The sequence below is a fragment of the Oncorhynchus gorbuscha genome, linkage group LG10 (assembly GCF_021184085.1).
Source record: "Oncorhynchus gorbuscha isolate QuinsamMale2020 ecotype Even-year linkage group LG10, OgorEven_v1.0, whole genome shotgun sequence".
Lineage (NCBI taxonomy): Eukaryota > Metazoa > Chordata > Actinopteri > Salmoniformes > Salmonidae > Oncorhynchus > Oncorhynchus gorbuscha.
Genome location: NC_060182.1, coordinates 25,708,809 through 25,825,867, shown reverse-complemented (window position 1 = coordinate 25,825,867; position 117,059 = coordinate 25,708,809). Strand labels below are relative to the sequence as shown.

Here is a 117,059-nt window from a genome sequence, read left to right as displayed (position 1 = left end):
CTCCTCCTGGAGAGCCACCCTCTTCCTGGAGAGCCACCCTCCTCCTGGAGAGCCACCCTCCTACTGGAGAGACCCCCTTCTCCTGGAGAGACCCCCTTCTCCTGGAGAGCCACCCTCCTACTGGAGAGACCCCCTTCTCCTGGAGAGACCCCCTTCTCCTGGAGAGCCACCCTCCTACCGGAGAGCCACCCTTCTCCAGGAGAGGCACCCTCCTCATGGAGAGCCACCCTCCTCATGGAGAGCCACCCTCCTCCTGGAGAGACACCCTTCTCCTAGAGAGCCACCCTCTTACAGGATTTTGTTCCAATCCTAATTTAACACACATGATCCTGCAATTAGTTGTGTTCATGTAAGTCTGGGAAAAAAGCCTGCACAAACAGTTGACAAGTTTCATCATCCTTCTATACAGATACTACAGTAATCAATGTCAGAAACATTATTAAGGGTGTGTATGGTTTGGTTGCATTCTTAAACACAAACTTAAACATCTGATTCAATAAGTAAGGAAAGGTTACATGGACCCAGGTAACCCCTGATAAGGCCTACCAAAATAATAAAATCATCCTGGAATGGCAGTTGGGTATGATGCCTCTCTCTCAGCGCTAGGTGTATCGAGACCACTGTCAGAATGGGCCCTGCTTTGCTCTGTCTCATAGTAGAGGATTTAAAAACAAACATGAAGAAGCACAGAAAACTGACAGGGGCTTGAAATGGAAGAAGGACTGCATCTCTCCCAGAAGGAGCTAGACTGGGCTGAAATGGGGGTAATTCTAGGCACTGGTGGTGTAATGCTGCTGAATTTACATTGCAGAGCTCAGCTCAGGATGCCTGCCTGACTGAGTGCCAGCCAAGGCTCGTTGTGATTGATGCAGGGGATCCGAGGAACAGTGAGGGAAGCAACAACGACGGCTCCTCAGGAAATTGGAACAAGTTCACTGGCTCAGGGCCTTTGGCTCTCCGGCCACTTATTTTGGTCTCAATCTCCGACTACATTCACAAAGCCTTCAGATCCCTGTCGGGGGATTGGGAGACAGACAGAGGGTTGACTGAGCTGAGAGAAGAGTTATTACAGATGATAGACATAATAGATAGATTAGATAGATAACATGCCATCATAACATAGAACAGAATATTGGGGGAGAATAAACAGACAGAGAGAAAATATTCAATGTGAAAGGGCCATACATTTGGTTTGACATCTGCATTGGTTTGACCCAAGTCTGATAGCTAGTAAAGGTAAATGCTGTAGCGTAGGTGTTTGCAGCTACAAAATCATTGTAAGTCAAGATCAGTCTTCAATAGCCTCCTAGCTACAGATTGTTACACCAGATAATGTGATTTATCAAAAATCTTTGGTAAATTACATTATCTGGTGTAATAATCTGTAGCTACTGGACCCCCACTGGTTGAATCAACGTTGATTTGACATAATTTCAAGTCAATTACATTGAACAAACATGAAATAGACGTTGAATTGACGTCTGTGTCCAGTGGGAGTAGTCTCCACGCCCCCATTAAACTTGCTCTGACTCCTATCATTCCAAACACTCCACACATTTTCAGTGTGCTGTTGTGGAAAAACAAGTTATTATTTCAAGTTTATAAGAGAAATGGACCAAAAGGATATGACTTTAGTTAATTAGCTAATGAATTATATTTTTTTACAGATCAATTCTGTTTGCTTGTTAGAGTGGAAGTGAACACTGCCAGTACATCGCTCTCCAACCAGGTAAATTATTTGAGGAGAAAACTGAAGTGAAAAGGGAATTCGGCAATGGAAGTTGATAAAAACTGGTCTTTATTGATATAACCTCAAGTTTGCAGGTGTGGTGACTCTGATAGCTTGACTTCACAAAGCAGGTTAGGATAGCTAACGTAGCAGGTTAGGATAATTAACGTAGCAGGTTAGGATAGCTAATGTAGCAGGTTAGGATAATTAACGTAGCAGGTTAGGATAGCTAACGTAGCAGGTTAGGATAATTAACGTAGCAGGTTAGGATAGCTAACGTAGCAGGTTAGGATAATTAACGTAGCAGGTTAGGATAGCTAACGTAGCAGGTTAGGATAATTAACGTAGCAGATTAGGATAATTAACGTAGCAGGTTAGGAAAAGGTTTAGGCTTAGCTAAAATGCTACAGTTGTCCCCAACGCAACATGAACATGCAACTTTTGGCCCGTAGCTGTACTCCATTTTGCCACAACAATAGAAGCCATCCGTTCCGAGAACAATGAGAGTCACCTGGAGGAGACTGGTGCGTGGAACCATAGGAGGAAGGGCTCATAGTAATGGCTGGAATGGAATTAATGGAACTGTATCAAACACATCCAACATAGAGAAAGACCTAGTTAAACTGCAACTTACACACATCACCAACACACACTTACCCCACCAGACATGCCACCAGGGGTCTTTTCACAGTCCCCAGGTCCAGAACAAATGCAAGGAAACATACAGTATTATACAGACCCATGATTGAATGGAACTCCCTTCCATCTTATATAGCGCAAGTGAACAGAAAACCTGGTTTCAAACAACAAAGAAAGCAACACCTCACGCCTCTCCCCCATGTGACCTACGTGTTGTGTGTATGTACTGACATGTATGTGGAACTAATAGTTGCACACACTACATGTTCATGTTTTTAAATGTATGTAAATTGTAAAGTATTTTGTCTGTAATGTCTTTTTCGTTATATGTCAGACACTAGTAAGACTAGCTGTCGCCATTGGTGTCGGCTAAGGGGGATCCTAATCAATTAAATCATATGGAAACCATGTTTGACTCTGTTCCATAATTCCATTCCAGCCTTTACAATGAGCCGTCCTCTTATAGCTTGTCCCACCAGCCTCCACTGGTGTCACCACACAGGCCCCGAGTCTTCATTGGGGTTTTTACCAAGAGGCCAGTGTTCCGGTCGAGAAGCATGGTTTAGACAGCTCCTACAGTCTTGCTTCGGTACTGCAGTTTAACTGACGCCCGGCCCAGAAAGATAGAGAAGTCAAGATTAGAAAATTCCTAATAAGACACTTTTGTCATGACCTTTGTGCACAAAACATTAATTTAATTATTCTAATAATTGTCACTGAGGCCATTTTTTTCTATCACTCACAGCCAAAGATATTAACATTTCATATTCATCCAACGTCTGCCATGTTATTGCATGATTTTGTTGCTGCTGATGCCGCGTTCAAAACAGGGAAATGTTTGACTTCCGAATTCAGTGCGTTCAAAACGACAGGGCACTCTAAAAAAACTAGGGCCAACTGGGAAAAATCGATTTGTATGGCCATCCAACTCGGAAATCCAACTTGGGAACTCGGGCCTCTTTCTAGAGCTCCGACTTTCCGACCTGAAGACCACTGGCTTCATGATTTGACCTCGTATTTTACTGAGATCCAAATTGTTTTAACGCTGTGGAGTTGGCCGTGTAAACCGGATGCAAAACTAATATAGATGGTCCAGGAATAGGTATATGCGAACATGAGTATATTATGTTGAAAACAATGGTCTGACTTCTTTCTACCTAAAATTGAAGGAGGGTTTTATAGATTTCTAAATGGCCTCCCATGGGTTCAAGGACCAATCACAATGGCAATACAAAACAAAACATATTGTAATTAGGAAATGAGTATAAAAAATCTGACCAATTGTATTTTAGACATAGACTAACCAATAGATTGTGGTTACATGTTATAGCCTAACGATAGTAGGCCTATTTATATTTTTTAAGATTAAGATAACTTTTTTGTTCAATTGCCCACAAGGTCCAACTGAAATATGCCTTCTAGTTTTAACCCAACCCCTCCGAAAGACACACGGGCCTACATATACTGTTTTTTTTGAGAGGTGTGGGGGGCTGCCACGGGGAGTTGTTGTGGGTGGGTTAAGTGCCTTGCTCAAGGGCACAACAACAGGCGATGGCATCTAGAATCTGACACCAGCAATCCTCCAGTTGCCAGCTCACTTCCCACCAGATTCTTCCCATCTAACATGGGATTCAATCTGGCAACCCTCCAGTTCCTGGCTCACCTCTCTAACCTCTAGGCTACCTGCCGAAAGATGAACATCTTAACTCTGAGTTTGTTTTTTCTCTAACGAATATGTTAATATGTATAATGTCACACGTGACATTGACAAAGAAGAAAAACCCTGCGACGAACCAGAAGTGCGTGAAAAGCGGGTTCATAACTAAATCAAGGCGCGTTTAACATAGTTAGGCAGTAGGGGGCACCGCGAGAATAAGAGAATTTAGAGGTGATGCAGACTGCTTTCTGAAGATAACCCAGTAGACTACTAGCCTACTACAGATGCTGCGTGAAATATATGACAAAATACTCTGTTAATTACCATTCCATCGATCAATTAACTCAGAAATCAATGTGTTAGGTTACTGTGTAAGAAGAGAGAAAATGTAGACTTGGAAAAGCTTCCATGTCATTAATTGAAAACCCATAGTAATTGGACAACAATCTAAAACGGGTTCATTTTATGGTTTTGAAATACAGGCTTCATTTAACATATTTATTTATTTTGGTGGTATAGCAATTGGATATTAATTGTCTGTCTAAATTGCAGTTGAGCTAAATGTGTAGCAAAAAAATATGAGAATCAACATAATAATTAGTTTGCGGCGTATTTAACTTTATGCATATTAATGTATTACGCAAACTGATAATGTGTCTCAATCAATTTGATCCCCATTTTCTTAAGATTTTGGCTGTGCGTTTCCGGAACTCTCGAATTGGATTTTGTATTCCTGGAGGGGACCGACAGCGTCGTTGCTCCTCAAGAAACCGATGAAAGAAATCCCAACCTGTATGTAACAGAAAATTTATTGACAATTGAATGCAAATTATTTTACCATTTAATGCAAATTATTCAAGAAATGTCACGTAGCGAATGCGAAAGGTAAGGGTACTTTTTCGTTTGCATGCCAAATGTAATTGTGGGAGATGTCATTGTTAAAACATTTGTCGTGTTTATTCTGCCCAGTGTGTCAACTGTGGACAATGGGAGCCTAGTGCACATCATCGGTGCTCAGACTGCATTGCCATTGCAGTGAGTGCATGTTATGAAACGTGTGCTTTTTCATAAGCCTTACAGCAAAGCAGTGGAAATTGAATATGTTTCATTGTTGTCATTCTATCTACAACAGTCAAATAATAATTCACTTCAGTGGCATTGCTTGCTGAAGTGTTGACTGAAATGTATACCTACGTCAACCTTCGCTGACTAAACTCAACTCCATGGTGAAGGACGTTTCTGATTAACTTCATCAACGGAGTTGACCAGGCTTTGTGGAATTCGGCTCCAGCTACATTTAGTCGCCCAAGGTCAATACTTCCAAAAATGTAAATTTGAGGAACGCTTGCCTTGTACATTTGCCCTCTCTAGTTGTCTGCCTTTATTTATTTGCTGAAATCCAAACTTTTTAATTAAATATTTAATCAAATACTACCAACTCTTTCCTTGTTGAGATTGAATTGGCACATAAGCATTCACGCTGAGTTGCGGTAACAATGAGGAAACAGTTGGTTGTATTTGATGTGTTATTAAAAATTATGGATTTCAGCAAACAAAGCTATGCAACTACAGATTACAACCATAAGTACATTAAAAAGTATTGACCTTTGGCAAATACAGTAGATGTAGTTGGAGCTGAATTCACCATAGTCAGCTAGTTCAATCTTTGGTTTTGGTTGTTTTTTGGTGTGACATAACTAAAATCATGCATGTTCTTATCTTCTGTAAATCTTTTTTTTAATATGTAGTCATATCTGCCTCTGCAAGATTTGTACCATTTATTTTTGGCGAATAAGAATTGTGACTTGCCACAGATTCCACTTTGTCATCTTTAAAAATAAAGGGATTTAAGGTACAGTATGTTGTGCTGAGGGATTAGGCTCTTTGCCCTGGTCACTTGGATTAACTGCTGGTTCTTTTGTTGAAGGGAATTCAAAGACATTTGCTTAATTTCCCCTTACATAATGTATCCAATGAACTCTACCCAGTCCCAAACCCAACATGAACTGTTCTGTGAGCACTTGGGGAAGATGAAACAGTCTTTTTAAGCTGTCACACCTTGTTCTTTTTAGATTGCTCTCGTAAAGTTTATTTTTGTTGGCCAATTTGTCTTCAATCTGCCATCGGTTCCATGCGAGTCCATTTGTCATGGTCAGCAGACATTTATTATTTCTACAGCAGTTAATTGGTTTACTTTTAATCAACCACTCCATTGACGTTGTGGTTAGTGTCTCTTCTTATCCCCTTGGCTCACACTGAAAAGTGTTAACCACACAACACAGTACACCTTTGCTCAGAGTGTCTATTCTCTCTGTCTTTTCTCTGGAGCCTGTCGCTGAGCCACCTCAGTGAGGTGTGTCTCAGAGCAGCACACAGATTCCAGGTTTGATCTATCGGGAACATTTTAAATGTCCTTCTCCTTTCAGAAGGTCCGGGGGTGGCTGCTACTGGCACTCCTTTGCTTGCTCACTCTGTTCCTGCGAATAGGCACAGAGGGAGACCTGCAGGCGAGGGAGGGTGTTGTGACACAGCCCAAATGTCTCCTACGCGCTCCCGGCCATCCCGAAATGAGGAGCCGCACTCTTCTTTCCTTCTCCTGCCTTGAACTCCCAAAACTTTGAAATCTGTCCGTCTCCTCATCTTCTCTTAATCATGAAGTTCATGCACTTTTCTTTCTCTCGCCCACCCAGCAGGCTATGTGTGTGTGTGTGTGTGTGTGTGTGTGTGTGTGTGTGTGTGTGTGTGTGTGTGTGTGTGTGTGGATGTGTGTGTGTGTGTGTGTGAGCCCTCACGCTCTGATCCAACAGGTCCCAGGCGTGCTCAATGGGATTGAGATCCGGGCTCTTCGCTGGCCATGGCAGAACACTGACATTCCTGTCTTGCAGGAAATCACGCACAAAACGAGCAGTATGGCTGGTGGAATTGTCATGCTGAAGGGTCATGTCAGAATGAGCCTGCAGGAATGGTTCCACATGAGGGAGGAGGATAACGCACAGTGTTGAGATTGCCTGCATTGACAACAATCCGATGATGCTGTGACACACTGCCCCAGACCATGACGGACCCTCCAAATTGATCCCGCTTCTGAGGACAGGCCTCGGTATAACGCTCATTCCTTCAACGATAAACGCAAATCTGACCATCACCCCTGGTGAGACAATACGCTCGACCTCATCTTTACTAGATGCTGTTCTTCCACTAACCTCACTGCAACTCCCCTCCAAGTCTCCGACCACTGCCTTGTATCCTTTTCCCTCTCGCTCTCATCCAACACCTCCCACACTGCCCCTACTCGGATGGTATCGCGCCGTCCCAACCTTCGCTCTCTCTCCCCCGCTACTCTCTCCTCTTCCATCCTATCATCTCTTCCCTCCGCTCAAACCTTCTCCCACCTATCTCCTGATTCTGCCTCCTCAACCCTCATCTCCTCCCTCTCTGCATCCCTTGACTCTCTATGTCCCCTATCCTCCAGGCCGGCTCGGTCCTCCCCTCCCGCTCCGTGGCTCGATGACTCATTGCGAGCTCACAGAACAGGGCTCCGGGCAGCCGAGCGGAAATGGAGGAAAACTCGCCTCCCTGCGGACCTGGCATCCTTTCACTCCCTCCTCTCTACATTTTCCTCCTCTGTCTCTGCTGCTAAAGCCACTTTCTACCACGCTAAATTCCAAGCATCTGCCTCTAACCCTAGGAAGCTCTTTGCCACCTTCTCCTCCCTCCTGAATCCTCCGCCCCCCCCCCCCCTCCTCCCTCTCTGCAGATGACTTCGTCAACCATTTTGAAAAGAAGGTCGACGACATCCGATCCTCGTTTGCTAAGTCAAACGACACCGCTGGTTCTGCTCACACTGCCCTACCCTGTGCTCTGACCTCTTTCTCCCCTCTCTCTCCAGATGAAATCTCGCGTCTTGTGACGGCCGGCCGCCCAACAACCTGCCCGCTTGACCCTATCCCCTCCTCTCTTCTCCAGACCATTTCCGGAGACCTTCTCCCTTACCTCACCTCGCTCATCAACTCATCCCTGACCGTTGGCTACGTCCCTTCCGTCTTCAAGAGAGCGAGAGTTGCACCCCTTCTGAAAAAACCTACACTCGATCCCTCCGATGTCAACAATTACAGACCAGTATCCCTTCTTTCTTTTCTCTCCAAAACTCTTGAACGTGCCGTCCTTGGCCAGCTCTCCCGCTATCTCTCTCTGAATGACCTTCTTGATCCAAATCAGTCAGGTTTCAAGACCAGTCATTCAACTGAGACTGCTCTCCTCTGTATCACGGAGGCGCTCCGCACTGCTAAAGCTAACTCTCTCTCCTCTGCTCTCATCCTTCTAGATCTATCGGCTGCCTTCGATACTGTGAACCATCAGATCCTCCTCTCCACCCTCTCCGAGTTGGGCATCTCCGGCGCGGCCCACGCTTGGATTGCGTCCTACCTGACAGGTCGCTCCTACCAGGTGGCGTGGCGAGAATCTGTCTCCTCACCACGCGCTCTCACCACTGGTGTCCCCAGGGCTCTGTTCTTGGCCCTCTCCTATTCTCGCTATACACCAAGTCACTTGGCTCTGTCATAACCTCACATGGTCTCTCTTATCATTGCTATGCAGACGACACACAATTAATCTTCTCCTTTCCCCCTTCTGATGACCAGGTGGCGAATCGCATCTCTGCATGTCTGGCAGACATATCAGTGTGGATGACGGATCACCACCTCAAGCTGAACCTCGGCAAGACGGAGCTGCTCTTCCTCCCGGGGAAGGACTGCCCGTTCCATGATCTCGCCATCACGGTCGACAACTCCATTGTGTCCTCCTCCCAGAGCGCCAAGAACCTTGGCGTGATCCTGGACAACACCCTGTCGTTCTCTACTAACATCAAGGCGGTGGCCCGTTCCTGTAGGTTCATGCTCTACAACATCCGCAGAGTACGACCCTGCCTCACACAGGAAGCGGCGCAGGTCCTAATCCAGGCACTTGTCATCTCCCGTCTGGATTACTGCAACTCGCTGTTGGCTGGGCTCCCTGCCTGTGCCATTAAACCCCTTCAACTCATCCAGAACGCCGCAGCCCGTCTGGTGTTCAACCTTCCCAAGTTCTCTCACGTCACCCCGCTCCTCCGTTCACTCCACTGGCTTCCAGTTGAAGCTCGCATCCGCTACAAGACCATGGTGCTTGCCTACGGAGCTGTGAGGGGAACGGCACCTCAGTACCTCCAGGCTCTGATCAGGCCCTACACCCAAACAAGGGTACTGCGTTCATCCACCTCTGGCCTGCTCGCCTCCCTACCACTGAGGAAGTACAGCTCCCGCTCAGCCCAGTCAAAACTGTTCGCTGCCCTGGCCCCCCAATGGTGGAACAAACTCCCTCACGACGCCAGGACAGCGGAGTCAATCACCACCTTCCGGAGACACCTGAAACCCCACCTCTTTAAGGAATACCTAGGATAGGTTAAGTAATCCCTCTCACCCCACCCCCCCTAAGTTTTAGATGCACTATTGTTAAGTGACTGTCCCACTGGATGTCATAAGGTGAATGCACCAATTTGTAAGTCGCTCTGGATAAGAGCGTCTGCTAAATGACTTAAATGTAAATGTAAATGAGACAAAACCGCAACTTGTCAGTGAAGAGTACTTTTTTGCCAGTCCTGTCTGGTCCAGTGACAGTGGGTTTGTGCCCATAGGTGACGTTGTTGCCGGTGATGTCTGGTGAGGACCTGCCTTAAAACAGACCTACAAGCCCTCAGTCCAGCCTCTCTCAGCCTATTGCGGTGAGTCTGAGCACTGATGGAGGGATTGTGCTTTCCTGGTGTAACTCAGGCAGTTGTTGTTGCCATCTTGTACCTGCCGCGCATGTGAGATGTTCGGATGTACCGATCCTGTGCAGGTGCTGTTACACGTGGTCTGCCCCTGTGAGGTCGATCAGCTGTCTCCCTGTAGCGCTGTCTTAGGCGTCTCACAGTACGGACATTGCAATTTATTGCCCTGGCCACATCTGCAGTCCTCATGCCTCCTTGCAGCATGCCTAAGGCACGTTCACGCAGATAAGCAGGGACACTGGGCATATTTCTTTTGGTGTTTTTCAGAGTCAATAGAAAGGCCTCTTTAGTGTCGTAAGTTTTCATAACTGTGACCTTAATTGCCTAACGTCTGTCAGCTGTTAGTGTCTTAACGACCGTTCTACAGGTGCATGATCATGAATTGTTTATGGTTCGTTGAACAAGCATGGGAAATGGTGTTTAAACCCTTTACAATGAATATCTGTGAAGTTATTTAGATTATCTTTGAAAGACAGTCCTGAAGAAGTGCGGTTTCTTTTTTTTTGCTGAGTTTATATATACACACAAATCAAGCCATGAGGTTGAATTAATTGTCCGTAGAGCTCTGAGACTGGATTTTGTCGAGGCACAGAGCTGCCTCTTCCCAAAAATTCCTGAAGCATTGAAGGTGCCCAAAAACACATTGGCCTCCGTCATTCTGGAATGGAAGTTTGGAACCACCAAGACTTCCTGGCCACCCTGCCGAACTGAGCAATAGAGGGAGAAGGGCCTTGGTCAGAGAGGTGACCAAGAGCCCAATGGCCACTCTGACAGAGCTCCAGAGTTCCTCTGCGGAGATGAGAGATAAATAAATCCCAACTAGTCAAGTGAGTTAAGAACAAATTCTTATTTACAATGACTGCCTACCCAGGCCAAACCCTCACCCAATCACAGCCGGATGTGATGCAACCTGGATTCGAACCAGGGACAGTAGTGATGCCTCATGCACTGAGATGCAGTGCCTTAGACCACTGCGCCACTCAGGAGCCCTGAAACGTTCCAGGACAAGCATCTCTGCAGCACTCCACCAATCAGGCCTTTATGGTAGAGTGGCCAGACAGAAGCCACTCTTCAGTAAAAGGCACATGACAGCCCGCTTGAAGTTTGCCAAAAGTCACCTAAAGGACTCTGACCATGAGAAACCAGATTCTCTGGTCTGATGAAACCAAGGTTGATCTCCTTGGCCTGAATACCAAGCGTCACTTCTGGAGGAAACCAGGCACCACTCTTCACCTGGCCAAAACCATTCCTATGGTGAAGCGTGGTGGCAGCATCATATCCACAGTATGTTTTTCAGCAGCAGTGACTGGGAGACTAGTCAGGATCAAGGGAAAGATGAACGGAGCAAAGTACAGAGAAATCCTTGATGAAAACCTGCTCCAGAGCTCTCAGGACCTCACACTGGGGTGACGGTTCACCTTCCAACAGGACAACAACCCTAAGCACACAGCCAAGACCACGCAGGAGTGGCTTCGGGACATGTCTCTGAATGTCCTTGAGTGGCCCAGCCAGAGGCCGGACTTGAACCCGATCAAACATCTCTGGAGAGACCTGAAAATAGCTGTGCAGTGATGTACTCCATCCAACCTGACAGAGCTTGAGAGGATCTGCAGAGAATGGGAGAAATTCCCCAAATACAGGTGTATTAAGCTTGTAGCGTCATACCAAAGAAGGCTGAAGGCTGTAATTGTTGCCAAAGGTGCTTCAACAAAGTACTGAGTGAAGGGTCTGAATACTTATGTAAATGCTATATACTGCTCGCTTAACCCGGAAGCCAGCCGCACCAATGTGTCGGAGGAAACACCGTACAACTGGCAACTGAAGTCGGAGTGCATGCACCTGGCCTGCCACAGTCGCTAGAGTGCGACGTGAGAAGGACATCCCGGCCAGCCAAACCCTCCCCTAACCCGGACCACGCTGGACCAATTGTGAGCTGCCTCATAGGTCTCCCCGTCGCAGCCAGCTGCGACACAGCCTGTCATCTTACCATTGGCTGTAGGGTTTCTTTTCTTTTTACTATTTTCTACATTGTAGAATAAGTGATGACAAACTATGAAATAACACACGGAATCATGTAGTAACCAAAAAAGTGTTAAACAAATCAGTGAGTCACGTGGCTTGCTATATAAAATGGGCATCTAGGCATTCAGTTACTGTTTGTTTGGAATGTTAGGTCACTCACTTTGCCCATTCTAAGTGACTTTGAGCATGGTATGATCATCGGGGCCGAGTACAACATTCGTTTGCAGAACGCCATCTTGGAATGCACAACTCACCGGTCCTTGTCACGGATGGGTTATTGCAGTAGACGACCACACCGGGTTCGACTCGAGTGTTTCCAGTGGGCATGCGATAACCAACACTGGACAATTGAGGAGTGGAAAAACATTGCCTGGTCCGACTAATCCTGGTTCCAGGTGGCTAGTCTCAACAATCCCACAGGTGAAGAAGCCGGATGTGGAGTTCCTTGGCTTGCATGATTACAGGTGGCCTGCGTTTGTGATGCCGGTTGGACGTACTGCCACATTCTCTTAACAATTTCTCTACCATAAGCCTCCAACGTTAACTTTCAATCATCTAGCAACAGCTCTGGTGGAAATTCCTGCAGTCATCATGCCAATTGCATGTTCCGTAAACTTGAGACATCTGTGGCATTGTGTGGGTGTGACAATAAAGCACCTTTTGGGTTTCGGGGCTGTTTAAATGAGAGCTCTGTTTTTGCTTGTTGGCTGCTTGTTTCTTGAAATAATTAGTTAGAAAAATGCTGAGGCTAAGATGATTGATAATAGCCTATCCCTATGACACTTATCAGGCTGCTGATTTCAATGTTTTAAGGGAGACTTTAAAAAAATCCTCCAACACCTCACCATTCAACTTAAAAACAATCTTTTCTTTCATTTACTCTGTGTGTGTGCAGTGCTCCCACATCTCAGTTTTGGTTTGTGTGGGTCACTGGATATGAAGCAGTGTCTGTCTGGTGAGGGAAGGTGGGGTGTCTGTCCTTATCTAGGCTACAGCACCACTGTTGTTGATGTTAGCAGGTGATTGTTGAGCAGAATCTCTGTCTGTGCACACTAACCCTCACGTAGATATGCGATCCCAGAACACTCCTTTTTAGATGTCTTTTCCTGTCCACACCTGTCTATTAGGGCCGGGATGATACCAGTATTGCAATATCTTTCCATTACAAAAAACGCGTAACAGATCAAACTCATTGGTCCTTTAACCTGCTGTATGTGAATGATTGTGTGCTATAGCTTGGGAAATAAATACATATGACTCTGGGTGAAAACATAAAGATGTTTGTCTCCAACATTAGGGCTGTTTTCCTAAAAAGTTAAATCTGCTATGTGTTTTGTTTACTTGCTATGATACTAACAAGTATTGCGATACTGGTATTGTCCCAGCCCTACTATCTATTGCCCTCAAACTCAATTCTGGACCTCGAAGCCAGTTCCACAGGTTCCACTCTAACCAGCATTCTCCGGACCTTTTATGTTAAAGTTCGCATGCTTCCCAGCTGAAATAGTTCAGAACAGTGTGCATATATTATGACAGCATTTAGTGACGTTTTTGTTAGTTTGGGACTTCGGCTAGGTTTTGGGGGGGGGGGCTGTTCGGCCACACTTTTGTATTTATTTTTTTCTCCGGCAAGCCGAAGTCATTAGCCAAGGTCTTACGCCTCTTGCCAGTGAGTTGGTCAGCAGTAGGGATTCAACGAGAGACGACTTGTCCTCAGGCACATTTTTTCACTTAAGAAATACTGCACCGAGCATTCTAGTCAGATGAAAAATTGCACAACGAAATGAATGACAGATTGCTTGAGTTATCTTAGATTAATTCAGACTATTTTGAGGAAGTGTATACTTCGGCATCTCAAAATGGACAAACAGAACTATTGAAGCTTTTTTCTTTCTAGTTTTTCAAGCGAACGTCTTTTTTTAAGGGAGTATGTGAGCACACTCATTCTGTTCACCTTGCCGAACTAAAGCCTGCTGACGCCTTAAGAGTTGAATATCTCTGGTCTATTGTGTGCCTTGACTCCAGTGACCTTTCGCTCGTTGGAAGTTTTTCAATAAATTGTTATATTTGTAGCTACGTTTTAAGTAAATATACATGCAGTTAACTTGTGATTCGTCAGGAGATAAAGCATATCCACTTCAATCAGTGTAGCTGAAGTTGGGTGAAAGGATTTTTAAGCCTTGAGACAGTTGAGACATGGATTGTGCATGTGTGCCATTCAAAGGGTGAATGTGCAAGACAAAAGATTGAAGTGCCTTTGAACAGGGCATGGTAGTAGGTGCCAGGCGCACTGGTCTGAATCAAGAACCGCAACGCTGCTGGGTTTTTCACACTCGATTAGTGTTTTCTACACTCTGCATACAATGCCTTCAGAAGGTATTCATACCCCTCGACTTATTCCACATTTTGTTGTTACTCGGGCTGTTGCGGTGACCGTATTACCGCCACACCAGCGGTCACGAGTCATAATGACAGTCAAATTCCACATGACTGCTTAGTCATGGTAATTAGGCTTCTCCAAGCTCTGCTGCTGCTGGTCATTAGTAGCCTAGCGAAGTTGCTAACTGCCTGGTACTCAGCACTCGATTGTCCCTCTAATCACTCTGACATCAATGCAAATGTCATCGAATATCTAATTAAACACTTAATGAGAGCCCATGAGCTCATGTTGCACAACATTTCTATAGGCTCTGCATATAGAGGAGGATCCCATCTTTCTATAGGCTAGGCCTACTATTTATTCTCAACTTTCCTAATATTAATCACTTTCCTTAAATTTACAACAGGAGTATAGCCTACCTGGCTGGCATGAAAATAAACCACCGGGAAATGCGTCCTCCATTCGCCATTTAAGTGAAAAGATGGCATGTTTTTGTTTTCTGCTGCCCTTGTTTGGAGACGGATGCATGTTAATGGTCCATTCTAAATCAAAACTAATTTCATGCATATATTATCTAGTATATGTAATGTAATGTATATGTAAAGTAGGCTTGTCCCCGACAAAATCGATGGCTCAACATGTTTAAACGTGTATTTTTCCATATATAGACACACCCTATGTGTTTTAATCAAATCAACTAGACGCATTGAGCTTGTCTGAGGCTTTAAGCTTACAGTTTGATGCCTCCAGGGTGCCAGAGATCTAGATAACCAGAAGGGGGGAGAACTTAACCTCACCCAACTCTCCTGAAGTTGAAAGGCAACACGAGGAGTCTGCAACATTTCTCATGTGGAATGCCAATTTATCTTACCATTTCTACCAATCTGCATGCCAGTTATGATTTTCAGATTCACATTTTCATGAATGTTTCATTTAATTTGTCTTCATAGCTCAATCATTGTAATGTGGTTCATCAAAATTCTATCTAAATGAAAGTTTTACAAACCTAAAAAGTAACTTCGGTTGCCAACTATGTAAAAATAGCCTACATAAAGCCAACAAATAAGATTGCAGCCTGCAGGTAGAAAATATCCTGATAATTAATATGCTATAAATCACATTTGCTACACATGGCCTGTTTGCAACGAACTTTAAACATTGTATCAACTAACTTGGGTGTGGCCAATGCTTGCACTAGCGAACTTGCAACATTTTATAAAATATTCTGGGAACAGCTGTAGGCTATTTGTGCAAGGTATAAGAAGCAATGCTTGACTTGTGCAGGAGCTCACCTCACCTCAAAATGTTCTACTGTTTGAGCTCCTGTTCCTCTTATAGAATATTAACTCAAAAGTATTGCGGCGCTCCTGCACCTAAATATAAACAGTACCAGCACCCAAAATGAGTACCTGAACCTATTTCAGTCCAACTCCAGCACTGATAAGAAGCCTATTTTATGAAATTTCCACTGAATCAGGGCATGACATTTTTCCCTTTCACTCTGAGTGGTTATCGAAAAGCGAGAGCTGGAAAGATTTTTCAAATATATTGAGGAAATATTCTCATTCTCAATGGATGTATAAACAGACTTTGTTTGCTTACTATTTGAGGTGAAGAAAAACATTACTTTGAGAAGCTCCACAGGTCATTAGTGGTGGTGTGTTAAGCCAATCAGAAATACTATCAGGTCTCCAAATGGACGCATTTCTATGACTACATTTGCATGCAGGCCAGGAAGCCTATTGGCCTACGTCTATGCGTGCACGTACTTACTCAACATTGACAGGAGCGCTCCAAACAAAAGACAATTACAAAACTGGTAAATGGAATTATATAAACCAAAACTAGTTTCTCAAACGTGTAGTATAGGTTGTGCATTCTGCAAACAACGTGTCCACTCCGACAATGAGAACGGTAAAATACTGGCATTATAATATATTGAATGTATTATCAGACATTACCTGAACAGAACAAATGGTAAATGTACTACTGGTGATATATGTAATGGGGAATTGATATGCCCTAACCATTGAACACGAATAATTCACACAATGAAGTTATGAAACCATGAATGTGCACATATTGGCGGGAGAGAGCGCATTCTGGAGAGAGACGTGCATTGTGCAGCCACACTCCCCTTCTTGGACTGTGCCATCCCCGTGGCTTCCACAATGGATTAGTTCACTGAGATGGGCAAGAATAAGACGGGTGTCTTGTGTGCAATTAATAATGTGCTACTGCTCAACTAAAACAATCGACCAGTCTAATAATTGGGGTCAGCCCTAGTCTGTAGGTCTGCTCCTGCAAGTAAACGGTGTGTTCTATATGTTAGCGTTGTGGTATAGTCTACTTCCAGATCTGCCTCTCTCCGTTCCCACTTATGTAAGCTGCATTGCATCACAAGGGGTGATTTTATAGTTTTTACCAATATGTAAGTCCCAAGTGCAAAACATTTTTTAGGCTCTTTACAAACCCAGTTACCAGAGACTTAATGTGTAGGGCTTTACAAGTAGGACATGTTTTATGTACACTGCTCAAAAAAATAAAGGGAACACTTAAACAACACAATGTAACTCCAAGTCAATCACACTTCTGTGAAATCAAACTGTCCACTTAGGAAGCAACACTGATTGACAATAAATTTCACATGCTGATGTTGTGCAAATGGAATAGACAACAGGTGGAAATTATAGGCAATTAGCAAGACACCCCCAATAAAGGAGTGGTTCTGTAGGTGGTGACCACAGACCACTTCTCAGTTCCTATGCTTCCTGGCTGATGTTTTGGTCACTTTTGAATGCTGGCGGTGCTTTCACTCTAGTGGTAGCATGAGACAGAGTCTACAACCCACACAAGTGGCACAGGTAGTGCAGCTCATCCAGGATGGGACATCAATGCGAGCTGTGGCAAGAAGGTTTGCTGTGTCTGTCAGTGTAGTGTCCAGAGCATGGAGGCGCTACCAGGAGACAGGCCAGTACATGAGGAGACGTGGAGGAGGCGGTAGTAGGGAAACAACCCAGCAGCAGGACCGCTACCTCCACATTTGTGCAAGGAGGAGCACTGCCAGAGCCCTGCAAAATGACCTCCAGCAGGCCACAAATGTGCATGTGTATGCTCAAATGGTCAGAAACAGACTCCATGAGAGTGGTATGAGGGCCCAGGTGGGGGTTGTGCTTACAGCCCAACACCGTGCAGGACGTTTGGCATTTGCCAGAGATCACCAAGACTGGCAAATTCGCCACTGGCACCCTGTGCTCTTCACAGATGAAAGCAGGTTCACACTGAGCACATGTGACAGTCTGGAGACACCGTAGAGAACGTTCTGCTGCCTGCAACATCCTCCAGCAGTCATGGTGTGGGGTGGCATTTCTTTGGGGGGCCGCACAGCCCTCCATGTGCTCGCCAGAGATCCACAAGGGGTCTGAGATCCTCAGACCCCTTGTGAGACCATATGCTGGTGCGGTTGGCCCTGGGTTCCTCCTAATGCAAGACAATGCTAGACCTCATGTGGCTGGAGTGTGTCAGCAGTTCCTGCAAGAGGAAGGCATTGATGCTATGGACTGGCCCGCCCGTTCCCCAGACCTGAATCCAATTGAGCACATCTGGAACATCATGTCTCGCTCCATCCACCAACGCCACGTTGCACCACAGACTGTCCAGGAGTTGGCGGATGCTTTAGTCCAGGTCTGGGAGGAGATCCCTCAGGAGACCATCCGCCACCTCATCAAGAGCATGCCCAGGTGTTGTAGGGAGTTCATACAGGCACGTGGAGGCAACACACACTACTGAGCCTCATTTTGACTTGATTTAAGGACATTACATCAAAGTTGGATCAGCCTGTAGTGTGGTTTTCCACTTTAATTTGGAGTGTGACTCCAAATCCAGACCTCCATGGGTTGATAAATTTGATTTCCATTGATCATTTTTGTGTGATTTTGTTGTCAGCACATTCAACTATGTAAAGAAAAAAGTATTTAATAATATTTCATTCATTCAGATCTAGGATGTGTTATTTTAGTGTTCCCTTTATTTTTTGGAGCAGTGTATATAAATATTTGACTGAACTGAAGTCACTCCTTTCTTGATGAACAAGAGGAATCATGACATTGACAAAATATACTGTGTATATATAAGTATGTGGATACCCCTTCAAATTAGTGTATTTGGCTATTTCAGCCACACCCGTTGCTGAAAGGTGAATAAAATAGAGCACACAACCATGCAATATCCATAGACAAACATCAGCAGTAGAATGACCTTACTTAAGAGATCAGTGACTTTGAACATGGCACTGTCATAGGATGCCACCTTTCCAACAAGTCAATTAGTCAGATTCCTGCCCTGCTAGAGCTGCCCTAGTCAACAACAGAATGAGACTGCCGAGTGCTGAATCGCGTAGCTCAAATAAATTGTCTGTCATTTGGGGAGTTTCTCCCATTCTTCTCTGCAGATCCACTCAAGCTCTGTCAGGTTGGATGGGGAGAGTTGCTGCACAGCTATTTTCAGGTCTCTCCAGAGATGTTTCTCATGGTCTGGGTGACTTTAGGTGACTTTTGGCAAACTTCAAGCGGGCTGTCATGTGTTTTTTTCTGTCTGGCCACTCTACCATAAATGCTTGATTGGTGGAGTGCTGCAGAGATGGTTGTCCTTCTGGAAGGTTCTACCATCTCCACAGAGGAACTCTGTCAGAGTGACCATTGGGTTCTTGGTTACCTCCCTGGCGAAGGCCCTTCTCCCCCTGATTGCTCAGTTTGGCCGGGCGGCCAGCTCGAGAAAGTCTTGGTGGTTCCAAACTTCTTCCATTTAAGAATGACTGAGGCCACTGTGTTCTTGGGGACCTTCAATGCTGCAGGATTCTTTTGCTACCATTCCTCGACACGTTCCTGTCTTGGAGCTCAGACAATTCCTTCAACCTCCTTGCTTGGTTTTTGCCTCTGACATGCACTTACAACTGTGGGACCTTATATAGACAGGTGTGCCTTTCCAAATCATTTCCAATCAATTGAATTTACCACAGGTTGACTCCAATGAGGTTGTGGGAAGGATGATTAATGGTAACCAAGATGCACCTGAGCTCAATTTCGAGTCTCATTGCAAAAAGTCTGAATGCTTATATCAATAAGGTATTTCTGTTTTTTAATTTTTATACATCGCTTTGGCATTATAGGGTAGAGGTCGACCGATTATGATTTTTCAACGCTGATACCGATTTTATTGGAGGAACAAAAAACCAGATTTTTTTTATTTTTAAATCGGCCAATTTAAAAAATAATTTAAACAGTTTTATTTGTAATAATGACAATTACAACAATACTAAATGAACACTTATTTTAACTTAATATAATAGATCAATAAAATCAATTTAGCCTCAAATAAATAATGAAACATGTTCAATTTGGTTTAAATAATGCAAAAGCAAAGTGTTGGAGAAAGCTTTCTGACATGGCAAATATTGCACTAATGTTTAAGTTCCTTGCTCAGAACATGAGAATGTATGAAAGCTGGTGGTTCCTTTTAACATGAGTCTTCAATATTCCCAGGTAAGAAGTTTTAGGTTGTAGTTATTATAGGATTATTTCCCTCTATACCATTTGTATTTCATTAACCTTTGACTATTGGAGGTTCTTATTGGCACTTTAGCATTGCCAAGATAACAGTATAGCCTCCGTCCCTCTCCTCGCTCCTCCCTGGGCTCGAACCAGGAACACAACGACAACAGCCACCCTTGAAGCAGCGTTACCCATGCAGAGCAAGGGAAATAACCACTCCAAGGCTCAGGGTGAGCGAGTGACGTTTGAAACGCTATTAGCGCACGCTAACTAGCCAGCCATATCACTTCGGTTACACCAACCTCCTCTCGGGAGTTGATATGCTTGAAGTCATAAACCGCGCAATACTTGCCGCACAACGAAGAGCTGCTGGCAAAACGCACGAAAGGGCTGTTTGAATTCATGTTTACGCGCTTGCTTCTGCCTACCACCGCTCAGTCAGACACTTAGATACTTGTATGCTCAGTCAGATTATACGCAACACAGGACACGCTAGATAATATCTAGTAATATCATCAACTATGTGTAGTTAACTAGTGATTATGATTGTTTTTTATAAGGTAAGTTTAATGCTAGCTAGCAACTTACCTTGGCTTACTGCATTCGTGTAACAGGCAGTCTCCTTGTGGAGTGCAACGAGAGAGAGGCAGGTCGTTATTGGACTAGTTAACTGTAAGATTGGATCCCCCTAGCTGACAAGGTGAAAATCTGCTGTTCTGCCCCTGAACAAGGCAGTTAACCCACAGTTCCTAGGCCGTCATTGAAAATAAGAATGTGTTCTTAACTAACTTGCCTAGTTAAATAAAGATTTAAAGGTTTCCATAAAAATGTTTAAATCTGCAAAATCGGTGTCCAGAAATACCGATTTCCGTTTGTTATGAAAACCTTGAAATCGACCCTAATTAATTGGCCATTCCGATTAATCGGTCCACCTTTATTATAGGGTATTGTGTGTAGATTGCTGATTTAATTGGTTGTATTTAATCCATTTTAGAATAACGCTGTAAAGTAACAAAATGTGTGCAAGTCGAGGGGTACTTTCCTAAGGCACTGTATTTAGTGGAGCCAAATATTTTTGAATAGCCTCTGTTTGAGTGTTGCACAAAACGGTAGCCTAGGCTATTGTCAGGCTCTGTGTGTCTGTGTGCATCTTGTGATTGGTTGTAGGCCAACTACGCATTTATTTCATAAGCTTCCCTCCGCTCTTGCCTAAGTATGTTTTTTTTGGACCCCTCTAGATTTTTCCATCTTGGTATTGTTTGCTCAATTTCACATCTTGTGGCCTAAAATATTTGTTGTTCAAAATAAATCTGTGAATGAGAATAGAATATACTTTCATAACTATTCCTATTTAAAAGCTGCGACTTTAGGACGACAAACACTATTAGGCTAGTTTAAAAATACTCAACTTTAATTTGTCTTAATGCTTTTATGAGATTTCCGTTGTAAAGATTAGGCTTTTGATATTTTGGTTCGCCACGGCAAGAAAGGATCTTTTTTTTGGGGGGGGGGGGGGGGGGGGTGGCATGCATAATTTCTGGTGGGCGACACATTGTTCAAAGTTCTTATTTGATTTGTATGTATTTCTATCTTTCATTATTACCTTAGGCCTCCCATCTTCACTTTCTGCGAGCTTAAAGTAGCGCTGCTATCTAGCACCCATTAACCTGAAAGAGTGACTTAATAGGCCAAGTCATATTCATGTCAAATGGAGAGAAAATAGAACATTTGGGATCCTACAACAATAAGACGCCAGTGTGTCCGCTATAAAAATAGACTGACTATTGACCCAGATCATCTGACACTTGAGAGAGAAAAAAAGAAACATTTTCTGACCACATTTTGCTTTGGTGACTACATTGTTCTCTTGCTTTGTTAATATAAAATGTGTTGATGTAGACTATAGCAAATTGAAATGTAGGCAATTTACTCCGTGTCAAGCATGCACTGCCTGATCCAATTCTGATCGGAGTAATTGTTTGATATTGTGATCTCTTTTTGTTGTAAAATCTATAGTCGTTGTAGTTATCTATTATTCTTTTTACTTGCCCCGAACAAGCCTTCATGTCAAGCTATGTTGTGAGGACATACTTTTTAATACTTTATTTGTGTTCTAATTGAGGTAACCCTGCCAACTAAGAGGTAGCGCAAGACTGCATATTCCATAACATAAGGCTAAGCTAGGTAGGTGAAGAGAGTCTCATGACTACAGAATTGTTCTCAATCTTGAATGCCTCCTTCCTTATTGCTGAATAGGCTATAATGTAGAATAAAGCTCATTTTTACTCTAACAATAACATATAGGCTAGGCACACACATGTGCATACACTCACATGAAGTTAATCAACAGCCTAATAAAGCAATATTCAGCAGCACCACAACACCATCCTGGCTGGCCGGGACTCACACTGCTGAGGGGGCAGTGTGGGGAGAGGAGCAGTGTGGCAGAACACGGCCTTAGCGTTGGAGGACGTGTGTGTGTGTGTGTGTGTGTGTGTGTGTGTGTGTGTGTGTGTGTGTGTGTGTGTGTGTGTGTGTGCTCTACATCAGTGGTTCCCAAACTTTTCACTTGGGCCCCCTTCCATCATTGGAGATCATCCCATCATCCCAGTATCTCTACTTGCACAGTCATCTTCTGCACACAGCGTAGCCTAGTGGTTAGAGCGTTGGACTAGTAACCGGAAGGTTGCGAGTTCAAACCCCCGAGCTGACAAGTTACAAATCTGTCGTTCTGCCCCTGAACAGGCAGTTAACCCACTGTTCCCAGGCCGTCATTGAAAATAAGAATATGTTCTTAACTGACTTGCCTGTTTAAATAAAGATAAAATAAAAAATAAATAAATAAATTCCAGTGTTTAATTGCTAATTGTAATTATTTTGCCATTGACCTATTTTATTGCCTTACCTCACTAATCTTACTACATTTGCACACACTATATAGACTTTTCTATTGTGTTATTTACTGTATGTTTGTTTATTCCATGTGTAACTCTTCTGTTTGTGTCGCACTGCTTTGCTTTATCTTGGCCAGGTCGCAGTTGTAAATGAGAACTTGTTCTCAACTGGCCTACCTGGTTAAATAAAGGTGAAATAAATCAATAAATAATGCCTCTAGGGGATGCGCCCCACAGTTTGGGAACCACACTGTCTTGGAAACATTAAGCATGGGAAGGTGTGGTTGTTGACATTGGCATGTGTGAAGATGAAGTCCATGTTGAATGGGTGTTGTACAGGGCTTTGAGCAATTCTGTGTGTTTTCAGTTATCACTCTGCAAGGTTAAGTTAACAGTAGTGTTAACATGAGCTGGGATTAGACCGTCGTGAGACAGGTTAGTTTTACCCTACTGATGATGTGTTGTTGCAATAGTATTCATTCAATAGTTATTTTTATTTGCACTGTACGACAGAACAAACACAACTGTGTAGGCTACATTTTATGCCAAAGCAGTGTTCAAATAAGAAGTGTGTGTTGCAGGTGGCCTGTGTGTGTGAGGATGCCTAGGTAATGCCTCCGGGTGACAGAGGGACACCATGTCTGACAAGGGGATCTCAGGAAGAGACATGGAGCCCCACCTCCTCAACAGTGAAGAAGAGGAGGATGAGCTGGAAGAAGAGGAGGTGGAGAAGGATGAGAACAACGGAGATGATGAAGACTTCCCTGGTAGGTGGAAACTGAAATAAGACTGACACACACAGAGATTAATGTTGTCTAAAGAAATGCTATCACTAGAGCTGATATGACAGTTTCATGGTATTATGTCCAGCATGGACAGGGTTAACTATGATGCTTATACAACAGGTTTTGATGGGAGGGAAAGTATCTGTAATTGAAGAGTTGCAGGTAAACATGAGTGATATTGAACTGATTTTGACAAGTTGTTTTAATAGTCTTATCATCTCAGTTGTGTTGGTTCCCCTTTCTGATTGTCGAACAGCATTTGCACAGTTTATTCAGGGTAGTCTTTGGTAGCATAGATGAATCCTGTCTAAACTCTGTTCCTCATCAAGAGAGGTCAGCTGTTGAACGTGGAAGAAAAGAGATGGTTGAGTAGGATGAGAGGAAGGGGATATGAAGAGGATGAGGTAAAGGGGTATGTTATTTACCTCTCCCAGCCTCGGCGCTGCTCGCTGGGTTGTGGTGACATTCACACAGCCGTTTCTAGGTATGTTACACAAGCGTGTTATGAAAGACTGCCCTCTACCCCTCCCATTCTCTTGGACTGTGCAGCTATGCCTGTTCAGCGCCACTGCATCCTTGCAGCACACATGCACGCAGCTACATTGTTAGGCATCAGTTAGATTTTGTTGTGGGAATGAAGAATAGTTTGAGCCTGAATCTGTGTTCTTTGTTTTTTGTCATGTTTTCTAATAGAAATATTTGGTTCACAGTCAGGGAAATGGATTGCCCCTTGACATGTAGGCTAGCTAGTGTACGTTGACTCTACTTAGTGTCAGACCTTACGCACTCGCTCACACTCCTACCTACTTTTTCTCACACACACACACGCCGACACGCATGCCGACATACACAAGTCACATACACGAACACATATATAGAGTTGAAATTGGAAGTTTACAAACACGTTTAAACTCAGTTTTTCACAATTCCCTACATTTAATCGTAGTAACAATTCCCTGTTTTAGGTCAGTTAGGATCACCACTTTATTTTAAGAATGTGAAATGTTAGAATAATAGTAGAGAGAATGATTTATTTCAGCTTTTATCCATTTCATCACGTTCCCAGTGGGTCAGAAGTTTACATACACTCAATTAGTATTTGGTAGCATTGCTTTTAAATTGTTTTCCTTGTGTCAAACATTTCAGGGAGCCTTCCACAAGCTTCCTACAATAAGTTGGGTGAATTTTGGCCCATTCCTCCTGACAGAGCTGGTGTAACTGAGTCAGGTTTGTAGGCCTCCTTGCTCGCACACGGTTTTTCAGGTCTGACCACCAATTTTCTATGGGATTGAGGTCAGGGCTTTGTGATTGCGCTTCCAATACCTTGACTTTGTTGTCCTTATGCCATTTTGCCACTACTTTGGAAGTGTGCTTGAGGTCATTGTCCATTTGGAAGACCCATTTGCGACCAAGCTTCAACTTTCTGACTGTCTTGAGATGTTGCTTCAATATATCCATATAATTTTCCTACCTCGTGATGCCATCTATTTTGTGAAGTGTACCAGTCCCTCCTGCAGCAAAGCACCCCCACAACATGATGCTGCCACCCCCGTGCGTCACGGTTGGGATGGTGTTCTTTGGCTTGTAAGCCTCCCCCTTTTTCCTCCAAACATAACAATGGTCATTATGGCTAAACAGTTCTATTTTTGTTTCATCAGACAAGAGGACATTTCTCCAAAAAGTACAATCTTTGTCCCCATGTATAGTTGCAAACCGTAGTCTGGCTTTTTTATGGCGGTATTGGAGCAGTGGCTTCGTCCTTGCTGAGCGGCCTTTCAGGTTATGTCTATATAGATACTTTTGTACCCGTTTCCACAAGCATCTTCACAAGGCCCTTCACTATTGTTCTGGGATTGATTTGAAAAATCAATCACCACATTGACCACATTTTGTGACATCTGCTAGGGTTTTGTCGGCTGTTCGGGCACAGAAAAACATTTCTGGACGCAAGCCGAAGTTTATGCTCCTTGTCGGTGATTGGTCGACAGTAGAGATTCTTCAGTAAAGTCTGTTTGTCATTCAACGAGAGCCGACTCATTTTCATGCAAATTTTTTTCATTTAGTAATACTGCACCAAGCATCTTAGTTGGATGTAAAATTGTGTGACTAAAATGTCAAAATGAAAACTCATGAAGTCTGTCAGACTTCATGAGTTATCTTTGATTAATTCTGACTATTTTGAGGAAGCGTATACTGGCTACGGCGTCTCAAAATTGACAAAGAGTACTATTTCAGTTTTTTTTTTTTTTTTTCCCCATTGTAGGTCTTTTAAGGGAGTATGCGAGCACACTCGTTCGGCTAGCCGAGTTCAGTTCGGTTGGCGCCTAGGCCCTAGACGAAGCATGCTGACTCCTTAAGGCTGTCATTGTCAAGAAATAGCTGTTCCCCATCAAAGACAACACCTCTTAAGAGTGTGTGTTTTTTTTGTATGTGTGTATCTGTGTTGGTTGGTGGTAATAGCAGGGAAGTCTGTCTGTACAGCAGTAAACAAATCCAGCACATTGTTTTGCTCCTGCTTTTCTTTTGCTGTGTCACTCAACAGGAACATTCTGATATGGATTTGAATGTTGCTTATCAGTGTCAATTACCCAGTTCATGCCCCATTTCATTTGCTGAGACTGTTTATGTAAACAGAGAAATGTGGGCTAAGAGACTTGAGCGAAGTAAAGGCATGTCTATGAAGATGTGTGGTAAAGTTGAGCGTGGGAGAAATGGCCTACTCTTTGGGATGAGAGAAGAGTCCTGTATTGTCAAGCTAGCAATCTTTATAGGGCTGCTTCTACCTCTTCTTTCCCCTCCCTCCCACCCTCTCTTGTTTCTAGCTCTTTCCTCCACAAGGGGAGGCTGGGGAGGGAATTGTAAAGATGTGTTTTTAGTGTGTGTGCAGCCTCCACGTGAGTGTTTGTAAAGTGATCCGGGTAAGGTGTGTGTTTGGAATGGTCCCGGGACCTGGCTCCACCACGTTGTTGAGCACCCTCTCTTACTTTTTCCTCAATCCATCTGTTCCCTCTGTCTGAATGAACTCTTACCTCCATTACCTAAGGCAGCCTCACTGAGGAGGGGCCTGCTGACTTCATGGCGACATGGGTGTCAGTTGGTGGGGCGACTCTCCCGGTGGAAGGGGTGTTTGTGACGGCCAGACAGAGCTGGGCTGCTTTCAGCCCCTCATTGTTTTATAATTGTACCTTGTGGCTGTGGCTCTGCTTACAGAACCATGCTCTCAATACTCTGGAAGTCTGGGCCAGTATGGCAGAGTGGCGCTGACATGGATACTCTGGCTTGGCAAGAGGACAGAGATGAGACCCATTCTAGAGTAGGAGGATATCATTGCTTATACAGAGGGGTCATGGGTAAAAGTTTCTAAACCTGTTTTGGGGGTTTGAGTTCTTGGCTAGGAGGAAGTGGAATCTTGGGTAAGGGGGAATCTCGCTTTAGCAGTAGCTGAATAGCCGTGGAGGGAGGTTTCATACATTTTATTGTATTGTCTAATTTTGGTCCACTTTTTTTATTTTTCTCTGTCTTTCTCTTCTCCATCCTTCAAGAGTGCATATGTTTAGATGTGACATGTCATTTATCATTTGGCCACATCATCTACCTAACTACATGATGAAATATTTCCATTGCTACTCTGTCTTTCGAGAGCCCCTGCCTGCAGTCTCTCCCCTGTTTTACACAGCACACATGCTGCTCCTTCTGCCCAGTCAGCATCTCTGCTCTTACTCTCCCTCTCTTCCGTAGGGTAGTGGTGTGCGTACATAGACAGCCCCCCTGGCGAGGCCCCCAGCTCCAGCATGAAAGGTTATGTAATGAGTTTTTAGTAGAGTTTCCTGGTTGTCAAGAGCCTGACTCGACTCATATTGCCGCTTAGGACAGGGATGAGCTAGCGTACTGCCACTCACTCATCCTGTCAATCAGTTAGTAGGGGGAAAACCTCCTCAGATAAACCGGTAACGCCGAAGACCAAAAGTAGAACAAGAAGCCAGGTTCTGCCTTACAGCTTGTTGGCGAAGACTTTTTTTCACTCGAGGAAGTGAGTTAGTGAGTTTTCAGAGCAGACGGCGGTAGTCAGGCCACCTGTTCCCCCAGCCTCAGAGACCGGTAACAGAGAGAGTGAGAGAGACGACACAGAGAGAAGCAGGGAGCAGCATCACCATCACACACCCTCTACAAGCTTTTGGGACACTCCACACACCCCTCACGGAGATTCTAAGCATGCTGCTGCTGGAGGAGTCAGAGACCTTTGCAGGTAGGTGACCCTCTAAACCCTGCTGGCACCCTGATCCTCCTTGGTGGTTGGAGTGTCACTGACTCTTGGGACAGTAGCAGGTGGGGGTGACGTGATGACTGAGGTGGACACTTTGAGGCTGAATCAAGGATTACCGGAGAAAGATGTGTAGATTAATAATACATTGTAGTTCAGAACCAGGGTGTTTTACATTGTAGTGCAGAACCAGGGTGTTTTACATTGTAGTGCACAACCGGGGTGTTTTACATTGTAGTTCACAACCAGGGTGTTTTACATTGTAGTTCAGAACCAGGGTGTTTTACATTGTAGTTCAGAACCAGGGTGTTTTACATTGTAGTGCAGAACCAGGGTGTTTTACATTGTAGTGCAGAACCAGGGTGTTTTACATTGTAGTGCAGAACCAGGGTGTTTTACATTGTAGTTCAGAACCAGGGTGTTTTACATTGTAGTGCAGAACCAGGGTGTTTTACATTGTAGTGCAGAACCAGGGTGTTTTACATTGTAGTGCAAAACCAGGGTGTTTTACATTGTAGTTCAGAACCAGGGTGTTTTACATTGTAGTGCAGAACCAGGGTGTTTTACATTGTAGTTCAGAACCAGGGTGTTTTACATTGTAGTTCAGAACCAGGGTGTTTTACATTGTAGTTCAGAACCAGGGTGTTTTACATTGTAGTGCAGAACCAGGGTGTTTTACATTGTAGTGCAGAACCAGGGTGTTATACATTGTAGTGCACAACCGGGGTGGTGGTGTTATACATTGTAGTGCACAACCGGGGTGGTGGTGTTTTACATTGTAGTGCACAACCGGGGTGTTATACATTGTTGTGCACAAACGGGGTGGTGGTGTTATACATTGTTGTGCACAACCGGGGTGGTGGTGTTATACATTGTTGTGCACAACCGGGGTGGTGGTGTTATACATTGTTGTGCACAACCGGGGTGGTGGTGTTATACATTGTTGTGCACAACTGGGGTGGTGGTGTTTTACATTGTAGTGCAGAACCGGGGTGTTGTTATACATTGTTGTGCACAACCGGGGTGGTGGTGTTATACATTGTAGTGCACAACCTTGGGGGTGGTGTTTTACATTGTAGTGCACAACCTTGGGGGTGGTGTTTTACATTGTAGTGCACAACCTCGGGGGTGGTGTTATACATTGTAGTGCACAACCGGGGTGGTGGTGTTTTACATTGTAGTGCACAACCTCGGGGGTGGTGTTATACATTGTAGTGCACAACCTTGGGGGTGGTGTTTTACATTGTAGTGCACAACCGGGGTGGTGTTTTACATTGTAGTGCACAACCTCTGTGGTGGTGTTATACATTGTTGTGCACAACCTCGGTGGTGGTGTTATACATTGTAGTGCACAACCTTGGGGGTGGTGTTATACATTGTAGTGCACAACCGGGGTGTTTTACGTTGTAGTGCACAACCGGGGTGGTGTTTTACGTTGTAGTGCACAACCGGGGTGGTGTTTTACGTTGTAGTGCACAACCGGGGTGGTGTTTTACGTTGTAGTGCACAACCTCGGTGGTGGTGTTTTACATTGTAGTGCACAACCTCGGTGGTGGTGTTTTACATTGTAGTGCACAACCTCGGTGGTGGTGTTTTACATTGTAGTGCACAACCTCGGTGGTGGTGTTTTACGTTGTAGTGCACAACCGGTGGTGGTGTTTTACATTGTAGTGCACAACCTCGGTGGTGGTGTTTTACATTGTAGTGCACAACCGGGGTGGTGTTTTGCACAACCGGGGTGGTGGTGTTTTACATTGTAGTGCACAACCTCGGTGGTGGTGTTTTACATTGTAGTGCACAACCTCGGTGGTGGTGTTTTACATTGTAGTGCACAACCTCGGTGGTGGTGTTTTACATTGTAGTGCACAACCTCGGTGGTGGTGTTTTACATTGTAGTGCACAACCGGGGTGGTGTTTTACATTGTAGTGCACAACCGGGTGGTGTTTTACATTGTAGTGCACAACCGGGGTGGTGTTTTACATTGTACTTACTGTCTGTGAATTGGAGTTGTTTTGTAACAGTGTGCAATGGTGTTGTATAACGCTCCCTACACATGCATCAGTTTGACACCAGCCATCCTTTCATTCAATCTGTTTCTCTCTCATTTGGTCTTTCTCTCTTTCATGTTGTTCTCTGTTAGGAGCACTCGGATGTTTTATTTGATGTGGGTGCTCTTTGACCGTTTCTACGGTAACCTAAACAGGTGGCAGTGGGAGGATTTAGTGTTTGATGAAACGGTACTAGTCAGTCTGAATGGGTGCAGCACGAGGAACAACAATGGTCAACTACAACAACAAGCATGTATTTATATACTATAGAGCACATCACATGAGGGATGTGGTTACCTTCTTCTAAGATTGTGATTTACTGGTAGCCTGTGTTTGTCTCCTTTCTTATTGTTTCTGTCCATTTCCTCTGGTTGTGGTAGTTGATTGGGTTGACAGTTATGTTGTGATCCGTGTGGCCACCTCTAATGGGCATGGGGGAGTTGTCTATGTCGACCACATTACCTTTTTATATTGTACTTATTTAGCACAGTGTTTCTTGAACTCGGTCCTGGCGCCCGGATCATCAAGCTTGGATTATTTGAATCAGCTGAGTAGTGCTAGGGCAAAAACCATACGTGGACCCAGGGGGGAAACCATGTTTTAGCAGACCTCTTAACCCTAATTGCTCCTGTAAGTATCTCTGGATAAGTGCCTTGCTGAAGAGCACGTAGACAGATTTTTCAGCTAGTTGGCTCGGGGACTCGAACCAGCAACCTTTTGGTTACTTTCCCAACGCTCTTAACTGCTAGACTACCAGCTGCCTGGTTAACAACTCGATCACACTTTGTAGAACGCTCTGACGATGTCCCCAACATGTGATCTGCTGAACAGAGATCCTAGGATGTGTCCTGATGATTCTAAGGTGTCACTACACTTGTCTACCCTACAATGCCAAAACATGTTATTTAACACCTCTGCATTAATATGCTTGCATCCAAGATGAGCTGTATAATGGTGTGAGCAACAGATTCAGATTTCCCATGTTTTAAGTGAACCCTTAGCATGGTGGTGTTTTCAGAGACAAGCCCCCCCAGGTCAGAGTGGAGTGTTAGTCACACAACACAAGGTGTTATTGTTATAGAAGCACCCTCCCTGCCTTCTGCTGACCCGGGTCATGGTAATCTCTCCAGTCTGAGAAATACTGGCCAAGTATATCACTAGATCAGGCTCCGAACACTGGGGGTCGCACAGCCACACGGCCACCCCCCTCAACGGTCCACTAACACTCCTCCTGTCCCTGTTCAACAGGGCTGTCAGGCTAGTTATGCAAGTCGTGTCCTCCTCTCCTATCCTCTGCAAGGCGTGCCCTTTGTTTTATTTATTCCACAGTTTGTTTAAATTTTTTCGGAATTCATTGTTTTTTGCAGAATAGCTTTGTTTTTCTGGTTTTGGTTTGTCTATTTCTCGATAGGGGACTGATCAAGTTGACTGAGATGTTTACATGGAAACTGATGAGCAGCTGTCTGCCTCTCAGGTTGTTTCCCGTGTAAGCCTTTGTAAAAAAACACTGTAAAACAAATTAGCTGTAAAACAAATGTTCTGGGGTTGAAACACACACAGAATAGCCTGTTCTAGGGGAAGGGCTGCCATACATTGTTGATGGGAACAGAAGATATGGTTTTGTTTGTGAATGTACATTGTAGGAATTAAAGTCTGTTTTGTGGGTAGTTTATGTGATTGGGCGTGTACTTTATTAGGTGTGCGGTTCTTGGGCTTGTGTAACAGCCAGAGGCTGCTGTTACATAAGTGTCCCTCTGCCTGAGTCCATGCTCCTCATTGTGCTGTTGGTGTGTGTGTGTGTGTCAACAGGGGGTAGGAAATAGAAGCAAAATGTGTCATCTTATTGGGCTAACTTGCCACGGGGGGGCTAACCATTGAGCTCATAGATTTCAACACAGTCTATTGACCCCTTAGTTATCCTTTATTCACGGCTGTAGTACTAAGACTTCTTTGGGTTGGCACATATTGACCTCTCGCACATCGAATTTACACAGGAACCTTAATATTAATTTGGAAAGTGCTGATTGTGTCTTTTAAATAATCTGCTCTGGCTCACATGGTCTGTGTGTAATGTCTACCCATTTGCGAAAGGTTAATCAAGCTTATGACAACTCCTGGTCAATGGTACTGGTAAATATCTTGTCCTGAGGTGAACCTCTGTGAAAGGTGGCCCTGTATTGCAGCTTCCGGCAGTTTCCCCGCTCCGTGACCTGAAGTCACCCAGTGAACACATGTTGATGCTGTGATGCTGAGCGTAGGGGCTTCTCTGGTTTTTGTACACTGGACTGAGAGTTCTGTAATCTCCTTACTGACGTAGATGAAGAGGGAGACCAGTGTGTTTTTTTTTAGTGGGCCAGTGGGTCGCTCACCCTTTGGATGTCTTCTTTTGGGCTCCTAGTGGATCTAAGGCCCTCAATCAGAAGCACTGAGTTTGTTTCTCTGATTCTGGCTCAGTATAGATCAAATATGTTTGTGGGATTTGTGGAATTAGTCATTCTAATTATGTGGTTTGATTTCCCACTTCGCTCTGGCAAATGTTCTGGTATGGCTGCCTGGGCGTGTTCTGGATTAGGTTCAGTTGGCGCAGTCCCGCACCTGCCTGCAGACCTGTTGTGTAACTCCGTGGGTCAGAGCGAGCTTCAGCAGCACTGTATGAAGTAGGAACGTGACATACACACATATAGGCCAGGCTGCCAGGAAACGGGGCCTCTGAAACATTACACTCATGTGATTCATGGACCTGGATCAGACTTGGCACCAGTGTTGCATGTCCACCCCACTCAGATGACATGGATTCTGAGAGCTTTGAACGTTGTTTCTCAACTGAGTCCTCACATATTTGATCTATATTGGGGCGGCAGCGTAGCCTAGTGGTTAGAGCGTTGGACTAGTAACCGGAAGGTTGCGAGTTCAAACCCCCGAGCTGACAAGGTACAAATCTGTCGTTCTGCCCCTGAACAGGCCGTCATTGAAAATCAGAATGTGTTCTTAACTGACTTGCCTGGTTAAATAAAGGTAAAATAAAAAATATACCAATACCAACATTCAGTGTCTTGATGGTTATTTGAGTTGATTCAGGTGTGCTAGTGGTTGAATAGGTCAAGTTGGAAATGTGAAAAAGAAACGCTGGGTTAGAAAGTACACTGGAGAAGAGGAAGTAAATGAACTATTTCCAGATAATTAATTGTCTTAGTGACACATGGAGACCATGATGACCTTGAGCCATTGTTGTTTACCAGTCAGTTCCTCTTCCTCTTGTTGTCATGGCGCCCCCTGGTATTCATCAGGGCACATCGCCTGTTGGTAATCGTCGGTCTGGTAATTGGTAATTGTCGGTCTTTGATAATCAGCACTACGCAAATGCTGATTCTCTGCCGTAAGAACGGTGTGACTTTAGCTAAGCACCGTTCCATAAACGACCAGGGTAACATCAGAAATCCACAGGTTTACACAAAGTGAAAGCGCCCCCCCCCATCCTCTACCCTACATCCCTCCCATCCAAGATACCCCAGAAGAAGCAGTCGGGGAGGGAGAGCGGAAGGGGGGGGGGAGAAGCGCTGCTTATGTAAATGTCAGGCTCCTTCGGGAAGCACAAGTCGTGATTGTGAAAGAGCAGGATGTGAAACCATGGACTGCACTCTCTATGCTTCTGGAATGAATTAGGACAGGAAGTTGATGGGTAGTCAATGTGTCATCGCTGTGGTGGCCTTTGTGTGTTTCCCAGGCTTATGTAAAATAGTCTTTGTTGTGAGTATTCCTACAGTGTTGCATGGAGGCCAACTCTCCTTTATCTCACTGGCTATTATGATTGGACGACTGCCATGGCTTGCTGTGTGTAAAGTGTCATTGCCACAGAGTTAGTCCACTCCCTATCTGAGAGAGTTTTTTTTTTTTAAATGATTCACTACCAATCGGAAGGAGTTTTTGTTTTCCGAAGTCCTGTCTTTGGTGAATGGAACCTAATTGTGTCCCCACTGTCTAGTGGAATGGTGCTGATGTCCTCAACTCGCCTGGTCAGAGGCACCTATAACAGTAGAAATCCATGATCGCTTGACGATATACACTCCGTTGCCAGTTTTAGGTACACACATCTAGTACGAGGTTGGACCTTCCTTATCCCCGGATACATTGATTCTACAAGGTGTCGGAAATATAACTCTGGGATGTTGGTCCATGCTGACGCGATGGAATCAGGGAATTGCTGCAGATACAAGTCTCTGCTAGGTAAAGCCCCGCATTATCTCAGCTCACTGGTCACCATAGCAGCACCCACTCGTAGCACGCACTCCAGCAAGTATATATCTCACTGGTCACCCCCAAAGCCAATTCCTCCTTTGGTCGTCTTTCCTTCCAGTTCTCTGCTGCCCATGACTGGAATGAATTGCAAAAATCTCTGAAGCTAGAGACTCACATCTCCCTCACTAGCTTTAAGCACCAACTGTCAGAGCAGTTTACAGATCACTGCACCTGTACTTAGCCTATCTGTAAACAGCCCATCTATCTACCTACCTCATCCCCATACTGTATTTATTTATTTATCTTGCTCCTTTGCACCCCATTATCTCTACCTGCACATTCATCTTCTGCCAATCTACAATTCCAGTGCTTAATTGCTATATTGTAATTACTTCTCCACCATGGCCTATTTATTTCCTTAACTTACCTCATTTGCACTCACTGTATATAGACTTTTAGTTTTATTTTGTTCTACTGTATTATTGACTGTATGTTTTGTTTATTCCATGTGTAACTCTGTGTTGTTGTATGTGTCGAATTGCTACGCTTTATCTTGGCCAGGTCGCAGTTGCAAATGAGAACTTGTTCTCAACTAGCCTACCTGGTTAAATAAAGGTGAAATAAAATGAAAGATTGGACAGCGGTACATTCATACTGCGAACAGAATGTTCCATCTCATCCCAAAATGCTCTTTTCGGATTGACCAGCAACAATGTTCAGATGTGCTGTGGTGTTCAATCGTTGCTCAGTTTGTATAAAGGGACTTATCTTGTGCCAGGATAATATTCCCCACACCAGTACACCACTGTGACCAGCATGCACTGTTGACACCAGGCAGGATGGGTCCATGGACTCATGCTGCTTGTGTCCAACCCTGACTCTGCCATCAGCATGACGCAGCAGGAACCGGGATCCTTGGCACCAGGCAATGTTTTTCCACTCCTCAATTGTCCAGTGTTGGTGACCGCGTTCCAACTGGAGTCGCTTCTCTTTGTTTTTAGTTAATATGAGTGGAACCCGGTGTGGTCGTTTGTTCCAGTACCCCATCCGTGACAAGGATCTATTGAATATCTGAGACATACAATATACTTGCAGTGAAGCTTCTCAACAACGACATCATACCAGTAATCCAACAGACTTTCATTTAGAGGGACACACAGAAGCATCCAGGGTCAATGCCCTGCTCAAGGGCACGTTGACATATCTCCCACCAGGCCAAAAAACGTGAACCTAAACCCTCCAAGTTCCCCCCACAGTTCCCCAATAGCTGGACAACTAAAAGCATAACAGCAATGCCAACTGTATATGTTTGTGTGCATGTCTGGCGCTATTACATGTATGTGTGTGTTTTTGTATGCGTTTATTTGAATGAGAGGGAGTGCGTGTGCACAAACACCTGCACGGCATCAGCCTCAGGCAAACTGGCATTGACTGTAAAAACACTGCCTCTCAGTGTTTATTTATTTTTATTTTTCCTTTTATTTAACTAGGCAAGTCCGTTAAGAACAAATTCTTATTTTCAATGTTGACCTACCGGGAGCAGTGGGTTTAACTGCCTGTTCAGGGCCAAATGACAGATTTGTACACTGTAAGCTCAGGGATTTGTACTTGCAACCTTTCGGTTACTAGTCCAACGCTCTAACCACTAGGCTACCCTGCTGCCCCAGTGTCATTCAAACATACTTTTTAATATGTTTTATTTTTACTTTATTTTTTACTTTTATCTTTGACCATCATTCTATTTCTCGCACAGCAACTCCACTCCCACTTGTCTCCAATTCCACATCCCAACCCTCAGCCCATCCCACTTATCTCTGCTGGCCACCCTCTTCAGATTTCTATGCAACATATATCTTTCAACTATGCTGTGATGTTTAACGTACAATTTCAATCTATCTTATCGAATAGAATCAAGAATGTGAGTTGAAGATAAATACTTTTACTAAGAATATTAGTAAATGACTGACCCGGGCTCTCCAGATCTCCTAACAGTATCATTTCTAGGGTCAATTTTAGATCAATGCTATGCATTTTCAGTCATTCCTGAACATGAGACCAGAAACAGGCTACCTGAGGGCAATTCCAAAATAAATGGTCTATTGATTCTGTATCCTCACATCAAAATCTGCAGAGCTTCAATGATTTTATGCCCCAAATATTCAACATTTTGTTGGTGGCAAGAATTCTATATAATAATGTTAGCTAAAAATCACGAAGTTTTAAAGCTTGCGTTCTATCAACTCATACACCCTGTACCATGGAATCGGTACATAAAAATCTCTTCCCAACTATTTTTCAATCTGTATGGCGCAGTTATCAACATCCTGGTCCTCCAAATTAAACTGGTATACTTTCCTATTTATGCTATTTTTATTCCTCCACCAGTTTTGATCCTTTATATTGTGGAAATAGACCAGTTCCCTGCCCCCTCATTTTTCGGGTAATGCTGTAATAAATTGGTTGTACTCATGGATTTAGCAGCCCTTCCTGTACAATTATAATAACTCTGTGAAGGACACAACTCTACCATTCCAATTTAAAATATTGTTTAAGAACAAATACCCTTTTCAAACATCTTTCCCATAAATACAGGTATTTTATCAACCAGCACATTTGAGTTCAGCCATAATATTTGTATCTTTTCAGGGAGATGAAATTGAAATTGTAGCCAGCTCTAAAATGTTTGTTTGAAAAATAGTTTTTAAATTTTTAATTTTTAATTTTCAATTAATTGTGCAATCTGCACAAAGCCAAAAAGGCTATTTTTAAACAATGGGTGAGCTTTTCTTAGTAATGTAAAACTTTTGAATAAGTAGAGGTTTAGTGGTTTTATATTTAATAACCTCAACCCACCAAACTTATATGCATTAAATAGATGGGCACGCTTTGTTTTGTCTGGTTTAGCATCCCAGATAAAGCAAAATATTTTTTGCTCATATGATTTTAAACTAATCATCAGGAGTAGGCAGCACCATAAGTAAGTGAGTAAACTGAGATATGATTAAGGAGTTAATCAGGGCAATTGTTCCATAAATAGACCTTCATGGTGAAATTAATTGTGGAGAGCTTATTTATGTCTTTTGGGATATGAATACCAAGTATGTCTACTTCACCATCAGCCCACTTTATAGGTAAACTGCAGGGTAATGTAAAAGTTATATTTTTTTTAAAGAACCAATATGTAATTTTTTATCTTATCATAATTAGGTTTTAGTCCAGAGAGTACATAAAAGTTATCTAGTTCTTTAATGAGACATTGCAGGGATCTAGCTTGCAGACTTAATATAAAACTTGTCATCGGCATACATGGACACCGTTTGTTTTTAAAACTTGGATTTCTAATCCTCTAATGTTATTGGATCTGGTTTTAATAGCTAGCATTTCGATGTCCATAACGAATAGATATGGTGACAGCGGACAGCCTTGTTTAACTCCTCTTGACAATTCAAAACTCTGAGAAGTAGCTGTTATTTACTATTTTACACCTGGTGTTGCTATACAATTCAAAACTCTGAGAAGTAGCTGTTATTTACTATTTTACACCTGGTGTTGCTATACATTATTTTGACCCGTTTTTATAAGAGAATCACTGAAATTGAAAAAATCCAGGCATTTATAAATAAAATCCAGTCTTACTTTATCAAATGCCTTTTCAAAAGCCAATATAAATACCAGGCCTGGCTTCTTAGATGTTTCATGATGTTCTATTATTTCTAGTAGTTATAGTATATTATCCCCAATGTATCGTCCATGTAAAAAACCTGTCTGATCAGGGTGAACAATACCTGGTAAAAACCTTTTTAATTCTGAGTGCTATGCATTTCGCTAGTATTTTTGCATCACAACATTGAAGTGTAAGGGCCTCCAGTTTTTTAGATGTACTGAGTCTTTATATTTGCTGTCTGGATCTGGTTTTTAATAAGATAAATCAGACATTCCTGTTTAGTACCTGACAGACTACCATTTCTATAGGAGTAGTTAAAACAATCTAACAATGGAGCTTTTAGTATATCAAAAAAGGCTTGATTATACCTCTACCGGTATGCCATCAAGCCTTGGGGTTTTTCCAGACTGAAAAGATTTAATAGCCTCAAAGTTCTTCCTCTAATTTGGATTTCTCACTGATCTTTTCTGTACATTTGTTAATTTTCTATTTTTTTTATATTATTTGGATAAAATAACTTACCATAATCTTCATTCAGTGGGGAGGATGGGATGGAAAAGAACATCTGCCCAAAATAATTAGCTTCCTCTTTTAAAATATCATTCGGAGTAACGAGTTTCTGCAAATCATTTTTGTTGCCGTTTCTATATTGGAGATTCAGGAAGAATCTTGTGCATTTTTCTCCATATTCCATCCAGTTTGCATTATTTTTGTAATAGATTACATTAGATCGTTCTTGAATAAGTTCCTCGGGTTCTTTTTGTTTTCCTCTAACTTATTTTGTATCTCTGTAGTATTGTTTTTATTGCTGTCTACTTGCACTATTAGTTCATGGATTTCCCTTGTTAGTCTTGTCTCTTTAGCCAGAAATGGCTTTTCAAAATTATTATTGATGAATATTGAATTGAATGACCTCTGAAGGTACATTTTAAAGGTACCCCAAACAATAATGGGATTTGCTGAACAAATGGTTTATTAGAAAAACTCAGTTATAAATGATTTTGTCTTAGTCAAAAATAAGTTGTCCTGCAGTAAACCTTGATTAAATTTCCGATATCCCGTCCATGTGGAAAATCTACAAGTTATGTGAATGCCAATTAGATGATGATCCGATCGCATTCTGTCTCCTATTAAAACGTTTTGATGCAAGAGAGATAAGAAAGTAGTCAAGACAACTAGCTTGATTAAGTCTCATCCATGTATATCTCACTAGGTTGGGATTTTTTAGTCTCCAAATATCCAGTGTTTCTAATGTGTCCATAATATTTGTGATTTCCTTAAGGGCACGATGATAGTTTGTAGAGTGATTACCTTTACGGTCCATTGAGATACTTAACAATGTGTTATAGTCTCCCACCATAATGATTTGATCATTTGTCGCCTGTAAGTTCAATAAATTGATTTAAATGTTTTCAAACAAGTATGGATCATCCTTATTTGGACCATATAGATTAATGAGCCAAATCTATTTTTCGTCCACTTTCATGTTCAAAAAGATCCACCTTCCTTGCGACTCGTTCCTGACTATTTGCACATTCAGATCGACATTTATGTTAATTAATATCATCACACCTTTTGAGTTCCTTTAAGGATGTAGAGTGAGTTTCCTGTAAACAGTATATGTTATATTCCTTTGGCCATAATTAGTGCTTGTAAAGTTACTGCCATCAGAGGTATTATGATGGTCAAAACTAGAGCTTTCAAATGTCTGATATTTAGAATTCCAGAAATAGGTTCTAGCAATATGTGTTTTATTCCCTTGCCTGTTTGCCTGTGAGCCAATGCCACACATGTTAGAAAATTGAGACAAGATATTGTGTGTAGTAAATCTGAGTGGGTTGATGTGTATGATATTGGATGTGATTTAGTGAGTGTGTACAATGTCTGTATAAGAGTAAGACTATAATGTGTGATGTCCAACTAAATAATAACTCGGCCAATTTGCATGGTTGATTGTCTGTGTGTAACATGTAGTGTGTGTGTATAGCCTTAATAGTCATGATGATAATTGTAATCCATATCCTATCACTGTCATAGTTGCGTCATAATTACCTTTAACATCATTGAAAAACACATCCCAGCATTTCCATAGCAATTGTCTTTTCACGTGATCTTCGGCTTCACTACAGTATAAATGTATTCCATACAATACGTTATTATTCCTCAATGCACCTATTCTGATATCTTCCCCATGCTTGTTGTAAATCTATATAAACTTGTAGACAAACAAGAAATATATTAAATTATAAAACAGTTTGACAATGGAGTGAGTGGAAAGAGAGAAAGGGAGTGAGAAAGAGTGTGTATGTATGTATAAGTCCGTATGTGTAAGCGAGCATGTAAATGAGTACCTGTGTTCATATCCACTTCATAGTGTTCAGATAATTTTACAGTTCCCATACTTTATTTTTTTCGTAACCTAAAGTCCCTATAGAATTTAGTACAGCTATGGACAGCTATTCAGAGACAGCTCCATAAGACCATCTATAAAGAGTTTGTCCACAATGAGAAGGGCACGCTTAACCTTCTCCCTCTATTGCCGTTGTACTGGATACAGTCTCTTATGACGTTAGTTTATCTCCCGTGGAAATTGGTCATTGAGGCTGAATTAGTTCCCTTTTTAAGCTCCTTTCCCCTGCTTTTGATCAGCTCCTTTTGTTGGTAGTGTTCAAATTTTGTGAGGATTGGTCAGGGACCCTTAGTCTTGTCTCTCCAACTCCATGAATTCTCTGATCGTGCCCTCTGGATTATTGGAGGCGTCCTCAGGAATCCCAGAAAATAATTGATTTTCACGCATGCTACAACATTTGTATGTCTAGTAGCGCCTCCTTCATCACCCTGTTTTCCCTGGGTAGACAATCCATGTTGGAATCGTGGATTTTTACCTTGGCTGTGAGTGCCTTGCTCTCTCCTTTAACCTCTCTGCGCACGGAACCCGCTAGCGGGCTGAAATTCCACAACATACGGTGATCGCTACATAAATAGACATTCATCACATACGGTGATCGCTACATATTAAACATTCATGAAAATACAAGTGTCTCACATGTATCGAAAGCCTAGAATCTTGCTAATCCAACTGCGTTGTCAGATGTAAAAAAGGATTTACTGTGAAAGAATACGATGCGATTATCTGAGCATAGAGCCCAATAAAAAAAATGTTTTAACCAGCACAGCCGTAACATAATCACAAACTGCATTAAAATAAATTGTTTACCTTTGACGATCTTCGTCTGTTTGCATTTCCAATGCTCGTTGTTACACAATGAATGACCTTTTGTTTGATAAAATCCGTTTTTATAGCCTAACACAACATTTTGTGAACCGCTTGTGTCGTGAATTCCGTCTCATTCCATTTTCGACGACACATTCCAGGTAAATAACCCACACAGAACGTGGCTTTTCCAGTCATGTTTGGTTTCACTGCAATCAACTGGTTTGTTTGTAACACAATCAAACGTGATGGGCCATTTCGCGGGACGAATTGACTGAAAGAAACTGATTTGAAGACAACAAGTCATGACATCATTGTGCACCAATGATTTGCCCGCTGTTTCGTTGATTTTAACCCAATGACCACTGATCGTCTTGAAATCTAGCTGGGTAGATTGCCAATGAGCTGAGCTAAACGGCAATACGCCATGTTTGTGTTGCAAGACCAAGCCATGTAGTAAGCTCCAGCGTAACGAGAGTCATTCGCTATTGAAGTTTCATACCAGAAGGAGAAACACATATTACGCACTGCATTGTTTGAACACGCAGATTCAGCTGTTTATATCAATCATTATGGCGACTAAGTCAGGGAAAGCTAAATCTAAGTCTAGATATACAGATGTACACAATTTTAGAATAAATTGATTGGGAAGGTGAGAGATTCTTGTAGGACGCTTCATTTAGCCTTTGGAGGAATATTTTTTTGAATGGGAGAGGACATCGTTTTGGACTGGTAAGTTATTTTCATGCTAAAGCCCTTGTTTGAAATTAATAATATAAAATATGATTTGATTTTTGTTTTTACATTTTAGAAGCAATATATAAACATGTAATGTCATGAATTGTGAGATGCGTGTGTCTGCCGCCCCACCCCAACCCACATGAAATAGCTAATATGAGGCTATTGAGAGGACAGGACCACATCAATGGCCAAAGTGAAATGGAGACAGTAGATAACAGCTGGTCTGTTGTAATATAATAAAGACAGCAGATCTAGCTGGTCTGTCATAATATAATAGACACAGTAGATCTAGCTGGTCTGTCAATATAAAAGAGACAGTAGATCTAGCAGGTAATAATAATATAATATATTCAACCTAATATATTCAACCTTCAACTCTATATATATATTTATTATACCTGTTGATACAGGGCTCATATGTGAAACTATTATAACTGAACATTTTCTTTCACAATGACACTGACTCCGAATGGGAGTCTTATCCGGTGTCCTGTGTGAATTTAAGTATGCTCTCTCTAATTCTCTCTCTCGGAGGAGGACCTGAGCCCTAGGACCATGCGTCAGGACTACCTGGCATGATGACTCCTTGCTGTCCCCAGTCCACCTGGCCTTGCCGCTGGTCCAGTTTCAACTGTTCTGCCTGCGGCTATGGAACCCTAAACTGTTCATTTTTACTATTGAGGTGCTGTCCTGTTGCACCCTCTACACAGCCAGAAGAGGACTGTTTTTCCTAGCCACCGTGCTTCTACACCTGCATTGCTTGCTGTTTGGGGTTTTAGGCTGGGGCTATATAAATTGATTTGATAGAGGACTGAGGGTCTTCCAAATATTGAAAGTGTGTAAATAGTTACCCATGTTATTTTGTAAATGTATATATACATGTATATTTTTTAAAATCAATTATTATTTGTTCCTTTTTTTTGGGGGGGGGGGGTGGTGTGTTAGAATACCATTTTGGTATTTTGTATATAGTTATTTGTTTCAAAATGTATACCTTCACCAATTTGGCCACTTGAGTACATTTGGGCTGCTTGTGTGGGACACCTGGGTGACTTCATGATAAATGTCATGTAAGCACACTCATTTTGGAAGTTATCATTCTGAAACTTTGCACAAGTACTGTTGCCCTCTTATAGTTTCCACTGAAATTGTCCCCATCATCCTATCTGAATGTTTGTTTTATCTTGTTCATTTTAAAGATGATGATATAAAAAATGTTTTTTTTCATTGTTTTATCTAAACCAGATTTATTGTTATATTCTCCTAGATTCAATTCACATGTACACACACTTCAGAGTGTTTTCTTTCAAATGGTACCTGGCTCAGGCTCTGTGCCTGAGCTACAGGCTGTTAGATTTGGGTATGTCTTCAGGTGGAAATTAGGGGGAGCTGTAAGAGGTTGTTTAAGCGTGAGAATTTTACTCTGGCTAATCTCCAAACTCCCCCTCAGCCCTCCTACCTCCTCACACAACCTTTCCAGTGTTGCATTGATTTCAGCCAGAGCACTAGCCTCTATTTCAACAGTAAGTAAATCATCTGTGTCTGTAGATTAATCTGTTTTTCTTTTTTAAAATTGGGTTAAAGTTATTTTGAGGTAGTCAGATCTTTCTATGATGGAGTATGTTGTTCCTCCATAGCGTAAAGCTGTTTGTACTAGTCGATTTCCCTCGGGATCTCCTTTGTATCCAGGTTGGCTCTTTACTGCAACCAGTTGTTTTACGAAAAGATAACAATTAGTCTTTCCCACAACGACAGGTGTCTATAGTACAGCCAGTTAGAACTCGCGGAATCCACACAAAAATGGAACACAAACTTGCCAGCCATGAAAGCTAACCGCGTCGTGGAATCCTTAGCAACAAAACTTTAGTTCTGAGTATATTCGATTTAATGAAAAATATTGAATATAAACAACCAACCGAGCGTAAGACAGTACAATGTTCTGTTGCCCTCTGATGACGTATGTTGCTTGATGAGCTTGAAAGCTCAACCTCAAGGATCCATAAGTTGTGCCTTGTGAGATGCCGTTCTGCACACCATTGTTGTACTGTGCCATTGTTTGTCTTTTGTTTTCCACATGACACACTGACTGTAGGAGCAATCCATGTTCATGAACATGATCGTGTACCTAATAAACTTCCCACTGAGTGTGATTGATTGCTGTTCAAATTGTTGTTTGGATGCTGGCTACTTTAACTTGGCCTGATGAGGCTTTGGTCTACAACTTTGATTGGGGTGGGGGCCACAGAAAATCTGAACTCATGAGGGGCCAGAGTGGCTCGGGGGTCTGCATACCCACATCCATAACCACATGCAGTCAGAGCTGTCCCTAGCCTTTTGGGGGCCCTAAGGGAACCTAAGGGAAATTCACTCAATTTGTAGTTTTAAAGCAAATTTCCTGCACCGTCGACACATTTTTCCAAATCTGAGTGAGAGTGACTTGCAAAATCAATGAGGTTCCCCTGGTCAGTAATTCAACCATGATTACTACAAGTTTGGTTAATTCGTCTAGCCAGCTATCTAATCTAAAAAATGTCAGCTGACATGGGCTAATTGAGTGACTGACCTTTTTTTTTCACAGCCACATTTCGGAATTGTACCTTGCGCATTCTACTATTCTTGAGACCCCAATTGAGTTTCAAAAATATATGTATTTAAAACATTTTACAAGTAGTTTTTGTGGGGGGGGGGGGTGGTATTGATTAGCGGGCCTACAAAAACAGCTGCCAGTTGCTCATTCCTGGTTTACATGGTACAGGCTGAACATAACCCACACTAAACTACCATCCTAAATCACCTCCTGGTTTTCTCTTGGTGTTGGGGTGTACTTTAGGATCTTGATAATCAAAGCTGACCTAGCTATTAGTAGGCTTAGTCCCAGCTGTTGCATAAGGGTCAGAGTTTTTTTCACCGGTAAGGGAGTTATTTCTGGAACCAAAATCAGGAAGACAAGTCAATGAATTACCCTTTCGTCCCATACATAGCTATTTGTGACTGTTTGATTTACCCCCCACACACACACTTCCTAGAAGTGCATTCTGATACTTCTCGCTGTCACTGAAGAACATTCTCTCAGCCAGTGACTTCCCCCACCCTCACTTTCTGACTGTAAACTGTGCTCTGTCTGTGCTGTATGGGTTTGAATCATCATAAGGCATTTCAGGAATCTTATGTAACTGTCCTTTACGGTAGTGGGAAGGGGAGGAGTGGAGGCGACTCCTGGACGAGTTGGTAGAGCTTTAGAAGCTTCTGATAGGCTGATTTCCATCATTTTAATTATTTGGAGGTGTACCTGTGGATGTATTTCAAGGCCTACCTTCAAACTCAGTGCCTCTTTGCTTGACATCATGGGGAAAATCAAAAGAAATCAGCCAAGACCTTAGAAAAATAATTGTAGACCTCCACTCATCCTTGGGAGCAATTTCCAAATGCCTGAAGGTACCATGTTCATCTGTACAAACAATAGTATGCACGTATAAACACCATGGGACCATGCAGCTGTCTTACCACTTCAGAAGATGTGTTCTGTCTCCTAGTGATGAACATACTTTGGTGCAAAAAGTGCAAAAACCAGAAGAACAGCAAAGGACCTTGTGATGATGCTGGAGCAAACCGGTACAAAATTATCTATATCCACAGTAAAACAAGTCTTATATCGACATAACCTGAAAGGCCACTCAAGGAAGAAGCCACTGCTCCAAAACCGCCATAAAAAAGCCAGACTGTGGTTTGCAACTGTACATGTGGACAAAGATGGTACTTTTTGGAGAAATGTCCTCTGGTCTGATGAAACAAAAATAGAACTGTTTAGCCATAATGACCGTCATTATGTTTGGAGGAAAAAGGGGGAGGCTTGCAAGCCGAAGAACACCATCCCAACCGTGAAGCACGGGGGTGGCAGCATCATGTTGTGGGGGTGCTTTGCTGCAGGAGCGACTGGTGCACTTCACAAAATAGATGGCATCATGAGGGGAGAAAATTCTGTGGATATTTTGAAGCAACATCTCAAAACATCAGTCAGGAAGTTAAAGCTTGGTTGCATATGAGTCTTCCAGGTGGACAATGATCCCAAGCATACTTCCAAAGTTGTGGCAAAATGGCTTAAGGACAACAAAATCAAGGTATTGGAGTGGCCATCACAAAGCCCTGACCTCAATCTTATATGCGAGCAAGGAGGCCTTCAACCTGACTCAGTTACACCAGCTCTGTCAGGAGGAATGGGCCAAAATTCACCCAACTTATTGTGGGAAGCTTGTGGCAGGCTACCCGAAAAGTTTGACCCAAGTTAAACAATTTAAAGGCAATGCTACCAAATACTAATTGAGTGTATGTAAATGTCTGACCCACTGGGAATGTGATTAAAGAAATTGAAGCTGAAATAATAATTCTCTCTACTATTATTCTGACATTTCACATTCTTAAAATAAAGTGGTGATCCTAGCTGACCTACGACAGGGAATTGTTACTAGGATTAAATGTCAGAAATTGTGAAAAAACTGAGTTCAAATGTATTTGGCTAAGGTGTGTGTGTGTAGACTTCTGACTTCAACTGTAACTACAACGTGATTGCAGTCCACCTGTGGCCAATTCAATTGTTTGGACATGTTTGAAAAGAAACACACTTGTTTATATAAGGTTGACAGTGCATGTCAGAGCAGAAACTATACCATGAAGTCCAAGGAACTGTCTGTAGATCTCTGAGGTAGAATTGTGATGAGGCATATCTGGGGAAGGGTGTGAAACAATTTATAGAGTGCTAAAGGTTTCCAAGATGTGCTAAGCTGATACGGACATACTCAAGGCTGAAAATTTCTGCTAAAGATGCTTTTACAAAATTTGGCCTCCGTGAATACTTATTAAAAAATGTCATATCTATTTCATCCATTTATTTTTATTCAGCCTGTAACACAACAAAATGTGGAATAAGTCTAGGGTTATGAATATATCACTAGGTGGGGCTTGGTTGAGCTGTATTAGGTTGCATTGAGCATGTCAGTGTTGGCTACAATGTGACAGTGGAGAGATGTATGTGGATCATACTGAGTGGGCTGTTTATGTGGGCCATAACCTTGGTTTTCTCCCCAACCTTGTTTGTCACTCTTTCCAGCCGCATGGAGAGCCAGAAACACCTGCCCATAGCCCCATTGGTCAGGGTTTCATAAGCTCTCCATATTTATTAGCACTTACATAAGCACCCCAGATCTAGTTCAGTGTCTCCAGTCTGGAGGCAGGGCCAGACAGGTTTGTATCCAACTCTGGCCCAGTCACTCCCTGTTAACCACAAAAAAGTGTGTCTCAATGGATCTTTTATATCAATCCCTCTGGCTCAGTTTTAATGTTTTATTTTTAACTGTTCTTGAATCTGTTTTTACCTTTCCTTCAGTGATGGAGCAATCCATGCCTGTTATATATATATATATATATAACTCCAGTCCTCGAGTACTCTGGACAAGCATACCTGATTCAACAAGTCAACTAATCATCAGGCCCTCAATGAGTTGAATCTGTATTTTATGTCCAGGGTTACAATAAAACTGTGTGCAGTTGGGGGTACTCAAGGGCTGCAGTTAGGATCCACTGATATACAGCGTACCTTTTTTATAGGTTTTCAATCAACATTTATTTGAATTGATTTATGTTTTGTATACCAATAATTACACTCTTCCCCCTCTGTCTCTCTTTACAGACCAACCTCATACCGCTCCCTTCAGCTCGGGGAATAAAGCACAGGGAGGGGACTCTGCGGGATAGCAGTGCACCCCCCCATCTACCTCAGCCTCGGGGGAGACGCCGTCCCACCCCTCAACACAGCCCCACTCTCGACCGTCCTCACGGCCTGAGAACCAAATTCCCTCGCAGTCCCTGAGTGGAACCAGGAAAAGGTCCCACTCCAACAAACCTGCACACATGAGGAGGAACATCAGGTATGACCCCTGACCTCTGAAAACATCCAAACTCACAGATATAGAGAACAACATCTAATATAAGCCCTTAACCAGCATCAAAGAGGCAATGAATGGTGATATTTAACCATTCATTCTTTAACTCTTTATCATCTATCCATACAGCACACGTAGTGTATCTTCAACTGTGTTCTCTTGCATTATCTAGCGTTCTGTCTTATTTATTTTCCTTAGAGAGGGCTCACTATGAAGGCTCTAAGTAGAATATCTCTGTATTACTCAGTCTGGCAACAAGTCAATCATGCTGCCATGAGTGGGATTATTTCCCCAGTGTTTATTACAGTATTACAGCTCTCTCTCACTCACACACACACGCAGAGATATGTTTACTAGACCAAAAATTATGTGTACACCCCTTCAAATGAGAGGATTTGGCTATTTCTGACAGGTGTATAAATCAAGCACACAGCCATGCCGTCTCCATAGACAAACATTGGCAGTAGAATGGCCCCTACTGAAGAGCTCAGTGACTTTCAATGTGGCTCTATAATAGGATGCTACCTTTCCAACAAGTCAGTTCATCAATGCTAGAGCTGCCCCGGTCAACTGTAAGTGCTGTTATTGTGAAGTGGAAACATCTAGGAGCGACACTCACTACTGAGTTCCAAACTGCCTCTGGAAGCAATGTCAGCACAAGGACTGTTCGTCGGGTGCTTTATGACATGGGTTTCCATGGCCTAGCAGCCGCACACAAGCCTAAGGTCGCCATGCGCAATGTCAAGCTTCGGCTGGAGTGGTGTAAAGCTCGCCTCCATTGGACTCTGGAGCAGTGGAAACGTGTTCTCTGGAGTGATTTATCACGCTTCACCATCCGGCAGTCCGACACATGGATCTGGGTTTGGCAGATGCCAGTAGAATGCTACCTGCCCGAATGCATAGTGCCAACTGTAAAGTTTGGTGGATGAGTAATAATGGTCTGGGGCTGTTTTTCATGGTTTGGGCAAGGCCCCTTAGTTCCGGTGAAGCGAAATCTTAATGCTACAGCATAGAATAACATTCTAGACGATTTTGTGCTTCCAACTTTTTGGCAACAGTTTGGGGAAGGCCCTTTCCTGTTTCAGCATGCCAATGCCCCCGTGCACAAGCGAGGTCCATACAGAAAGTATTTGTCGATCGGTGTGGAAGAACTTGACTGGCGAGCCAGGCCTAATCGCCCAACGTCATTGGCCGACTTCACTAATGCTCTTGTGGTTGAATGAAAGCAAGTCGCCGCAGCAATGTTTCAACATCTAGTGGAAAGTCTTCCCAGAAGAGGGGAGGCTGTTATAGCAGCAAAGGGGGATCAACTCTATATTATTGCCCATGATTTAGGAATGAGATACATATACATGCATACATGCGTGCACACACACAAACAGACACAGATATATAGACACACACACATACACACAAAGGAACACATACAACATTAGTAATGTATATCCCCATGCGATCTGGTTCGGTCTAGTCAGTCTGTTGGCCTTATAACAGAGATGGGTGCCTGGTGCCTATTATGAGCTCTCTCTTCTCCTTCTCCATCCCTCTCTGTCTGTCTCTCTCTCTCTGTCTTCTCTCTCTCTATTCCTCTATGTGATGTAGAAAGCTACTGAGGGAGCAGCAGTTGGAGGCGGTGACCAAAGCTGCCCAGCAGGAGGAGCTGGAGAGGCGGCAGAGGCTGGAACAGCAGAGGAAGGAAGGGCACGTCCCTGTGGTCCTGCTACCTGAGTACACACCAGGTGAAGACAGACACAAACACAAACACACATAATGGAGTGTCAAGTCAGAAATATTTTTGTCTTGAATTACTCTACTCTTTAAGTATAATATTATCGTAGTATCATAATAGAAGATACCAGGCCTGGTCTTCATAGCAGATTTTGAAAAGGCGTTTTATAAAGTACGACTATAATTTATATATAAATGCCTGGATTACTTTAATTTTAAGAGTTATGTACAGCATCCCCAGGTGTAAAATAGTAAATAATACTTACTTCAACGTTTTGAGCTTCAAGCGGAGTATAGCAAGGCTGTCCATTGTCTCCATATCTATTTATTATGGCCATTGAAATGCTGCTATTAAAATTAGATCCAACAAGAACATCAAGGGGTTAGAAATCCAGGGTATAAAAACTAATGTGTGAATGTTTTCAGATGACTCTAGTTATTTCTTAAGACTGCAATCTGGATCACTGCACAGTCTCCTTGAAGAACACTTTTCTAGCCTCTCTGGACTAAAACCTAACTATGTACCATATTAAGTATTGGATCGTAAAAAGACACCACCTTGTAGTTTACCAATAAAATGGGCGGATGGTGAAGTAGACATACTTGGTATTCATATCTTAAAAAATAATAATGAATTTATCACAATCAATTTCAATAGAAAGTTAGCAAAAATAGATAAGATTCTGCAACCATTGATAGTTAATACTTGTCTATTTATGGAAAAATCACATTGTGATATGATCGAGTTAATCGGTTTACTTACTAATGTTGCTGCCTACTCCAGACAACTTGTTTTTTAATACATATAAGAAAAACATATTTCATTTTATTTGGAAGCCAGACAAAAGTAAATGTGCCTATTTATATAATGAATGTGAGTTTTTTGGGGGGGCTAAAATGATTAAATATTAAAGCTTTTAAACCTCTCACTTAAAGCTTCACTCATACATAAGTTATACTAAAACCCAAAATGGTTTTCCAGAAGATTATTAAGAAAGGCTCATCCTTTGTTAATAAATGTTTTTTTGCCTTCATACAGATTACAACTTCTCATTCCCGACTAATTGAAAATAAAATAGTGTTTACATACACTAAGTTGACTGTGCCTTTAAAACCAGTTAAGGCTAGGGACAATACTGCCCCCTTTGGATGAATTGCGTGTCCATAGTAAACTGAAAACAAATCTGACCAAAATTGCTAATATATGCATATAATAATAATTATTGGATAGAAAACACTCTAAAGCTTCTAAAACCGTTTGAATTATGTCTGTAAGTATAGCAGAACTCACAGGGCAGGCAATCTCCCAAACTATTTTTGGAGTACTGAAAGTGGGGGCAACTTTGACGTCATCGCTCCACCCTCCCCAACCAGCTATGGATCTGGAGACACTTTCTATGTCTTCCACTAGATGTCCTCATTCAGTAGAGCGTTTAATTGAGAAAATCCTGCGAGCTTTGACCCTTTGGAAGGCGAAAGAGTGGGTGTCGCGAGAAAATACATGGGCATTAGAGCGCGCTTTTGGAACAGACCTTCCTTTGTTCCAGAATGCCTGAGAAGGAGTATGAATGCCCGGTTGAATTGAGAATTGTTTTGTACGTATATAACACCCTAAAGCTTGATTCTGCACTTAGTTTGACCAGTTTAGTCGACATGTAATATGTAATTTTGACGTTTTGATGCGCAACTGTTCGGGACCAGACGTCATTTTGGATGCATTTCAGCTGGAACTCGTAGCATATGCTACTATAAGGGCACACGAACTGAAACAAAACGATATATTAGGTAAGTATGACTCCTTCCACTACATTCTGATCGAAGACCATCAACCATTGACATAAATATGTGCTATGTTTTCGCCGTAAAACATTTTAGAAATCTGACTCGATGGGTAGATGAACAAGGTGTTTATCTTTCATTTGAGCTATTGGACTTGTTAATGTGTGGAGGTTAAATATTTCTACGAATATTTTTGCATTCTGTGCGCCACCATTACAGTTGAGCGGGGGGGGGGGGGTACCCCCTGGGGAACCTGTACTGTTAAACAGCTTGGAAAATTCCAGAAAATGATGTCATGGCTTTAGAAGCTTCTGATAGGCTAATTGACATTATTTGAGTCAATTGGAGGTGTACCTGTAGATGTATTTCAAGGCCCACCTTCAAACTCAGTATCTCTTTGCCTGATATCATGGGAAAATTAAAATAAATCAGCCAAGACCTCAGAAAAATAATTGTAGACCTCCACATATCTGGTTGATACTTAGGAGCAAAAATAGGAACACTTGAAGGTACCACGTTCATCTGTACAAACAATAGTATGCAACCATGGGACCACGCAGCCGTCATACCGCTCAGGAAGGAGAAGCGTTCTGTCTCCTAGAAATGAACGTACTTTGGTGCAAAAAGTGCAAATCAATCCCAGAACAACAGCAAAGGACCTTGTGAAGATGCTGGTGGAAACGGGTACAAAAGTATCTATATCCACAGTAAAATGAGTCCTATATCGACATAACCTGAAAGGCCGCTCAGCAAGGAAGAAGCCACTGCTCCAAAACCCCCATTAAAAAAAGCCAGACTGCACATAGGGACAAAGATCGTACTTTTTGGAGAAATGTCCTCTTGTCTGATGAAACAAAATAGCCATAATGACCATCGTTATGTTTGGAGGAAAAAGGGGGAGGCTTGTAAGCCAAAGAACACCATCCCAACCGTGAAGCACGGGGGTGGCAGCATCATGTTGTGGGGGTGCTTTGCTGCAGGAGGGACTGGTGCACTTTACCAAATAGATGGCTACATGAAGAGGGAAAATTATGTGAATATATTGAAGCAACACATCAGTCAGTACGTTAAAGCTTGGTCACAAATGAGTCTTCCAAATGGACAATGACACCAAGCATACTTCCAAAGTTGTAGCAAAATGGCTTAAGGACAACAAAGTCAAGTTATTAGTGGCCATCACAAATCCCTGACCTCAATCCTATAGAAAATTTGTAGGCAGAACTGAAAATGTGTGCGAGCAAGGAGGCCTACAAACCTGACTCAGTTACACTAGCTCTGTCAGGAGGAATGGGCCAAAATTCACCCAACTTATTGTGGGAAGCTTGTGGAAGGCTACTGTTTAACTTTGATGCAAGTTAAACAATTTAAAGTCAATGCTAACATACACTCAATTAGTATTTGGTAACTTCTGACCCACTGGGAATGTGATGAAAGAAATAAAAGCTGAAATAAATCATTCTTCTATTTTTCTGACATTTCACATTTTTTAAATAAAGTTGTGATCCTAGCTGACCTAAAACAGGGAATTTTTACTTGGATTAAATGTCAGGAATTGTGAAAACTGAGTTTAAATGTAGTTGGCTAAAGTGTATGTAAACTTCTGACTTCACCTGTATATGGGGCATACAACAATCTAAGCTCTGTAGATTATTCTGCAAAGAGACATAATCACTACATCATTTGTTCTGATATTGCCCACATATAGGTTGTTTCTGGTAACATGTTCAGGAATGGTTCAAAAATCACAACATTCACTTAAAATGAACCTTACAAATAGCAGTGTTCGGCAATTTGTTCAGCCATAGTCAGTCAATATATAGTATAATAATACTTGTAGGAATGGTGTTTATCCTTAGCTCACAATCTGTGGATACTACATGATTAGAAAGTTTCAAAATATATGTTAAACATCACAATACAATTGAAAATATATATGGCACATGGAAACCAAACAAGGGTGGTCCATGGTGATAGGTGGGATGGGCTGAGAGTGGCTGAGGGGTGGGATTAAACCTTATGTTCAATAATGTATTGTTATGTGATTGCTGTATATAAAAGTACAATAATATTAATCACATTCCTTAAAATATAGGAGTATAGCCTACCTGGCTAGCATGAAAATAAACCACAGCGTCCTCCATTCGTTATTTATGTGCATAGATGACATGTATTTGTTCCCCTGCCCCTGTTTCAATACAGGTGCATGATAATGGTCCAACCTAAATCAAAACTAATGTCACACATATATATTATTTAGTATATGTAAAGACGAGATTAAATCAAGAATAGACTGATGGATGACAATATTGGCCTAACACTTGTGAATTATATATTATCACTTGTGAATGATGCCTAGCATAAGAAACTATGCCTTTCTTTTGTGACTTGTTCGAATCATAGTCGCACACCTCGTAGCCTGGCCTATATGTTTTAATAAGGTTTGTACCACTAAAGTGGCCAAATAAGTTCTTAGAATTTAAGCACATTAATCCGCTTACTAGGGGTGTAGAGCCTAACTGGCATATATAAGCAGCGCGTGGGTTTTTGGAAGATAATTTTCAACATAAAAATGCACCTTTTATAATAAAAGCATTAAATACATAATTACATTTGCGATCACTTTTGATAATGGTATTTTCCGCTAATGGAACATTCACGTTCATAGCCTACTACCATTTGCACATTGATGCGCTTATAATGTGAAGAAATAAACTATTAGGGTATCAACATTTGAAGCTAAACATTCTTGATCTGTTGCATCACACTCATTGCATAGTGGTAGTATTCATTTCGGATCTATCTCATCCCACAACTGTCCCAGACTATGTTTGGAATATTTATTTATTGCACAGAATAGAATAGGTCGACTTTTGTAAGATGGGGGGTGGTAGATTGACATAGGCTAGTGCTTTTGCTGTTCGTTAGGCCTACTCATCTTGTTGGCTGGCGAAAAGTAAATGTGGACACTTATTCCAATATCTTCAATATGCACCTCGCAATTGGATAAGGACACGCATAGTTGCATCCCGATGTGTCTGTCTTAACTTGTAGCCTGTGATTAAGGCCGATCACGTGAGTGGGAGTGAGAAATGGGAGTGAGAAACTCTTCGATTGCGCAGCAGATATTTGAGAATGTCAAATTGTGAGACTATTGGAGTGTGTACTTCCTTCGCAAAAAAGCAGAGCTCATGCCTTTCAAGCAACTTTTTTTCAAATCATCATTAGTCTCATCATGCAGCCTTATTACAATGTATTAAACATCAAAACAGTTAGACCATTGTAGCCCACAGCCATTTGGCAGAGCCAGATCAGGATCTAACATAAGGACAAGTCAGAGTATGCTATTCTGTTCTTCTGAAGTAGACTAGATTTTCTTCATATCATGCTTCTTTAGAGCTGTCTAAAATAAAGTATGGATTTGTTGTGAAGGTGTAGGCTATATTACATGGATTTATTTGACTTTTTAAAATGTGTGGAAGCCAGGAGATATTAAATGTGTATGTTGTTTAGAGATCAATTACATTGAAACTGGCAGTTATTTGCTTGACAATTACCGGCTGGCGAAATTTCGTGACTGCCACAGACCTAACAGAGACTGATTGTGGTCTTCCTGTGCTGATCTAGGATCAGGTCCCCTGTACCTTTTATCTTATTCATTATGATCTAAAATGCTGAAATGATCCTAGATCAGAACTCCTGCGCTTTGAATACCTGCCCTGGTTGTGCAATATTGAGGACCTCAGTCATTCTTAGATTTCCATCAACAACATTCGGCCAGTGATCTTTATGAATTTGACATGTTATCAGATGAATAGCCAAGTCACACTGTAGTTAATAGAGCATAAAAATATGTCAATTGAACTCAAGGGTCCCACACCGAACATGGTTTCTGAACCACTGATCGATTTAGAACTGCAAGACTGCCATGCTTTATATGCTTGGTGACGTAATGACCCATTTCTCTGTTCTTCAGGTGTTTTAAATGGGATCAAATGTGGGTTAGATGCTTACTGTAGGTAAATTAAGGGAAATGGTCTCGCTGCAGTATACTTTATGAAAGTACGTCATGTAATGTTATCAAAATTACAGCATGGAGTACGTAGGGACTGGGTTGTGCTGTATCCGACTGGCTCTGAGCAGTTGTCTGAGCTAGATCAGATAAGCTAGAGCAGGAGAGTCGCTACAGTATAGAACTAAGTTCTGGTGAGTACATCATGTGCTTTTCCTTCACTGTTCATGACTCTCACTCACTCACACATACATACACCTGCCTGTTTGTGGGCATAGATCCATTCCCAGTTGAACCCCCTTCCAACCCACCCTGCATTTTGAGTCCTGGATGAGAAGGTAGGCATGGAGAAAAAGTCTGGTTAATGCCAGCCTCAGGCAGCTTCCAGCCTCAGGCAGTTTCCAGCCCAGGCAGCGCAGTAACATTTCTGCCCTGGGTTATGTAAACCCATCTCCCACCACTATAATCCAGCTTGTATAAGCACCCATTCACTAGACTTACATAAACCTGCTCTCTATCGTCTTCTCCTCCCCTCTTCTAGTCCACATCTGTAGTTCAAAAAATGGCACAAGTTTGTGGAACTTATCACTTGATACAGATGATGTGGGGACCCGTTTAGATGTTTCTCTATATATTTTAGATGTTTCTCTATATATTTTTTACATTGTTATTTGAAACCAGGCCAGGGAATAACTTTTTTGAAGATTTGTTTGCCTGTCAAACATGATGCCAGAAAAATGTGTCATTTCATAGAATTTGTGAAAACAGATGTCTTCTTTTGGAGATAAATAGTGTTATTGAAACACTTATTATTGAATTATTGAAACTAATGAAATGTTTGATATTTTTTTGTTTAGACAATATTGTGTAACATAATGGTAGAAAATGATTGTTTTGATTAAAAAGGCAGCCACACAATGCAACACATGGGTATTATGTACAGTACCAGTCAAAAGTTTGGACACACCTACTCATTCAAGGGTTTTTATGTTTTACTATTTTCTTCGTTGTAGAATAATAGTGAAAACATTAACAATTAAATAATACATATGAAATCATGGAGTAACCAAAGAATTGTTATACTAATCAAAACATATTTTATATTTAAGATTCTTCAAAGTAGCCACCCTTGATGACAGCTTTGCACACTCTTGGCATTCTCTCAACCAGCTTATAAGTTCCACATATGCTGAGCACTTGTTGGCTGCTTTTCCTTCACTCTGCGGTCCAACTCATCCCAAACCATCTCAATTGGGTTGAGGCCAGGTCATCTGATGCAGCACTCCATCACTCTCCTTCTTAGTCAAATAGCCCTTACACAGCCTGGAGGTGTGTTGGGTCATTGTCCTATTGAAAAAAATTGATAGTCCCATTAAGCGCAAACCAGATTGGATGGCGTATCACTGTGGTAGCCATGCTGGCTAAGTGTGCCTTGAATTCTAAGTAAATCACTGACAGTGTCACCAGCAAGCACCCCAACACCATCACACCTCCTCCTCCATGCTTCACAGTGGAACCACACATGTGGAGATCGCACAAAGACATGGTGGTTGGAACAAAAAATCTAAAATCTGGACCTATCAGACCAAAGGACTGATATATTTAGATTTGTTTAACATTTTTGTTGGTTACTACAGGATTCCATATGTGCTATTTCTTAGTTTTGATGTCTTCACTAGTATATATTAACAGTAAAAATAAAGAAAAACTCTTGAATGAGAAGGTATCCAAACTTTTGACCTGGTACTGTAGATATATTATGTGCTTCTCCTTTACCATCTACAATGCTCTTCTACCAAAAGACCCCCCACCCACCCTTTTCATTTTTCTTTCTCAACCATAGACGTGATCGAGCTGAGCTCCGGCGAGGAGGACCTACAGGTCAGCAGCGAGTCCACCAATGAGGAGGAGGAGCGGTCGGAGGAGCGGTCGGAGGAGGCCAGCGGCACCCACGTCAACGATGCTGTGAACCAACCGGACGCCCTGGGGCGTGTCTTGGTCAACCTGAACCACCCTGCTGAGGAGGTAGACCTGTTCCTCTCCCCTCAACTGGCCCGTGCCGTCAAACCTCACCAGGTATGGATTCCCTCAGTAGAATATCAATTAGGCTTGGGCATACCAGGGTATTTGGAAATACCTGCAGTCAACTTGTGGAATGAGTTGGGGGATGAAGCAGATTGCGTTCTTATTTCACCTGTCACATTATTGTACAATGGGATAAAGCAGGAGCAGGTGTGTCCAGCTGTGTGTTGACAGGGGACTAATTTTATATTGAGTCAAAAGTGTTTTTTGCTTCAATAGAGTGATCAAGGATGTGCATCTATAGTTTTCCTTCACACAAAATACATTAGTGCAACACATTCAGCAGAAAATAGCTTTATTTTGATTCAATGACAAAATAAGTCTTTTTTGCAAAACGATGTATGGCCATCATATTTCTAATATTTAGGCGTATCATAGGAAATGTATTTTCTAATGTTTTGCTTAAAGTTCATATTTAATTTTACTGGTGAAAAGTTTCTGGCTACACAGAGAAAAGCAGCACCACATCAGTCAGAGCGTTGTCTGCTGATAGAACGCCTGTTCATGAATTCTCATCCCCGTTTAGAAGTGCAACTGAAGCACAAAGTTAGGCTGATGTCGAGCAGAAAGTACAATTAGAACCATTTTAGATCTGCGTTTCCAAACGCAGCAAGATTTTTTCCCTTTGTGACAAACACAGAAATCTGCGTTAACACGACCTCTAAGTTTAACTTGCTATCTAAGTGGCTAAATGAATAAGGTGACAGCCATCATAGTGTGTTAGCTTTCTGCCATGTTTGAGAAGTCAAAGCCCTTTGGATGTTGTTTGCACAGCTGCCACTGCCATATTGATTTCCTTGTGTTTTTTATCCTTTCCGTTCTCAGCTGTCTGCTCCTCCCCCCTCTTCTTCAAGCAGATCAGGCAGGCCTGTTGCCTTAGGGACTCCAGACTCCACACAGCTTGTAGACATGCTGCTGGAGCCTCCCGAGTAGCTCAGCGGTCTAAGGCATTGCAGTGCTTGAGGCATCACTACAGATCTGGGTTCGATCCCAGGCTGTGTTGCAGCCGGCCGCGTCCAGGAGACCCAATTGGCCCAGAGTCGTTAAGGGAGGGTTTGGCCGTCCAGGATGTCCTTGTCCCATCACGCTCTAGCGACTCCTGTGGCAGGCCCGGCGCATGCACGCTGACACGGTCGCCAGTTGTACGGTGTTTCCTCCAACACATTGGTGAGGCTGGCTTCCGGGTTAAGCAAGCAGTATGTCAAGAAGCTGTGTGGCTTGGCAGAGTCGTTTTTCAGAGGACGCATGGCTCTCGACCTTCGCCTCTGCCGTGTCCGTACGGGAGTTGAAGCGATGGGATAAAACTGTAACTACCAATTACATATCACAAAATTGTGGAGAAAAAGGGGTAAAAAGTGTTTAAAAATGTAGATGTGCTGCTGGAGAGCCACTACTGCATGCGTCAAAAATGTGTTCATTTGCACAATGCAGTGGTGGAAAAAGTACCTAATTTCATACTTGAGTAAAAGTAAGATACCTTCATAAATAATGACTCAAGTGAAAGTCATCCATTTTTATCAGCATATTGATTGCACAACACAAAGGGCTAATACTCTTGACCACTGCTACTCTAACTTCTGTGATGCAAACAAAGCCCTCCCCTGCCCTTCCTTTGGCAAATCCGACCACGGCGCTATCTTGCTTGTCCCGATTGTTTTGATTGTTTTGATCACGAGGACTGGAATATGTTCCGATCAGACTCAGAGGACAATATTGACCTATACGCTGAGTCGGTGAGTGTGTTTATAAATAAGTGCATCGGAGACGTCGTACCCACTGTGACCATTACCCTAACCAGAAACCGTGGATGGATGGCTGCATTCACGTAAAACTGAAAGCGTGATCCGCATTTAACCATGGAAAGAGGTCTGGAGATATGGCTGAATATAAACAGTGTAGTTATTCCCTCCGCAAGGCAATCAAACAAGCGAAATGCCTGTACAAGGACTAGGTGGAGTCGTAATTCAACGGCTCCAACACGAGACGTATGTGGCAGGGTCTACAGGATATCACGGACAAAAATAAAACAGCCACGTCACGGACACCGACGTCATGCTTCCAGACAAATTAAACACCTTAGCCTGCTTTGAGGATAATACAGTGTCACCGTCTCGGCTCGCTAACAAAGACTTCGCCCCCCCCCTCTCTTTCTCAGTGGCTGACGTGAATAAAACATGTAAACATGTTAACCCTCACAAGGCTGCTGGCCCAGTCGGCATCCCTAGCCGTGTCCTCAGAGCATGCCCAGACCAGCTGGCTGGTGTGTTTATGGACATATTTAATTGCTCCCTATCCCAGTCTATTGTCCTCACATGCTTCAAGATGGCTACCATTGTTCCTGTACCCAAGAAGGCAAAGATAACTGAACTAAATGACTATCGTCCCGTAGCACTCACTTCTGTCATCGTGAAGTACTTTGAGAGGCTAGTCAAGGATCATATAACCGCCACCTTACCGGCCACCCTAGACCCACTTCAGCTTTCATACCGCCCCAACAGGTCCACAGATGACGCAATGGCCATCACACTGCGCACTGCCCTGTCCCATCTGGACAAAAGTAATACCTATGTTAGAATGCTGTTCATTGACTACAGCTCAGCATTCAACACCATAGTACCCTCCAAGCTCATAATCAAGCTGGAGGCCCTGGGTCTCAACCCCTCCCTGTGCAACTGGGTCCTGGACTTTCTAACGGGCTACCCCCCAGGTCTTGAAGGTAGGAAACAACTTCTCCACTTCGCTGACCCTCAACACTGGGGCCCCACAGGGGTGTGTGCTCAGCCCTCTCCTGTACTCCCTGTTCACCCACAAATGCGTGGCCAAGCACGCCTTCAACTCAATCATCAGGTTTGCAGACGACACAACAGTAGAGGGCTTGACAACCAACAATGACGAGAGGCATTCGAGGGCACTCGGAGTGTAGTGTCGGGAAAACAACCTCTCATTCAACATCAACAAAACAAAGGAGATGATCGTGGACGTCTTGGGCGTTCACATCACAGACAAACTGAAGTGGTCCACCCACACAGACAGTGTGGTGAAGAAGGAGCAACAGCGCCTCTTCAACCTCAGGAGGCTGAAGAGATTTGGCCTGTCACCCAAAACCCTAACTAACTTTTACAGTTGCACAATCAAGAGCATGCAATGGGGATGTGTGAATCTGTTTTGTAATCTCTTGACTGAGGTAATTGCTGGGAATTGTTAGATATTACTCATTAGATATTACTGCACCTTTGGAGCACAAGCATTTTGCTACACTCGCATTAACATCTACTAACCATGTGTATGTGACCAATAAGATTTGATTTTGAGTAAAATTCTACCTATAACTCCGACCTATATATGCATAACTTTATGAGCTGGATTGCCTGTCTTTGCAATTTGTTTATTTACGTTTGTGCTCGTTAGCATATTAGGCTACCAGCCTGCATGGAAATGTGCAATTACTGTTAAATGAGCTAATTTTATTACCATCCTAGTAATAGACTCCCAATGGGCTTTTTTGTGTGTTTTTTGGCACCCTCTTGTGTACTAAGCTGGTAATACTGTAATTCCCAGGGTGAGAGAAGGACGGTATGACCATATGCAAGTCGGGATACCGCCCAACACTAATATCAAGCCTATCAAACCGTTTTCTCTTCATACATAATCAATCTACCAACCATGGTACCACTGACTCATTAGGGCCATGGATTCTCCTGTTAGCACAGGGAGTCTAACAGTTATAGGGCTAATTTCCCAGATCCATATTAAGCCTAAAAAGCACTTTCAATTAAGATTTTCTGCCTCTGGTATACAATGCAGTCAAACAAATATAACAATTAACAGACTTCTCAATCTGCTAATGATCGCACTACTTCTGTCCCTCCCTCTCTTCCTCCTTTCTTTTCTCCCCCTCTCCCATCAGATCGGTGGGGTCCGATTCCTGTATGATAACCTGGTGGAGTCTCTGGAGAGGTCTAAGCGCAGCAGTGGCTTCGGCTGTATCCTTGCCCACAGCATGGGCCTGGGCAAGACCTTGCAGGTCATCTCTTTTATAGACATCCTGCTTAAACACACGCAGGCCCACACCGTGCTCGCCATCGTTCCTGTAAGTGGCTGTGTACTCTTTTCTCTCTTTACATGCTCTATTCTGTTTATACATACTGGACATAATGCAATGGGGATGTGTGAATCTGTTTTGTAATCTCTTGACTGAGGTAATTTACTTTCTCTCTCTCTACCGTTCTCTCTCTCTCTCTCTACCGTTCTCTCTCTACCGTTCTCTCTCTCTCTCTACCGCTCTCTCTCTCTCTCTCTCTCTCTCTCTCTCTCTCTCTCTCTACCGTTCTCTCTCTACCGTTCTCTCTCTCTCTACCGTTCTCTCTCTCTCTCTCTCTCTCTCTCTCTCTCTCTCTCTACCGTTCTCTCTCTCTCTACCGTTCTCTCTCTCTCTACCTCTCTCTCTCTCTCTCTCTCTACCGTTCTCTCTCTCTCTCTCGCTCTCTCTCTCTACTCTCTCTCTCTCTCTCTCTCTCTACCGCTCTCTCTCTCTCTCTCTACCACTCTCTCTCTCTCTCTACCGCTCTCTCTCTCTCTACCTCTCTCTCTCTCTCTCTCTCTCTCTCTCTCTCTCTCTACCTCTCTCTCTCTCTCTACTCTCTCTCTCTACCGCTCTCTCTCTCTCTCTACCGCTCTCTCTCTCTCTCTACCACCGCTCTCTCTCTCTACCGCTCTCTCTCTCTACCGCTCTCTCTCTCTCTCTCTACCGCTCTCTCTCTCTCTACCGCTCTCTCTCTCTCTCTACTCTCTCTCTCTCTCTCTCTACCGCTCTCTCTCTCTCTACCCTCTCTCTCTCTCTCTCTCTCTACCGCTCTCTCTCTCTACCGCTCTCTCTCTCTCTCTCTACCGCTCTCTCTCTCTCTCTCTCTCTCTCTACCACTCTCTCTCTCTCTCTCTCTCTACCTCTCTCTCTCTCTCTACCGCTCTCTCTCTCTCTCTACCGCTCTCTCTCTCTCTACCGCTCTCTCTCTCTCTCTACCACTCTCTCTCTCTCTCTACCACTCTCTCTCTCTCTCTACCTCTCTCTCTCTCTCTCTACCACTCTCTCTCTCTCTCTCTCTCTCTCTCTCTCTCTCTCTACCGCTCTCTCTCTCTCTTCCACTCTCTCTCTCTCTACCGCTCTCTCTCTACCGCTCTCTCTCTCTCTACCTCTCTCTCTCTCTCTCTCTCTCTCTCTACCGCTCTCTCTCTCTCCTCTCTCTCTACCGCTCTCTCTCTCTACCGCTCTCTCTCTACCGCTCTCTCTCTACCGCTCTCTCTCTCTCTACCTCTCTCTCTCTCTACCTCTCCACCGCTCTCTCTCTCTACCCTCCTCTCTCTCTACCGCTCTCTCGCTCTCTCTCTACCGCTCTCTCTCTCTACCGCTCTCTCTCTCTCTACCGCTCTCTCTCTCTCTACCGCTCTCTCTCTACCGCTCTCTCTCTCTCCACCGCTCTCTCTCTCTCCCTACCGCTCTCTCTCTCCCTACCGCTCTCTCTCTCTCTACCGCTCTCTCTCCCTACCGCTCTCTCTCTCTCTCTCTCTCTCTCTACCGCTCTCTCTCCCTCTTTCTCTCTCTCCACCGCTCTCTCTCTACCGCTCTCTCTCTCTCTCTACCGCTCTCTCTCTCTACCGCTCTCTCTCTCTCCCTACCGCTCTCTCTCTCTCCACCGCTCTCTCTCTCTCTCTACCGCTCTCTCTCCCTACCGCTCTCTCTCCCTACCGCTCTCTCTCTCTCTACCGCTCTCTCTCTCTCTACCGCTCTCTCTCTCTCCACCGCTCTCTCTCTATCCCTACCGCGCTCTCTCTCTCCCTACCGCGCTCTCTCTCTCCCTACCGCGCTCTCGCTCGCACTCTCTCTGTGTTTTCTCTTCTTCTCGCTCTCTACCTCTGAATCTTTTTCTCTCTCTCTCTACCGCTCTCTCTATCTACCGCTCTCTCTCTCTACCGCTCTCTCTCTCTCTACCTCTCTCTCTCTCTCTCTCTCTCTCTCTCTACCGCTCTCTCTCTCTCTCTACCGCTCTCTCTCTCTACCGCTCTCTCTCTCCCTACCGCTCTCTCTCTCTACCGCTCTCTCTCTCTACCACTCTCTCTCTCCCTACCGCTCTCTCTCTCTCCCTACCGCTCTCTCTCTCTCTCTCTCCCTACCTCTCTCTCTCTCTCTCTCTCCCTACCGTCTCTCTCTCTATCCCTACCTACCGCTCTCTCTCTCCCTACCGCTCTCTCTACCGCTTTCTCTCTCTCTCTCTCCCTACCTCTCTCCACCGCTCTCTCTCCCTCTCTCTCTCTCCCTACCTTTCTCTCTCTCTCTCTCTCCCTCTCTCTCTCTCCCTACTCTCTCTCTCCCTACCGCGCTCTCTCTCTCCCTACCGCGCTCTCTCTATCCCTACCGCGCTCTCTCTCTCCCTACCGCTCTCTCTCTCTCTCTCCCTACCACGCTCTCTATCCCTACCGCGCTCTCTCTCGCACTCTCTGTGTTTTCTCTTCTTCTCGCTCTCTACCTCTGAATCTTTTTCTCTCTCTATCTACCCCTCTCTCTCTCTCTCACTCTCTACCCTTCTCGCTACAGGTCAACACGTTACAGAACTGGCTGGCTGAGTTTAACCTCTGGGTCCCTTCCTCTGAGGCGTTACCCGCAGACATCAACCCCGCACACTTCTCCCCGCGCATCTTCAAGGTCCACATCCTGAATGACGAGCACAAGTAAGTTTCCCGTCCTCTCTGGGAACAGGGATATGCCACTACCTCCAATTTCAAAGCTGAAGCCTTTTAGCCATGATCATGGTTTGTGTTTGTGAGTGACTAGAAGCTCTGCTTATATGACACAACTGCCAGGGATCTAAAAAGAAATGCATATACAAACATGACTCTATCCAGGTGTGTAACTACATGAAGTACGTAAGGCATTTAAAGTACATCAACTATCAAGACCTTTAGCAAGAAGGTTTGATTAAGATATAATGCAGGTCGTTTTTATGTACAGTGCCTTGCGAAAGTATTCGGCCCCCTTGAACTTTGCGACCTTTTGCCACATTTCAGGCTTCAAACATAAAGATATAAAACTGTATTTTTTTGTGAAGAATCAACAACAAGTGGGACTCAATCATGAAGTGGAACGACATTTATTGGATATTTCAAACTTTTTTTAACAAATCAAAAACTGAAAAATTGTGTGTGCAAAATTATTCTGCCCCCTTAAGTTAATACTTTGCTGCGATTACAGCTGTAAGTCGCTTGGGGTATGTCTCTATCAGTTTTGCACATCGAGAGACTGACGTTTTTTCCATTTCCTCCTTGCAAAACAGCTAGAGCTCAGTGAGGTTGGATGGAGAACATTTGTGAACAAAATTTTTCAGTTCTTTCCACAGATTCTCGATTGGATTCAGGTCTGGACTTTGACTTGGCCATTCTAACACCTGGATATGTTTATTTTTTAACCATTCCATTGTAGATTTTGCTTTATGTTTTGGATCATTGTCTTGTTGGAAGACAAATCTCCGTCCCAGTCTCAGGTCTTTTGCAGACTCCATCAGGTTTTCTTCCAGAATGGTCCTGTATTTGGCTCCATCTATCTTCCCATCAATTTTAACCTTCTTCCCTGTCCCTGCTGAAGAAAAGCAGGCCCAAACCATGATGCTGCCACCACCATGTTTGACAGTGGGGATGGTGTGTTCAGGGTGATGAGCTGTGTTGCTTTTACGCCAAACATAACGTTTTGCATTGTTGCCAAAAAGTTCAATTTTGGTTTCATCTGACCAGAGCACCTTCTTCCACATGTTTGGTGTGTCTCCCAGGTGGCTTGTGGCAAACTTTAAACAACACTTTTTATGGATATCTTTAAGAAATGGCTTTCTTCTTGCCACTCTTCCATAAAGGCCAGATTTGTGCAATATACGACTGATTGTTGTCCTATGGACAGAGTCTCCCACCTCAGCTGTAGATCTCTGCAGTTCATCCAGAGTGATCATGGGCCTCTTGGCTGCATCTCTGATCAGTCTTCTCCTTGTATGAGCTGAAAGTTCAGAGGGACGGCCAGGTCTTGGTAGATTTGCAGTGGTCTGATACTCCTTCCATTTCAATATTATCGCTTGCACAGTGCTCCTTGGGATGTTTAAAGCTTGGGAAATATTTTTGTATCCAAATCCGGCTTTAAACTTCTTCACAACAGTATCTCGGACCTGCCTGGTGTGTTCCTTGTTCTTCATGATGCTCTTTGCGCTTTTAACGGACCTCTGAGACTATCACAGTGCAGGTGAATTTATACAGAGACTTGATTACACACAGGTGGATTGTATTTATCATCATTAGTCATTTAGGTCAACATTGGATCATTCAGAGATCCTCACTGAACTTCTGGAGAGAGTTTGCTGCACTGAAAGTAAAGGGGCTGAATAATTTTGCACGCCCAATTTCTCCGTTTTTGATTTGTTAAAAAAGTTTGAAATATCCAATAAATGTCATTCCACTTCATGATTGTGTCCCACTTGTTGTTGATTCTTCACAAAAAAATACAGTTTTATATCTTTATGTTTGAAGCCTGAAATGTGGCAAAAGGTCGCAAAGTTCAAGGGGGCCGAATACTTTCGCAAGGCACTGTATATACACTGGGGCGGCAGATAGCCTAGCGGTTAGAGCGTTGAGCCAGTAACCGAAAGGCTGCTAGATCGAAACCCTGAGCAGACAAGGTAAAAATGTCATTCTGCCCCTGAACCATGCAGTTAACCCACTGTTCCTAGGCCGTCATTGTAAAGAAGAATTTGTTCTTAACTGACTTGCCTAGTTAAAATAAAAAAATATGTCTCTAAATGCCTGTGCTATTATGTGTGGAACATTGTCCCTGATGTGCTATCTTTCTTTCTTTTTCTTTGCTCTCTTTTCTCATCTCTGTTTCTCTCTCTCCCTCTGCTCTCTTTCAGAACCACGGCCAGCAGAGCGAAGGTGATCTCTGACTGGTCGCTGGATGGCGGCGTGCTCCTGATGGGGTATGAGATGTACCGCCTGTTGTCCCTGAAGAAGAGCTTTGTGGCGGGCCGGAAAAAGAAGTCCAAGAAGCTCCAAGGACCAGTGGTCATTGACCTGGATGAAGAGAACCTGCAGCAGGAGCTCCTCAAAGGTCAGTAGGTCAAAAAGGTCACCTCAGAGTGAGGTTGACACCTGTCAATCGACACTGATGTCAGTCATGGCCTGAGCTTTTCAGAGTTGTCAGAACAGCAGCTTATGGCAGTTTTTCACTTTGATCAATGGAACGTAAAGTAAACGCTTTGATCAGTCCTACATACACATCTTACCGTCATGGCTTTTTTTATTTGATTTAACCTTCATTTAACTGGGCAATCTGGGACTGGTTGGACTTCCATTGTTCCTGAAATAGCTCTAACTTGACATTCCTCTACTCTCCTGAAGGCATAGAGAAGGCCCTGTCTCGCCCGGGCCCGGACGTGGTGATCTGTGACGAGGGCCACCGCATTAAGAACTGCCACGCCAGCACCTCGCAGGCCCTGAAGAACATCCGTACCCGGAGACGTGTGGTCCTCACGGGATACCCACTCCAGAACAACCTGATAGAGTACTGGTGCATGGTGGACTTTGTCAGGCCTGACTTCCTGGGCACCAGGCAGGAGTTCAGTAACATGTTTGAGAGGCCCATTCTGAACGGGCAGTGTGTGGACAGTACGCCTCAGGACGTCCGGTTGATGAGATACCGAAGTCATGTCCTCCATAGCCTGCTGGAGGGCTTCGTCCAGAGGTGAGAATGAGAGCTGGTTATAACCCACATGAACTGTTGCTACTACAGTATTCTCTTTATACTTTATAGGCAAGTTTCCCCCTCTCCGATTAAACCTTAAGATGACTTTATTAGTCAATTGCACACAAGGTCCAGCTGAAATTTGACTTCTGCTTTTACCCAGCCCCTCCGTAAACACACATGCAGGGTTTTTGGAGAGGTGCAGTGCTACCACATTAGTCGCCTGTGGAGCTGTTGTTGTGGGGGGTTAAGTGCCTTGCTCAAGGACACAACGGCAGGCAAAGACATCTAGGATTTTGATAACAGCAACCCTCTGATTGCCAGCTCATTACCTGCCAGATTTTTCCTTTCGGACCTGGAATTTGAACGAGCAACCCTCCAGTTACTGGCTCACCTCCATAACCGCTATACTACCTCCACCCCAGTCTATTCCTGGACTAAAAAGTACTTTCAATGGATATTCTAGCTGACGTCTGATAATGGTTGTGTTTGTTCAAGAATGTAAAAGAGATCTATATGGTATAAAAATGTGTGGTCTAGCTCTGGTTGTGCTTGTGTTTGTTCCCAGGCGTGGCCATAACGTGCTGAGAGACCAGCTCCCCTCCAAGGACGAGCATGTGATCATGGTGCGCCTGTCGCCCCTGCAGAGGGCCCTCTACAAAGAGTTTATGAACCGCTTCAGAGAGGCAGGCAACAGCGGCTGGCTCAGCCTCAACCCATTCAGGGCCTTCTGCGTGTGCTGCAAGGTGTGCATGTCTGTCTGTGTCTGTTCTGCCATACACAGGAGTGAAATAAATGTCTGAAGGACAATCGGAAAGTATTCAGATCCCTCAACTTTTTCCACATTTTGTTACGTTACAGCACTATTCTTCAAATGGTTTAAATAAATACAAATCCTCATCAATCTACACACAATATCCTATAATTACAAAGAAAAAAATGTTTTTTAAGAAATGTTTGCAAATGTATTACAAATAAAAAAGATACCTTATTTACATAACTATTAAGACTCTTTGTTATGAGACTCGAAATTGAGCTCCGGTGCACCCTGTTTCCGTTGACCATCCTTGAGATGTTTCTACAACTTGATTGGAGTCCACCTGTGGTAAATGAACTTGATTGGACATGATTTGGAAAGGCACAAACCTGTCTATATAAGGTCCTACAGTTGACCAGGGCATGTCAGAGCAAAAAAACAAGCCATGAGGTTGAAGGAATTGTCCATAGAGCTCAGAGACAGGATTGTGTCAAGGCACAAATCTGGGGAAGGGTACCAAGAACATTCCTGCAGCATTGAAGGTCCCCAAGAACACAGTGGCCTCCATCATTCTTAAATGGAAGAAGTTTGGAACCACCAAGACTCTTCCAAGAGTTGGCCGCCCGGCCAAACTGAGCAATCGGGAGAAGCGCCTTGGTCAGGGAGGTGACCAAGAACCCAATGGTCACTCTGACAGAGCTCCAGAGTTTCTCTGTGGACATGAGAGAACCTTCCAGAAGGACAACTATCTCTGCAGCACTCCACCAATTAGGACTTCATGGTAGAGTGGCCAGACGGAAGCCACGCCTCAGTAAAACCAGCCTTGATGAAAACCTGCTCCAGAGCGCTCAGGACCTCAGACAGGGGCGAATGACAGTGACCCTAAGCACACAGCCAAGACAATGCAGAAGTGGCTTTGGGACAAGTCTCTGAATGTCCTTGAGTGGCCCAGCCAGAGCCTGGACATGAACCTGATCGAACATCTCTGGAGAAACCTTGAAATAGCTGTGAAGTGATGCTTTCCATTTAACCTGACAGAGCACGAGATGATCTGCAGAGAAGAATGGGAGAAACTCCCCAAATACAGGTGTGCCAAGCTTGTAGCGTCATACCCAAGAAAACTCGAGGCTGTAATCGCTGCAAAAGGTGCTTCAACAAAGTACTGAGTAAAGGGTCTGAATACTTATGTAAATGTGATTTTTCAGTTTGAAATGATGTGGTATTATAACAATATTAGGATGACGTCTGAATGAAATGTGGACATGTACATGGCGTTTGATGTACAGCGCATTGGGAAAGTATTCAGACCACATTTTGTCATGTAAAAAAGATGTTACGTTACAGCCTTATTCTAAAATGGATGAAATCTACACACTAGATTGATGAGGTGGAGAAAAACTATTTCATCCATTTTAGAATAAGGCTGTAGCGTAACAATGTGGGAAAATTCAAGTGGTCTGAATACTTTCCCAATGCGCTGTATGTCACATGATGTGTACTACATGTCCACATTTCATTCAGACGTCATCCTAATGTTGGAATAATGTCTTCCTCTACCAGATCTGGAACCACCCAGACGTGCTGTACGAGGCGCTGCAGAAGGAGAATCTGGCCAATGAGCAGGACCTGGACCTGGATGACATCACCAACGGCCACGCCCGCTGTCCAGCCCCCTACCAGAAGGGCAAGACCCCGGAGGACCCCAACAGCATCGAAGGGCTGAGTCTCAACGCTCTGCAGGAGGAGGCCAACCAAGTCATCACCTACGAATGGGTACGCAGCCACACTTCACTACCATGTTTGTTGTTTTTCCATTCGGTTTAAGTGGCAGGGGGTTGAGTCATCATGGATTTATGACGGTTGGGAAACAACTTGAGGGTCACTCATTTAGAACGGATTCTGTCGTAGGTTTCAGTAAAAACGGGTTATTACCCTAAACTGTGCACTACAATTACACTACTGTTCCGTTACCTCATCTCCTCTCTCTCTCAGGCGAAGGAGATCATGTCTGACTATAAACCCGGGCTCTTGGAGAACTCTGCTAAGATGGTCCTGCTGTTCCACCTGATCGACGAGAGTGTGAGGAAGGGAGACAAGATCCTGGTGTTCAGGTAGGCACAGAAACAGAACCTCAGTTGTTTTACTGTTTTGATCTTACATTTCCATTCCGTTAAAACAACTGTTGCTATGCAACATATTCCACGAAGACTAAGGCCAAAGCACAGACTGACCAACTTCTCAAATGGTTAAATTAGTTTCACTGTAAAGATTTAGATGCACTATTGTAAAGTGGCTGCTCCACTGGATGTTATAAGGTGAACGCACCAATTTGTAAGTCGCTCTGGATAAGAGCGTCTGCTAAATGACTTAAATGTAATGTAATGTAATTTCCAAGCACCCCTCCTCACTGTATCCCTCCCTCCACTGTTTCTCATGTAGTCAGAGTTTGTCCACCCTGTCAGTCATCGAGGAGTTCCTGGCCAAGAGGCCCATACTGGCGGGCAGCGCCAGAGAGGGCTATAATCAAAACTGGGTCCGCAACCACAACTACTACAGTAAGTGTCCCCGTTTCCATGACAACCACCACTGCCATGTCTCTGTGACTCCATTTGTCCAGTGGTGTCTTTTACTGAAGCTATACAAATGTATTCAGCCTCCCCAATCCCATGGTGCCACTTTTCCTGTTGACTTACATTGACTATCGCCACCTGCTGGGGATATTGATATCTCACCATCATTCTGTGTATGAAGCCCTTGGGTAAAAACTGGTTGTTCCTGTGTTGGAGAAAGGGAATGTCTTCCTTTTTATGGTTTGTCTCTTTGGGACTGGATGGGAGCACATCTGCTTCAGAGAGAGAGAGGCTCATCAACCAGTTTAACGACCTGTCCAACACCTCCGCCTTGATCTTTCTGCTGTCCACCAGGTAAAAGACCTTCACAGGAACACACTGGTAGAAATAATTATCATTTGTTTGTAATCATACTTATGTATGGTCACACTAGTAACCACACTAGTTACAAACACAAACCCTCATTCACACATGCACAGTCCTCTATTTATATATACACACACACACACACACACACACACACACACACACACACACACACACACACAAACCCTCATTCACACACGTGCACAGTCCTCTATTTATATACACACACACACACACACACACCCTCATTCACACACGTGCACATACACATCAGGTCAGTGACGTGTGCTTCTTCCCATCCTCAGGGCTGGTTGTCTGGGGGTGAACCTGATCGGGGCTAACCGTGTGGTGGTGTTCGATGCCTCCTGGAACCCCTGTCACGACGCCCAGGCCGTATGTCGGGTGTACCGCTACGGCCAGAAGAAACCCTGCCATATCTACCGCCTTGTCTGTGACTTCACCTTGGAGAAGAAGATCTACGACCGACAGATCTCCAAGCAGGGCATGTCCGGTAAGTAACCAGTGAACCAAACAAACACAGAATAGAATGGATACTGACTTCATACAGACTACACCTCTGCTTCCTCCAGCCATGTCTACTAGGTCTACTATTACATGGTCATTACCAATAGATTTAAGATATTACCAATATCTTAAATCTACTCGCCAACCCTGTTAAGGGCTCTTCAGCCGGCCCAGTCCACTTCACTAGCACAACAGTGTGTGTGTGCTGCGAAGTGCAGCAGTCCTGTGATCTGTCAGACTCCTCTCAGGCTAAGTGCACTCCAAGTTCACTTTGACATAGTTTGCCATTGTTAGGCTCAGTTGGTAGAGCATGGCGCTTTCAACAGCAGGGTTGTGGGTTTGACTTAGAGAGCCTTAACCTGTTAGTGATCCCTTCGCGCGCCAATCCCTTTAGCGGGATCGATTTGACAACATCCAGTGAAATTGCAGAGCGCCAAAATCAAACTACAGAAATATCAATATTCAAGATAACCGAAAATATAAGTGTAATACATCAAAATAAAGCTTTATTTCTTGTTAATCCAGCCGCAGTGTCATATTTCAAAAAGGCTTTACGGCGAAAGCAGACCATGCAATTATCTGAAGACAGCCCCCCGCATACAAACACATGAAAATAATTTTCAACCAGGCAGGTGGCGACACAAAAGTCAGAAATAACGATATAATAAATGCCTTACCTTTGAAGACCTTCTTCTGTTGGCACTCTAAAATGTCCCAGAAACATCACAAATGGTCCTTTTGTTTGATAATGTCCTTCTTTATATCCTCAAAATCTCAATTTATTGTTTCCAACTCACCCAACATGACTACAAAGTATCTAATAAGTTACCTGTAAACTTGGTCCAAACTTTTCAAACAACTTTCCTAATCCAACCTAAGGTGTCCTAAAACGAAAAATAATCGATACAATTTAAGACGGGATAAACGGTTTCCAATACCAGATAAAAACAACTTGAAGCGCGTTCCAGTTCACGCGCACCACACAGTAGAATCCATCTGGAGTGACACTCACAAAGAACAGCCGTACTTCTTAATTTCTCAAAAGAAAAACATCAACCGATTTCTAAAGACTGTTGACATCTAGTGGAATCCATAGGAACTGTAACCAGGTTCCTATTAAATAGGGCTTTCAATAGAAAATATTATGACCTAAAAATAAAAACATTCCCTGGATGGTTTGTCCTTGGAGTTTCACCTGCCAAATCATTTGTGTTATACTCATAGACATTATTTTATATCCAAATCTACCAATTATATGCATATCCTAGCTTCTGGGCCTGAGTAACAGGCAGTTTACTTTGGCACGTTTTTCATCCGGACGTGAAAATACTGCCCCCTATCCCTAAGATGTTTTAAGAGCGTCTGCTAAAGGACTAAAATGTAAAAATGTAAATGTAACACATATCGGTCAGCTATGCTGTATACACAGAAAGGGAAGGCCCACACTCTTAGAATTTAATTGAATAATAAAATAGACATCATCAAATAAAATTGATTTATATAGCCCTTCAGCTGATATCTCAAAGTGCTGTACAGAAACCCAACCTAAAACCCCAAACAGCAAGCAATGCAGGTGTAGAAGCACGGTGGCTAGGAAAAACTCCCTAGAAAGGCCAAAACCTAGGAAGAAACCTAGAGAGGAACCAGGCTATGTGGGGTGGCCAGTCCTCTTCTGGCTGTGCCGGGTGGAGATTATAACAGAACATGGCCAAGATGTTCAAATGTTCATAAATGACCAGCATGGTCCAATAATAATAAGGCAGAACAGTTGAAACTGGAGCAGCAGCACGGCCAGGTGGACTGGGGACAGCAAGGAGTCATCATGTCAGGTAGTCCTGAGGCATGGTCCTAGGGCTCAGGTCCTCCGAGAGAGAGAAAGAGAGAATTAGAGAGAGCACACTTAAATTCACACAGGACACCGAATAGGACAGGAGAAGTACTCCAGATATAACAAACTGACCCTAGCCCCCCGACACATAAACTACTGCAGCATAAATACTGGAGGCTGAGACAGGAGGGGTCAGGAGTCACTGTGGCCCCATACGAGGACACCCCCGGACAGGGCCAAACAGGAAGGATATAACCCCATCCACTTTGCCAAAGCACAGCCCCCACACCACTAGAGGGATATCTTCAACCACCAACTTGGCCAGGGTATGCTGTATGCCATGTTTCATGTCACACGCAGAGACCTTTTCATGCAGCTGTTGATGGCCCTAGACATGAGGTGGGCAACTCCAGTCCTCGAAGGGCCTGATTGGTGTCACACATTTTCTCCATCCCTATGAAACGCAGCTGATTAATCAAATTGCATTCTAAACTGAAGATCATGATTAGGTGATTATTGGAGTCAGGTGTGTTAGCTGGGGCTGGGGCAAAACTGTGACACCAATCAGGCCGTTGAGGACTGGAATTGCCCACCCCTGCCCTAGACATAGTGTTAACCCCTTTCTTGACTCCATCCATCCCTCCTTTCTGAAGACCGAGTGGTGGATGACCTGAACCCGGTGCTGTCGTTCACGCGAAGGGAGGTGGAGTCTCTGCTGCACTTCGTGGAAGAGGAGCCTGACGTGTCACAGGTGCAACTACAGCCCCACCAAGAGATAGAGGCGGGCATCAGACAGGCCTGCCAGCTCTACCCTCACCTTGTCACCAAGGTAATACACCTATATGCACATCTATAAACACACACTACATCACAGGCCTGCCAGCTCTACCCTCACCTTGGCACCAAGGTAATACACCTATATACACATCTATAAACACACACTACATCACAGGCCTGCCAGCTCTAACCTCACCTTGGCACCAAGGTAATACACCTATATACACATCTATAAACACACACTACATCACAGGCCTGCCAGCTCTACCCTCACCTTGGCACCAAGGTAATACACCTATATACACATCTATAAACACACACTACATCACAGGCCTGCCAGCTCTACCCTCACCTTGTCACCAAGGTAATACACCTACAGTGCCTTGAGAAAGTATTCGGCCCCCTTGAACTTTGCGACCTTTTGCCACATTTCAGGGTTCAAACATAAAGATATAAAACTGTATTTTTTTGTGAAGAATCAACAAGTGGGACACAATCATGAAGTGGAAAGACATTTATTGGATATTTCAAACTTTTTTAACAAATCAAAAACTGAAAAATTGGGCATGCAAAATTATTCAGCCCCCTTAAGTTAATACTTTGTAGCTCCACCTTTTGCTGCGATTACAGCTGTAAGTCGCTTGGGGTATGTCTCTATCAGTTTTGCACATCGAGAGACTGACATTTTTTCCCATTCCTCCTTGCAAAACAGCTCGAGCTCAGTGAGGTTGGATGGAGAACATTGTGTCCCACTTGTTGTTGATTCTTCACAAAAAAATACAGTTTTATATCTTTGTTTGAAGCCTGAAATGTGGCAAAAGGTCGCAAAGTTCAAGGGGGCCGAATACTTTCGCAAGGCACTGTATATACACATCTACAAACACACACTACATCACAGGCCTGCCAGCTCTACCCTCACCTTGTCACCAAGGTAATACACCTATATACACATCTACAAACACACACTACATCACAGGCCTGCCAGCTCTACCCTCACCTTGTCACCAAGGTATATACAGTTGAAGTCGGAAGTTTACATACACCTTAGCCAAATACATTTAAACTCAGTTTTTCACCATTCCTGACATTTAATCCTAGTAAAAATTCCCAGTCTTAGGTCAGTTAGGATCATCCCTTTATTTTAAGTATGTGAAAATTCAGAATAATAGTAGAGAATAATTTATTTCAGCTTTAATTTCTTTCATCACATTCCCAGTGGGTCAGAAGTTTACATACACTCATTTAGTATTTGGTAGCATTGCCTTTAAAATGTTTAACTTGGGTCAAACTTTTCGGGTAGCCTGCCACAAGCTTCCCACAATAACTTGGGTGAATTTTGGCCCATTCCTCTTGACAGAGCTGGTGTAACTGAGTCAGGTTTGTAGGCCTCCTTTGCTCGCACCAGCTTTTTCAGTTCTGCCTACACATTTTCTATGGGATTGAAATCGGGGTTTTGTGATGGCCACTCTAATACCTTGACTTTGTTGTCCTTAAGCCATTTTGCCACAACTTTGGAAGTATGCTTGGGATCATTGTCCATTTGGAAGACCCATTTGCGACCAAGCTTTAACTTCCTGACTGATGTCTTGATATGTTGCTTCAATATATTCACAATTTTGAAGTGCACCAGTCCCTCCTGCAGCAAAGCACACCCACAACATGATGCTGCCGCCCCTGTGCTTCACGGTTGGGATGGTGTTCTTCGGCTTGCAAGCCTCCCCCTTTTCCTCCAAACATAACGACGGTCATTATGTCCAAACAGTTCTATTTTTGTTTCATCAGACCAGAGGACATTTCTCCAAAAAGTATGATCTGTGCAGTTGAAAATCGTAGTCTGGCTTTTTTATGGCGGTTTTGGAGCAGTGGCTTCTACCTTGCTGAGCAGACTCTCAGTTTATGTCGATATAGGACTCGTTTTACTGTGCCTGTTTCCTCCAGCATCTTCACAAGGTCCTTTGCTGTTGTTCTGTGATTGATTTGCACTTTTCGCACCAAAGTACGTTCATCTTTTGGAGACATAACGCTTCCCCTTCCTGAGCGATAGGACGGCTGCGTGGTCCCATTGTGTTTATACTTGCGTACTATTGTTTGTACAGATGAAAGTGGTACCTTCAGGCGTTCATCCCAAGGATGAACCAGACTTGTGGAGGTCTACAAAAAAAATGCTGGGGTCTTGGCTTATTTCTTTTGATTTTCCCATGATGTCAAGCAAATAGGCACTGAGTTTGAAGGTAGGCCTTGAAATACATCCACAGGTACACCTCCAATTGACTCAAATGATGTCAATTAGCCTATCAGAAGCTTCTATAGCCATGATATCTTTTTCGTGAATTTTCCAAGCTGTTTAAAGGCACAGTCAACTTAGTGTATGTAAACGTCTGACCCACTGGAATTGTGATACAGTGAATTATAAGTTAAATAATCTGTCTGTAAACAATTGTTGGAAAAATTACTTGTGTCATGCACAAAGTAGATGTCCTAACTGACTTGCCAAAACTATAGTTTGTTAACAAGAAATTTGTGGAGTGGTTGACAAACTAGTTTTAATGACTCCAACTTAAGTGGATGTAAACTTCCAACTTCAACTGTATCTATATGCACACCATACTGTATTATACACTCTACCCAAACCTGAACACCAAGGTTAGAACCAAACTAGATAGACATATCTATATACACACATCTATACTGTCTAATCATAAGTTGATACTTATCCAAATGATACATACATCTAGCTCGCTGAATCCTGGACAGACTCTGTCTCAACCCATCATTTCCACATTGAACTCTCACTGTCATCAAAATGCTACTTTACTAACACTTCTATCCAGACTTATAACCTACATGATGGCATATTATACTTAGAGAGCAATTTCACTTAAACTATTCTTCATGTCTGTCTCTCCAGCAACCCTTTCACCATGAGTCTCTCCTGATGGAGCGACAGGGGATGAAACTCACCAAAGCGGAGAAGAAGGCCGCCAAGAAGAGCTACGAGGATGAGAAGCGTGCATCGGTGCCCTACACGCGCCCCTCTTATGCCCACTATTACCCCGCCAGCGACCAGAGCCTCACAAATATCCCTGCCTTCAGCCAGCGCAACTGGTGAGATGGTCCCCTGGTCCCCAAAGACGTACACCTTTTCTCAGTAACAATACTACAGTTGCATACAGTCAATCAAATGTATTTTGTAAAGCCCTTTTTACATCAGATACCCAGAATAGCAAACAATGCAGAACTAAAGTGTGTAGAAAAACTCCCTAAAAGAAGAAACCCAGAACAACAGGTCCAGGAGAAGGTAGCACTCCTGGCACGGTTCCATGAAGAACTAGAGAGAGATCCCTAATGTGACACCAAGTTTTGAATTCCAAAGTTTGAACTGTTGATAAAATCTTTAACCCTCCACTCTCAATTCGGACTGTCTATACCCCACCATGTCATCTTTCCTCTCCCTTACCCCATTTCAGGCGCCCACCCCCCCGACAAGATGAGAAGCCGGTGGCCAGTGTTCGCCCAGTTCAGTCGACTCCAATTCCCACGATGCCTCGCCAGGCGTCTCACAGCTCTGCCCCCACAGCAGACACCGAGTCCAGCCCGGGCTTTCCCGTCAACTACCTGCAAAAGGCGGGCGTATTCGTCCAGAAGATCATCACCACCACAGATATCGTGATACCTGAAACCAACAGTTCAACTGATGTTAAGGCCAGAATCAGTGCAGGAGAGAGCATCCACGTCATCAGAGGAACGAAAGGGACCTACATCAGGACTTGTGATGGGAGGATATTTGCCATCCGCACTGCAAGCAAGCCCAAGGCAGGGGAAGAGAACTCAGCTGCTGCACCCAAAGGTAGCAATCCCAACTCAACCTTTAGTCAGTATCGTTTTTACTCATTTGGTACATATGGATCTGTTTTTATCCAGTGCTGATGGTTTCGTTTAGTCTAGAGAAGTATCTGACCCGTCTGTCTTACCTTCCCTATCTCAGACACCCAGAAGGTATCGGAGGAGGCCTCCGCCAACGGCTGTGTGGCTCGCCTGCTCTCCCCCGACAGCCCCGAAATCCTGAGTGAACTCCAGAGGTACGAGGCTTCAACCAGAACCAAGGCCCAGCATCAGCAGGGCTCCAAGGCTTCGTCTGCAGGTGCAGCGGCTCCACAGGAGAAGGCGCCGGCAGAGAGCAACAATGGCAGTAGCATGACTACCCATGCCAAGCCCTGGAGCGATGCCTCCGCCCCGGCCAAGCCCAGCACAGATGCCATTGCTGCCCTGGGCCTGAGGGGCACCAAGCGCAAGGCCTCCACCCCGTCCAACGTCGAATGGGCCATAAAAAAGCAGCCGGCCCCCAGCAAGCGGACCTCGGCCCAGTTGCCCCCCCAGGCTTTTCCCTTCGCGGCGGGCTATGACCTCCCACCCATGGGCCTCGACCCAGCAATGCTGGGCTCCATGGGGCACCCCATATTCATGGGGGCCGGCTTGCCGTACTTCCAGTCCCACAGCCAGCAGGGTGACCACCGTCTCATGTTCCCCATGACTCCCGACCCCTTCGGCTTGGGGGGCGGCACCCTACCTAGATCCTCCTCCACCATCACCTCCTCGGCTGCCCCTGACTCAGCCTCCCTAGCTCCCTTCATGCTGGGTGCTGGTATGGCTGGCATGCTGCCCCCAGGTTTCCCCATGTCCTACGGCCAGTCCCTGTGCATGTATCCTAACTTGCTGTACCCCAGGGAGCTACCGGCCGCCACCCCAGGCCCCGCTGGCTCCAGCTTCTTCTCCCACTTCCCCTCCTCCTCTGGCCTGATAGGGGCAGGGCTGGGTCGCTCTGATGCCCACGGCTCAGCAGAGAACGCCGGTGGAAGCAGCTCAGACAGCAACAACGACGATGAAGATGATGATGTCTTTGAGGTGATGGGACAATGAGAGCCTCCAACTGTAGGAAAGAGGCATGTGGGTTGTAGGGGACAGTTAGTGGAGTTGCTGGGGCTAGGAAAGCTGAAGAGAATGGGAAGGGACAACCAAGCCCACCTCCTCCACTAGACCTATTCCCCATCCTAAATGCAACATGCACACCTTTCAAAAAACGAGAATCTGTGTTGGAATATAACAGACTGGACAAAGCACCAAATCCTTATGCTGAATATCTTATTTAAACATTTTTAAAAAGGCAAATCTGAACTTATGTGATGAAGAAAAATGAACTTGGGGCTTCCAAAATGTTGTCCTGTACTGGCTTTTGCAAATCACTGAAGCAAGAGACTGCTGGGTTTGGACCTGCAAACCACTTCTTTGTCTTCTATTTTTTTTTTTTTCCCAGCGGTTGATGACAGACTAGGTTAATAACTAACTGACAATAGACTTGAGTTAATATGTCAATTTTATATACGTAGTTGGTAGTAATTATTGTTCATTGTCATATGTTACTGAATATTATTTTATATAGTAGTCGTGCTCTAAACATGTCACAACTGTTTTCAAAATCGATTTGATTTGCCCTTGAATTTACTGCGTTTCGTTTTTCAGAAAATTGACTACTTGAGACTCAATTCAAAGAAACAATTAGGCTCTTTGTTGGGTGAAAAATTAAGTCAAAAACCTTAAACTCAAAGAATGTACACTTATTTACGACTTTAATGCAGACCTTGGGGACAGGCATCACACTTGTGAAGATCTGATTTCAATTTTTGATATGTCATCTACATTTTTCAAATGTACACATCTTCTACAGGCGACGATGTGAAAACTGTGATCTTGCTAAACTCCAACTGTCCGAAGGGAGCTGAATTGAAAATGCCTTGCCTCTGTCTCTCTGAATGTTACCTAGTGGGAGTAGAGAAACAGTGAGACGGGCAATCCTAGGACCTGGATCTCACCCATAGTCTTACTGTAGCTTTGCTAAGTGATACAAATATAACCCATGAACCCTCTGGTGGTCAGGTGGGTCACCTGTCTACTTCTCTGTCTGTTTCTGCATTATGTACCCAAGGGTTCTAGAGTAGAGAACTTCTGTCATAATGACTCGCTCTGCCTTGTGGATAGCATGAACACTCATTTTCAGTTCCTTTTTCTCATCTTTGGCGTATGTGATTTCAACGGAAAAACAAACAGGGTTCAAGAGATCATTGTCAAACCAAAATAATTTGAGAGGAGTCAAAAATAGCTGTGCCAAAAAAAAGTACAAAAAGCAACCAAACATCACCGTCAACTGCTATTGGCCTAGAGAAGAGGGTTTCTTTCCCTAATTTGATCACAGTTTTGTCATTATAGACTTAGTGAGCTCATTGTAAAGATGATGCTGGCTTAAGACTTCACTGTGTGACAAAGTACCGGGACTTTGATTTAGAGAGGGGGGAGGTCTGTGACCTGGTTCTGTTTAATAAACAACAGAACTTTTCATTTCTGTTACTGCTGACTGTTATTACCCCCCTCATTACATACGTTGGCCGCCTACTGTCTCATGCCGCATTTACGTGCTAGTCGGAACTAGGAAGCTCGGGAATGTCCAACTTGCTAACTGGTTGAACGCGGCATGTGTATAACTACAACCAATTAGCAAGTCGGGAAATGTCTGACTTTCCGACTAGCATGTGAACGCGGAAACTACCCAACACTTTGGGAAGAGGGAAGCCCAGCCCACCACCTCCACCAAGTCCCTAGCCTTGTCTCTTCAGCAAGAGCTTTAAACTCCAGTTATTGAGTTTATTATGAGACCCTTACATCATCAGACTTGTTCATCTTTTCATACCATACTTAAGGTGTTAATTGACCTGTTATTTCTATTTTTTTATGTACCACTTTTATTTATGACAGTGCATATTTATTCATTCCTTTTTTTGTTCTGTTTTTGTAAGGGAAATGTTTTATGTTCGTTTACTAGAACACGTTGATTCTTGTTACGTGACTTGAGAAATGCTATATACGTCTGAATAGACATCTGACCCATAAGTGTGTGAATTTCAGGACCAACCAGTCAAGGTGGTCGAACCACTCATTAGCAGATAGCAAATGTAATCCAGTACTTTTGTTTAGTTTTTATTTATGTTCATATCATCCAGATGTTCATGTGAATCTATCTGTCCTAATTGCAAATGAAAGGTAGTTCTCTCAGTATTCATTCATCTTAACTTGTTGAACCAACTGTTTTTTTTTCATAGATTTCTACATGAATGTAAGTATTTATTTATAAATCAATTCAGTCGGTGACCAACTGACTCTCTTAATTCCAGTTATTAAAGTCAAGCTGCTGTCTTGGGGAGAATGGCTGGAAGAGCCTGTATGTAGTTAGTGAATGGACATGTAACAATGGATAGCTTTTAGATAAAGAAAATTTAGTTTCTAAATAAAATAAAATCATGTTTTGAATGGAATTTAAATTTAATTTACTTTGATAACAGTTACTCTAATGACACAGATTCTCAAGCACTAGTTGAACATAAGTAACACTTTCACTAAACTGATGTCCTTTTCAACTTGGTTGGGGGGGAATAGACACTGTGTCTGAAACTGAGCATATAGTCTAGAGACGTCCATCAGATGACATTACCTAAAATCAGATGAAGAGGGCAAGATTGACTATAGCTCACTCAATCTCCTGTCCTAGACGACAATCCATAGCAACAGGTTCAAACAAAACTGATATCGTTACACAGAGACTGGTGTACTGTTCTGTATTTAGAATGAATTCATAGTTGTATATTGCATGCTTTTAGTGTTTGTATTAGCTTTGGTGACATGAGCTGTCTGCAAGCCGATGATTGCATGTTTTGACTACAAAACTGAAATGATTTACATAGACTTTACCAATCATATCTTAAAGTAACTGTCCAGTGTTTCCAGATTTCTGACATTTATTTTTAACCTTTATGAAAATAAGAATTTGTTCTAAATTAAAATGTTGGCCTAGGAACAGTGGGTTAAATGCCTTGTTCGGGGGCAGAACAACAGATTTTTACTTTGTCAGCTCGGGATTTGATTTGGCAACCTTTCGGTTACTAGTCCAACGCTCTAACCACTAGGCTACCTGCCACCCCCATATATGACCTATATAGTTTATTCATATTGCATAGAAATGACTTATAATTAACTACCATATTACTTAATTACAATTTTTTGGAAGGATAATTTAAGTATGTTAAAATCAGCTTTTCTATGTTGGAATGGTGTGGGCATACCCCAACAACAGAATGGTGTGGGCATACCCCAACAACAGAATGGTGTGGGCATACCCCAACAACAGAATGGTGTGGGCATACCCCAACAACAGAATGGTGTGGGCATACCCCAACAACAGAATGGTGTGGGCATACCCCAACAACAGAATGGTGTGGGCATACTCCAACAACAGAATGGTGTGGGCATACCCCAACAACAGAATGGTGTGGGCATACCCCAACAACAGAATGGTGTGGGCATACTCCAACAACAGAATGGTGTGGGCAAGTAGACTGCTGATTGGCCAGCTCATCCTCTATGAGGAAATGTTTGTTTGTGATACAAGTTTGAGGTGGTGTTTTAAGTGTTTTTTTGGCCACTGTATGAGTTAACAATATGAACTTTTAAATGTGCGATTTTCAATGGACAGTTGCTTTAATTACTTACAAGCCTTAGATTTCATCATTAGCTATGCAAGCAGAGTCTGTTAAATTGTATTTAAAAACAAGTGCTTTTATCTTCTCATTATGATAATACTTATTTGAAAAACAAATACGAATTTAAATGGACCCAACATACAGTATCTTAACATGTGAAAGGAATTCCATGATGTCTGCTTATTCCATGAAACTTGGCCATAGTGGACTGGATGTCACTTGACTTGTTTATCGCTCTTTGGTGTTGTAGCTCTGTGTTGCCCTCTGATCTATTCTGTAATGTTTTAACGCCTTGGGGAATGGTAGGTGCAGGCAGAGATCTGGGAATAGCTATGATACACTGCCCTGGTTCTTTGGCTGAGTTTGGGTCTTCTTACGTGTCCTAGTAGCTTGGATATTCATGTTTAAATGTTTGAAGGATTTCAGCGTTTGAGTTGCCTGCCCTTGGCCTTTACATAAGTCAAGCATTCACATGTATTTGGTTCAGTCAAATTGTCCCCTCGCTATCATTGCACACTCATGATTTAACCTCACTGTACCAGTGGTTTGTCTTTGATTCTGTAGAAGCAGAGCTGTTATTCTGAGAGAATTTGATCAATATGCAAAAAGGTGACAATGACATTTGAAACACACATCAGAGCAGTACAGTTGTGTCCAGCGTGTGGCTAGCACTTTTTTACTCCATAAGCAAAATTCCACCTTGGCATCCCAGATCCTTGCATGTCTCATCTGGGTCTTTTAGTCTCATGTTTTCAGCACTGTGAGTGGACAAGGTCATTTTAATAGTGTTTATTTTTCACATGATTGTGTTGTTTAAGGGTGTGTACATTTGTATGGATGTCTTCACAGAGGACAGTTTCCAGTTTGTTTCAAGTTTTATTAGTCGTATGTACGGGACACGTATACTTTGTCCACAAAATGCTTACTTGCATACGCACCATTGTTCTAAGCTAGACAAAGGTCACTCACTTGGGCTTCTGTGGGAGCCAACCATTACCCACTTTGCATTTTCTGCCAGTTAGCTATTAACGTTATCTTAGTTTGATTTCCAATGGTGGAAAAAGTACCTAATGGTTATACTTGAGTAAAAGTAATAGAAAGTTACTCAAGTAAAAGTTAGTCACCCAGTAAAATACTACTTGATTAAAAATCCAAAAGTATTTGTTTTTAAATATACTTAAGTATCAAAAGTAAATGTAATTGCTAAAATATACTTAAGTATTAAAAGTAGTGAAAATATATATATATATATTTTAGATAGCCAGGGGCACACTTAGACATTATTTACAAATTATGCATGTCTGTTTAGTGAGTCCGCCAGACCAGAGGCAGTAGGGATGACCGTGTGTTCTCTTGATAAGTGTGTGAATTTCACCATTTTCCTGTCCTTGATTTCAGACCAGATTTTGCCAGTGCTCCATCTGTGGTGTTTGATTCTTGTTGCATTCTGATGTCAGGGTTTTGTCTTTTTTTAAGTCTTGAGAAATGTGAATTATTTTTTTATTGTGGAAATTTATTACTGAATAAAATGCATGTGTATGTGGTTTTCCAAGTATTGTTATGCCTCTTGAATCGATGCTTGAGGAGCGAGAACATTTTGAATACATGTCAGTTTGAATCCATTTTCATGTTATCCATGCCCCATAGGCTGCCCTTTCCACATGGAGCTCAGGGATCTAGCAACAACAAAAAACTATGTTTCCCATAATCAACTAGTGCACCAAACTGGCGTGACTTGACGCTTCGTGTGTGTTGGTGACGGTGGCACTGGCAGCGCAAGCGTTGTTGGTCAGTGTGAAATGCTGGGAGTGCCTCACAAGACAACAAATATTCCCGAATAAATCTGTTGCTTTATATCGGAATAACGTTGAAGTAACCCAAGAGACTTCTGACATTCTGAAATCGTAGTGACTCAATTAATTTCGCGTGAACCTCTAATTGTTTGCCTCGACAGCATTGCTTTGACGGCCTGTTGCTTGCTAGCTAACGCAGGAAATCCTCTAACGTTAGCTAGCTGGTGGACTAATTTGATCTGTGTGCCGAGGCGAGAGAAAAAAGGAGCTGGTACTGTTTCTTTTTTGTCGTTTTCGTAGTTATACAACTCAAACCCGTTTATCAAATGGGTTCATTAACTATAATGGCGGATTTAAAACATCGTAACAGTATGACTTCTTCCTTAGCTAGTTAGCCTAGCTAACTACTTATTCCACAGTGCTTGCTAGCCAGCAAGCTGATGACGTTTATTATGTAGCTAGCGTTTGCTGGTTGAAGATCTGGGAATTTTTGGTATGATTTCTAAAGTCAAGTAGCTATTTACTAATTGGGAAGTTAAATTGTATGTAAACTTTGAGGATGACACCGTTCAATGTCAATTGAGCGTAATTGGCATGTTGCTAAATGTGTCGGCTAGCTTGCTAATAAGTTATCTAACGTTTGCCCAACTACTCTTATCTAATCAGAAACAAGGTAACTTCAGCAAAGTCCATAGCAAGGAAGGAAAGTTGCTCCATCAAGTGTTTTGAACAGTGCGACCATAAGGTTGATTTAAACCATTAATTAGCATTGATTAATCAGATTATTTCCCGGATGATTCTTCACTATAGAGAGTGGATGTTGTCTGGTTCCGCTGATTTCGTTTGTTATTCTTGGCACTGCTAAAAAAAGAAGGGGAAAAAAGGCCAGCACGTGAGAAATTGCCGGTCAGACAAACTTACTCATTGGCCCTTGCTCAAGACTAACAGACAACACAATGAATCGCTATCTGCCAGTTGCACGACAGCACTTCTTTGGCGCATTAGCCAATACGAGCGTTGTGGTGAAGTCCATAAGTGCCATAGTGCTCCTTCTGTACCTGCTCTCATGGGCAGTTGACACTCCATATGCCCTGGGCGTGACACCTGGCTACCTCTTCCCCCCTAACTTCTGGATCTGGACCCTGGTGTCCCATGCCGTGGTGGAGCAGCATGTGTGGGGAGTGGCAGCCAACGTGGGGACTGTTATGGCCTGTGGCCGTCTGTTGGAGCCTCTGTGGGGCGCCTTAGAGCTGCTCATCTTTTTCACTGTGGTCAACATCTCTGCAGGCCTCCTGGCTGGCCTCTCCTACTTGCTCACGTATGTCGTCACCTTCGACCTGGACTACCTATTCGCGGTGCGTGTCCACGGGACACCAGCCTTCCTCGGGGGGGTGTTGGTGGCCCTTAAGCAGACCATGGGGGATACGACGGTGCTGCGGGTTCCCCAGGTGAGGCTCAAAGCTGCCCCGGCGCTGGTCCTCCTCTGCTTTTCCCTGCTCTGCCTCTCAGGCCTGCTGGAGAGTGCTGCCCCACTGGCGGCCTACAGCTTTGGCGCCCTGGCAGGCTGGGTCTACCTGCGCTTCTACCAGAGGCACAGCCGGGGCCGTGGCGACATGTCAGATCACTTTGCCTTTGCCTCCTTCTTCCCTGAAGTGGTACAGCCGGTGGTGGGGCTGCTGGCTGGCCTGGTGCACGCAGCCCTGGTGAAGATCAAGGTTTGTAGGAAGATGGTAAAGCGCTACGATGTGGGGGCACCTTCCTCCATCACTATCAGTCTGCCGGGGACGGACCCCCAGGACGCAGAGAGGAGAAGGTGAGTGCTCTAGAGGCCCAAATAAACACAAACACAGGCATCCATTTACCAAGAGTTGTTTACCTCATGCTTCATTTTCTGGTTGACACACATGCAAGCTATCATACTCATGTCCTTGTTTACATAGATGGCAGTTAAGCCTACATACTGTATCATCACACATGATTTTGTGTTGCTGCCTTGCTATGTTGTTGTCTTAGGTCTCTTTATGTAGTGTTGTGTTCTCTCTCATGTCGAGGTGTGTTTTGTCCTATATTTATGTTATTATTATTTTATTTTTAATTTAAGTCCCAGCCCCCGTAGGAGGTCTTTTGCCTTTTGGTAGGCCATCATTGTAAATAAGAATTTGTTCTTAACTGACTTGCCTAGTTAAATAAAATGATGATCGTCTTACAGGCAGTTGGCGCTGAAGGCCCTAAACGAGAGATTGAAGAAGGTGGAGGACCAGTCGACCTGGCCAAGCATGGACGACGAAGACGATGACAATGAGGATGAAGTTCGGACCGACACTCCCCTGCTCTTGGGACAGGAGAGAACGATGCCAGCAGGGGGGTCTAGCGGCTCCCAGAACACCACGGGACAGGAGTCCAGCATCATCAGCTTTGAAGACGCCCCCTCCCGCTCATAACAGACACACTGATACACACTCAGTCATGCTTAGTTTTGACTAGCATACACTACAGTGACTACACATGCAACACATTAGCCCTAGCAGTTTGACACATTGTCAACATTGTCAGGCCTATCAGTTTTACGGTCTGACTCCCCAAAGTTGTATACAAATACCATCACAGACCCATCGCTCCCCCGGGCTCACCCTAATATGTTAATTGAAACGTTAATGCAATGTACAAACATATTGGTTGGACTCTCCCTACCAACCACTTTGCGTCTCTCCTGAATAAAGTATTGAATGGGTGCACAAAGTGTTTCGTAAAGCTCTTTTGCCACAAAAGACAGCTGCTCCACACCTGCTACTCGTCTGGCTCCCAGATTTTGTGACTGAGACACTTGGACTGGAGCAAAGACTCTTGGCAAACTCCCCATCTGTTGCTATGTGTTACTATTATCCCAGAGTAAGCTTTCAGCAGACGGACTGAGATTCTCAGCGGTTTTCTAGGTCATCCTTTTGTCCTGATGGGTTTTCCATTTTCAAGGTCAAATACGTCTTTTCTCTGGTCCCCATCACTGAAAGACTGAAATTAATCTAGGTTTACCCCACAGCTGTTTTACCGCTGTTAGATCTTCTGTTTTCAAATGTTTTCTAAATTTGTGGGAAACCTGATAATTTGACAAGTTGCTCTGTGGATGATGATGCGTTTCCTGTACCTGTTTTGAGGGGTTTACTTTTGCTCTGAATACTTGAGGTGATTTTCAGAATATCAACTACTCTGAGTCAGAGTTGGATTACTAGATGGGGAACCATAGCCATAATAGAATAAAGGGAATGTGGATGTGTCTTCCTCTTTGTTCATACTGTTGATTTGAGTTCTGTCAGAATATTTAGTTCTGGCCAGAAAGTTTTGTGTGTGTTTGGATTTAGGTGAATGAGTGTGTAACTGGGAGAGGGAGAGCACTAGATTGTTTACACAGTGGCTTCCTGTAATTTCTCACTGGTTTGCCCTGATAAAGTTCAGCAGCTTTTGACAATGACAGTAATAGTCACCGATGCACTCTTGACAGGCCGCCTTGTCCCTAAGGAACATTTTGTCAATCTCTTGTTTGTTTCTTTGGCTACGTTCACACAGGCAGCCCTATTCACTTTTTCTTCCACTAATTGGTCTTTAACTAAATCAGATATTTTTCAGAGCTGACCTGGTTGGTAAAAACGCAGCTTTAGACAGGCAGCTCAATTCTAAACTTTTTTTTCACTAATTGGTCTTTGGACCAATCAGGTCAGTGCTGATGTGAACAGATCTGATGTGATTGTTCAAAATATCAATTAGTGGAAAAATATCAGAATTTGGATGCCTGTCTAAACGCAGCCTTAATGCAGCCTTTCTAGTTTCTCTTTCTTCCCCTTATTAATCTGTCTCAATGTTGGTTAAGATAAGAACTGCACTCTTAATCTAACACACAATGTATTTATGAGGTTTGTTAACGCTAGTGGCAGTACCTGTTTGTGTGGATTGACTGGAAATGTTTAGGTGTGGTGAATGATGGCCATACTGATGCAGTTCTGTTTAATTTGTTGGTGGTGACTTCAAGGCTTGGTTTTCAGATATTGTCTGTGCACAGGACAGTTTTCCCTGATTTCCACTATTGGTGTATTTCTTTCTACTGTGGCCATTGCAGATTCCTCTTTAGTTTATGATCTATTTGTTTATCTCTATATGAAATAAAATATGATTATATGACATAAATTGTCTTTTTGCAACACTGGGTAGGTAGTACTAATAGAGCACATGTCAGCTGATTTTTATTTAGGCTGCCACTAGATGGAGCAGTTAGCACAGTATGTGATACTCTACAGCTGTTTCATTGTATGTCATGAAGGGCTTTGAACTGACAACCTTTTCCCAGGGGTACTCCATATGTTGCCTTATTTAGGTGACTGTGACTTAGATTGGAATGCCTAATAGAAATAAGCTATTTATCTAGCTTGACTTATTTGTGAAAAGGGTAGCTCAAATTCAAACGATTACCAGCCTACATTAAATCATGTTTTTACCAAGACACAGATAACAGTTAACATAAATCAACATGAGTGTACTGTATTTTATATTGCATTTAAAAAATGATTATCCAGACTTTTTTAAATGGGTGTTACCTATATTTTAGATGACGATTCAGGCTTTCCAGGATGAAATTGGACTTAAATTTACATATATAATGAATGACAAGGGTTCATATTTTAAATTATATTTAAAAGTGATTAGTAATTTAAACAGTTGTTGTGTAATGCCAGTGACCAGTAACACTTAAAACTAGGAACAATAACACGAGTGACAAATCTGTAGACAAGATGGCATAGCTAAAATGGAGGCCACAGTCGCTCAAACCACACTTCTTAAATTCAAAATACATCACTTAATCATGTGTTTTGATCAATTATTTGAAAACAATGTCCTTTCCCTTACTATAAACTGTAACACCAGTGACACATCTTAAGGCCTCACATCAAATGAATCATCCAATTGCTAACGTGCTTTTCAAAACAGACCTGGCTCCAATGAACCTTTGACCCAGGAAGAACTTGCCAAACAAGAGTGCTTTTCAAAACAGCTCTGGCTCCAATGAACCTTTGGCCCAGGAAAAAGTTGCCAAATGGTTGAATCTTTTCAAAATGTTGCATTTTATAAAGGGTAACACCCCTCAGTGGTAACACCAGTGACATGGAATTGAGGGACAGCTATTCACAAAATGATTTTGAATAATGAGTTGATATTTATATATATTTGTTTTTAAGTAGGTCACAACATAAAGCTTATACTTTATTTTGCTTTATGACATTTAAAGTGGGAGAAAAAAACACTTAAAAAATCAAAATATGTCACTAAACATCGACTCTAAAATATATACAAAACATGGTTTGCAATTTAACTGTCTTACATATGTTTTATTAACAATATACTTTGTCATTATCTGAGACTTTTAACTGTTTTTCCTGGTGGTTATGGCTGGGACAGCAAAGCCACCATTTTCGTAGAACGACCCAATGCGAAGGAAGGAAGCATAATCTGTCCACTTCTTGGGTCCTTTCTAACATTTATTTTGTGTGGAAAAAGTTTTGGAATGTAACTATTATTGAAAAAACAAATCAAAACGGTTTGGATGCTCATCGAAACCGAGTGACGTGCACGCGCAGGCGTGGCTCACGCTCGTCCCCGCCACCCCTCCCGTGCACACGCAAAGTAATTCAACATTGTATCGAAACGAGGGTTAACGGCGAAGCAAGACAGCCCTGGGAAAACGACTGCAAGCCATCTAAACAACAGGTACAACTACTTTTGAAACACTTTTATCGAAATATGACAACATTGGTGGAGTGTAATGGTAGGATAAATTGTTAGAAAGTGGTCCAGCCGTACATCGTCTTCGGTCTCGCATTTCGAAACGAGCCCGAGAGAACGACCTCAATAGTAGTAACGTTATACAGCGTCCGCACTGACTCAAGCTACTGGCTAGCTAGCAGCAGTAACCGTTGGAAAAGGATCTCCATTGTTTTTATCCTTCAAAAGAAATTGCCAGAACACTGGCTATGCTAGAAACCTACCGTATCCCCACAAGCTAACTTTCTTAGGTAGTTAGTTAACGTATGCAGAAGCAAGTCAGTATTTGGAACCAACCGGCGTGTTAGTTTGTTGCTGTTATCTAGAGCAAGTTAGCCAACAACTAACGTTATCGGTTAGCGACCGTCATCAACGGTACCCCCATAATTCTGACCAGTTGGCTAGTTAGCTAACTGTGTTTTGTCAAGTAGCTAACGCTACTGTAGCGTCATAGTAGTGAAGTTATGGTTTTTTTTTTACTATAACGTGTAATCCTGTAAACAAAGGTTATACAGTACTCTTCTCGCTACCTAACTATAACAAACAAAACTTTGACTCTGATTGGGTGGCTTAGTTTTTGCCCGGCTATAGATTTCAAGTATCCGTCTCTTTATTTTAGGTAACGTTGGTTAACTAGCTAGACAAGTTGCGGTCTAGGGTTGACCATTTTAATTTAACTTCAGCTGGACCAGACACTGTTTTTCTGGTAGAGAGCTAGCGAAGTGAGTTTGTTGTGAATGGGGCCGCCCTTATACTGCGGACAACAGCCATCTGTTGATGCTTTGACGCCATCTTACCTAAACATTTGAATGATCCACCCTATGGGCAAAAATGCACCTAGTTACAGTAGCTTTAATGCCCGTCTATCCTACGCAATATTATAGTAGTAATTAATGTAATGTCAGCCAAGAAACTAAAAGCTGCTTGCCGTGCACCACTGTCTGATTTTGTCCTGTATGTGACTGCTTCAGATAACCCATTTTATTTGGCGTTTGACTAATGGGGACATCACATTAATAATTACTAGGATACAGCTTTGGCACATACTTCACTTCTACAATCACATGATGTCCACAGGATCAGTGTGCTGGTAGTCAAATAACCAGTCAAATGTATCATGGTTATACATGGCAATACTAGCTAAATGTTGTCAAGACCTATTCTGGAAGTAGTCTAAACATAAGAGTTGGGGACTGTACATCAGAGTTGGTGCGTTTGGTCACACATGTCCCTCAGTCTAAAAATACATGGGGCATGTTTTCCACCTTGAATCCACCATTCATTGTCGGTCCTGACTTGTGATCCTAACATTCAGCAACTAGTTTAATGTGAGCAGCAATACGAGTATTGAATGGATGGGCTGATTCTCATTCCCTCTTTGCTGTCAATTTCCTTGCAAACACTATTAGTGGAGATTTCCAGCGTCGTGTGTAGGAACATATACCATACCTGCAGTTTGTTCTGGATCATGCCAGTTTTGATAGAGCCTGGTTAACATTGGTTGTTGATGTCTTCTAAGACATGGATGGATAGGACCAGCTGGTTAAAGTTCAAAGTAAATTATCCCTTTAACCGCAGGTGTTGAAGGCAAGTGTGTTCCCCCAATGAGCCCCACTGGGAGAAATCTTTAGAGGATACAAGTGTGACTTAGCTTTGCGAATCTTCACAATTGTGTTGTGTCCAGTCAATCCACTACATTGATCCTATTTGAGACCACAGCAGTTATAAAACCTGTTTAATATAAGGCTGTTGGCTTGCTTGTGTTTCTTCATGCATTTTATTTCTCTCTTCTCAGGCATGGCAGCGATTCGTAAGAAGCTGGTGATTGTGGGAGATGGTGCTTGTGGGAAGACCTGTCTGTTGATAGTGTTCAGTAAAGACCAGTTCCCTGAGGTCTATGTACCCACTGTCTTTGAGAACTATGTGGCTGACATTGAGGTGGACAGCAAACAGGTAATGACTACAGACTCAACAACATACTTTTTTTTATTTCTCAGTTGAAGGTGTAAACAAGGTTAGGTGAATTACGTAGCCCTAATTGCTAGCTGGTTTTCAAGGTCGCTTCACTGTGTTTAATAGTGCTGGTCTTGGCTATCATGGTATCTGCTCGTTGAGATTGGGCTACATTTATCTGTAGCTATAGGGGCAGATGGCTATAATGGTATGGCACATGTGTGTTCAGTTAACCAGGTATAGAAACATATTAGGTGCAGCATATGCTTCTGAATGATGTAAGGAATATTTATTCTAAAGTTGTATTGTAAGACCCTATGGCACTTCATTATATTGTGGCCTGTGTGAGCTATAAACCCAAGTGTCCTGGCCTCAATGTGGCTCGGCTATAAATCTGGGACATCTAGATTTGATATGCTGAATTAATTCTGCTTACGTCATGTCATACTTGTAGAAGTGTCTTGCTCTAATTTGCTTTCCCCATTTAACAACCGAGAAGGGCAAGTAGCTTTCTATTAATCCTTTAGTGTGTCACACCAATGAATGTCTTCAAGAAATGTCCAATTATTCATTTTCAAAGAGTGGCTCTTATCAGAGATGTGATTTTTCCCGATTTGCTGGGAGTTTGTTTTTCTGACATTGTCCTCTTTTCATTCATCATCGAAGTTGGCCTACACCTAAAAGTAATATCCAATTATCCTGATTTCCTGTGTGTTCATGAAAGTCTGTGGTAGGCAGACATCATTAACTGTACAATGTACATTTTACTGAATCAATGTGTCCAAGGTTGTCTATGATTTATTTCTCTTGCCAGAGGTTTGCTGATTAACCCAGTCACTAGAACAGCTGACATGCACTTGCCACTTCAAGCATATCTGTATGAGGGTTAACATTAGTTGTCTACACTATACTAGGTGGAGCTGGCTCTGTGGGATACAGCTGGCCAAGAGGACTACGACAGGCTTCGCCCCCTCTCCTACCCCGACACTGACGTCATCCTCATGTGCTTTTCCATTGACAGCCCAGACAGCTTGGGTGAGCTTACACACTCACTCTCTTGCTGTCATCCACACAAGGTTTCCTTTTATAGGTGGGTTGTTCAGCCCATTCTGACTAGTGAAGTACTCACTCACACATCCAATACGCATAGGACAGCAATGGCTCTTCTACACCTCCTTCCTCCGGTACACTACCCCATATCTTCCCAAATGTACTGAGCGTTGGTGTGTGCTTGTCTGACCCTTGACCCTTTGATTCCGTACAGAGAACATTCCAGAGAAGTGGACTCCAGAGGTCAAACACTTCTGTCCAAACGTTCCCATCATCCTCGTAGGCAATAAGAAGGACCTGCGCAACGATGAACACACACGCCGGGAGCTGGCCAAGATGAAACAGGTACGTAGAAAGGACAGGTACATTTTTTACCTCCCTCTACAAACTCGTGGGATTATAAACAAACTGGGATGAGAGAAAAAATGACCACGTTGGCTACAAAGCTTTGGGGAAAACTCACCCTAAACTATCTCTTTCCGCATGATATGGTCAGTGCTTTTTGGATGTCCTGACAGTGCCTCTTAACTCTCTGTAGGAGCCAGTGAAGCCAGAGGAGGCCCGTGACATGGCCAACCGGATCGGAGCGTTCGGCTATATGGAGTGCTCGGCCAAGACAAAGGATGGCGTGCGGGAGGTGTTTGAGATGGCCACCAGGGCGGCACTACAGGCCCGGCGAGGAAAGAAAAGCAATAAATGTCTCCTTCTGTAGACTGCATGACAGGACTCAGTCCCTGTACCAGGGGCTCTGGCAAGTGTGTGGATGGACAAGGGGGTTGGATAAGCACCCGTTTACATCTCACCAACCCCCCGACCCCCCCACACTTGCCGACCGACCGTTGGAGCTTGTGTCCTTGCTTTGGGAGATGATCTTAGAACGTATACATTTTTTTGTTGATGTTTGGTTTTTACTCATCTTATTTTTTTAAGTCATGGTAAACATTTATCAGTATTTAAATTTCACCTGCCAAATGCTGTTGTTGGGGCAGTCGTGAGAAGGGCTGGCCTCTGGACTGCCAGTCAAGTGCTCTGCCTGCCTGGACTCTGGGCTGGCTGCCGTTTCTTTGTTTGGAACACACAGGGCTGAACTCCTTTAAGTCTCTTATGTACAAATCATTTTAGTTTTTGGATGTGAAACCGTAAAGTAAGTGTTGCAATGAATAAACAGGAAAACATGTTGTATGCAAATCTGTAAATATAAGATGTGGGTATATTCATATGTATACACATACATGACTGGAACTGTATTTGTAAACTAGCCTTGGTTACATTGTGTAATAAATTACTTTCTATAACACATTTCCTTTTTTGTTGTGGGAATTGAAGGGCTATAATTTGCTTTGTCGTGCAAGGATGCTTTTCAGAGATGTTACGGTCCAGTGCAGGTGTCTATATATCAAGTCATTTCAAAAGTACCTTTAGTGATTGTTCTCAATGAAAATAGTCAAAAATAAACAGTTTCTTAGCAAAGGGTAGTTTCTCAAGCAATCATTTTCATTGGACTGTCGGAGTGATCTGAGTGGGGAGGGGGAAATAGAGTTTTGGAACTTACTGGTCTAACAAATGTTTTGCATGCTGATGTCACCATGGAAGACTAAGAGTCAATGGGTGTGTTTGAGTGGATCATTTGGTCAATTCGGTGATCATTGTTGGTCACTGCCTTTCAAAGTGTTGCATTATGGGGATAACAATTGTCCAGCCTGCATGTTGAACTTAGCACAAAGCATGTGATCAAAGGTAATGACGTTTTGACTGCACATCTCTGCAGTTGCTCTTCAACTTCCTCCTGCAGCCAACACCTGCATTTGTGGGAGGCTCTATTGTCAACCAATCATTAGGGTGTTTTTGTTTGACACACCTGAACGTGACCAATGATGTGACTGAAACAGGAACTTGGCTGCAATTCATGTATTCAGTGAATATGTTCAAATGAATGTGATATGAGGCTCGTTCTCTAAACAATTTTTTATTTATTTTATTTCACCTTTATTTAACCAGGTAGGCAAGTTGAGAACAAGTTCTCATTTACAATTGCGACCTGGCCAAGATAAAGCAAAGCAGTTCGACAGATACGACACCGAGTTAGTTACACATGGAGTAAAACAAACATACAGTCAATAATACAGTATAAACAAGTCTATATACAATGTGAGCAAATGAGGTGAGAAGGGAGTTAAAGGCAAAAAAGGCCATGGTGGCAAAGTAAATACAATATAGCAAGTAAAACACTGGAATGGTAGTTTTGCAATGGAAGAATGTGATTGTACAATTGATTGTACAATGTACACTTGTCAGTTTGTGGGTGTGTGATATGGGGATTGGAGACATTTTTGACATAAAGAAAAACCGTGCGTGCTTTTTTGAGCCGTGCTTTTGGAAAACCACATCGGTGTCTTACTCTCGGCTGTCGCAGAGTGCACCTCCCCCGACTTCACTCCTCGACTTTGGTCTACAGTCGGTTGCTTTCGGTTTACCACTCGAACAAGCCCAAAGGGTGCATTCGACATTGCAGCCGAATTTAAAGGAGTGTCCAGACAGACTGATCTACAAATCACTTGGTATCCTAAATAACTAAATAACTCCTAAATAACTACTCAATATTTCAAACAGCTCTTACAATAAAAGGGCATTATCATTTTTCACAATTTCACGGTGTTATTCCAACCTCAGTGTGGAAATATAAAACAGGAAAATCTATTTTTTACCTTTAAAGTAACTGTCCAGTTCATATTCTGTTAACTCATACACAAATAATTTTGTTGGCTCGTGGCCAAAGCATAAATTGGAGAAAAACACTTATATCCCAAACAGACCGTTTAAAAAATGCTTGCTGTTTCCTCATATAACATGGTGTCATTGGCTGAGCTGGCCAGTCAGTGGTCTACTCTTATTAATATTTTATGCCCATGTAACAGTATAATTTTTTAAACCGTCCCCTCGCCCATACCCGGGCGCGAACCAGGGACCTTCTGCACACAACGACAACAGTCACCCTCGAAGCATCGTTACCCATCGCTCCACAAAAGCCGCGGCCCTTGCAGAGCAAGGGGAACTACTACTTCAAGGTCTCAAAGCAAGTGACGTCACCAATTGAAACGCTATTTAGCGCACACCGCTAACTAAGCTAGCCGTTTCACCTCCATTTTTATACTCACCCCCCTTTTGACCTTCCTCCTTTTTCCGCAGCAACCAGTAATCCGGGTCAACAGCATCAATGTAACAGTATAATTTTAAACCGTCCCCTCGCCCATACCCGGGCGCGAACCAGGGACCTTCTGCACACAACGACAACAGTCACCCTCGAAGCATCGTTACCCATCGCTCCACAAAAGCCACGGCCCTTGCAGAGCAAGGGGAACTACTACTTCAAGGTCTCAAAGCAAGTGACGTCACCAATTGAAACGCTATTTAGCGCACACCGCTAACTAAGCTAACCGTTTCACATCCGTTACACCCACACCATTCCAACACAGAAAAGCTGCCTTTTAACATACTTAATTACTGTTTTCTTTGGAAGGAAAACTATTTCACTCATATTGTAAATAACTAAAGGTCATACTTTATAGAAATCTGGAAACACTAGACAGTTTCTTTAAAGGTTGAGAACCACCTACAAGTGCTGAAGGAAAGTGTCACCTGACAATCAATTAATCACACAATTTGTTTTACAAAGACCTTTTTAAATCAGCAGATGTTACACAATGCTTTACAGATACAGTGAGCTAAAAAAGTATTGGAACAGTTCAAATGTTAATGTTGTTTTGGTACTCCCGCAAACAACATTCACAACGTATTCATACACCTTCCCTTTTTCCACATTCTGTTGTGTTACAGCCTTAATCTAAAATGGATTAAATAAAAGCATTTCCTCGTCAATCTACAAACAATACCCCTTAATGACAAAACAAAAACCGTTTTTTTGAAATTTTTTCAAATGTATTAATAATAAAAAACAGAAGTACCTTATTTACATAACTATTCAGACCCTTTGCTATGAGACTCGAAATTGAGCTCAGGTGCATCCTGTTTCCATTGATTATCCTTGAGATGTTTCTACAATTTGATTGGAGTCCACCTGTGGTAAATTCAATTGATTGGACATGATTTGGAAAGGCACACACCTGTCTAGATAAGGTCTCACAGTTGACAGATCATGTCAGAGCAAAAACCAAACCATGAGGTCGAAGGAATTGTCCGTAGAGCTCAGAGAAAGGATTGTGTCAAGGCACAGATCTGGGGAAGGGTACTAAAAAATGTCTGCAGCATTGAAGGTCCCAAAGAACACGTTGGGGGAAAAGGGCCTTGGTCAGGGAAGTGACCAAGAACCAGATGGTCACTCTGACAGAGCTCCAGAGTTCCTCTGTGGAGCACTCCACCAATCAGGCCTTTATGGTGGCCAGACGGAAGCCACTCCTTAATAAAAGGCACATAACAGCCTGCTTGGAGTTTGCCAAAAGGCACCTAAAGGACTATCAGACCATGAGAAACAAGATTCTCTGGTCTGATGAAACCAAGATTGAACTCTGGTCTGAATTCCAAGCGTCACGTCTGGAGGAAACCTGGCACCATCCCTACGGTGAAGCATGACGGTGGTGGCATCATGCTGTGGGGATGTTTTTCAGTGTCAGGGACTGGGAGACTAGTCAGGATTGAGGGAAAGATGAACATAACAATTTACAGAGAAGACCTTGATGAGAACCTGCTGCAGAGCACTCAGGACCTCTGACTGGGGTGAAGGTTCACCTTGTATGCACACATGACTGTAAGTCGCTTTGGATAAAAGCGTCTGCTAAATGGCATATATTATTATTATTATTCCAACAGGACAACGACCCTAAGCACACAGCCAAGACTACACAGGAGGGGCTTCGTGACAAGTCTCAATGTCCTTGAGTGGCCCAGCCAGAGCCCAGACTTGAACCAAATCAAACATCTCTGGAGAAACCTGAAAATAGCTCTGTAGTGACACTCCCCATCCAACCTGAAAGAGCTTGAGAGGATCTCCAGAGAAGAATGGGAGGAGTACGGGTACAACAAAGCTGGGACCCAGTGTCTCCTGACCCCTCCTGTCTCAGCCTCCAGTATTTATACTGCAGTAGTTTATGTGCCGGGGGGCTAGGGTCAGTTTGTTATATCTGGAGTACTTCTCCTGTCCTATCCGGTGTCCTGTGTGAATTTAAGTATGCCCTCTCTAATTCTCTCTTTCTCTCTCTCGGAGGACCTGAGCCCTAGGACCATGCCTCAGGACTACCTGACATGATGACTCCTTGCTGTCCCCAGTCCACCTGGCCGTGCAGCTGCTCCAGTTTCAACTATTCTGCCTGTGATTATTATCATTTGACCATGCTGGTCATTTATGAACATTTGAACATCTTGGCCATGTTCTGTTATAATCTCCACCCAGCACAGCCAGAAGAGGACTGGCCACCCCACATAGCCTGGTTCCTCTCTAGGTTTCTTCCTAGATTTTGGCCTTTCTATGGAGTTTTTCCTAGCCACCGTGCTTCTACACCTGCATTGCTTGCTGTTTGGGGTTTTAGGCTGGGTTTCTGTACAGCACTTGAGATTACATTACATTACATTTAAGTCATTTAGCAGATGCTCTTATCCAGAGCGACTTACAAATTGGTGCATTCACCTTATGACATCCAGTGGAACAACCACTTTACAATAGTGCATCTAAATATTTTAAGGGGGAGGGGGGTGAGAAGGATTACTTTATCCTATCCTAGGTATTCCTTAAAGAGGTGGGGTTTCAGGTGTCTCCGGAAGGTGGTGATTGACTCCGCTGTCCTGGCGTCGTGAGGGAGTTTGTTCCACCATTGGGGAGCCAGAGCAGCGAACAGTTTTGACTGGGCTGAGCGGGAACTGTACTTCCTCAGTGGTAGGGAGGCGAGCAGGCCAGAGGTGGATGAACGCAGTGCCCTTATTTGGGTGTAAGGCCTGATCAGAGCCTGGAGGTACTGAGGTGCCGTTCCCCTCACAGCTCCGTAGGCAAGCACCATGGTCTTGTAGCGGATGCAAGCTTCAACTGGAAGCCAGTGGAGAGAGCGGAGGAGCGGGGTGACGTGAGAGAACTTGGGAAGGTTGAACACTAGACGGGCTGCGGCGTTCTGGATGAGTTGTAGGGGTTTAATGGCACAGGCAGGGAGCCCAGCCAACAGCGAGTTGCAGTAATCCAGACGGGAGATGACAAGTGCCTGGATTAGGACCTGCGCCGCTTCCTGTGTGAGGCAGGGTCGTACTCTGCGGATGTTGTAGAGCATGAACCTACAGGAACGGGCCACCACCTTGATGTTAGTTGAGAACGACAGGGTGTTGTCCAGGATCACGCCAAGGTTCTTAGCGCTCTGGGAGGAGGACACAATGGAGTTGTCAACCGTGATGGCGAGATCATGGAACGGGCAGTCCTTCCCCGGGAGGAAGAGCAGCTCCGTCTTGCCGAAGTTCAGCTTGAGGTGGTGATCCGTCATCCACACTGATATGTCTGCCAGACATGCAGAGATGCGATTCGCCACCTGGTCATCAGAAGGGGGAAAGGAGAAGATTAATTGTGTGTCGTCTGCATAGCAATGATAGGAGAGACCATGTGAGGTTATGACAGAGCCAAGTGACTTGGTGTATAGCGAGAATAGGAGAGGGCCTAGAACAGAGCCCTGGGGGACACCAGTGGTGAGAGCGCGTGGTGAGGAGACAGATTCTCGCCACGCCACCTGGTAGGAGCGACCTGTCAGGTAGGACGCAATCCAAGCGTGGGCCGCGCCGGAGATGCCCAACTCGGAGAGGGTGGAGAGGAGGATCTGATGGTTCACAGTATCGAAGGCAGCCGATAGGTCTAGAAGGATGAGAGCAGAGGAGAGAGAGTTAGCTTTAGCGGTGCGGAGCGCCTCCGTGATACAGAGAAGAGCAGTCTCAGTTGAATGACTAGTCTTGAAACCTGACTGATATGGATCAAGAAGGTCATTCTGAGAGAGATAGCGGGAGAGCTGACCAAAGACGGCACGTTCAAGAGTTTTGGAGAGAAAAGAAAGAAGGGATACTGGTCTGTAATTGTTGACATCGGAGGGATCGAGTGTAGGTTTTTTCAGAAGGGGTGCAACTCTCGCTCTCTTGAAGACGGAAGGGACGTAGCCAGCGGTCAGGGATAAGTTGATGTGCGAGGTGAGGTAAGGGAGAAGGTCTCCGGAAATGGTCTGGAGAAGAGAGGAGGGGATAGGGTCGAGCGGGCAGGTTGTTGGGCGGCCGGCCGTCACAAGACGCGAGATTTCATCTGGAGAGAGAGGGGAGAAAGAGGTCAGAGCACAGGGTAGGGCAGTGTGAGCAGAACCAGCGGTGTCGTTTGACTTAAGCAAACGAGGATCGGATGTCGTCGACCTTCTTTTCAAAATGGTTGACGAAGTCATCTGCAGAGAGGGAGGAGGGGGGGGAGGGGGAGGAGGATTCAGGAGGGAGGAGAAGGTGGCAAAGAGCTTCCTAGGGTTAGAGGCAGATGCTTGGAATTTAGAGTGGTAGAAAGTGGCTTTAGCAGCAGAGACAGAGGAGGAAAATGTAGAGAGGAGGGAGTGAAAGGATGCCAGGTCCGCAGGGAGGCGAGTTTTCCTCCATTTCCGCTCGGCTGCCCGGAGCCCTGTTCTGTGAGCTCGCAATGAGTCGTCAAGCCACGGAGCGGGAGGGGAGGACCGAGCCGGCCTGGAAATATCAGCTGATGTACGAAGGGCTATATAAATAAATGTGATTTGATTTGAGAGACTGAAAAACATCTTGTATCTCAAGGCCATCAGACTGTTAAACAGCCATCACTAACAGAGAGGCTGCTACCTACATACAGACTCAAATCAAATGCCACTTTAATAAATTGATCACTAGTCACTTTAAATAATGCCACTTCAATAATGTTTACACATCTTACATTACTCATCTCATACGTATATACTGTATCTTATACCATCTATTGCATCTTGCCTATGCCGTTTGGTCATCGCTCATACATTTATTTATATGTACATATTTTTTATTCCAACCCTTTAGATTTGTGTTTATTAGGTAGATGTTGTGGATTTGTTCGATTTCTTGTTTGATGTTTACTGCACTGTCAGAAGTAGAAGCACATGCATTTCGCTACACTCACATTAACATCTGCTAACCATGTGTATGTGACTAATAACATTTGATTTGATGTGAAGAAGACTCGAGGCTGAAATCGCTGCCAAAGGTGCTTCAACAAAGTACTGAGTAAAGGGTCTGAATACTTATGTAAATGTAAAAACAAAATTGTAAATATTTCTAAAAACCTGTTTTGCTTTGTCAATATGGGGTATTGTGTGTAGATTGATGAGGGAAAAAAGCAACGTAACAAAATGTGGAAAAAGTCAATGGGTCTGAGTACTTTCCGAATGCATTTGGTTCCATAATCATAGTACACAATGACTACATCATGCTTGTGACGCTACACATTTCTTGGATGCATTTTCTGTTTGTTTTTGTTGTGTTTCACTTTATTTTGTGCACAATAGAAATTAATGGTACATAATGTATGGTGTCATTATGGAGTCACTTTTATTGTAAAAAAGAATAGCATCTGTTTCTCAACAATTCTACATTAATGTGGGTGCTACAATGATTAGGGATAATCCTGAATGAATCATGAATAAGGATGCGTGAGAAAGTTACAGATGCACAAATATCATACCCCCAAGGCATGCTACCTAACCTCTCATTATTAGGAGAGACCAGGGTTGGTTGTAACACTTTTCAGCTTTTCGTCAGTTTTCGTCAGTTTCTCAGAGATCATTTACGGTAGTGTATTCAAAACTTGATACAAACAACCTACACCTGTCCTTTACAAATTGGTGTGGTTATTATTTGAAGTCAGAAGTTTACATACACTAAAGCTGACTGTGGCTTTAAACAGCTTGGAAAATTCCAGAAAATTATGTCATGGCTTTAGAATCTTCTGGTAGGCTAATTGACATCATTTTTGTCAATTAGAGGTGTACCTGTGGATGTATTTCAAGGCCTACCTTCAAACTCAGTGTCTCTTTGCTTGACATCATGGGAAAACAAAAAGAAATCAGCCAAGACATCAGAAAACAAACTGTAAACCTCCACAAGTCTGGTTCATCCTTGGGAGCAATTTCCAAATGCCTGAAGGTACCACGTTGATCTGTACATACAATAGTATGCAAGTTTAAACACCATGGAACTATGCAGCCATCATACCGCTCAGGAAGGAGGCGCGTTCTGTCTCCTAGAGATGAACGTACTTTGGTGCGAAAAGTGCAAATCAATCCCAGAACCAACAGCAAAGGACCTTGTGAAGATGCTGGAGGAAACGGGTACAAAAGTATCTATATCCACATTAAAATGAGTCCTATATCGACATAACCTGAAAGGCTACTCAGCAAAGAAGAATCCACTGCTCTAAAACCGCCATAAAAAAGCCAGTCTACGGTTTGCAACTGCACATGGGGACAAAGATTGTACTTTTTGGAGAAATGTCCTCTTGTCTGATGAAACAAAAATAGAATTGTTTGGCCACAATGACCGTCATTATGTTTGGAGGAAAAAGGTAGAGGCTTGCAAGCCGAAGAACACCATCCCAACCGTGAAGCACGGGGGTGGTAGTATCATGTTGTGGGGGTGCTTTGCTGCAGGAGGGACTGGTGCACTTCACAAAATAGATGGTATCATAAGAGAGGAAAATTATGTGGATATATTGAAGCAACATCTCAAGACATCAGTTGGTTGCTAATGGGTCTTCCAAAGGTACAATGACCCCAACCATACTTCCAAATTTGTGGTAAAATGGCTTAAGGACAACAATGTCAAGGTATTGGAGTGGCTATCACAAAGCCCTAACCTCAATCCTATAGAAAATGTATTGGCAGAACTGAAAAAGCTGGTGCGAGCAAGGAGACCTACAAACCTGACTCGGTTACACCAGCATTGTCTGGAGGAATGGGCCAAAATACACCCAACTTATTGTGGGAAGTTTGTGCAGGCTACCCGAAACATTTGACACAAGTTCAACAATTTAAAGGCAATGCTACAAAATACTAATTGAGTGCATGTAAACTTCTGACCCACTGGGAATGTGATGAAAGAAATAAAAGCTGAAATAAATCATTGTATCCACTATTATGCTGACATTTCACATTCTTAAAATAAAGTGGTGATCCAAACTGAACTAAGTCAGTGATTTTTTTATTAGGATTAAATGTCAGGAAGTGTGAAAAACTGAGTTTAAATGTATTTAGCTAAGTTGTATGTAAACTTCCGACCTAAACTGTATATGTAAATCTGCAAATGCATGGTGTTGTCATAAATACGAGGAGTGAAGTGTTACAATTTACCCCATGTTCTGGGTTAGTTATAACAGTGCTTGGGATGAACAGAATGTAACATATTAAGTGCATTAATCATGAAATGCAACTAATTATTGAACGCCTTTATTGAGACCATGAAAGCCACATTGCCATGTTTCACATTGTGTTTGGCAGAAATAATAAGAAATACAAATAATAAAGTGTTTATTATTTTACCCTCCACTAAATGGTCTTTCTCAACCAAACAACAACTAGGCTAAACTAAACACCTGAATGTTTGTGGTGTGTCTGTTTATATGTGTGTGTGTGCCTGAATGTTGGACATTTTCGCTTAATCAGAGTTACAGTTGTGACAGTGCTATCATGGGGTACAGGCTTGGTGGGACCATATTTTGCATTCCCAGCACTGCACCCAGACCTCCTTGGACTTGGAATTGTTAAATTGCTCCATGCACACAATGGAGCAGTTTTCCTCGTTGGAGGGACTTGAATCTTCTGCTTCAATATGCTCTGTTTTGGCTTTTTTCTTATGCAGGACAGTTTTTTGTTGTTGTTCAGTGTGGTTTGTCTTGGCTTGCTTCTTTCCAGTTTTTTATGTTGTTCAGTGTGGTTTGTCTTGGCTTGCTTCTTTCCAGTTTTTTGTTGTTGTTCAGTGTGGTTTGTCTTGGCTTGCTTCTTTCCAGTTTGTTGTTGTTCAGTGTGGTTTGTCTTGGCTTGCTTCTTTCCAGTTTTTTTTTGTTGTTGTTCAGTGTGGTTTGTCTTGGCTTGCTTCTTTCCAGTTTGTTGTTGTTCAGTGTGGTTTGTCTTGGCTTGCTTCTTTCAGTTTTTTGTTGTTGTTCAGTTTTTTGTTGTTGTTCAGTGTGGTTTGTCTTGGCTTGCTTCTTTCCAGTTTTTTGTTGTTGTTCAGTGTGGTTTGTCTTGGCTTGCTTCTTTCCAGTTTTTTGTTGTTGTTCAGTGTGGTTTGTCTTGGCTTGCTTCTTTCCAGTTTTTTGTTGTTGTTCAGTGTGGTTTGTCTTGGCTTGCTTCTTTCCAGTTTGTTGTTGTTCAGTGTGGTTTGTCTTGGCTTGCTTCTTTCCAGTTTTTTGTGTTGTTCAGTGTGGTTTGTCTTGGCTTGCTTCTTTCCAGTTTGTTGTTGTTCAGTGTGGTTTGTCTTGGCTTGCTTCTTTCCAGTTTTTTGTTGTTGTTCAGTGTGGTTTGTCTTGGCTTGCTTCTTTCCAGTTTTTTTGGTGTTGTTCAGTGTGGTTTGTCTTGGCTTGCTTCTTCCCAGTTTTTTGTTGTTGTTCAGTGTGGTTTGTCTTGGCTTGCTTCTTTCCAGTTTTTTGTTGTTGTTCAGTGTGGTTTGTCTTGGCTTGCTTCTTTCCAGTTTTTTGTTGTTCAGTGTGGTTTGTCTTGGCTTGCTTCTTTCCAGTTTTTTTCTGCAACGAATTGTATTTTTGTCTTCTGAGTGCTTTACTTTTCATGCTGTTTTCCAGTGACTGCTTGGTGGATGTATCTTCCTACCTTTTGTTGTAATTTTCCTGCACCCTGGTTTTGGGAAGGGGCGTACATCAACTGGGTTGTAAATCAGAACGGTAATCAGGTTTTTCCCATCACAACCTGGTATGTGGGGAGGTGTCCTGTGAAGTGGCTTGAGAGGTGGCCTGGAAGGCCGTTGGAGAAGTGGCCTGGAAGGCAGCTGGAGAGGTGGCCTTGAAGGCTGTTGGAGAAGTGGCCTGGAAGGCTGTTGGAGAAGTGGCCTGGAAGGCAGCTGGAGCGGTGGCCTGGAAGGCTGTTGGAGAAGTGATCTGGAAGGCAGCTGGAGAGGTGGCCTGGAAGGCTGTTGGAGAAGTGATCTGGAAGGCAGCTGGAGAGGTGGCCTGGAAGGCTGTTGGAGAAGTGATCTGGAAGGCAGCTGGAGAGGTGGCCTGGAAGGCTGTTGGAGAAGTGATCTGGAAGGCAGCTGGAGAGGTGGCCTGGAAGGCTGTTGGAGAAGTGATCTGGAAGGCAGCTGGAGAGGTGGCCTGGAAGGCAGCTGGAGAGGTGGCCTGGAAGGCAGTGGGCACAGTGGCCTGAGTGGTGGCTGAAGAGATGACCTGGGAGGAAGCTGGCAAGGCCAGTGTGTCAGCTGGAGCAGGGCAATCAGTGACAAGTGAGGGTACAAAGTCACATTCCTGAAATATATCAGGGTTGTATGGCCAAATGCCAGTGCAGCTGAACCCAGCCTGTACATTGATGGGTGTTGTGGAACCTGGAAGTGTTGTTTTGACAATGCCTGTAATGTCATATATGGTCTTGGTCTTTCCGGGCTTCATCCTCATCCAGGCATCACTGGCAGAGTTCATCATATTCTTCAATGGCCCGTACACACTCCTTTCCAGGAGCTGGAGCTTGTGTGAGTGTAGGGGGAAAGAAAGCAAGACTATACCAGAGCGCCTACAGAAATGAATGGCCCTGATTGACAGGTGTGAGTTGTGGTTGAAGCACCACCTTCCTTTCCAGGCTGACATTGGTATGTTTGGCAAAGTGTTAAAGGAAAATGAGGAAGTCATCCTCCTGCATCCAGCAAGATCCATTTCCACTTCCAACACATCCAATTGATCAATCCCGTACAAAGTGGATGTGGTTTACCTTTTGCATGGGAAAACAATTGTTGGGGGGATAGAATTTCCTACTATGGTTTGTACTATGGTTATTCCTGTTTTGTCAATATTCCATATGTCATTCCCAGTGACGATCTGATCTGTCAGTCAGGGCAGGTTCGGCATTCCAAACAATGTGTTTAATAAGTTGAGAGGTCTCCAATTATTACTGAAATTTAATTATATCCTTGAAAGATTACCTTGGCTAGGTTTCACCAACAAGCTTTAATGTCCTGGAAAATATGTTTCCTGCACAATTTTTCCCCACATTAAGCTCTTTTGTGGAATTGTTCAAACATAACTGTAAGGAATAAGTCATTGTTCTACCCCAGCTGGCATGAGAGGAATAGTGACTTTGTTCTTGATGTTTTCGGCAACAGGGGTAATATTCTTTCATATGAACAATTTACAACATTGAATGAGTTTCCAATACTTTTCAGATAGTTTATTTCTGTGATCAAAGCCATTCCCAGTGGTCTTACTACACTAATGGAAACTCATCTTAGCTTTGGTGATGATCACTGAGCTTATCCACAACTCAGTTTGGAAGGCGTGGTTTCTTACTCAGTTTGGAAGGCGTGGGTTTACTTTGGTGATGATCACTGAGCTTATCCACAACTCAGTTTGGAAGGCGTGGGTTTACTTTGGTGATGATCACTGAGCTTATCCACAACTCAGTTTGGAAGGCGTGGGTTTACTTTGGTGATGATCACTGAGCTTATCCACAACTCAGTTTGGAAGGCGTGGGTTTACTTTGGTGATGATCACTGAGCTTATCCACAACTCAGTTTGGAAGGCGTGGGTTTACTTTGTGATGATGATCACAGTTTGAAGCTGATATCCACAACTCAGTTTGGAAGGCGTGGGCTTTGGTGATGATCACTGAGCTTATCCACAACTCAGTTTGGAAGGCGTGGGTTTACTTTGGTGATGATCACTGAGCTTATCCACAACTCAGTTTGGAAGGCGTGGGTTTACTTTGGTGATGATCACTGAGCTTATCCACAACTCAGTTTGGAAGGCGTGGGTTTACTTTGGTGATGATCACTGAGCTTATCCACAACTCAGTTTGGAAGGCGTGGGTTTACTTTGGTGATGATCACTGAGCTTATCCACAACTCAGTTTGGAAGGCTTTGGTGATGATCACTGAGCTTATCCACAACTCAGTTTGGAAGGCGGGTTTACTTTGATCACTGAGCTTATCCACAACTCAGTTTGGAAGGCGTGATGATCACTGAGCTTATCCACAACTCAGTTTGGAAGGCGTGGGTTTACTTTGGTGATGATCACTGAGCTTATCCACAACTCAGTTTGGAAGGCGTGGGTTTACTTTGGTGATGATCACTGAGCTTATCCACAACTCAGTTTGGAAGGCGTGGGTTTACTTGAGAAATATTGTGGTAACAAATACATGAAAAACATTTTCCATTCATAGAACCAACATTGTCTGGAAAAAAGTTTGGTTTATGCATTACGAATATTGTTTACCAAACTAATTTAAGGAAGTGCACCTTAAGATTCTACATAAGATTTATCCATGTAATTCTATGTTGTCCAAATTTGTTGATTTTGATATCTGCGTTTTCTTGTGAAAAAGAAGGTGTAAATCTGACTCACTTGTTCTATGAATGTAAATCTTTTCTGATATTGAATACAATTGCACATTAATTGACATATTTTTTACATTATTAATTGAATATATTTATTTTAATGTAATTGACATATATATATTTATTTTTTCTATTTTATGATTTTTCCTTTTTGTATGTTTTTAGTATTTTGTTTATACCTGTGTTTTGTTTTGTTAGACATGTTTGATGTAGGGATGTAAGTTGTTGATAATTTTGGATAATTAATTAAATACATTTTTTTTAAAGGAATTGCAAGTGTTAGAACTATCCTGTGTTACTACCATCCCGGGTCCCTCCTACAATAACAGGGGAGGTTAGCATTGGGGGGGTATGATTTTTGTTGCGGATAAAAGCCTGTGCGTGATGATTTAGTGCACATAAAAATAAATGTTGCTGTTAAATTCCCATGTACGGAGTAATTTGTCATTTAAAATATTTAATCGAATGTGCCCACTCTGGTATTGGCATGTGGCCTCTATCCAACAGCTCGCAGATACAGTGCGGATATAGCCTATATTATGAGTTGACTATATGGACAAAAGAGCGAGATTATTTTAATTTGTCAAATGTCAGCCAAGCGTCGATCATCATGTCACCAGAATAATAGCCTCCATATGTATTGGAAAGGACCTCAAACTCATTACACTTTCACCAACCACCCTGTGAAGGTCATCATCATGTATTTTATATGTAGGCTAATAAACTGCATGATTTCCGAGTCATCGTGTTCCAAGTTACCTTCAATATGATCATGGTTATTATATCAATAGTTGCACATAAAATCGTGTCCACCGCAAATTGTTCGCACAATTAATTGTATCGACATAAAAAGATCCCACTTTGTGTAGCCTATTTTATTTTGTCGATTTTTCCATCAGGCCTGTCATTACATTTATTTATCCGACATGTAGGCCACGCGCATAAAAAGGTTGGATGGACACCTGGTTATTCTACTTTGAGACAATTCAGTCTGCTTCGAGCTTCAATATCATTCTGCTTTCAAGGATGCAACTGAAAAGTTCTGAAAATATACAACAGCAGAAAAATCTTGCATTGCAGCAGAAAAATCTGACACAGTTGCTAAAAAGGAAGAAACCTCGTCACCGAGCCCCCACCCCCTTAGCCGGTCACACCACACATCTCGTAAAAGGCCGATGTATTGCACAGCTTCGCTCTTTCTTGCGCAAGGCATTAGCGGAGCGGTGACGTGGGCCAGAGCTGGAAAATCCTGCGCCTCCGCCGCCTTTTCATTCTCGGACGGTTCTCTCGCAGCCTCCACCACTGAGACCAGTTTAGTAGCCCTGTGCAGTCAAACGGCGGGTTTATATACCAGGCTATTTTTAGCCTTGACGAGTGAAACTATATTGAACCAATATGAGCTCTTCTTTCCCTGAGCCGCCCAATGAGGGAGAGAGGGGGTTTGGAGGCGGGTAACACAACGAGTATCTGTAGTGAGTGACTGGCTGGGAAGACTGAGACTGATTTTAATTTCTGCGTTTAATTTCCTTCCCGAAACGACACGAATTGCCCTGATTCACCAGCGCCCAAAATTATTGGACTCCCACAGATGAAAAGCACCAAGCCCATGGTCAGGTTATCTGTCTGAACTATGTTTCTGACATTTTGTTGCTTCTGGAAAGTCAAGAAGATGGGCCATTCCCACTGCCGACTGAAGTCACCTATGTCAATCCACAAATTACTTACTCAGCCCCCCTCGACATACATGTACATATTACCTCGACTAACCAGTGCCCCTGCACAGTGACTCTGTACAGGTACCCGCTGTATAAAGCCTTGTTATTGTTATTTTACTGCTGTTCTTTAATTCTGACCTCCAGTGGGCCCCACTGATTTTGTTAGTCACTCTCACTCAGATATCATTAACATGGCATAAATCATGTCAAAAGGCTTATCATTTCAGGAAATTAGCTTTAAAACTGACAAAATGTTTCTCCTCACTGTGGCAAATGGGTAGAATTGCAGGAAATTGACTTTAAAAAGTAAACATTTTCTCCTCCATCAAGAGGGGAGGCCACTAAACCAAATCTTGCTTAAGGGGACACTACTTGCGATGAGAAGGCCTCTCTCTCATGATTCCATGCCTGTTCTTCCATCACTTATTCAAATGTATCAAATAAAACATCCCATTAAGCATCCTAGACAATCTCTCTCTCTCTCTCTCTCTCTCTCTCTCTCTCTCTCTCTCTCTCTCTCTCTCTCTCTCTCTCTCTCTCTCTCTCACACACCCACACACACACACAGCTGCCGAAGAGCGCGCACTTGAGCGTCTTTCTATGGTCCTATCATCCCTCCTTTCTGATGTTCTTTCTATGGTCCTATCATCCCTCCTTTCTGCATGTTCTTTCTATGGTCCTATCATCCCTCATTTCTGCATGTTCTTTCTATGGTCCTATCATCCCTCCTTTCTGCATGTTCTTTCTATGGTAATATCATCCCTTCTGTCTGCATGTTCTTTCTATGGTCCTATCATCCGTCCTTTCTGCATGTTCTTTCTATGGTAATATCATCCCTTCTGTCTGCATGTTCTTTCTATGGTCCTATCATTCCTCCTTTCTGCATGTTCCATTTCCCATTCCTAGATTGTATTAGGCCTTATAACATCTGAACACAGTACATAATTATTGTGGCGATCAGTAGGCCCAATAATGGTTTATTATCAATTAGCAGGTTATTATGGTCAGACGGCCATTGGATAGTTGTATAAATTAGTTTGAACTCTCTCCAAATTGCCTCCACAGGTGAGTGATAGACAGACCGTTGATAGTGTGATCCCTTATTGTCACATAACTATTGTAGGCCTATTGGACACTGTGTTAACTAACCTCTAAACAAGCTTCAATGCCATACAACACTCCTTCTGTGGCCTCCAACTGCTCTTAAACGCTAGTAAAATCAAATGCATGCTTTTCAACCGTTCACTGCCCGCACCCGCCCACCCGACTAGCATCACCACCCTGGACGGTTCTGACCTAGAATATGTGGACAACTATAAATACCTACGTGTCTGGCTAGACTGTAAACTCTCCTTCCAGACTCATATTAAACATCTCCAATCCAAAATCAAACTCAATCAAAATCAATCTTTCTATTTCGCAACAAAGCCTCCTTCACTCACGCCGCCAAACTTACCCTAGAAAAGTCGTTCCTCGACTTCGGCGATGTCATCTACAAAATAGCTTCCAACACTCTACTCAGCAAACTGGATGCAGTTTATCACAGTGCCATCCGTTTTGTTACCAAATCACCTTATACTACCCACCACTGCGACCTGTATGATCTAGTCGGCTGGCCCTCGCTACATATCCGTCGCCAGACCCACTGGCTCCAGGTCATCTATAAGTCTATGCTAGGTAAAGCTCCACCTTATCTCAGCTCACTGGTCACGATAACAACACCCACCCGTAGCACGCGCTTCAGCAGGTATATCTCACAGGTCACCCCAAAGCCAACACCTAATTTGGCTGCCTTTCCTTCCAGTTCTCTGCTGCCAGTGACTGGAACAAATTGCAAAAATCACTGAAGCTGAAGACTTATATTTCCCTCACCAACTTTAAACATCAGCTATCTTTCCCCCTTCTGATGACCAGGTGGCGAATCGCATCTCTGCATGTCTGGCAGACATATCAGTGTGGATGACGGATCACCACCTCAAGCTGAACTTCGGCAAGACGGAGCTGCTCTTCCTCCCGGGGAAGGACTGCCCGTTCCATGATCTCGCCATCACGGTTGACAACTCCATTGTGTCCTCCTCCCAGAGCGCTAAGAACCTTGGCGTGATCCTGGACAACACCCTGTCGTTCTCAACTAACATCAAGGCGGTGGCCCGTTCCTGTAGGTTCATGCTCTACAACATCCGCAGAGTACGACCCTGCCTCACACAGGAAGCGGCACAGGTCCTAATCCAGGCACTTGTCATCTCCCGTCTGGATTACTGCAACTCGCTGTTGGCTGGGCTCCCTGCCTGTGCCATTAAACCCCTACAACTCATCCAGAATGCCGCAGCCCGTCTGGTGTTCAACCTTCCCAAGTTCTCTCACGTCACCCCGCTCCTCCGCTCTCTCCACTGGCTTCCAGTTGAAGCTCGCATCCGCTACAAGACCATGGTGCTTGCCTACGGAGCTGTGAGGGGAACGGCACCTCAGTACCTCCAGGCTCTGATCAGGCCCTACACCCAAATAAGGGCACTGCGTTCATCCACCTCTGGCCTGCTCGCCTCCCTACCACTGAGGAAGTACAGTTCCCGCTCAGCCCAGTCAAAACTGTTCGCTGCTCTGGCTCCCCAATGGTGGAACAAACTCCCTCACGACGCCAGGACAGCGGAGTCAATCACCACCTTCCGGAGACACCTGAAACCCCACCTCTTTAAGGAATACCTAGGATAGGATAAAGTAATCCTTCTCACCCCCCTTAAAATATGTAGATGCACTATTGTAAAGTGGCTGTTCCACTGGATGTCATAAGGTGAATGCACCAATTTGTAAGTCGCTCTGGATAAGAGCGTCTGCTAAATGACTTAAATGTAAATGTAAATCTTAGCAGATTGCTGCAGCTGTACATAGTCCATCTGTAAATAGCCCACCCAATCTACCTACCTCATCCCCATACTGTTTTTAATTACTTTTCTGCTCTTTTGCACACCGGTATCTCTACTTGCACATCATCATCTGCTCATTTATCACTCCAGTGTTAATCTGCTAAATTGCCCAAATTGGCCTATTTATTGCCTACCTCCTCATGCCTTTTGCACACACTGAATATAGACTTTCTCTTTTCTACTGTGTCATTGACTTGTTTATTGTGTTATTGGCTTGTTTATTGTTTGCTCCATGTTACTCCATGTGTAACTCTGTGTTGTTGCCTGTGTCACACTGCTTTACTTTATCTTGGCCAGGTCGCAGTTGTATTCCATTTCATGTTCAATATTCAATCGCATGCAACGAAACCAAGATAATGCACATCCTGTGCCCAGTCCCAAGACAATGTAGTTTAACCAGTTTTTTATATAGCAGTGCTTTGGATAGGGGTCGTTTTTGGGACATGACAAGCTGCAACGTTTTTATTATTTTCCAGACTTGCAGCGACGCACTTCGGTAAATTAATGTAGATGCACTTTGGCTCAAATGGTGTTGGCCACTGAGTGGTCTGAGCCACATGGGGGCGCCAAGACCCTATGATTATCAAAAGGACATTGAGTAGTCGAGACCCATAATTTGAGCACGGAAGTGGTCTGGAGTTGAATTCTTACAAGCGTCTCCTGGCACACCAAAAGCTGAAATATACAAGGACAACAGGAGGTCAGGAAAGGGTAAAGGAGAATTAGCCTAGTGAAAGCAAAATATAACTTGTAATCTTTGGGTCACACTTAACATTACAAGTGATGAACATCCCACAGAAAACTTTGACCATGATTTTAAAAATTAAAACCGTCTTTCCTCCTTTTACTCATTCCCATGTCCTTTCAGTTCAGCTCAATATTTACCCTGGCCATTTTCAATGTTGTGATGTTGCCTCTAGAATTGGAATCTTCCTTCTCTCTCTTTTTGAACTTCTTGGCCTCTTTCTTCTGTTCCCTCTCCTCCCACTCCAGCGGTCCTCCAGCTTCTGCCTCTTCTGTTCCCTCTCCTCCCACTCCAGCGGTCCTCCAGCTTCTGCCTCTTCTGTTCCCTCTCCTCCAGCTTCTGCCTCTTCTGTTCCCTCTCCTCCCACTCCAGCGGTCCTCCAGCTTCTGCCTCTTCTGTTCTCTCTCCTCCCACTCCAGCGGTCCTCCAGCTTCTGCCTCTTCTGTTCTCTCTCCTCCCACTCCAGCGGTCCTCCAGCTGCCTCTTCTGTCCCCTCCAGCTTCTGCCTCTTCTGTTCTCTCTCCTCCCACTCCACCGGTCCTCCAGCTTCTGCCTCTTCTGTTCCCTCTCCTCCCACTCCAGCGGTCCTCCAGCTTCTGCCTCTTCTGTTCTCTCTCCTCCCACTCCAGCGGTCCTCCAGCTTCTGCCTCTTCTGTTCCCTCTCCTCCCAGCGGTCCTCCAGCGGTCCTCCAGCTTCTGCCTCTTCTGTTCCCTCTCCTCCCACTCCAGCGGTCCTCCAGCTTCTGCCTCTTCTGTTCAGCCTTCAGCAGCTTTGCCTGGTTCCTTTGATTCTGCTCCACAAGTGTGATGTCATACGCCCCCTTGTACATCATTCTGTCATCTATGTGCTCCTCTTTGTAATAGGTTATCTTAATCCTCTTCTGGTAGCGATCTTTAACATTTTCGTTCACCCAGCGATTCACCTTCCTTCACTTGATGTTCCCCTTGGGCTCCACACTTCCTTCCTCCTCTCTGAGGTCCTTCCCCTCCTCCTCGTTGACACTCTCCTCCATCTCCTCGGTCTCATCAATGAGGCTGGAGTACTTACTGCCACTGGATTCAGCTTCTTCCTCCTCCTCCTCCTCTCTAACTAGGAAGGGCTTTGGGTTCCTCTTCATCTGGTCAATGTAGTTCCTGCATTAGGTTTTGTAGGTCTCAGCCTTGGCCTGGTGTTCAGCGTCCTTATCCTCCCGGAGGAGCCGCTGCTTGGCCTCTTGGATCTCTTCAAGGGGAATGATCCGTCCCCTGTAGACCACATCTACGTCTACACATTTTCGCTCATCAAACTCAATGTCCAGTACCTCACATTGGGTCTCGGCAGCAGCCATCGTGGCGTCTGGAGCTTGATTGTGCTCTGGATCTTGGCTGGATTCGAGAGTTGGGTCATTCTGGGTCTAGAGCCAACAGTCAGGTGTGAGCTCGACCTGGGGCCTCGGCTTGTAGACAATGAGCCTAGGCATGTGCACAGGCACAGCAGGCTCCCTCTTCTTGTTCTCATTCTGTGCCTTCTCCAAATACATCTCTTCCAAGGTTTTCTCCCACCTCTGTCACCTTTCCTCTCCAACTATTCTCTCCTCCTCTTTCAGCTTCTACTCCCTAAAATCAGATAAGATAAGTCAATTACTTTATTATCCCATGGGGATTTTTGTGTGCAGATCTGTGCATACATTAAAACACATCATAAATCATAGACAGGGACATATCTAAACAATTATAGCTAATAAATACAAGTCTGGTCTTGTCCAGGTTGGTAAGAGTCTCCAGCTGTCTGAGTCTGTCCAACTCCCTCAATCTATCATCCTGCTGTTTCATGGCCAGGTAGGTCTCTCCCTCAGTCATCACAACTGTCTCCCTCCTCAGTCTCTCCTGGTTCAGGGCTTTTGTCCTGATCTCAGTCTGTTTCTGTAATTCTGAGTTTTACATGCTTTATCAACCATCACGATGCTACAACTAGCTACTACTACTACGGTACAGCTGTACTAATACAACTATTGTACTACTGTATTACTACTACTACTGCTACTACTACTATTACTACTTCTCCATCTGCTTCTACATCTGCATTGCTTGCGGTTTGGGGATTTAGGCTGGGTTTCTGTATAGCACTCTGTGACATCGGCTGATGTAAAAAGCGCTTTATAAATATATTTGATTGATTGATACTACTACTACTACTACTACTACTACTACTACTACTACATTTACATTTACATTTAAGTCATTTAGCAGACACTCTTATCCAGAGCGACATACAAATTGGTGCATTCACCTTATGACATCCAGTGGAACAGCCACTTTACAATAGTGCATCTAAATCTTTTAAGGGGGGAGGGGTAGAAGGATTACTTTATCCTATCCTAGGTACTACTACTACTACTACTACTACTACTACTACTACTACTTCTACTAATACTCAGTGGTGGGAAAACTACTCATGTCACGCCCTGGTCAAAGTATTTTGTGTTTATCTTCATTTATTTGGTCAGGCCAGGGTGTGGCATGGGTTTTTGTATGTGGTGTAAATGTATTGGGATTGTAGCTTAGTGGGGTGTTCTAGTTAGGTCTATGGCTGTCTGAAGTGGTTCTCAATCAGAGGCAGGTGTTTATCGTTGTCTCTGATTGGGAACCATATTTAGGCAGCCATATTCTTTGAGTGTTTCGTGGGTGATTGTCCTTAGTGTCTTGATGTCCTTATTCTGTGTTAGTTTACACTAGTATAGGCTGTTTTGGTTTTCGTTACGTTTATTGTTTTGTAGTGTTTGTATTTAGATTCGTGTTATGTTTGTTCATTAAACATGGATCGCAATTTACACGCTGCATTTTGGTCCGACTCTCCTTCACCACAAGAGAACCATTACAGAATCACCCACCACAAACGGACCAAGCAGCGTGTCAACAGGCAGGAGCCACAGGAGAAGCAACAAAGGCAGCAACAGCGGCGCAATGAGGATTGGACATGGGACGATATATTGGATGGCAAGGGTTGCTACACATGGGAGGAGATCCTGGCGGGAAGGGATCGCCTTCCATGGGAACAAGTGGAGGCAGCGAGGAGAGCAGAGGCAGCCGGAGAGAGGAGCCGGCGATATGAGGGAACACGGTTGGCAAGGAAGCCCGAGAGTCAGCCCCAAAACATTTTGTGGGGGCGGCTCACAGGGAGTAGGGCTATGCCTGGTAGGAGACCTGCGCAAACTCCCTGTGCTTACCGGGGGGCTAGAGAGACCAGGCAAGCACCATGTTATGCAGTGGTGCGCACGGTGTCCCCAGTGCGGGTGCATAGCCCAGTGCGGTATATTCCAGCTCCTCGTATCGGCCGGGCTAGAGTGGGCATCGAGCCAGGTAAGGTTGGGCAGGCTCGGTGCTCAAGAGCTCCAGTGCGCCTGCACGGTCCGGTCTATCCAGTACCACCTCCACACCCCAGCCCTCCGGTAGCAGTTCCCCGCACCAGGCTTCCTGTGCGTGTCCTTGGTCTAGTACCACCAGTACCAGCACCACGCATCAGGCCTACAGTGCGCCTCGCCTCTCCAGCGCTGTCGGAGCCTTTCTCCTCTCCTGCGCTGCTGGAGTCTCCCGCCTGTTCAGCGCAGCCAGAGCTGCCAGCCTGCATGGAGCAGCCAGAGCTGCCAGTCGGCATGGAGCAGCCAGAGCTGTCAGTCTACATGGAGCAGCCAGAGCTGCCAGTCTGCATAGAGCAGCCAGAGCTGTCAGTCTGCATGAAGCAGCTAGAGCTGTCAGTCTGCATGAGGCAGCCAGAGCTGCCAGTCTGCAAGGAGCTGCCAGTCTGCAAGGAGCTGTCAGTCTGCAAGGAGCTGTCAGTCTGCAAGGAGCTGTCAGTCTGTAAGGAGCTGTCAGTCTGCAAGGAGCTGCCAGTCTGCATGGAGCCGCCAGAGCTGCCAGTCTGTAAGAAGCCGCCAGAGCTGTCAGCCTACATGGAGCAGCCAGAGCCGCCAGTCAGCGTGGAGCAGCCAGAGCCGCCAGTCAGCATGGAGCAGCCAGATCTTTCAGTCTGCCAGGATCCGCCAGTCAGCCAGACTCTTCCAGATCTGCCAGTCAGCCAGGAACCGCCAGTCAGCCAGACTCTTTTATATCTGCCAGTCAACCAGACTCTTCCAGATCCACCAGTCAACCAGACTCTTCCAGATCCGCCAGTCAGCCGGGATCTGCCAGATCCGCCAGTCAGCCAGGATCTGCCAGT

At 43.6% G+C, this 117,059-nt stretch overlaps 3 protein-coding genes across 3 annotated transcripts; all 3 read left to right on the top strand.

Annotated features, from left to right (window-relative positions):
- The first annotated feature begins 23,310 nt into the window (after window positions 1-23,310).
- On the top strand, window positions 23,311-81,102 carry LOC124046858 (helicase ARIP4-like). The gene is made up of 20 exons (XM_046367646.1): window positions 23,311-23,440; window positions 26,669-26,771; window positions 46,728-46,767; window positions 47,372-47,544; window positions 49,162-49,298; window positions 56,919-57,151; window positions 61,065-61,247; window positions 63,747-63,880; window positions 66,094-66,290; window positions 66,581-66,923; window positions 67,492-67,669; window positions 69,241-69,453; window positions 69,673-69,791; window positions 70,120-70,235; window positions 70,505-70,604; window positions 70,922-71,127; window positions 73,623-73,798; window positions 76,655-76,851; window positions 77,214-77,593; window positions 77,732-81,102. The coding sequence occupies exons 1-20, from the start codon at window positions 23,311-23,313 to the stop codon at window positions 78,661-78,663; spliced, it is 4,290 nt and encodes a 1,429-aa protein (XP_046223602.1). The 3' UTR covers window positions 78,664-81,102.
- A 2,968-nt stretch (window positions 81,103-84,070) lies between these two features.
- Window positions 84,071-88,297, top strand: LOC124045758 (transmembrane protein 115-like). Its single transcript, XM_046365340.1, has 2 exons — window positions 84,071-85,934; window positions 86,331-88,297. The coding sequence occupies exons 1-2, from the start codon at window positions 85,078-85,080 to the stop codon at window positions 86,560-86,562; spliced, it is 1,089 nt and encodes a 362-aa protein (XP_046221296.1). The 5' UTR covers window positions 84,071-85,077; the 3' UTR covers window positions 86,563-88,297.
- Window positions 88,298-89,714: 1,417 nt separating this feature from the next.
- On the top strand, window positions 89,715-94,228 carry LOC124045757 (rho-related GTP-binding protein RhoA-B-like). The gene is made up of 5 exons (XM_046365338.1): window positions 89,715-89,872; window positions 91,722-91,879; window positions 92,794-92,914; window positions 93,144-93,274; window positions 93,468-94,228. Exons 2-5 carry the CDS (start codon window positions 91,724-91,726, stop codon window positions 93,639-93,641), a joined length of 582 nt encoding a protein of 193 aa, XP_046221294.1. The 5' UTR covers window positions 89,715-89,872; window positions 91,722-91,723; the 3' UTR covers window positions 93,642-94,228.
- The last annotated feature ends 22,831 nt before the right edge of the window (window positions 94,229-117,059 follow it).

Coding starts and splice junctions, on each gene's coding strand:
- LOC124045757 (XM_046365338.1), top strand. CDS start 91,724: ATGGCAGCGATTCGTAAGAAGCTGGTGATTGTGGGAGATGGTGCTTGT. Junction 91,880..92,793: donor TTGAGGTGGACAGCAAACAG/GTAATGACTACA, acceptor ACACTATACTAG/GTGGAGCTGGCTCTGTGGGA. Junction 92,915..93,143: donor TGACAGCCCAGACAGCTTGG/GTGAGCTTACAC, acceptor GATTCCGTACAG/AGAACATTCCAGAGAAGTGG.
- LOC124045758 (XM_046365340.1), top strand. CDS start 85,078: ATGAATCGCTATCTGCCAGTTGCACGACAGCACTTCTTTGGCGCATTA. Junction 85,935..86,330: donor CAGGACGCAGAGAGGAGAAG/GTGAGTGCTCTA, acceptor ATCGTCTTACAG/GCAGTTGGCGCTGAAGGCCC.
- LOC124046858 (XM_046367646.1), top strand. CDS start 23,311: ATGTCTGACAAGGGGATCTCAGGAAGAGACATGGAGCCCCACCTCCTC. Junction 47,545..49,161: donor CACATGAGGAGGAACATCAG/GTATGACCCCTG, acceptor TATGTGATGTAG/AAAGCTACTGAGGGAGCAGC. Junction 66,291..66,580: donor GCAGCAGGAGCTCCTCAAAG/GTCAGTAGGTCA, acceptor ACTCTCCTGAAG/GCATAGAGAAGGCCCTGTCT.